Here is a 143,155-nt window from a genome sequence, read left to right as displayed (position 1 = left end):
ATGTGAATTAGTGGTGGCCAGCAGTGGTGTCAGAGATCCTTTCCAACCCTAACATCTATGAATCTATGAATCTGCCTCACTGCACCCCTAACATCTTCCAAGCCCTTGTAATCTCCTGTCTAAGTGGTCGGTTATCAGCTGTCCCACCTGGTTCAGCAGGGGTCCAGTGTTACCCCTGCTTTTTTTCTGACTCCCTACATATCTGAAAAAGGACTTTTTGTTATCCTTTATATGTGAAGCCAGATAGAGCTCGGGAAAAGGAAAAAAGCAGAGGTAACACTGGACCCCTGCTGAACCAGGCAGGACAGCTGATAACCGACCACTTAGACAGGAGATTACAAGGGCTTGGAAGTTGGTAGGAGTACAGTGAGGCAAATTCATAGATTCATAGATGTTAGGGTTGGAAAGGATCTCAGTAGGTCATCGAGTCCAACCCCCTGCCCTGGGCAGGAAAGAGCGCTGGGGTCAGATGACCCCAGCCAGGTGCTTGTCCAGTCTCCTCTTGAAGCCCCCAAGGTAGGGGAAAGCACCACCTCCCTTAGAAGCCCATTCCAGATTCTGGCAACCCTTGCTGTGAATAAGTTCTTTCTAATGTCTTTAGAAATATTTTGGAAGACTCAGCAACAGGCTTGAGTGTGTGGGACATGTCATGGAGAGTCAAAGACAGACCTACACTGAATGGACACAGAAACAGGTATGCTTGCAGTGACCAAGAATGGGGAGAGAGAAATGGAAGGACCAGTGTGTAGGTTGTCTGGCTTAGTGGGTAGGGCACCAAGGGAGGGCCAGAGACAGGGGCCAGAATCCAAGGTACCCAAACCAAGGGGGAATTCCAGGAGCAGAGTCCAAGTTGCAGGGTAAGTCAGGGTTCTAGAGTCAGAAAAAATTACCAGATCTAACGGAGACTGTCAAAAATCAAGAGTCCAGAAGCATAGCCAAGAAGGATTAGAAGTCACAAAAGCAAAAGCACAGGATCAAGCGTGGCTTACTATAGCAGACCAACAGGCAAAACTCATGTCTGGCCTCCCATCTGCTGCCAAAGCTGTACTTACATAGGAAGGTAACTATCTCCATCATCTAATCAGGATGTCCTAACAGTGGCCAGGATGCCTGGGACTCTCTGGGTCCTGACTTCTACTCTGGGACCCACGCAGGCTTTTCCTGCTTGCAAAAAGATGACCCTGGGGCACATCTCTACAAACAGGGAGAACTGGGCAGATGTTTCTAGGGCTTTGAGAGGCCCAATTCTGTATGGGAATCCCAAGAAGTGCAGGATAAGGCCCCTCAATCCCCCAGAACACCTGCCCAGGGTGGTAGGACTACATAGGCAGCTCCAGGCTGCCCTCACTCTAACACCACAGACTATATCAACTTCGGCCACAATAAAACAGCACAATCTATTAGTACCTTTTGTCATGTGAACGATGTAGATCAGGGGTGTGCAAAATACAGTCCGCAGGGCACATCTGGCACACCAGGCACTTTCATCCGAGCTGTGGGCCCCTCAGCAAATTGTGCCCTGCTTAGCCCTTCCATCCACAAGGGTGGGAGCAAGACACCTACACCCACCCCCAACGTATCCTATTATGTCTTGCTCCCACCCTCATGGGGGAAGGGTGGATCCCACTAGCATGGGGCAGGGCAGTTGCTACAGGCTTCCCTGACATCCCACTCCCTCCAGGTGGCAGGTAGGGATGCTGGGGGCAGGGACAGGGCTGCAGCAGGGCGGGAGCACAAAGCGTGGGGCTGGAGGTGGCTGCAGTGTGGAGCCCTAACTCAGGGGTTGGGAGGCATGGAGCTCAGCCTGGCAGGGTATAGGTGTGAGGGGGGAGAGGTATGGGGAGCCCTTCCACACTCCCCACATGGTGCACAGCCCTGGCAGGCAGTGGGAGCAGCAGCAGTGGGGGGGAGGGGTGCGGGGGGATGCTCTGCTTGTCACTAGTGCCTGGTGCCTGGCTCCTGCCAGCACTGCGAGGAGTGGAGCCCCTGCCAGGCCATTTGTTTTCCCGGTGCTCCCTGTACTTGTGGGGCATAGGAGGTAAGCCCCAGGCACTGGAGCGGGTTGGGGTGGGGAAAGCAAATGATTCCAGTGTGTAGGTTGTCTTGCCTAGTGGGTAGGGCCTGGGGCTTCCCTCCTGTGCCCTGTGAGTGTGGGGAGGGCTGGGGAAACAAACAGCTTGGTGGGGGCTGTGCTCCTCGCTGAGATGTGCAGCACTGGCCAGAGCCAGGTTCCAGTGCCCCCACCTGCTGCCATGGGGGGAGTGTGTGTGGGGATCCCCACACCCCTCGCACCCTCCCTCACACCGCACAAACCACACACACAGACACCCTCCCCGCCACCAAGTGTTGCCTGTGTTGACTGCAGGAGTGGACAGTGCATTTCAGAGCCATACCCCCACACCCCACAAATGCCACACAACCCCCCAACATACCCTATGCCCCCCACACACAGCCACACTCCCTCACACACTCCCCCTACACCCCCACACTCCCCACACCCCACCCTAAACACCCCCACACCCCACCGTACACCCCCCACCATACACACACACATCACCATACACCCCCAGCCACACCCCACCATACAATATAAAAGACTAAGAATTTATTTTGAGTTATTATGCAACCACCTCTATATACAATACACAAACACAAATCATGACAAAAATATATTTTGTAATAAAATTAAAGTATGTTATAGTAGATGTTTGACTTTTAGTGTATGATTTGGTTTTTTCTGGCTCTAAGATGGCAACCAGCCCTCCCAAAAGGAGTATTTCTGGCGGCAAGGGGAAGGACTTCTGGTGGCAAAGGTCAGGGCTTAGGGGTGGGACTTCCAGTCCCAAGATGATGGCGGGGGGAGGGGCACCTGTCAAGGGGCAGGGCTACCCATGTGGCTTTCGACAGCTCACCAAACTTCATGAAGCGGCCCTCCACCCGAAATAATTGCCCGCCCCGATATAAATAATGACATCTATTTGCTCAGCATTTGTGCCACCATGAAAATTACTATGGTGGAAAAAATGCAACATCAAGTGACATTTGTTTCTCCCGTGTGGGCTCACAGCTGGAAGGAAAATGAGGAAGACCTGACCTGTCAAACATGAAAAGCTTTGAGACACTAACTGGCCTGTGGGAATCAACATCCAGCCCTCCTCTAACCCAGACCTCATTTGGTTTTATTGACCCCTGTCCAGTGTTTTTTGCTGTTCCTTCTCTGGGTCACCTAAACATCCAGCTAATCTGACTTGCTTTACCAAGCCCTTTTGCTCCTGGAGAGAGCACCCAGTTTTTTTAAAGGGCTGAGTTTCAGTTTGTGTTTGGAATCATCACAGAGAACCTGCTTGGTCACTATTAATTTGCACTTGCTCATTTATTTCCTAATTCTCTTCTCTTATTTTTCCCTGATTTCCTGGCTCTTCTCTCCAAATCTGTCACTGAACCAAATAATTGCCTCTAACTCATATGCATCCAAAGAGAGAATCTGACCATTAATATTGTTCTTTCTCTCCTGAGATGAAACACTTAGCCATTGTCTTTATTTTTGTGCTGTTAGTGACTTTCAAAAGCAGCTGTCTAGAATGAAGTTAGCAGATTAAAAATACCTGCCATCAGCTCTCTATGCTCAGATACTGTATAGAGAGAGATCAAGCAGCAACAGGAACAGCTGTCCTTTGAAAAGCTCATTTGTAATTCTAATTTTTTATTTAAATAATCTCCTTCCGCACTGCTACAAATTTCCAGAGCAGCAATTTCTTTCTGCTGCATGCAACTATGGCATGCTCTCTTTTGCTTTGAACCCGTTAAATGACCCATAAAGTGGATTGAACCTGGGTTTGGCAGAAGGAGCATTCCCACTCAGTAGCTATCAAATAAAAAAGAACAGAGCATATTCAGCATAGGAGCAGAGCCCCAAACTGTACTGTAGGAGCCTTTAAAAAATGGACCCACCTGAACAAAATGGGAAGGGCTGCCTGGCAGAGAGACAGAGTTTGTCCCCGAGGGGACACTGTAGGCTCTGAGGGCAAGTGAAGCTCTTTTGGAAGCAGCTCTGTTGGAAGTGGGAGGGGTGATGTAACCCCAGCAAAGTTTTGACAGGACGAGGGAGGTCTCAACGGACTGGTGAGTGTCTCTTTTGATTTACGGATAGGTTGGGTAAGAGAGGTGGCTTTAAAAGTTCCAACCGCGTAGACGTCCTAGGAGAGTAAGATCGGGTGGCAGTCCCATGAACTCCCTTTAATCAGTTTGGTTCTGAGGCTGAGCGGCGGTCGCTGTCCATTGTTTAATAAATGGGGAATAACCAGTCCAGGATTCCGACCTGCAGTCCCCTGGGATGCATTTTGAAAAATTGGTCAAAGTTTGGATGCGACCCAATGACGAAAAAGAGAATGATTCGATATTGCAATAAATGGTGGCCACAGTACAAACTCGAGGATGGTGTGATCTGGCCGGAGAATGGTTCTTTAGATTATAACACTGTTTTGCAATTGCAATTGTTTTGTCGGCGCCAGGGGAAATGGGATGAAATGCTTTATGTGGATGCATATATGTCTTTGTATGGAGATAGGACTACTCAGAGGTCCTGTGGGATATCTGGGGGAAGTGGGGTAATGGCTTTGCGAAAAATTGAGGCCGCGGGTCCGGAGGAGCCGGAGGAGGATACGCAGCTGCTGGTTGCTCCCACGGCTCCCCCGCTACCTTCTGTGCCCCATGCGTCGCCACAGGGGGCTTCCACGGCACCCGCAATTGCTAGTCATGGGTTCTCGAACAGCTCAGCTAGCTCGTCGTCTACCACTACCCCCAGTAGCCCTGGGGTGCCGTCCCCGGGTTTGGCAGATGCAGGCAGAGGCGATTTGGCGGTAGGAGGGGCTATGGGCAGTGAGACATTCAGTCCAATAGCAGACCGCTTAAGATCGGTCAAACCAGTAATTCAGGCTCCTTTGCGTCAGGTAGCGGGCCCTGAGGGTAGGCCCATTTTTGTTCACGTGCCGTTCAGCACGTCTGACCTGATCAACTGGAAACAGTCAACCGGCCCGTACCGCCAGAACCCCGAGGCAATGGTGCAGCTGTTTACCACCATTTTTCTTACCCACCAGCCAAATTGGCAGGACATTCAGGCTTTACTAGTTGCCCTTCTAACTCTGGAAGAAAAGAGGTTGGTTTTAGAAGAGGCATGTGCGGTGGCTCAACAGCGCCACCCGAATGGCGTTGTAGATGAACTCTGCCCCAAGACAAATCCGTGTTGGGACCTCAACGTCCAGGGGGAACTGCGGAGCCTGGAACTGTATCAAGAACTGGTGTTGGCAGCCCTTCGGGAGGCTATTCCTAAGCAGAAAAATTTGTCTAAATTGTATGAGGTGCGGCAGGGTCCAGAGGAAGACCCGTCTAGCTTCTATGGGAGGTTGTGTGAGGCGGTGAAGCAGTGGACAGAATTGGATCCGGAATTGCCTGAAAATGCCAAGATGTTTAATACGCTGTTTATAGGACAGTCGGCCCCAGATATCCGGAAAAAGTTGCAGAAAGCAGAGGGGGCTGCCGGAATGGGTATCAGCCAAGTTATTTAAATCACCTACAGGGTATACTCAAACAGAGATCAGGTTAAAGAGAAAAAGGAAGACAGAAGAATGAAGGCACAGGCGTCATTATTGGCGGCAGCAATTGTAGACCAGAGGGGAAGAGGACGTGGGAGAGGAAATAGAGGAAGTAGAGGGAGGGGAGGTGCCAGTTACGCCCCGGGAGGACGTGGACAAGGCCCCAGATTGGGGGCTGACCAGCGTGCCATCTGCAAACAGATGGGGCACTGAAAGAATGAGTGCCCCCAAAGGGGGGAGAAGAAATGTGATGGAGAAGAGAGAGTAATGATGCTAGAGGATTCTGACCAAGAGTGATGGGGACCAGGGGCAAACATCGAAGTGATTCCTGTCTCCCCTGATGAGCCCCTGGTTAGAATGCAAGTGTGGGGAGAACTCACTGATTTTTTAGTGGACAGTGGAGCCACTCATTCAGTTGTGACAAATTTTAAAGGACCCTTGTCAAAAACCAAGATCCCCATAGTGGGAGCAACAGGTCAACGGACCCATCGTCCTTTTGTACCCCCCATGGAGTGTAAATTGGGAGGAAAGAAAGTATATCACCAGTTCCTGTATATGCCCGAGTGTCCCCTGCCCTTGTTTGGAAGGAACTTGCTGTGCAAGCTGCAGGCTCAACTAACCTTTTCAGATGAAAAGATTATCATGAAAATACCAACAGAAGAGGCCTGGAAGGCTCAAATATGTCTTCTACGAGAGATAGGGGAGGAAGGGAAAATTCCCCCAGAAGTAGAAGACGCTGTAATACCCTGGGTATGGGCGGGAGAAAAGCCAGGGAGAGCAAAGCTGGCCACCCCCGTCAGAGTTGACTTGAAATCCGGGGTTAATCCACCCAGGGTACCACAGTATCGATTAAAATTGGAAGCTTGGAAAGGTTTGGAACCGCTTATAATGCGATTCCTCGAACATGGCTTGCTCCGGGAGTGCCAATTGTCCTTTAATACCCCCATTTTGCCTGTTCAGAAGCCCCACAGTAACGAGTACCGTTTTGTGCAGGACCTGAGGGCTGTAAATAAGGCGACAGTGACCCTTCACCTGGTGGTGCCGAATCCTTATACCTTGCTGGTTACGTTGTCTGCAACAGACAGATGGTTCACAGTCCTGGATCTGAAAGATGCCTTTTTCTGCATCCCACTTGAAGAGAACAGCCAGGAAATCTTCACATTTGAATGGGAAGACCCGAATACTAGGAGAAAAACACAATTGTGCTGGACTGTCTTACCACAAGGTTTCAAAAACAGCCCCACCATCTTTAGTACAGCCTTAAGTACTGACCTCCAGAGGTGGGACAAGGGACCATCGGGGACCTTGTTACAGTACGTCTGCCGAATCTGGATCCCCAACTTTGGACTACTAGCCAAGGCTCTTTATGAGGCTACCACTGGCCGCGAGGGAGAACTGCAGTGGACAGCAGAATGCTGAAAAAGCTTCAACACCATCAAGTGGGCCCTCATGACGGCACCGGCCCTGGGCCTGCCCGACCTCAGTAAACCATTTCAACTTTACATTCATGAACGTCAAGGGGTTGCGTTGGGAGTGCTGACCCAACACTTAGGTAGCTGGAAGAGACTGGTAGCTTATTTCTCCAAGCAATTGGACCCTACTAGCCTAGGTTGGCCAGCTTGTCTGCGAGCAGTGGCGGCCACAGCTATGTTGGTGGAAGAAGCAAAAAAACTCACCTTAGGACAACCAATGACAGTGTATACTCTGCATTCCGTATTGGCAGTGGTGAATGCGAAAGGGGGGACTTGGCTGTCCCCAGGCCGAATGGCAAAATATCAGGTGGCTCTCCTGGACCAGGGAGACATTAATCTGCAGATTTCCAGTACCCTCAACCCGGCTACATTATTGCCTGTGGAACAGGACGAAGAATTACAGCACGACTGCATTGAGACCATTGAGAGTGTGTATGCTAGTAGGCCAGACCTTAAAGACACCCCCTTGCTTAATGTGGACCTCGAATTATATACGGATGGAAGCAGCTTTATGGAAAATGGGATCCGAAGAGCAGGATATGCCGTGGTCACATCATGGGACACCGTTGAAGCAGGAGCCTTGCCTCCAAATACGTCTGCGCAAAGAGCTAAGCTTATTGCATTGACCCGAGCTCTTCACCTGGCAAAGGGAAAGATGGCCACGATCTACACAGGCTCAAAGTATGCTTTTGAAGTTTTACATGCACATGGAGCTATATGGAAAGAGAGGACTCTTGACAGTGAATAAAAGCCCAGTGAAGTACGGGACGGAAATTTTGAGGCTACTCGAGGCTGTGATGGAACCAGTTGAAGTAGCTGTGGTACACTGTAAGGCCCACCAGACGGGAGACAGTGAGGTCATAAGAGGAAATCGGCGGGCCGATGCTGCAGCAAAAGGAGCCGCTAGAGAACCAGTCCAAAAAACTCCAATACTGGCACTGGTGCCTCAAGTGGTACTACCGGAAGGACCCCCGAAGTACACTGAAAAAGAAAATCAACTTGCAGAGAAATTGGGAAGCAAGGAACAACGAGATGGATGGTGGGTTTTGCCCGAAGGACAGGTCTTGGTGCTGAGATTGATTCTCGGTAAAGTGCTTCAAGAATATCACCAGAGCACTCACTTGGGTACCGACGCCATGACCCAAGGTCTCTGAAGAATCGTAGTGGGACCCAGAATGAGGAAGATGGCAGAGCAGATAGTGCAAAGATGTTCTGTCTGTTGTGCCAACAACCCTAAGATTTCCCCCAAACCTCCACCGGGGACAGGGAGACAAGGACTGCTAGCCGGCGAGTGCTGGCAAATAGATTTCTCTGAAGTTCCTAGGAAAGGACACTGCAAGTACCTATTGGTACTTATAGATACTTTGACTGGATGGACCGAGGCTTTCCCGTGTCGAACCACTCAGGCGAGGGAAGTAGTTCGAGTAATGTTAAAGGAGATAATTCCACGATTTGGAATTCCGGAAGAACTGGCCTCGGACCAAGGGCCGCACTTCGTGTCAGAAATAACCCAAGGAGTTTCCCGAGCCCTGGGAATACAATGGGACCTTCACACAGCTTGGAGGCCACAGTCTAGTGGGCAGGTAGAAAGGATGAATCAGACACTAAAGAGGCAATTGTCTAAACTCTGCCAGGAGACTCAGTTAAAATGGCCTGAAGCTTTACCCCTTGCCTTACTTAGAGTGCATATAGCCCCTAGAGCAAAATTGGGGGTTAGTCCCTTTGAATTAATGTATGGTAAGCCATATCCTAAGAATCCGGTGGTGACGCATGGGAGCCAGATGCATGTTAAAGGAGAAAGTTGGGTAAAAGATTATTTGCACTCTTTGTCTGCTGTGTTGTCTTCTCTCCACAGGTATGTCCAAGAGTGACTTCCACTGCCTTTAGATGCTCCAGTCCACAAGTTCCAAATTGGAGATGAGGTTTTGGTCCGAACGTGGAAAGACGAGCGTCTTCAACCCAAGTGGAAGGGACCATATCCCGTGGTCCTCACCACTCATACAGCGGTAAAGGTCCAGGGGGTAAAGCCGTGGATCCACTATACCAGGGTAAAGGCCGCAGCGGAAGTTTCTTCTGAGGGAGCAGTTGCTGAGAGTGTCGCACTGGAAGCCGACACAAACGGACATCGTTGGATAACAGAGCCTGTGGAAGGACTTAGATTCTTGTTTAAATGTCAGCCATGTGGAAAGTAGTTCTTTACCTAAGTCTAGGATTTCTAGGGTCAGAGGGATTGTTACATCGAAAGTTTAAAAAAACCCAAAATGTGTGGATTTACTTGGCAAGAGAGGTGGTGAACACAACTCATTTCTGTTTGGCTGGTGGAACGTCAGTTCAAGATGTGTTTACCTCATGCCTCATAGGGATGCCCACTCCATTAGAAACGCTCCAAAGTCAGATTTGGCTAAAAAACTTCGACCTTTCAGGGTTTAATCTCTGGAATATGGCCTATGAGTGGGGACCCATTACTCAGAAAAGAAACATTAGTACCTTTTCGATAGATTTGCTAACTATGACCTCACCTAGTAACACCAGTTGTGCTCAATTTGTAAATTGTACCAAAGTTTGTGAAAACCTAACCTGAGAGGAAGGGACTTTCAATTGTTCAAACAAAACCAATGTGTCTTATGGTACTGGTAATGTCATACTACCCTCAGGATGGTTCCTCCTTTGTGGGAAAACCGCTTATTCGTACATCCCAGCTAATGCAACAGGGGGACCCTGTACTCTTGGCAGGTTAACTGTCTGGTTACCAAAGGTGTCTAAAACCTCCGACAGGCGCCACCGAAGAAGTTCTAGCCAGCTAGACGAGTCCTGTGATAGTAACATAAACCTCCTCAGTAAGGCCGAGGCAGTGTCTTTAGCAGTCTCTATAGTAGGTTTACCAGCCTTGGCGGTAGGCAACCATGGTCAGATAAGCAAAGTGGCCTGTGCCTTAGTGAAGAGCCTGAACACGACCTCATAGGCCCTAGCTGCCCTCAGCACTGAGATGAAAGAACTGCGGGGGGCTACGCTGCAGAATAGGGCAGCCATAGACTACCTGTTACTTGCTGCCCAGAGACCCCAGGAGCACGGAGACGGACACCAGTGCCAGGCAGCGTCCACAGACCACGTGCAGGGACACAGACAGTCCCGCCCCCTAAGATACCCTGCTGGGGCAGTGCACATGGGACCCCCAGTACACTGTGTGCAAGTGAGACTGTGTAAATAAGTTCTTGAGGGTCTATTAGTTGGTATATCTATGTGCTTATTTAATGATTATTTGCAATGTTGTAAATAATTAAATCTTGTAAATAGTTTGAGAATTGTCTGCGAGGGTGCTTGATTGTACGGGGAGGCTCACCGCTCGGGAGCACTGCAGCAGCTTCCCAGGGGGGCTGGGCTGGGCAGGGCTACTGGCTACCAGGTACCCCAGGATCGCATTATTCAGGTGAGGGCGCATGTAGTGTCATGTCCAGGGTTACCGTGTGAAAAAGGTCTAAATTTCACGAGGATGATCAGAACTGGTCAGATCTAGGGAAAGAATGAGAACAGGTCAAAGAAATACCATGAGAGTATTACAGAATAGAACAAGGCCAATTTCTTTGATTAATGATAAGCCAGTTACTTCCTTTAGAGTCTCGGTCGTTAAGTGAGGAGTACCGTTCCGTTCCGTTCCCACAACTAGGTCGTTAAGCGAATTGGTCGATAAGCTAGGAGCCGCCCCTGAATAGAGGAAATCAGCTCTAATATACATTACTTAGGTTTGCATACTGTACTGTAAATACAGGTAATCGTTTTTATTTATTCCTAATAAAGAAAAGGTCTAAAGGAAACTCCAATTTGATAACTTTGTTTTAATTTGCATAACTCTTACATATTACAGAACATAAAAATACAATCATTATAAAAAAATTAACATTTTAGTCATCGAAGTTATCATCGGAGTTATCAGCAGGGGTCCTGGGTATAGCTTTCGAGAAGAATCCCGTTAGTGTGGTCTGCTTTGTAATTTTTGTAATTTTCTTTTTTTCTTCATAAATTTCACGATAGCATCGTAAAAGTTCATTCATTTGCCGTTCCACTTTCGTGAACCGTTCAACATTCGGGTCCATACCCTCTAGTTCTAATATAGCCGCATTCACTTTCGAGAACACACCAGCTAACCCATTTACAGTGAACTTCTTTTGTACTTCTTCCATTCTTTCCTCTTCTTCTTCCTGTTCCTCTTCCAAGTGCTGCTGTGCTTCCAACTCTATTAAATCTTCGTTAGTTAGCTCTCCCTCGACATATTTCACTAATTCTTCAATATCTTTCACTTCAACATCTAAATTAAGCACGTTAGCAAGTTCCACAATTTTTTTATTTATGACATCGACATGGTCGTCTTTGTCAAACCTTTCGAAATCGAAAACTTTTAGGCATTTTTTCCATATGCCTTGCATACACTTTTCTGTCACTCCCTCCCAAGCTGATTCAATGTTCTTTATGCAGTGTAAAATGTTGTATGATTTCCAAAAATCACGAAGGGTTACTTCATCACTTTCTGTTGCTGCTACAGCTTTGGAAAAAGTTGCGCGCAAATAGTACGCTTTGAACACAGCTATAGCCCCCTGGTCCATTGGCTGTAGGATAGCAGTCGTGTTTTTAGGCAGATACACTACCTTTACATCCGGGTGTAGATCATCAAGATGCTGGGGGTGGCCTGGGGCATTATCAAGCAGGAGGATAATTTTAAAGGGAACCCCCTTTTCCAGACAACAACGCTTGACCGAGGGTATGAAGCAGTTGATGAACCAATCCTCAAATAAAGCTTGCGTCATCCATGCCTTGCTATTTGCACGATAGTAAACGGGCAGCGTGTGCTTACTAACCTGCTTCAATGCACGTGGGTTCTCGGAGCGATGGATGAGGAAAGGCTTTAACTTGAACCCAGCGACATTTCCTCCCAACAACAACGTGACCCTGTCCTTAAAAGCCTTGAAACCGGGCATTGCTTTAGCTTCTTTGTGTATGTAGGACCTTTCGGGCATTTTCTTCCAAAAAAGTCTGGTTTCATCCACATTGAAGATCTGTTCCGGACGGTAGCCGCCTTTCTCGATGATTTCATCAAATTGGTCAACAATTTTTTCCGCTGCTTCTACGTCTGCGCTTGCCGCCTCACCGCTGATACTCCGATTATGCACGTTGAATCTCCGACGAAACCATTGAAACCATCCACGGCTTGCCGTAAATGTTTCTGTCGATTCTTTGCCTTCGCGCGCCTTCAAAGTCTCAAAGATACTGCATGCCTTGGCTTGAATTATTAAAAGGCTCATCGGCATTCTTTTTTGTATCTGGTCGTCAAACCAGATCGCCAGTAATTTCTCCATTTCATGAATGAGGCCTTTCCGCTGCCTAGTTCTTATGGCTTTAAATCCTGTCGATGCTTGCACTGCCTCTTTCACTTTATCCTTCAAGATCGTCGAAATGGTCGAATGCGCCAGCTCCAAGTCATGTGCTATCGCTTTAACTTTCTTACCAGCTTCATAGTCATTTATGATCTTCATTTTCATCTCAAGATCGATAGCCTTCCTTTGTTTCTTGGCGCTTCCTCCAGGTGAAGTCATGCTCTTCCTTTTCGCCGACATCTTGTACAGTACTTCTGTTTCCACGACCGCGCGGTCGTAAGTCCGCGCGGTCGTTAAACAGGTAGGTCGTTAAGTGAGAAGCAAAAACCAGGGAGTGAAAAATGTCACATCTGAGCCCTTGGTGAAACTCCTAATCCCTCTGGCATTCTGCTAAGACTTGGCTCCAGCATGTACCTCTTCTTTCTATGTACTATACAAGGACTGACTCCTACTCACTCTGAGCTCTGTGCCAAAAGCCAGCTCTCATGAACTCCAGCTTCCTTTGAACAGCAGGCTTCCCAGATGCAAAGTGAGCACTGGTAGGAGCTGCTGCTTATACTGAGTGCTATGAAGCCAAGAAAAAGCTGTGAGCTCCTTCTCCAGAAACTATTTCTATGAGATCACAGCTCCAGATGCCCAGATTCAGAAGCAGATCTAGGGGGGTTGCAATGGTGTGGACACTCCCCAATTCTGCTAATGCCACACTGTCCCTAGCTGATCTAGGTACAAAGAAGTGCCCAGAGTTACTCCTTCCTCCCTCCTTCATGCACCCACTCCCTGTCTGACACTAGTGTCCCAGCCATACCTCACCCCTACCCCCCATGATATGAGTAGTCTGCTGCACCCTTCTTTAGTAAATCTTGGATCCACCCATGAAAAAATGCCAGGTGATTCCTACAAGCCAGCTCCTGTTTTCATCAAATCCTATGCAGCCATGAGGTCTGTGGAGTTTGAGCCTTGTGTCCCTAGGATCATTGCTATGCAATGGCTTCCAGCATACCCTGCCATGTCATATGAGACAGGTCAGTGAAAGCACACTGAGAAGCAGAATGGGTATGACACTAACCGCTATGTCCATTAAGACACAGCAGCCAGATGTAACATTGTATGGGGTCCCCTAGTCAGAGCAGTGATACCCATTTTGTGTCCATGTAGCAGCAGAACTCATCATTAATTTCAGTTGCACAAAATGTGCTGTGATGGTCTATGATACAAATACAACTGCTGAAAGGCAGAACTTCTGGTGAAGACTGATGTGAAAGAAAACATTAATCAAAGGGGTCCCTGCTAGCAGGAGAGCCAGGAACAAGAAAAAGTAGTCACAAGTAAGTGAGTGTGGCAATGACTCTTTGCTACCTCCTCTCACTGCTTGTTCCCAGGGCTACATTGCAATTCTTGGTGCCAAATGTCTCCATTCTCTCCTCTGACTATCTCCTTTCACCTTGCTTTAACTTCCAGCACTATCCATGCTTACCCCTTTGTCCTGCATCAATTTATATATAAAAATGACCAAACCTTGTAACAGTCACTGGCTGCATACTAAGACCTTCACTGCAAGGGTTTCTTTTCATGCTCTTCCTTTTCCCTGCCCAGTCATTGGCCTATCTTTGTGCTTCATGTTTCTTAGATTTTATAGAGGAAGCTCTTGGGTACAGTGGCTCTGCTTCTTTTGACCTTGGTAAAGTCCTATATAAAGCTGTAGTATTACCTTCATATTTATTATTTATCGCTAATTAATAGAAACCAGCAGAGGTGGCATCCTGGGAAATGAAGTGTTGAGCCCCCTGGTGAATAAATCTGCCTGCTTAAAATAGTTCAGACTGGGCAACAAGCAGTAATGACTGAATGGTCTTCCCTCTCCTTCCACAACACATTTAATCTTCTTGTTCTCACCATACACAGCTTTGCTCTCACCTGCCTTTTTCCTATCCTTCATTTGACCTAATTTGCACAATTAAGTATCCTTTTCATATCCTAATCCTTTTCTTACCCCTAAGAACTTATAGTCTCTTATTGTCAACCTGCTGGCAAGGAAGGAGTCTACACTTGAAAAGATGCAACAGCCTTTGTTACAGGCCACCAGACCTGAATGCTTTGTGGCTGGCACTGAGTTAGAGAATAAAAAGTGAAGAACCAGTGAACTGTAACTGGGATCTGGACTGGCCAGATTCAGTCTTCTGTCTGATGCTTTGGAGTCCCCTGGAGAATCTCACAAGGCATAAAATGAGAATGTAGCAGTGCTGCCAATAAGACTAACTAACATTAAGTAGATACCAGTTTTCTCTCATATTCTGCTTCCTGACATCATATAGCAATAAAAAACTTCCTTAACAAAATCCAAGAGTGACCACTGCTGCAACCTTTCAAAGGTATATCATAAGAACGTCACCACTGGCTCTTCAGCAAAAGACCACTCTGGATTTTGTGGACCATCTCCCTGGCACCACACTGTTCTATTGTCCCAAGTAGGATAAGAACAAGCCATGCTTTCTGTAAGTAACTCCTTCCTCATCATGAAGCCTGTTGAGAGACTGCCTGTCTTTTAAATACCACACCACTTCTAGGGTAAGTTCAATTGTTTCAGGTGTGGGGTAGTGAAGGGAGTAGCAAACAATATAGCCAGGGAATGAAAAACAATCTTCTGTGTATCTGTTTACAGTTGATGGCGCTACACATATAGTGAATGACTGCTTCTTTTGTACTGGTCTACCAAGAGGACTTCCCAGATTCCACCCTGCTGACCCCCATGCTATTAAATGGTTCAGATGTGTTCAGTGCTGTCCTAAACCCTTTTTACTTCTACTTCTCCTTTTTTCTCTCTATCTTCTTAATATTTCAAATATTTTTTCCTCATCTTTGTTGTACCACTTATGCACTTGCTAAATTATCTTCTGGCCTGCCCCGCTTCACCAGTATTGATCTTGCTCCCTTCCAGTCCCTCCTGTAAACACATGTTAATTCACTTATGGCATAATTTACCATTATGATTTAAATGGTTACTGTTCTAAGTCTCAGCCACTGATTATCCTCACTTATCTCTCACCACAGCTACCCAGGTGACAGCCCCGGACTGGCAGAGGGCACTGGGGGGGTAGCCCCAGGCTGGCATGGGGCACTGGGGGCAGGCCTGCATTCTGGGGGGTAGGGTTGTCCTTGTCTCTAGGGCATCTCACCCCCTGCCCCCTGGAGTTTAGGGCTTAGCTCTGAGCTCTGTGTTGCCTGGAACTGCCTCCAGAGCTGGGGACATCTTGCCCCTGTCCTCCAGTGCTTGGGACTAAGCTAAGCAGAAGTTGTGGCCCACAGCTGTGTGGGCTGACTGGGAGCAATTTGCTCCCAGGTCAGCATCTAAATGTGTGCTGCTGCACAGTAAAAAAACTGCAGCAGGATAATATTTGTATTTTACCAGACTACCCTGCTATGGAGTTAGTTTCACATACCCTAATAGCTGCACATGTATAAACAGTGACACTTTACTGTGCAGCAAATTAGTCTGCTTCATGGTAAAGTGTCTCATGTAGACATGTCCCTTAGGTATAAGTAAGCACCCAGATCCATAGCACTCATAAGCCTGGATCTTAGTGTGCTGGTAAAACAGCTGCCTATGGGAAAGGCATGTTCTTGGAGGATGGGATGAGTTAAGGCAGTGCTACTCAACCTTTGGCCCGTGGCAATTAACACTGTTACCAGTCCCCAACTACTTGATTTCCAGACCCGTAGGGAAGCCCTGAAAAACAGATGACACCATCCTGTGTGCTGGATTCTGTCAGGTTCCTCTGTGGCTGGATCTGGTGCATGGGGCTGGGCCAATGTTCCAGGTCACACCTGTGGACTGACCCTGTGCGCCCACCCCATGCAGGATCTGGCCTACAGACTGACCCTGCTCTTGGGGCCAGAAGGTTGAGCACCACTGGATGCATCTATGGGCACTTTTACACATGCTCTGGGGGTGGGTAAAATTAAAGCAGTGCTTTAATTAGAGTGTCTTGTGTATCAGCATCCCCGTGCTTAAAAATGGCAGTGGAGGTGCTTGAACTAAAGCTCATTCAATGACTTTTAGTTCAAGTGCCCCTGCTGCCATTTTTAAATGCAGGACTGCTGATACATGAGACACAGCAGTGCTGCTGAAGTGCAGTAATTGCCAAGCTCCAGCAGACTAGATTAATCAACGCACTGGAATTCAAGTGCATTGGGGCAGCCTCAACACTCATCTGTAGGTGCCCTACATGTACAATGAATGAGCCTTAAGGGTACTGTGCATTAAAATAAGGCACAGTAAACTACACCCAGGAATATGTCTAGATGTGTGCCTGAGTTGGGAGCAAATTTACTCCCAATGGGAACAGCTGAGTCCGGGACTGCTTCTGCCCTCCTCTGTTCCCCTGCAGCACCCAGGGGGAGCTCCAGGCGCCCTCAGTACAAGCCCCGGGCTGGCAGGGAGTCTGGGGTCAGACCTGGCTTCCGGGAAGAGGGGGACAGCTCCTAGCCTCATGGAGCTCAGGATTGCAGCCTGGCTTGGTGGTGCTGGCTTGGGGCAATGCCCTGTTGCTGAGTGGCAGCAGTACCCTGAATTCTCCCCTTGCTTTGCCTGCTGAGAAGACAAGGGTGTTGCCTGTTCCCAGAGCACCGAGCTGGGGACAGAGAGCTTCCCCATCCCCTCAGCCCTGCCACTGCCCACACAGCATATGCCTCACTTGACTCCCACTCCCTGCCCATGCCTGGTGGGGTGGAGCAAATTGCTCCTGGTCAGCATCTACACATGTGCTACTGCACAGTAGTTAATCTAGTACCTGTATTTTTTGGTATTAGCAAACCACACAGTAAATCCAATGTTTGTGTAGGCGGTGATGCTTTATTGCATGTTAAATTAATCTCATGACCAGTAAAGTGTCTTGTGTAGATGCACCCACTGAGTTAAGGACATCGCAGGCACATGCAGTCCCCCTACTACAGCCCCCAGGCTTGTGCGTTCTCCTGGGCAATGGGGGATTGTAGAGATTTCCTATCCTTATACACAGAAGACCAGACCTGAGCCATGGATAGGTTCTGGGTGTCAGGGCCAAAGCAATGGTAGCATCAACAAATCCACTGTGGATTTCTCCTTTGAGCTGGATCTATCTGGGTATGGATTGTGAGGTACACCAGAACTCAGTGAGGCACAAGGCAGCGAGATAGACTTTCATGTTACTGGAGTACTGAGCTGTCTCAGGCCAAAAGAATTTTTTTGACTTCAGTCTTTCTCTATTAATTCCTTGGAAAGATGAGGGAGTGGGGCAATTGCTGCTAGGCAATTCTCATTGCAATATCTGAACCAGAATGGCAGCTCTGAAGTCCAATACCTTAGTGGAAATTTCCCATGGGATGCTGATCACCACTGTCCCCTTCCCTCCATTTCACCAGGGGCAGAGCTGGCTGGCTGCATTCACTGACGCAGTGCTATTTTGGAAATCGCCTTGTCTCCCTCTGACAGAAAGGAAACACCCACTGCAAACAGAGAGATACTGCAGAGGAGCAGGTGATAGCTGTCAAAAAGAGCTCCTACTTCCTGCCCCCACAATTAAAGGCAATGGAGAGAGCCTGAAGGAGATTTAAAAAACCTTGCAATTCAAGAAGAATGAAGGAAGATGCAATGGGGAGCACAGAAGGCACCTCTCCTTCCCCCTCTCTTGTCATAATCAAAATATTATGTTAATTTAGCATAGTTATTTTTAAGTGCCTGTTTCTATAGCAGCTTATCAGCTCCCAGCATGGTACCTGTTATGCTGAATTGTCTACCGCAGCACAGATACCAAACATGACCTCCCAACCAAGGCCTGCCCAGCCTCCCCCAGCTTTGGTGGCTTTGTAATTCATTAAGGAGACTACTACAAATGGAGAGGAGGCTGGCAGAAGGTACTAAATGAGCATACAAACATGTACAAAGGAATCCAGCCATGGTTGTTCCATTTTGCCATAACATCACACAAACCAAACACGTCAAAGTTTAAAAGAGAGAAATCACCCTTCCAGTTAAAAAAGCATTTTAAAAATCAACTCCTGGCAGAACTCTGCAGTTATGCAGAGCAGAGCCTACAAGTCAGAGGCTTAGCCCCTGAGACGCACATAAACCCACACACAGAGACTCAATCAATGCAATTAATATAGTACAGCCCAGATTCTTCACAGTTACGTTCCTTAAATTCCTGTAAAGATGAAGGTTTGTAAAGTATCTGAGGACAAATATAGCCAAAGCAAACAGCTGCGTAGGACTGCTGAGGTGCTCCAGCTGTTTTTAGAGTCTTCTATTCCAAAATATGCTGCTTACCTATCAGATGGAGAAGAGCAGTGGCTTGTTCTTAATTCATGAACCTGATGTGGATTAAGCAGGATGCGAACAATTCCTATACAAAAAATCTGGGTTCTTCTGTACAAACCCAGGTACCTAGCCATCAAAATATAATCAGTAACAAATTCCAAGGTATACTAAGAAATACATATGTAAGATTCCACATGCCTTAAAACATGAACAGTAATGAATCACTCATCACACAAGCAGAGGCATACAGGTACAGGCGTGAACACATGCACATACCATTGCATATGTATAAGCAAGCATGCACACGAACATATATATAGAGGACCATCCCAGCAAAGCAGTCACTAAGATACTCCAAAAGGCAGCTATGGAAAAACACAGGCAGGTCCTCACTGAAATGCCCATGTTGCATCCACACATGCTGACACAAAAGCAGCGTTCCCAGCAGAGCCTGAGGCAGGTTGTGCCCAGAGGCTGCACTTTGTGTGGGCGTGGCAGTTCCTCCCAGAGGAAGCTGGATGTTTTCTCATTATTTGTCTGAGCAGAAGGGTAGGAAGGAAATGGACAGGAACATGAAGATTACTAAAGAGAAGGAACATTACAGCCTGACGGCAGGTGATTTTTTTTTCAATCTCCTCTTTCTTCTTGTTGGTTAATTGGTGTGGAACTCACTGACACAGTAGATTAATTTAAATCAAGGCAGCTTCAATCAGTCATTTAAATCACAATTGAAATTACCAACTAGAAAGCCTTGATTTACATCTTCAGTTTTAATCATCTTTTCCATTTTCACTTTAGTTCTTTTCTAATGAAAGGTGCAACAATTGTTATAACCATTGAAACATGCAGATTTTCAACTACAGAAAATATCTTACTCTATATCTTGTGTAACTTTTTGCTGCCTAGGGCATATGCTATCAATATAAGCATTTGCTTAAGCATTTGCAGTTCCCTAATTTATTAAGCCCTTCTATAGCTTATTCACAAATTCTTATTAATTTTGACATTTTAATAGGTTAGATCAGTGGAGGCCAACCTTTTTGGCGGGCATGTCACAAATTAGCCCTGCACATTCCCTGAGTGCCACTGTGATCCCCATCTTTTGCCCAGCCTTTGGATCTGCTTTCCACTTTGTGCCATATCTACTACTGTGCTGCCTGTTCCCTCTGCAGTCTGCCATGTGCCACGCACAGAAGCTGCCTGTACCACTGGTTGCATATGAGCTGCAGGCTGGCCACCCCTAAGTTAGAAAACGGTGAAGGGTATTGTAACAATGTGTCAAGTCCCTTTAAGAAAACAGAAGGGGCAGCTACACCTGCTTGATTTCATAGATTTCATAGACATTAGGGCTGGAAGGGACCTCGGAAGATCATCGAGTCCAGCCCCCCCGCCCGAAGGGCAGGAAGTCAGCTGGGGTCATAGGACCCCAGCAAGATAAGCATCCAATTTACTCTTGAAGGTGTTCGATGTAGGTGCTTGAACCACCTCCAATGGCAGGCTATTCCAGACCTTGGGGGCTCGGACAGTAAAGAAATTCTTCCTTATGTCCAGCCTGAAACGGTCTTGCAGTAGTTTATAACCATTCAACCTCGTCATCCCTTGGGGTGTTCTGGTGAACAAACGTTCCCCTAGATACTGGTGATCACCCCTGATAAACTTATAGGTGGCCATCAGATCACCCCTGAGCCTGTGCTTTTCCAGGCTAAAGAGCCTCATAGATCTCAGCCTGTTGTCATAAGGTCTGTTTTCCTGACCTCTGATCATGCGCGTGGCTCTTCTCTGGACTCTCTCAAGCTTCTCCACATCCTTTTTGAATTGTGGGGCCCAAAATTGGACACAGTACTCCAGCTGCAGCCTCACCAAGGCCGAGTACAAGGGGAGAATGGTGTCCCGGGATTTGCTTGAGAAGCATCTATGGATGCAAGCCAGCATTTTGGTCACTTTACTAGCCGCAGCATCGCATTGCAGGCTAATGTTCATCTTGTGGTCAATGATGACCCCCAAGTCTCTTTCTTCCATAGTGCTAGCCAGTGTAGCACTGCTGAGCCTATAAGGATGCTGCAGGTTTTTCCTCCCCAGGTGGAGAACCTTGCATTTTTCAGTGTTAAACACCATCAGGTTCTCGTCCGCCCATTTGGTGAGCCTGTCCAGGTCAGCCTGGATCACCCGCCTGTCTTCAGGTGTGGATGCTTTGCCCCAAAGTTTGGTGTCATCAGTGAACTTGGCCAGTCTGCTTCTGACTCCAATGTCCACATCATTAATGAAGATGTTGAACAATATGGGTCCAAGGACAGAGCCTTGGGGGACCCCACTGGTCACAGGGCACCATGACGATTGACTTGCATCAATTACCACCCTCTGGGTCCGACCACGGAGCCAATTTCCCAGCCAGCGGATTGTGGTGGACCCAAGGCCACAATTAGCCAGTTTCGCCAAGAGGTGATCATGGGATACCAGATGGAAGGCTTTTTTGAAGTGAAGATATATGACAACAATCTCTTCTCCCTTGTCCAGGTGATAGGTCACCTGGTCATAAAAGGAAATGAGATTGGTCAAGCAAAACCTACCTGCAACAAACCCGTGCTGGCTATCCCTCAGGATGTTGGTGTCGGCCAGTCCATTAAGGATGGCCTCTTTAATAAACTTTTCTAAGATCTTCCCCGGGATAGAAGTCAGGCCAATGGGCCTATAGTTTGCCAGATCCACTTTCCTCCCTTTCTTGAAGATAGGCACCACATTGGCCTTCTTCCAGTTGGCCTTCTTCTTGATGATGAGGTCCAGGCAGAGGGGAACAGGCCATTGGGCAGATCTTTGGCTGGGAGCATTCAAAAGGCACTAGCTGAAAGTAAGCAAGGAGGGTAAGTGGAGCTTGTTGAAGCTGGAAAGCCTTGAGTGCTTGAAGGGGAAGAAGCACTGTCTCCCTTGTTAGTCTGAAGGGAAACAGTTATGTTTTTTATTTGTTTGACCCTCCTTTACTAAGAAGGACTTTGAATAAAAGAACTGTTTGGGAACTTGGAAAAGATTTTGGCTGTGGATTATATAAAACCAGCATACAGGAGCACTACCAGCTCCCAGGTATCCTGCTTATTTACTAACTGATTAGTACTTTGGTCTTGAGTTGTATCCAGCAGTAGTATTAGGATGGTACCTGAAATTTAATCCTAATGAGAGACATCATGATGTTTTCAGCAGTCAGAAACCAGGTACTAATATCTGTGATGTCTCTGCCAGTTTCTTGCACTCTGTTGCACATCCTCTGGATCTCCCACAGGACTGAGCCCTAAATTCAGTTCCTAGATGAATAAGAAATCTGATTTAAATAAAAAATATATTTATATTAAAAAATATATATTTCTTTTTTCAACCCTAAGTTACAAAAAGAGGGCACAAAGAGGCAGGCAGACAGCTAGCTTTTCATCACACACAGCCAGGTAAATGCAATGTTACAGCCTCACACACTCCCACTTCCCTTCTGTTTTCTGAGACCTAGGGCTAAATCTGTATGTGAGTGGAAAATCACAAAAATCATCACACCTCAACTCCCAGTTCTAAGGTACAAAGAATTCACAAACATGTATCCTCTCTAGCTCTAAATATATATCTATATCTAAAGAACACACTGATCAGAAAAGCCTTAATCTAGTTTACTTTAGAACAGTGGTTCTCAACCTATTTGCTATAGTGGGCCACACTTGCAGCTCTCAATGTGTTATGTGGGGCGCACCCACGTAACTTGTTTCCTGTGTATCCATTTAAAAATGTTTTAACAGGATGTCACAAGTACTGCAGCAATGTGCTGATTGGGCTGTATGTGGCCCGTGGGCTGTGAGCCACTGCTTTAGAACCTAATCTAATCAAATCAAATCTAGTTTGCTTTAGAGCAGGGTTTCTCAAAGTTTGTATGCTGCGGCCCGGAAGTGGTTGTGGCTTGGCAAACCGCAGCCCAGCAGTCACAGCCAACCATGGCTAGAATTTCCAACCAGAAGATAGGTAAGGATACTCTTACCACCAGGTGGGGTATGGGCCAAACCCTGCACTGCCATGGGCCTTGCGAAAAGAGCCGCGGCCTCTCCACCTGGCTCTGGGGGGCCATGGTTTGCTGGTCTGCGGCCACTTCCGGTCTGGCAGCCGACTGTGCTGCAGATGGGCAGCTGACCGGGGATTGAGAACTGGGGATTGAGAACTCCTGCTTTAGAGGAAAAGTAGAAAGATGCATTAGGAGAACAAGCCTGATCCATATGAAAGTCCTCTGCTAAGGCTCAGATCTGTGGTTATTCTTTTCCTTTATTGCATTCCTCTGGCTGACCCAGAACAAGTAACTGTCTCACTCCTCCATGTGTAAAACTGGAACAATAGTAATTTCCTCCCTCATAGGGGTATTGTGATGATAATACATTTGTGTTCAGGCACTACAGAGATGTTCTTAAAAGTACCCAGGCAGGGTTAATTATACGAGGTTTGCTATAAGTCTATGCTTTTTTTTCAGAATATCTCCAGCTCTGCTAGGAATGAAAGAAGGAAAGAGCTCTAAGTTTTCCTGTGTGTCCTTCCCACCTTGTAATAGACTGAGTACGGTGTCTAGTATCTGAATCATTTTCCAGTGCCACTGTAAAACACGGTTAGAGAAAGTATGGGTTCCATTATCAATATCATAGGCATGATTCACTGGTATGCTCTGGTTGCTTCCTGCTGCTCCAGCAATACAAAGCTGCCATAAACCTGGTTTAACAGACAAAAAAAGCAATCCAAAGTCTATTAGTAAATCTGGCCTCTTATTATATAACTTTCTACTTCTGGAGAGGAAGACAAGGGCCTCATACAGAAATTCAGTTTCTCCTGGGAGAGTCACTGCTCTCCCAGGAGAAACCATGAGGGTACAGATGTTTAGGCTTTTTTCCTCTATGGTACAAATGGCCACTCCAGGAGAAAAAAAGACCTGGGAACAACCAAGGTTAAATCACTCCTGTAAGAGTTTCTCTTGGGAAAGCAAATGTTTGTACATGCCGATAGTTAGCTGGGAAGATGTATATGCTGATATGAGACCTTGCGCAGCATTTGCTGCACAAGGTAAGACTGAAATCTCCAGCACACTGCATTGTCTCTGCCACAGAAGCCAGAACTCAGGCAGTTTCATGTACATGGCTATAGTGGTAGATGCATCCACAGGGCAAGAAGAGAGAATGACAATTTCAATTCATGGAAAACTGTCCACATTGCCTGTTGGAATGATAGCGGCAGAGGGGTTAAGATGGCGTAACTCGGGAGAAAGGAATTGAGGGATGAAAATTTGTATTACAATTTGATTCACATGGGTTGTATCTGAAGGAACATGAGACATTGAACCTATGATAGTATCAGCTCTCTTTTCCATAGAATGCCAGGAAAACCTGGGACCACAAAGAGTTCATGTTGGGAAACTGTGCTGTTAACTATAGCAGTAGAGGGAGCAGGTGTTATTCACAGAAAGAGATGCTTTTCTACAGCTGAGAACTGTACACCCTGCTTACAAATCTGTCTGGCATTCAGAACCGTCCACCATGGAGTTTTAAACCTGCCTGTGCAGAATCAGTTATAGTCACTGCTGGAGGCAGAATGCTGGACTATAGGGACCTTTGATCTCATCTGATATGACAATTGTATCGTAGCTATCTAATTGCTGCTGTTTATCTCTCTCCCATTGATTGTTGTCTACAGCTTCCCTGCATTTATTTCTTACTTCCCTTACTATGTTTCTCCATTTCACTGTCCCTGGCACCGTAGGCTGAAGCACAATATAATTTATAGGATGGTACAGTGGCATGATGATGCTGCTTTCAAGCCACTCCTTTGTTAGACACTGCTACATTATGTATGCAGCTGTTTCAGCTGAGCAACTGGCCTGGCCTTGGAAAGAATGACGCTGTGCTAAAATAGGAACTTTCCAGAAGCCTCAGCTCATAGATAGGAGGCCTCTAATATATGAAAAAAAGGAACTTCATGCTTCCCTCCTGTTCTCTATTGTCCAGTTCTTGCTGGATTGTGTTCTATAGCTCAGCAACACTGTTTAAACATATTTTAGCCCTATCTACAGATGCAAGAGCTAGGCTATGCTCTAATTCTGTAAGGGTACAGTATGCTTCCCTGCCATGGCAAGTTAGTCAGCATGATAAGACCTTTGTTTGAACCTTTTTCTCTCCCTCTTCCCTCATTCACTTCTCTTTCGTTGGTTCTTCTATCTTTCTCTGCAGCTCCATTCTCTCTTTCTCTTCTTATTCTGTTATTTCTGTCAAGCTCTACTCTTTTCTATCTAGATGTTTATATTGTGTCCATCTATCACCATCAAACCTTTGCCCTGGGGTGCTGACAGGCATTAACACTTTAACTCATGGCACTTCACATAAAGCATCTGTTGGGTTGGGGGGGAAGGGATTGAGCTCCACTTTGGAGTCGATCCAGCAGCGGATCCTGCCTGCAGCCTATCTCCCCCAGCCCCACTGCTCCCTTCCCAGCTCCAGAGCTGTCTGCAGGAATGGAGGGTGGAGAAAGGAGGGGAGGGAGCTGAGGGCTGGGGATTACTGGACCTGAGCTGGAGGAAGAGTGTGCTGGGGATGGCTGTGAGGTGAGGGCTCCAATCCACCCACACATCAGTCTAGTCCCAATCACACTGACCAACTGACCATAGGGAACAGGAGTTCCTGGGCACTCCACTTTGGAGTGCCTTCATCTGATCGCTCATTAGATGAGAGTTAATGTCATGCAACTGGCCACTTTTGAAATGCTCTGCACCCATCCACCTGTGTCATGGCACAGCTGCAGTGTGCTTTCAGGGGCTGATTGCATGATAAATGTCACTTCTGTCAGAGCCCCTGGTTATTTATTCTCTCCTTCCTTCTGCACTTTTCTTCTTCTCTCCTATATCACTACATGCATACCATATCACTACGTGCAGAGCATAGTCAACAAGTTTGTGACTGGCCCCATGTAGGCCACAAACTAAATAATCTGTGTCATAGGATCTCATTACACTATACCTGGCCTTCCAACCCTATAGTCTTACAATACAGATGAGGCCAGATACTGTATGAATATTTTCATAGCTCAGACCTACAGCAGTAGTGTAACTAAACGGGGGTGACTAGGAGAGCCACCCTAGGTGCTGACTTATGGGGGAAGCAGAAAAATGACAGCTGCCACTCCTGCCCACCGGCCACACTACTGGGACCAGCACCCTGGAGCTGCCACTGACACCATTGCTGCTCTAGGTACCAAGCTGCTGTGTTATGCCACTGATCTACAGTAACATTTGCATGCATGGATGAAACATTTGCACGCTACCTTTTCCCTAGCTTCAATGTAAGAGAAATTATGAGCCGTTTAGTAGTATGCTCCTGTTGCTTTGCCCTGCTCTGAAGATAAGATATTTTAATTAGGTTTGTGGTTGCTAAGCATTGTTAGTGTGGTGCAAAGTTGCTAGAACTTGCTGGTGAAGGTGACCCTTATTTAAACCATAATGATAAAAGTGTTTTTTGTGGTATCCTCATAATATGCCTCCAACTGTAGTATAGACAGGATTTAAGAGGTCTTCAGCCATCAGTACTAAACTGATTAATTGCTACACTCTTCTTTTACCATTTATCGAATGAATTGTTTTATTTGAAGAAAAAAGACCTGCTTTTCCTACTGCCCTAACTGCATATCCCTTTCACTTCAGGCCAGTGAGCAGAGGGGCAGCCAAAATGCTTCTAATGTGGACATGGCAGGCATAGTTCACAGGTGTGTATTAGTCTGCTTTTCCTCTTATGTGGGATCTGATTATGACTCTGTTGTTCATGGACAGCTCAGCCTCTCCCCCTCATCCCCCTTTTAATGAACACAAAAGAAACTTACCTAAACCATTACATTTTCCTATTCCTGGCAGAACAGCTTTTGGTTGGCTACAGGCTAGAATTGTTTGGCTAACCCCCTCTCCTCCCTCCCACTTCCCCTGCAATATAAAGCACAGCCCCTATGCTGAGTTTCCAGACTACAGCACAGGGCTACAGTACCAGGTGCTGCTACAGCTGCTTGTTGCTATCTATTCCAGTGTTAAGGACTAAACCTGTTGCCAGCTGCCGCTTCTCAGCATGTGTCGAGGTTTAGCTGCACTTCCCTTCGCTTGCTTTGAAAGGTAAGACACTCTTAACACTGGGACACTTGGGACTCTTGTATGTGGAAAAGAAACACTAGGATTTGTGCTGGAAGTGACCGTGTTTGTAAAGCCAGGGCTTAAACTGTATTTAAAACAGAACTAAGAATGGTTCAAGGAAAATAATTTTGCTATCATGATAACAAAGAGGAGGGGAATGAAGAGGTGAAATATAAAGGAGGGCATATGAAGGTAGGGCTGTTCTTGTATTTTTGTAATGTACAAGCTTCCTCTTGCTATCATCTTCCTAAAGCAACTTGCTTTGGCATGACAGTAGAAGGGCTGTTTCTTTGAAAATGTAAAATGACATGCTGATTTTTTTCCTTTAAATGTGGATGCAATGTCCTGGGAGATGTTGGGAGACTTACATGACAACTAACTGCTTGTGTTCATGACAATTCTTCAAGCAGTTGTACAGATTAAATGGTATTTGTATACTGATACATCTTCTCCTAGATGGTACGTGAGGGAGAAAAGACAATCCAGCACTCAGATCTCTGTAGTGTTGCAGAATGAAGACTGCACTGGCAGGGAGGTGCCTCTCTAGTGTCTCAGAGATGCTGTAGTAGGCAGTTGTCTCTGCACTATCGCAGGAATGCTGCAGCAGGCAGCTGCGTCAAAACTGTCGCAGAAACACATTGGTATTGAGATGGTTCAATAGCATTGCACATTGCAGAGGGATTGTGACATGGGGCTCTGTGTGTAGTGTCACAGGGATGATGGGTCACAGAGCTGTCTATAAGCGGTGGAGGCACAATGGCAAGGAACTCTCTTTGTGTTTAGAGACACAGTGGTATGGAGTTATGTATATTATCACAGAAATGTGATGGCATGAAACTATCTCCGTTAGTGTTGCTGGAACCCCACAGCAGAGAGGTTTCTCTATGCTGCCGCTAAGCAGAAAGTGATGTCTATATTTCCCAATACTTCAGAGCAGAAGGAAAACAACTGTAAGGATTAGAGGGTCAAGGAGCAGACGGGCCAGTACACTATTCAAGAGACGCCATGAGAGAATGCTAGAGGGGTAGAAAGATGTCTAGGCTTGGCAAATGGCTGCCTCTCCACTCCACATTAGCTAGCAAAAACCTCAATATATCCATGTGGTATTTGTGTGTGATACATGACAAACATATAGAAATATGCATGAACTCCCCATGTGTCTGGAAAGGCTTTTGATGGATGCTGGGATAGAGCTGTAGAAGTGGGAGAAGTTTTTTGAGAGATTGCATTCCTATTTGTAAATTCAATAGCTACCGCTAGAGATGACAACAGGAAAAATGATGTCTATAAGATATAAGGGCTGTGACCCCACCGGGGTCAAGGGAATGGCAACAGCCTCCATCACCTGGATGCAGTGTGTTTATTAACTCCATCCAGGCATAAGGCGAGAGATACCTCTCTTTCAGGATACTGTAGTCATGCTAGGGAGTTTGTCTAAACCTCTGGCCTTTGTTTGGTGAGCACGCACCTCTGCCACCTAGTGGCCAGTGTTTCCTTTTTGTATTGGTTCAATTTGCGTCTTCTCTTCTTTCAGAGCCAAAGAATTCAAGACTCGCTTAAGGCTCCTGCTTCATAAAACAGAGCTGGGACATGAGTTGAGCTCCAGCAAGCCTCTGTGGGGCACCAAGATGAGGTAAGCCAATTAGCTCACTCCCAAATGTAACTGGATGGGTTTAAGAAGGAGAGAGCAGCAGAGCATGGGAACATGAAGGAGTTGTACAGGCTCCAAAGGACTGCCCTGGGATGGGGTCATGTCCACACCATCCTCTTCATCTGTGGGAGGAAGGTCAATACATCAGCAGAACTCACAGACCTCAACCCACTTTTCCCCCCCTCTCCCCCCCCCAATATTGCTTGGGGGCAATATTTATTACTCCACTCCATTAGTCCTAAAACCATACTGGGCAACAGAAACCCTGGTATCAGGATCAGAGCGTGCTGTGTCAGTCCTCAGCTAGACATCAGAGTGGGCTTGACCACTTACTGGAGTCCCAAACCAGCTTCTGTATTCTCTGTGACCCACAGAGAAATATAGTCCTTACTAAAAGGAGGAGCTTTCCTTTCCTACTTGAAGGGAAAACTGGCATAGCTACAGTATGGAACTGAGATCTGGCAAGTCATCTGGGAAAATGAGACGGGGAGAAAGAGAGAGAGAAAGGAAAGAGAAGAACCCACAGGTAATGATAGTATTGGGTCTCTTTAGTTTTCTACTGAGTGCTACAATCAGCGGCCTCTGTTCTGGAACTTTATCCTTGAGTATTTGAGCAGGGTGGACATGTATTAGAATTTGTTTCAATAAAGTATGGTTTCCTTTCCTTTTCCTTTCCAGATACTCCTCAGAAGAGGTACTAGGATGGAAACAATCTTTTGACCAGCTGCTTAAGAGTAAAAGTGAGTATGTATCTGCTGTATTAGACCATGTAGAGCAAATGCACTCGGTGAGCAGGAGAGTAGACAAATGACTGACTTTTGGGGTTAGATTCAGGGTAATGGGTAACATCCCCTCATTCACAGGTTACAACAGAAGCCAGCTACACATTTAGGAATCACATCCTTCCTCTTTCTAAGAGCAGTATTTGGAAGTGAGGAGGCCAAGGGGATAGAAACTGCCTGAAAAACCAGGCAAAAATCAAGCAGAATTTCTTCCCTGCCAATTTGGGTTCCAGTGCTGCACATACACTTCTGCATGTCTTTGGTAGCTTTTTCTTTGTAGATCTCAGCCAAGAAAAAGGAGAGAGAAACTCCCCACTTCAGACCTACTCAAATACTTGTTGAGGGCAGGATCTGTCTATAAGAATTGGCTAGCATTTCCAAAGCCACAGGGAATATACTCAGAAGAAATATTACAGAAAGGCCAAATATATAAACCACGCTACATACTCCTTCCATCCTTGTCTGTGGGAAAGTGGTTAATTGGAACCCAGGAGCCAATTAACAAGATCTTAGAAGGCTGGAATTTGTCCAGATGAAAGTGAAACCTTTTTTTATGTCATGGTCTAAACTCCCAGAGAGAGACTTTTTCAGCAGTGCTAAACTGCTTAATAAGCAGGATGTACTTCACTATCTGGCAGGCTTCCTTGTCTTCCAAAGTTGCTGCCTTTCTTCCTTTTCTCCCACCCCTCAATCTGATTTTCCTCCTCTTCCATAGATGGGTTGTCTGCATTCCACACCTTCCTGAAGACAGAATTCAGTGAGGAGAACCTGGAGTTTTGGCTGGCTTGTGAAGACTACAAAAAGACCCGGTCAAAATCTAAATTGGCATCCAAGGCGAACAGGATCTTTGAAAAGTTTATTCAAAATGAAGCACCCAGAGAGGTGAGAATTATACCTAATTCTGCATTTTATGATGGCTATAGTGAATGAATAGGTACTTTATTTGCTTAGCACACCTTTGTGATGTCAAAAGACTTCCCCTGATCAAACAATGGGAAAATAAGTTAATTCCCATCCCTGATGCATTCAGTTACTCTGAAAGACACCTTGTGTACTTCAAGCAATGTCCCAGAATGAAAAGAAATAATAATAAAATGTATTAGTGCATATGTAAAAATCATTTCCTTCTCCATTTGGGAATACTGTTATACCAAATTAACATGCTTGTGTATCCTGTCCTTCTTCACAGGTAAATATTGACCATGAAACCAGAGAGCTAACTCGGAAAAACTTGACAAGTGCTACCTCTGCTTGCTTTGATGAAGCTCAGGCAAAAACCCGCACCTTAATGGAGAAGGACTCCTACCCCCGGTTCCTGAAATCCACCTCTTACTGGAAAATGACTGAACAGGCTAGCAGCCATGGCACCAGCAAGCAGTCACACACCTGATTCAATTCACCCACACTGCCAGAAATGGTGTGTGAGGGAAGGTCCATATGGTGGAATGGAGGGAGAGCAGAAGAGGCAGGAGCCTGAGAAACAGCCAGAGAGGCACAAAGAGCTTCTAGCAGTGGAGGTGCAGCTGAAGTCTTGGGATTTTATCCTTATCAGGATCCCCAGGACCTCCAGCACTTCCATGTACCCCCATGGTACAGGTCCTCTTCCACTGCTGCCATGGGAGACTGTGAAATGGAAACTGTTGGGGGAAAGAAATGGGTGGACAGTTACTTCTATGCAGGCAAGTGCTCCAGTGACAGAAATTGAATGGAGGCAGGTGTTAAACAAGAGGCTTGCACTAAAGACTGAGAAAGACAGAAAGGCTGGATTTGAGTGGCAGGCTGCAGTGAAAATAGGGCAGACTGAATTCCCCTTGAAACTGTTCACCACCTAGTGCTGAAATGTGTGCATGAATGAATGTATATATTATTATTTATATGCATGAGTCAGAGCCTCAGGTTGCTCTCAGGACCCTGCCTCTGCCCTTACACAAACCACAATTAACTACAACTGTACATAGAACACAGGAGTTTGTAATTTCTACAAAGTCAGGGCCAATGAGCCACTCTTGTCTGCATGCTCTTTCACCAGCTGGATTATTCAGAATGTAACATCATAAGGATGCAAAGGCAACTTTGCATCTTTTGCCAAAAGAATCCTGCAACTTCCTTGTTCTGATCAAGTGAGATTTCAGGTTCTTTTCTGCTTTTTTCTGTGCATGCACTAAGTTGAAGTTTTACATCTCCTTCCAATAGGACTTCTGCAAAGCATAGACATTTCTTCCTTATTATATCAATGGCAACTCATGTTTTTGGCCCTTAGATTGCTAAGTACAATCTTGGGTCACATGCTCCACTTTTTTTCCTACAATTATTGACAGAAGTTCACAGATGTGCCTACCACATTACAAAGCACAATGAATAAGCCATTCCTTGGAGAAATTCACTATAAATTACACTGAACTTACTCTAGATAACCAAGTATTAAGAAAACATAGTGATAGGTGCTACATAAAAACCCTAAGAAAGAGGGGGGTGGATAAATTGTAGAGTGGGAGATAGGGATGATTCTACCTTGACAAGGCAGAGGGTTGAGCCAGATGACCTCCTGAGGTCCCTTCTTGTTTCATGCACAGATATCTGTGCAATAATACAGGGACTCCATTTAGACTGCATTAACATGTATACTATTTTAAGTGCGCTGTACGCAGTACCACTGCTTGCAAGAATGAGGTGCACTGTGTGCTCCGAACTCTTGTGAAATTCCCCAAGTACATGGAGCTTTCTGGTGTCCTCAGGCATATGGAGCTTCCTCCAAATCATCTCCCCTACAACTCTTGTTCCAGCCTGCAGAGAACCTGCAGGTAGTTGTATCTTTCCTTGTAATAAACCAAACAAAAACAAATTAAAAAAGAAAAGAGGAAAAAAGACATTTGTATGGCTGAGCATGTGAGAGTCTTTGATTGTCTAGGGCCAGAGGTTGTCTGCACATAGCTAGCCCTCTATGGGGATATGGCGTTTACCATCAGTCCAATATGCTACCTTCTAAGTCTCATAGTCATTCTAATATGATGGTCATTAAACCAGTCTGCCATTCCTTGTTTGGCATGCTGCTCCAGGGAAAGGATTTAGTTCACTTCTGTTCTGGCCTTTCTGTCAGCGATTGTCTTGCTGCTGGCTACCATATTCTTTGCTGCATCTGCCCTCTGGCCATCTGATGGTTGTGGCCCAGAGTCATCTGTGTGCTGGTCTCTTGTCCCTGCATACTGATTATTTGATATTACTGCACTGCAACTGTTTATGGTTTTTTCTCAACTGCTGACCTTCATTGATAAATATGTCGTAGGACCTTGGCCCAACAATAACTTAGACACTGGCCTTTTGCTATTGTTTTGTGTGGCTCCTGGAGAGCTGAACCCAGATGGTCTCCTCTATATAGACAGGCCTCCAGTTTCTGATTCCTTTATTGTAATATGCTGCTCTGTCTTAACGTTTTCTTAGTAGCCTGTCTGTTGTCTTCTTTCCCTCCATCTGGTCACAGCAGGCTGTCCCTTATGGGAAATCGTGTCCTTGATCTTCACCCCATCAGTGAAGAATCATTCGTTAAATGATCCTTCCTGCCCTTTCCATGAGTCTTTTGGCTGTCTTGACAGGTGGTTCTGCCTTCCCATTGCTTTGTAGGTACCATGGGGAAGAAGTCTTGTGCTCAAATACCCATTTTGTGCTAAATCTCTTGAATTCTTCTGCTCTATATTGTCGCCCATTGCCCGAATACAAGTTATCGGGTATGCTATACCTGGCAAAGTGTGCCTTCAGCTTCCTGATTTACTGTTCTGGTTTGAATGTCATCTAGATAGTCCACCTCCCAAAACTTGGAGTAATAATTTACTGTGACCATATTGTTTCTATCACTGAATGCAAATAGGTCTGTCCTAACCTTTTCCCAAGGTTGTGTTGGGATCTCATGAGGCTGCAGCATCTCCTTCTGTTGCCTGTCTCCAAGGTCTTTACATACCGCTCCGTGCTTCATATGAATTCCCAGGTAAGGGACTTATGCCTAGCCTGTAGACACACTCCCTAGTTTGCTGCAGGCATGCCTCTATTTTCAGGTGTGATGTGTATATTATTTTCATGATGCTGTCTTGTCTTGAACTGGCAGGGATTACTGCTCTGTCACCTTTAAACAAGATCCCATCTTGTGCACATAGTACATCCCTAACCTCCCAGCAGGAAATGAGTTCCTGGAGCACTTGTACTTTGTGATCTGGCCACCCCGGAGTAAAATTTGTATTGCAGCCTGTACCTGTTCTTCCAAGTTAGTGCTGTCTTGTATTGACTGGAGATTCCCTTTGGGAATAGGGAGGTATTGTAGCACATTGATAGATTCCATCTCCTGCCACACATGGTATACTTTGGCAGGTAGGTCCTGGCTCAGAGTATCTGCTACTATCAGTGACTTCCCTGCACAGTATCTGATGCTCACATCATAGCACTGAAGTCACAATAGTATACTTTGTAGTTGCTTTGGTGCACTCAGGAATGGCTTCTTTATAATGCTTTCCAGTGGCTTGTGATCAGAATGCACTCCCACCTTCTGCCCCAAGGTGAATGGGTGGAATCACTCCAGTCCAAAGAGCACAGTCAATTCCTTTTCTGTTTTGCATATAACCTTTTTATGTATATGTCAGGGCTTGGCTGGCAAGTGCTATGGGTTGCTAGTTCTGCAATAATGCTACTCCCAGGCCGCTTTGTGAGGCATCACATTGTAGCTGTAGGTGCTCTGCTGGGTTGTAATACCTCAAGACTGGTGCCTCACTTACGAGTTTTCATTTGGATGGCAGCAATTTGTGTCTTGTGACCTTGTGACCGTCTATAAACTCACTGGGGGGACCAGAAGGGTTGGGGGGAGACCTTGTTTCCCCTAGCGTCCCCCTGAGATAACAAGGAATAATGTCGACAAGTTGTTGGAGAGTAGGTTTAGATTAGACATCCTTAAGAACTACTTCAAGTTAGGGCGGCTAGGATCTGGAACCAACTTCCAAGGGAAGTGGTGCTGGCTCCTACCCTGGGGGTCTTTAAGAAGCAGCTTGATGCCTACCTGGCTGGGGCCATTTGAGCCCAGTTTTCTTCCTGCCCAGGCAGGGGGTCGGACCTGAAGATCTACAAGGTCCCTTCCGACCCTACTTCTATGATTCTATGATCTTTATTTTCAGTGCAATTTACTCAGGGCTGCTGCTTACAGTCAAGAGGTACATTGTGTGCTCAGAGCTGTTGCAAAATTCTCCAAGCACACGGAGCTTCCTGGTGACACCCTTCAAATTATCCCCCTTACAAATGATTGTTCCAACCTGCAGGTACCTACAGGTTTTTACAGTGGACAGATAAAACTACAGAACTGTAGATTAGGAAGACTGCTTTGATAATGCAGAGGGTTGAACCAGATGACCTCCCAAATTCCCTTCTAACCCTATTTTTCTATGATTCTAGTGCAATTAAAGGCAGAAGCACAACAGCGGAAGCAGTTAAATTTCTACTCGGTCATGGCCGGGTTTTGAGAAGGCATGGGAAAAGGGAGAGGGAGGAGGCTAGCTGTATTTATTGTACATTGAGAAAACTGGAAATTATGTTAAAATGGCATAAAGTGCTTATTCTTGCAGCTTATGCCAATTCCCTTTTCAGCAAAATAGGGCTATTTGGTTGGCATCAGAAAAACAGCTTCCCGTAAGCAGAACACATTACATGTTGTTTTTAACCATTTGTACTTTCATTTGCAAAGTGTGCCCTTAGGTGAGTGCCTATGTAGGAGTGCCTATCTTTATGACTTTTTCAAATCCAGAAAGTTCCCTTGGAACATGCCTCCTTCATTCTGCCTCTGCTTTGGGTGCTATGAAAGGAGCCCTATAGACAATAGAAATTAGGCAGAGAAGGGTTTGTCCTTCCCTCAAGAAGCTTGTGGCTATTGTGTTGCCTCTACCTGAACCTATGGAGACTTTCTTGAATTAAATGTGGAAGAGGAAATACAAAGGCAATTTTAGGTTTTTAAATTTGGGACTTGTATCCCCTGCCCTTTTGGAATTAATCTGCAGTCATAGTGCTTTAAAGGAAACAGAATATTAAGAATGTTACTGCACTTGGTGAGCCATGAAAAATAGAGTTCTATGTACAGTGAGACTGAACGTAAAGTCCTGGGACAGTCATAAGGTCCTAAAAGTGGTTGTAAGAACAAATTTTGCCGGCAGCTGCTGGTCATGGCTTGTCTATGGGGGTTTATATATTTCACTTGCTCAGAATTTTGGAGCCTTTCAGCTCAATAAGAGTCAGGATCCAAGGCTGCAGTTCCATTGGAAGGTGGTACAGTCTCTTTTCAGCAGTGGTGGAACTGTACTGGTGCTAGCTAGGGCTGCGCGAAGCTTCAGGTGCTGATTTGATTGGGAGGAGATTCGGCCCGATTCAGTGGCCAAATCTCCAAATCTGAATTGAATCAGGGGACCAATTAAAAGGTCTGAATCTATTCGAAGCTCTCCGAATCTTTGAGGTGGGGGAGGGGAGGACTGGAGAAGAGGGGAGGGGATTATGGGGGACCCCAGCCAGACCCCATCCCTTGCCTGCTCCCCCTCTGAACTCAGGTTTTTGCAGTGGCCTTGTGACTTTGGGTGGGCTCATGGAAGAGCCTGCCACGTGGTACAGGGCAGTGGGGGACAGCAGGGATCGCTCTCCACCGTGCAGAAACACTGAGTCTGGGGGCTTGGGTGTTCCTTAAAGGGCCGGAGCTGGGGTGGGTGGGGCAGCCATGGGGGGCCTGGGGAAGGGGCAGGGGTTGTGGGGCTCGTGCAGAGCCCCCTCATGCAGCATGGGGCAGTGGGGGGATCAGCCCCCCCCCCGGTCAGCACCGAGTGAGTCGGGGCTTTTTTTTTTCAAAGCGCCGGGAGCTGGGGCGGCAGCAGCCAAATCTCCAAATCAGATTCGGCTGAATCGATTCGGAACAGTGAATCGAATCAGTGAATCAAATCTCTGTCCCCGGAATCGGACAAATCCAAATCCAAAGTGAATACTAGCCATTTCGCACAGGCCTAGTGCTAGCCAAAATACAAATGCTAGTGTATTTTGGGCTCTAATGTTTTTGGTACTGTCATGAGGGGATCCGACTTGATGATCTGCTCAGGTCCCTTCCGACCCTACCTACTATGAAACTATGAAAAACCTGCCTTGAAAAAAGCTTCCTAATGAGACTGTAGCACAGTATTTTACATGTTATAGATTATTCATAGAGACCAATTCCTGAGATATCAAGTCAGTAACTACTCATTCCTTACCCAGACAACCTCTTCTTGACTCCCGTGAGCACTTCCCTATGTAAGCACATAGGATTTGCTCTAGGAAGACTAGTTTAGTCCTGTTTACCATTCTTCTTTTGAACAGAGGCATGGAAAATCTCAACAAGAACTAACAGCTAGACTTCTGTGTCCCCTGCCTCGCCTTCCACCCCTGTTCTACCTTGGATTCTGTGGGTTCCGACTGCATTCTCAGGAGATTCTAATATTTATTATTTATTTCTTGAAAATAAAATCATCCTCATAATAGCATTGAAGTGAATGATGCACAAAATTTTCATTTCATGGCTAACACAATGTCATTATTATTACTTGAAAATAAAAGGATTTAAAAAGGTTTGGCTGCTTCATAATTTTCTTTGCATTTAAATGACAAATTTGGGGCCTTTTGTAATGGAAAACACACAACATCAGTTCCCCATTTGATCATATCACCCACTGCTTTCAGGACACTCATTACTGTTTTATAATTTATTACTTCTTTATTTAGTTTAAAGAAGCAGAAAAACACAAGAAATAGGAATTGGGGTGGGGGGTGAGGGGGAGAAGGGAAGCCTTCATGTTGTGGAATCAGAAAAAATATATGCCTTAAACTTTGATTATTTTAGTTATAAGATGACATAACCGCTTTGTGTAGAATTGCTGGCTCGGTACAGTAGAACAGATAAGGGCAAGTGTTTGTTCTTTGTAACTCTTCTGCAAATGCTTCGCTCACTGCGGCCTTGAAGGTAGAAAAAAAAAGTATGTACAAAGTAGATTTCCAGGTGCAAGAAGGAGGTTTGTGAACTAACCCCACTTCCCCCATAATTCCCATCCTGATAACAGCAAAGAAATAATGAAGTAATATTATAGCCGCTTTTCATGCTAATTTCACTATATGATCACGTGAGTTGTAAGCGACTGTTAAAAAGTATATAAGCCTCCTGATTTTGCTCTTGGGGGGGGACCCCTTCCAAGTGCTTGGGAAATCCATGTCACTTTGGAACTCCCCCTACAGCTGTAGTTTCTTTTGAATAAAAGCTTCTGCTGACCTGACCAAAAAGTACTCTGTGTGTGTTTCCACGACAATTCCTGGTGCCGTGACTCGGATCCAGAACACAGGCTGAGGAAGGAGGACCGCAGGCTACCCCCCCCCCGAACCCTGAGGTGCCAAACTTGAGAGGTAAGAGACCTAATTCAAAATCTCTATTGGAGTTTCGGAGGAGGACTGCCTGTAGGCTCCCAACTTGGCCATGGTAACTGGATCTGAACCTTGTTAAAACAGGTCAGTCTGAACCTTACTGCCGGCTAAAATTTTCTGTCTGGTAAAGGATCCCATTTTGTGTCTGGTAACGTACGTTTTAGGGAGAAACTGTTTGAGGCACCTTCATCCAACAGCACATTGGGCTTGTAGTTAATTAACTAAGGCGGTGTGGGGTAGGAGGTCTGGCTGACTGAATAAATGTGCATGTGTGTGTGTATTTAGAAATATGAGCCACTGACCAGGACTGAGACTACGGTTGGGCTCAGCCGCCCCAATTCTGCCTGACAGGGCAGTTTTGAAAGCAAGGGGGCCCAACTGGAACCTCGTGACCCAGTGGACAGGGCTTATTGAATGAATGTGTGTGTGTATTTAGAAATATGAGCCACTGACCAGGACTGAGACTACGGTTGGGTTCAGCCGCCCCAATTCTGCCTGACAGGGCAGTTTTGAAAGCAAGGGGACCCAACTGGAACCTCGTGACCCAGTGGACAGGGCGTCTGAGTGATTTTGTCTTTTCCAAACCCCTCGTCCCAGTAGCTTCTGCCGAAAGCAGGAGTGAAAGGATCCCTCTAGTGTTTCCCTCCCCATTTCCATTTTATGAGCCGGTGTCGGGTCAGAAGCCTTTTGTCTGGGCAGTAAAAAACTGCGGGGCAAGGCACTGAGCAGCCCGGACATCCTAAATAAGCCTCTCCTACGTCTCCCTGTGTGACTGAAAATGGGAACAAGTCAGTCTAAACAGGTTCCTGTCCCCCCTAAGGGGACTCCGGCGTACTTTATGTACACACACTATTCTCCCGAGACTTGCAAATACCTGGATAAGTGGAACTGGTATACTAGGGATGATCCTGTGAAACATTTTCCACAGGAAGGAACATTTGATCAGGATAAAATAGTGCACTTGAGAGGGGCGTTAGAGTCCCGTGGATCCAAAACACCACAAAACCAGTGGGACGCGTTCTTTTATTGGTATGATGAAATGTCCAAAAGGCGGACAGAATCTCAAACTAGGAGCCTAAAAGACTCTCAAGAAAAATTAAAACAGCAGTTAAAAGCTGTTCGGGAGAAATTGGCTGCTCCCCCAAATTACACGCTGGCCACCGTTCCGATGTATCCAGCATTGCCCGGGGCGCCCCCACCACCGGAGCCAGCAGAGGATATCCTTGACCTTTGTTCAAACCCTGCTCTCCTGGGACTCCCACATCAGCAACAACCGGTTCAACATCAGGCTGCAGCCCAGGCTAGTGACCCATTAGCTGAAGCTCCTTCAGTAAATCCATCCACGGAGTTTAATAGTCCGGACTCATCCACCATATCTGCCACTCAATCATCACCAGTGTGGCAATTTACTCCTGGGTCACAACCCACCACAGGTGTATTTAGAAGAATGGAAATAGGCATGGAAAGATCTCCCATCAATCTGAGATCCCGAACTGCACAAGTTTACCCCCTAAGACAAATGCCAGGCATTGACACCGACGGACAAAATATAGTAACTGTGCATGCACCCTGGACTCCAGGTGATCTCTACAATTTAACTCAAAAGTTCCCAAAAATCAGGGAAGACCCAGAAAAATTTCAGGAAGAATTGCAGACTGTTATAAATTGTTATAATCCAACATGGGCTGACATTAATCAGCTCATGCGATCCATTTTGCCCAAGGAAACTATGCTACGTCTGTATGCTGCCTGTACTTGGCCAGATCAAAACCCAGGGATTGGCCAAGACTTTATTGACAAGAGAAATGCTTTGGTTCAGGCAGTTCTCACAATTTGCCCAAAAAAGGCAGACTGGACCAAAATAAATACCTCTAAACAAAACAAAAATGAACACCCCAGTGACTATTTAGAACGCCTCAAACAGGCATTTGAACGATACTCAGGAATGGATAACCCAGTCGGAAATGCTAAACAAGCAATAGTGGCAGCGTTCGTCCAGGGACTTAACCCTAAAATTGCTGAGAAAATTCAAACAGTAATTATTGGCTGGGAAACTAAAGATTTGACCGAAGTCCTTGCTGCGGCTAACCATTTTCATAACAAATTGGAACGGTCTAAAGACAGTGCCGAGTTTAAGTTAATGGCCTTACAGATTTCTCAGTTGCAGGGTCCAGGTAGAGGAAGGGGACAAGGACGGGGAAGGGGAGGCCCAGGTAGATTCAGGGAAAGAGATAGATCCTTGAGCCCACAAAACCCAGGCTATGGGAACCAATGTCATTATTGCAAGCAAGAAGGACATTGGAAATCAGAATGCCCCAACTGCCCCGGCCAAGGACCCAGACCCCAGCCCCCACCTCCATTTCCTGTCAATTTTCCCAGTGTTGAATAGGACAGCCTGAGGGACAGTGACATCATTGCTCCTTTGCTTGCTACTGACCAATCTGGTCCGTTTGTTAAATGCCTTATTTCTGGTAAACCTGTCTCCTGTCTTGTTGACACCGGAGCGTCCCGCTCCACGCTAAAGGCTGCTGAGTTTCCTTTTCTACCTTATTCTTCTGAAACTGTAAATGCTGTCGGTATAGGCAGACAACCTATCCCACATCCCGTCTCTGAACCTGTCTCCATCTCTATTGGCCCTTTGTCTGGAAATCATGCCTTTCTTCTTATCCCCTGTGCACCTGTCAACCTTCTTGGTAAGGATTTGCTGTGTAAACTGGGATGCGTGATTTATTATAGCCCAGATGGTGTTTACCTTGAGGTACCGGAACATAGGAAAACCGAGCTTGTGGCTTTGCTAACCCAGGAGTACTCTGATCCTGACACTTCCTTCTTATAAGAGGAACTGTTGGCACGAGTACCTCCACAGCTGTGGTCCACCCATGCGAATGAAGTGGGGCACATGCTGAGTGCTGAACCAGCGCGTATCATCCTAAACCCTGCCAAGCCACTTCCTCGTGTCCCACAGTACCCCATCTCAAAGGAAGCTGAGGAAGGGATCAAGCCTGTCGTTTCCTCACTCCTTGAGCAAGGGATTATTGTCCCAATACGCTCCCCTTGCAACACACCTATCCTACCTGTCAAAAAACCTGGTAAAGATACGTATCGCTTTGTGCAAGATCTTCGAGCTGTAAATGCCGCTGTGTTACCCGCTTTCCCCGTGGTCCCTAACCCTGCCACTATTCTTTCCTGTATCCCTTCAGATGCTACATATTTCACAGTAGTGGATCTTTGTTCTGCTTTTTTCTCTATCCCCGTTCATAAGGATAGCCAGTATCTGTTTGCATTTACTTATCAGGGATTTCAATATACCTGGACAAGACTCCCTCAAGGATATACAGAGTCCCCAACCCTGTTTTCCCAGATCCTAAAAAAAGATTTGGATCCTATCACGTTCAAAGGGGGGTCCACCCTTGTTCAGTACGTTGATGATCTATTGTTAGCCTCACCCACTTTAGAGGCCTGTGAGCAAGATACTTTGACACTCCTCACAGCTTTAGCTCAGAAAGGCCACAAGGCCTCAAAATCTAAATTGCAGTTCTGCAAGTCTAAGGTACATTATTTAGGGCATGATATCTCAGCAGGAGAACGACACCTTTCCCCTAGTAGAGTTGAAGCTATCCTCAACATTCCCAAACCTATGACTAGAAAACAGATGAGGGGATTCTTAGGTGCAACGGGTTATTGTAGACAGTGGATCCTGGGTTATGCTGCTTTCGCAAAACCCTTGCAAGCATTCACTCATGATACCACCCCGGAACCCCTCCCTTGGACTCCTGAAGCCGAACAAGCATTTGTGCCCCTTAAGCAAGCCCTCACTCTTGCTCCTGCTCTTGGACTTCCTAATTATAAGAAACCCTTTACCTTGTTTTGTCATGAACGGGAAGGAATCGCTTTAGGAATACTCACTCAGCTGCATGGTGAAAAGCATCGCCCAATTGCATATTACAGCTCTGCCCTTGATCCCGTAGCTGCGGGACTTCCTCCTTGCCTCCGTTCATTTGCAGCTGCTGCCTTGTTGGTTGAAAAGGCAGATTCTCTAGTTTTGGGACACTCTTTAACCATTGCAGTTCCACATGCTGTGATGGCCCTTCTCCTCAAGGGCAAAACTCAGCACATTTCCAATTCCCATCTTACTAAATATGAGGAACTTCTACTGTCAGCTGCAAATGTAACCTTAAATCGCTGTTCAATTCTGAATCCTGCGTCACTTCTGCCTATTGCCTCTGATGGTGAGCCTCATGATTGCCTGTCTATCACAACTCAATTGTTAACCCCTCGAACTGACCTCAAGGACATTCCTATCCCGAACTCTGACCTTGTTTTGTTTGTTGATGGTTCCTGTCTTAAAAATGATGCAGACAAATTAGTTGCGGGATATGCAGTATGCACTCAGTATGCTGTTTTGGAAGCCTATTCTTTACCCCAAGCTCGTTCTGCTCAAGTTGCTGAACTCATTGCTTTAACACGTGCTTGCATTCTTGCAAAAAATCAAACCACAACCATTTATACTGACTCTAAGTATGCTTTTGGTGTTGTTCATGATTTTGGACAAATCTGGAAACAAAGAGGGTTCCTCACTTCATCAGGGACCCAAATCAGTCATGGTTGTTATGTAAAAGCGCTCTTAGAAGCAGTTCAATTGCCTCTTGCTATTGCTATTGTTAAATGTAAAGCTCATGAGAAACCCTTTGATGATGTCACACGAGGAAATGATCTGGCAGACCGTTCTGCCAGAAATGCAGCCCTTTCTGGCCCACAGGCTCCTAACTCTGTTTTTGTTTGTTTTTCAGCAGACCAGTCTCCTTTGGCTAGCCTTTCAAGTCTGGCCCTTCTTCAAAATCAGGCCCCAAAAAAGGAAATAAATGACTGGCTGCGTGCAGGATGTTCACTGCACCCCAACTCTCTCTGGCACTCCCCGGACGGCCGCCTGGTGGCGCCTAGAGAGCTTTTGCCACATCTTGCTCGTTTAACCCACTCTGTGGCCCATACGAACAAAGGAGGAATGATTGTTACAGTACAAAGAAATTGGTTTGCCCCAAATTTTCCTTCCATGGCACAACAGTACTGTAGCTCCTTTCCCATCTGCTTAGCTCACAACATTGGGCGATGGGTAAAAACGACACCCGCAGCCCATCCCCCTCCATGGGGACCGTTTGTAAATCTGCAAATTGATTTTGTGCAGCTACCTAAGTGCTGTTCTTATGAATACATTCTTGTTATTATTGATGTGTTCTCTGGATGGGTGGAAGCCTACCCATGCGTACGTGCTGATTCCATCACTGTAGCAAAGAAATTGCTCAAAGAATTCATCCCTAGATTTGGATTGCCCCTCACAATAGATAGTGACCGTGGCACCCATTTCACAGGACAGATAATAAGAAACATCTGCCAAGCACTCAACATACAGCAACACCTACACTGTAGTTATCATCCACAGTCAAGTGGTGCTGTAGAACATAAAAACTCTGATTTAAAAACGCGCATTTCGAAGATTTGTGCTGAAACAGGCCTCAAATGGCCTGATGCACTGCCCATTGCTCTTATGCACATTAGAAACACTGTTAACAGATAACATGGCCTAACCCCTTATGAAATACTCATGGCACGACCCATGAGGATGCCAGCTACACCACCTGTTGCCCCTCACCAAACAGACCTACAATTAACTGATGAAACTGTACTAAATTATTGCAAGGCATTAATGAAGTATGCCAGGTCTGTTCATTCACAGGTCCAAGAAGCCTTACCTCAACCACTGGATGTTCCCTGTCACAACCTCGAACCAGGGGATTGGATCTACGTAAAGGTCTATCAACGGAAAAACACACTTCAACCCAGATGGAAAGGACCTTTCCAGGTACTTCTGACCACTAATTCTGCTGTTCGTTGCCAAGGTCACCAAACGTGGACTCACGCCTCGCACTGCAAGAAGGTATCACCTCCATTGGACCCCGAAGCAGCTGTATTCCAACCAAGGTTGGGATCTTTCCCTGAGGCCAAGGACAAAGACCCTCAGGACCTCACTCAGGCAAGTGAGGAGCATCAGGGTGCAAGTGCTAGTAACCTCTCCCCTGCACCCAACACCTCAGCCCAGCCGGATTCATCAGTTGAAGAACGAAGATATCGTCTTCGGCCTCGAAGAAAGTGAATGCTCCCATTCGGAAGATCACCACCTCGATCAAGACCAAGAGCCGACATTATCAGTCCTTTAGGTAACTTGAGCCCAGAGGACGAAGAAAGACTTTGGCTGCCATCCTGGGTTTGGCTGGTAGTGTTCTTTTTCTTACTGGTGCTGGTTATGTTTGTTGTTAAGATTCTTTGTCCTTCCTGTATCTAAAAATGGCACTGATATCCTTATATACCACACTTGGGTATCTCAGTATCACCCAAGGGGGGTGGGAGAAAAATTTGTATTTGCAGATCTCCCATGCGGTGGCTCAAGCTGGAAATAAAAGTGACTGCTGGATATGCTCTCACAGCCCAGCACACCTACACCAAGGAATCCCAATGATCGGAGTACCAATATCCCTCCAGCAATGGGGAACAATAAACGGCGGCTTCGTTAGACACTACTCGTTAGCTGCCCATCGGTCCGCTCCTAAAGAATGGAGGGCCGCCCCTGCTAACTGGATAATCTCCCCAAGAGTAAAGGCGCCTTTCTGTTACAGATCCAACAACACCGGAGCTTATAATAAAGCCACACCTGTAGGACACTACCCTCATTGCCTAACTACTCTAGATTATAGCCCTAGTAGCACCAGTGGAATCCTGTTGGATAACGTACCCTCTCTCAATTATACAGGATTCATGGTCTACAACTTCTCTAAGGAACCTCATGTTGCTCTCATTGCAAACAGATCGGAATATTACATTGACTCCAATTTTACTTCTTGTAATATATCTCGGTCCAGCAGGATAGCAGCTGAACGTGGACCATCCTATACGATGCATATCAATCAAAAGTGCCGGATAGGGCACAACAACTGTCGAGATTTGAGTACCCTTTCTGCCCCAGGCCTTTACTGGCTCTGCGGAAACAAGGCTCATAAAATCTTGCCCTGGAATTGGGTGGGGGCATGCACTCTTGGACGTGTTATCCCTGGTTTCGAAATGCATAGTGCAATATATCTGGAACAAGTAAAAAATTTCAACCATCACATGAAAAGGGCAGTTAACCCCTTAGCTACCAGAAACACAGGGTTTCATCGATTTGTGAGAACCTTCATACCGTGGCTTGGAGTAAGAGAATTGGAACTAGCCATAATTAACATTTCAGCCACAGTGGAAGCTATGGGAAATGCCACTGCGGATGCAATTCAGGCTCTGCAAAAAGAGATCTCCCAGATCTCACAAGTAACTATACAACACCGCATAGCCCTAGATTACCTATTGGTATCCCAGGGAGGAGTATGTGCCTTAGTAAACTCCACCTGTTGTGTCTATGTCAATCAGGACATGCGAATCGAAACTGACATTCGCAAAATCCGAAATCAGTTAAGGGTCCTACATCAAGTGGCCTCAGAAAATACTGACTGGGGTCTAAAAGAAATGTGGTCTTGGCTAACCTCCTGGCTCCCAGATTTCGGGGCCCTTGGAAAGAAAATCCTGTATGGAATATTGTTTGTCTTGATAGTTCTGATAATGTTCTATGTCTTAATGCAACTGATCCTCTGCTGCGTAAAAGCCAGCAGGAGAAGCTTTAGCAAGGCAAGAAAACCCACAGCAGAGTCTAGAATAATGGTGTTACAAAAGTGTGAGCAGATTAAAAGAAAACATAAAAGGCTGCATGATGAAATAGAGGGGCTCATGAGAATGAAAATTTAAGGCTAAAGTGAGACTAAATAGTCTCAAAGGGCGGGGTTGTGGAATCAGAAAAAATATATGCCTTAAACTTTGATTATTTTAGTTATAAGATGACATAACCTCTTTGTGTAGAATTGCTGGCTCGGTACAGTAGAACAGATAAGGGCAAGTGTTTGTTCTTTGTAACTCTTCTGCAAATGCTTCGCTCACTGCGGCCTTGAAGGTAGAAAAAAAAAGTATGTACAAAGTAGATTTCCAGGTGCAAGAAGGAGGTTTGTGAACTAACCCCACTTCCCCCATAATTCCCATCCTGATAACAGCAAAGAAATAATGAAGTAATATTATAGCCGCTTTTCATGCTAATTTCACTATATGATCACGTGAGTTGTAAGCGACTGTTAAAAAGTATATAAGCCTCCTGATTTTGCTCTTGGGGGGGGACCCCTTCCAAGTGCTTGGGAAATCCATGTCACTTTGGAACTCCCCCTACAGCTGTAGTTTCTTTTGAATAAAAGCTTCTGCTGACCTGACCCAAAAGTACTCTGTGTGTGTTTCCATGACAATGTGATGGCTGTCTTGTTTAAGGGAAATAATCCAGTCCAAAGACTAGTAATGTAACATGCTCACTGATAATAGCTAGTCCTCTTGCAGCCCTTTTCATGCTCAGAACAACTTACAAACATTTACAACTCACAGCACCTTCATGAGATTGATCAGATGCTGTTCCTATCTTATGGGAGTTCCAAAGCAGGAGAACTTAAGATAACAAATGAATGTCACAGGAAGCTGGTCCCAAAAGACAACTCAGGTGGCCCTGGCTCCTGATTCTTTACTAGCACCATCAGACCAAAAACCTTTCTTTACAAGCAGCTGGTCTTGAACATCTTCCATTGTTTCTACAGAACAATTGTACACTTATCTGCAAAGTGACTGACTCCAGCATCTCTCCAAGAAATCCATTATGAAGTATGATCAATCCTTAGTAGTATAACTAGGGTGGAAGAACTGGGACAGCTGTCATGGGTGCCAACTTAGGGAAGAGGAGCGAGAAAATAATCTGCTGCCACTGCAGCAATACAATTACATTTGTGGCATAGGTAGCATCCAAAAGTCCCTACTGCCCCCCATGTGTCGCAGCTGCCACAGATGCTTTCCTGTGTTGGTACGCCTCTATCAGTCCTTTCCATTTCTAATTCTCTACAGCTGCCAGGTGGTCATTTGACAAACAGATTTCCTTTTTTACATTTCCCATTTATTTTTTTCTTTAATATTTTGTCAAATGCAGTTTTCCTGCATGAGTCAGACGAATTGAATACACTGCATTTTAGATACAGACACAATTTTAGTACATTAAAAGGAAGCCCAAGAAGTACTCATTAGGTTAAGGAGCAAGGAAAATGTCAATCAAGGAGAGGGAGTTTCAATAAAATAGTGCTGGGGCTGACAAGGAATATTTGGCATCTGTTTAAAGTTAAAGCTCATTAGAAGTTAACTTAAAATTGACTTATTTTAGGAAAATTTTAAAAAGATCAAAATATACAAATAACCACAGAAGAAAATGAAATATTGCAGAGGACATTGAAATGTCTTCAAGAGCCTGAAGAAAATATCCAAGGATTAGGGAATGATACCAGGCTCAACCCTGTTCTCAGTCGGCATGTCTACATGAGACATTTACTGAGGAGCTGCCTAATTAGCTCCGCAGTAAACATCTCAGAATCTACATATGCATTGCTATTAGGCTGCAGGAAACTAACTCCACTGAAGGTTAGTACTTGTAAATACAAGTACTGTCCTGCAGCAGAGTTTTTTATTCTGCAGCAACACATGCCTAGATGCTGATGGGGCTGCCTGGGGCTTGAGGGTACTTCAGTGCAGAGCTTCCTGCTAGCTAGCCCCACACTGGTGCACCCTTTTGTCCCAACCAGCCCCTCTGTAGTACGCTGAGCTGGGTTGGAACAGCCCCGGGCTGGCAAGATGACTTCTCAGGGTTCCCTGCCAGCCAGGGCTACTCCATCCCAGCTCAACATGCTGTGGTCCCAGGCACATATTCAAAAATAGTGCCCGGGAACAATAATTTCCAGTGTGATATGCACTGGAGTTTATTGCTATGCTTTAACAGCATGTCTTGCACCCAGTTATTCTCAACAGATCTCTTTTAAATCTATGCCTATGCAACCAGGGGCAGAATTTGGCCTTATAAGAGTCATGCTCAAACAAAAACTAAAGGCTGCCAAGTACCTCTTGGCCCATATTGGAGAGTGAGGGCCAAATAGAGACAGTGGATTCACATCCCTTATGCCAGCAGTGAATTTGACCCTTTGTTGTTCTTTCAAAAGAATGAGACCAAATCCATCCCAGCTGCAAATACATTGAAATCAACAGAACAGAAAGATTTTGACCCTGGTGAGTAATACTCTGCCCACTACATCTGAAGCAATGTTATCACATATACAGCATGTTTTTATATCACAGTTCTAGCAAGCTTCTCAGAGTACCACCTGATGATTAAAGTCAAGGAAATCATGCTGAAATTCTGTTAGTAAAAGCTATGTGCACAGCTGTTGTTAAAATAATCAGTCTTGTGGTACAGAAGGCCTTAAAACCTTACAGTCTTGGAAGCACAAAAAGAACGTGAGAAATAGAATTCAATCCTTTATATTACCATTTCATTTGAACTTGGATGCTTATGTTTGGTTCCAATAAAGTGTGACCATAGTTTTCCAGGGTATGGACTATGGGATTTGGAATCAGAAGAAAAGAGTTGATTCTGGGTTTTAAAAAGTAAGAAACCAATACAAAGCTTAGGATCAGAGCCCAGCTATAATACTTACCCCACCCTAAGCCTTCTGTTTTAGTGGTTCCCACAGGACCCTGTACTTGTTGCTTTACAGAATTATTAATGAGCCTGTTTGATCCTGGGAACTTTGTGACCTTTCCTAAGACCTGAGAAGAACATTATGTAATTATTGCCTTGCAGAGAAAGACCCCTTAATTCATTCACTGCCCAAAGTTGCTGAGTTGACCTGTGCATTCTCAGTCCCTTCTGGGAGTTGACTTCTGAGATCTATACCCATTCTGTGCCCTGCTGCTGAATTCACCTCTTCCCGCCCTGTCCTACAACTCTCTTGACTGCATAGCTTAATTAAATTATTTAGAAATAAATGGACAATTTGGACGCATATCAAAACATGGAGTATCTCAGTCAGCATTGCAAAAGTATAGATTGAACCAATGATCAAGCCCATGATGGGTTGGACTATGAAGCTAAAAGTTAGGATGTGTTTGCAAAACTGCAAAGTCTACCATCAGGCTGAGAGAACTTCTTGGAAGATCACCCTTCCTCTCAATGATCCTTTTCTTTTCCTACCTTTTGTGGGAGGAAGCTAAGCAGCTTACTACTCCCCTGTACTGTGAGGGAATATGGTCACCCAGAGGTTCCTGTCAGCATGCTTGGCCAGGATGTCCTTCACCCATTTTGGGGATGCACATGCCCCTCATCTGCCTTTCCCTTTGCCCTATAGGCTGCACTCACTACAGTCCTCTCTCCCTGTAGTATCTCCTGTCCTTACTTCTCTGGGTTGTGTGTCCTCTGCTTATGATTCCTACTGCTTATGATTCCTACTGCAGTGCTATCCAGACCATGCTATTTACTACACAGATACAGAGGCCGACAAAGACCTTGCTCTGCAGATCACTTGGTCTGGTAACACAGAGACAGAGAAGAGGGACTGAATGGGCACAGCACGTAAGTAGAGGTCCAGGTGTTCACAAACAACCATCCCATTAGCCTTTTTTTATATTGATAAAATGAACATGTTGTTTTGCTAATGGGGTGGTAACCAGGACTATAGAGGAGCCATATAATGAGAGATGGCGTGGACGAAGTGGAACGCTGGACAGATGAAACAGAGGAAAGAGAGATGAGGGAGGGGAGGAAGGGACGATCTACAAGGGGGTAGGGGGAGGCCAAGCAGTCTGGGTCACAAGCAGAGGGTTCGGGGCAGTGTTAGAGAGGCAGAGGGACATCAGCGCTACCAGCCAACCAGCTACATGTGCTTCAGTGGCACCAAGGGGCTAGGGTTCACGTGAGGGCTGGGCTGGCACCTCTGTTGCTCCCAGTTGGTGACAAGGAGCTTTAGGGGGTGCCTGTCCCCTCCATCCAGCTTCTGTCCTGGTCTGCCCCCGGCCCCTTAACTGGGCCACACTTGGCCTCTGGCCCAACTTGGCCTCAGGTGTCCTTAAATGGGCCTGGGCGACATGTTCCCTCACTGGGGCAGCTACTCGTGCCCCTCCACTGGGGCCATGGGGCTTTCTGCCCTGTGGGCCTCAGGTGTCTGCTGATGTGCCTGGACCCCCCAATTCGGCCTATGGCCCACCCAGGCCTCAGGTGTCTGTCGATGTACCTGGGCCTCGCTCTCAGTCAGGCTTCCTCCTAGGCCCTACTTGTATTCAGGCCTCCCACTTGGCCTCATGCTCTCATCCAGGCCGCTCACTAGGCCTCACTCTTCCTCAGGTCTTGGGCCTCGGGTCCTCCTGGCCCCTGCGTTGTCTTCCAAGCCTGGTGCTTTTCTCTGAGGGAGAGCTCCCCTAGCCTGTCCCCTCCACAGGGTCACCCACAAGGCAGCAGGGGCTGAGGCTTTCCGGTACCCCATCCTCGCCTTTCACCAGGGAGGCACAGGTGTGGCATTTCCTGGGGGCTGCCTTTAGCATTGCTAACTCTGACTGAAGCTATTCCAGGAGATTGTTTTTTCCTTCAACATGACGTAATGTCATTAATTGTACCATTCGGTCACAAGATCAGTCTTCCTTGCAACATTCAGTGACTTGTCAGGGTTTGTCTGGAGAAATTCTGTTTTCCAAAGCTGGCAACACCAGGCCCCAGCCCTGGCCAAAATCCCTACTGACCAGACGGGGCAATATTGCAGTCCATGGCATCAGGATTATTCCCTCCCCTAAGCAGATCTGCTGCTGGCTCTGGACAGGCTTCTACCCAGTGAGAGCAGAGCCCTTATTCTAGCGCCCTGGGTAATGTATGGTAAAAATGTACCAGTATATATGTTACTGGGATGGTATACAGAGATTAGCAATGTAGAGCAAAGAAGAATATGCATCTCTAAAAGTGTACCTGGAGTTTAGATGTAGAGTAGCCAGAGTTTAGGATGGCATCCAGAGAGTGGAGAGAGTTAATATACTTTGTCAAACCCAGCTTTCATAATGCTCAGCTCCTTCTTTACTGCAATGTGCATCTTTGTCTCAGACTTTCCAGATTTACAATCCTTATTTTGCCATCAAATATTCAGTTGTGTCCGCTGTTGCATGCTTATGTGTGTATTTGTTTACATCTGGGCGTGACTTTGTCTGGATGCCCTCTTCTATGTGCATCTGCAAACATGTACATGCATGCATGTATTCTTGTGTATCTATATTATGTCTGAAAGTCTGCATGCATTTGCATGTGAATTTGTATGAAGTCATCTTTGTATATATGTAGGAGTGCACAATATTATCTATGTTTGTGTGCACGAGTCTGAAGTTAACGTCATATATGAGTCCAAATGTTTGCACATGCAATTCCATTGCTTTGGTTCACTGCTTTCCCCTGAATTAGTGTAATCTGCTAAATTTCCTGAGAATTTGCCTTGAGGGAAGAGATAAAGTGGTGTTTTTTTCCTGTTGGAAGCTTGCCAGAATTTGTGAATCCCCCAGCAACTCATCATTGATCTTTCCCAGAATTTGTTGACATTTTTGGATCAGGACAGACCCCCGTGATAGCTCAGATGAGAAGCAGCAGCTGTTTTCTATGGTCAGAACCTCCCACTCATTCACTTTCTACATCAGGGGCCCTATGTCAGTAACACAGTGACAGAAATCCCTGTATAATTGAGTTCCAGGTGTGTTTCTGCTTTAAATATGTATGTAACTAAATGCCAAGGTTTCCAGGTTGCAAGGTCAATTGACATGTCCCTCTTTAACCAGATAACAGTTCACCAGGTTTCAGAATAACTGATAAAAGATTAATGACAATAATCACATTTTTATTGGTACACTAGTCTTTTGTGTACCGACAAGATTTCAACATCAGCCTAAAAGCTAATAAATGCAGATTAAAAAATTTAAAATGCTCTAGCAGTGTGGAAAGGTGAGGTTGCAAAACAATTTTGGCTGGTATCACTGCTCTTTAAAGCTGTACACATCCATGTTTAGATTCCATCCTTTAATACATTATTGTTTGAGGTCAAGTTGGCATATTAAAATGACTATGAAGTGACTCAGAGTGACTAAGCAGCCTAGCTTTGGTTTGATTCTTTTTGTTATTATATTAAATTTGTTGCTGAAAAAGGAAGAAGAAAACTGTTAACAAAGATAGCAGGAAAATATTTCAGGCCATTTTTACTGATAGGTACAGCTGAAAAACAACATACTTTTTGACATGAGGAGGCAGTTTTTACTGTCTTATTTTACCCAGCCGGGTGTAAATTTATTGACAGCTGATAAGCCTTCACTGAATGTATGCTTGCTGTTGATGTGGCTGTATGCCATGTAATCCCTAAGAAAAGGCTACAGAGGCAGCAAAATAGGTGTAGTTCCACTTGTGGTGGAAAGAGAGACTGCAGAAATTACTGACTGCAATGCATAAATATTACAGAAACCATGACAATTGTGAAGTTGCAGCAATGATTGTGGAGAAGCTCCAATGCTGTTACTTTACCATGGGGAACTTCCATGGTTTTCCACCCTGCAGGGACCCACAAAGTCCAGCAATTGAGACTTAGTATGTGTATAAGACGCCAGGGTGGTCTCTGTTATAATTTGCTAGTTCTAATGTGATTAACATTATTAATCTTTTACCAAAGATTCAGACACTATAGTAATGAGAACCACTATCTGGTCAGGGAGGGACATATCATCTGCTGTAAAACAAATATTGTAAGCTTCAATTCTTAGGTGATGATTTGGTCAAATGTCTACAGCGTACTTGTAGTACTATGGAGTGGTACTGTGGAGTAAAGCAGGCAAAGTCTCAAATAACTTTATTGTTTGAAATATTTTCACCATTAAGATTTAATTATGTTGTTTTATTTTTCCTATGATCTCTTTCCTATAGTGTGACTCTACTGAGGCAGTTCCAATGGAATGTTTATCTTGTCTGATCATAAGGACCAGAGCAGCTAAGTATGTCTGCATTTATACTGCTATAAACTTAGTATGCCAATGTAGATGCCCCAGTCAAATGCCCTAGTAATGTCCCTAAATTCACTGTGGATGTGTCTATTTGCACAATTTTGTCTTCTTAAAATAAAAAATAACACATTTAATGCAAGCAATTTGCTTGCATTGTAGATATCAGTTGACCTTTCCATTTCTCAACACCTTTGAAAATCTAAGCCAAAGAGCATAGTCCATAAGCACAGAATGGGGAACTGTATACTGGAAAGCAGTGACTGAAAAGGATTGAGAAGTCATGGTGGACAAGCAATTTAACATAATCTCCCAGTGCAATGGTATGGCAAAAAAAAAATGTGGTTCTTGGATGTATGAGGAGGGGGACTAGTGAGTGCGAGTGAGGATGTGACTTTATCTCTAAACACAGGGTTGAGTAGACTGACACTAGAAGTCTGTGTACAGCAGGGGTCGACAGCCTATGGCCCCTGGGCTGAATCCAGCCTGTGAAGAGGTCACATCCAGCTTGGGAAGGTCTGATCCCGCCTGGCATAGCACAGAAGATTGGGCGGCACACACCTGTGCCCAGCTGCCTGTCCCCTCTGCAGCACCATCCTCAACAGCCCTTTGCTGCTTTCTGTGCTTGTGTTTACCATTGCTGCAGAGGGCTCGGGTATCTTGAGATGGTGCAGAGTCAGACCCTGAGATGGTGCAGAGTCACTGACCCTGAGATGGTGCAGAGTCACTTGGAAGAACTGGATGCCTTTAAGTCGGCAGGCCAGGATGAGCTCCATCCGAGGGTACTGAAGGCACTGGCCAACATCATTGCACAGCCACTGGCGGGAATATTTGAACGGTCATGGCACATGGGCCAAGTCCCGGAGGACTGGAAAAGGGCCAATGTGGTCCCCATTTTCAAGAAAGGGAGGAAGGAGGACCTGGGCAACTATAGGCCAGTCAGTCTCGCCTCCATCCTTGGCAAAGTCTTTGAAAAAATTATCAAGGCTCACATTTGTGAGAACCCAGCAGGACAAATTACGCTAAGGGGAAAGCAGCAGGGGTTCGTAGCAGGCAGATCGTGCCTGACTAATCTAGTCTCTTTTTATGACCAGGTTACAAAACGCCTGGACACAGGAGGAGGGGTGGATGTCGTATACTTAGACTTCAGGAAGTATACGATACGGTATCCCACCCCATACTGGTGAACAAGTTAAGAGGCTGTGACTTGGATGACTACACAGTCTGGTGGGTGGTGAATTGGCTAGAGGGTCGCACCCAGAGAGTCGTGGTGGATGGGTCAGTTTTGACCTGGAAGGTTGTGGGCAGTGGGGTCCTGCAGGGCTCGGTCCTTGGACCGATACTCTTTAATGTTTTCATCAGCGACTTGGACAAGGGAGTGAAGTGTACTCTGTCCAAGTTTGTGGATGACACAAAGCTATGGGGAGAAGTGGACATGCCGGAGGGCAGGGAACAGCTGCAAGTAGACCTGGACAGGTTGGACAAGTGGGCAGAAAACAACAGAATGCAGTTCAACAAGGAGAAATGCAAAGTGCTGCACCTTGGGAGGAAAAATGTCCAGCACACCTATTGCCTAGGAAATGACCTGCTGGGTGGCACGGAAGTGGAAAGGGATCTTGGAGTCCTAGTGGACTCCAAGATGAACATGAGTCGGCAGTGTGACGAAGCCATCAGAAAAGCCAATGGCACTTTATCATGCATCAGCAGATGCATGACGAATAGATCCAAAGAGGTGATACTTCCCCTCTATCGGGCGCTGGTCAGACCGCAGTTGGAGTACTGCGTGCAATTCTGGGCACCGCACTTCAAGAGGGATGCGGATAACCTGGAGAGGGTCCAGAGAAGGGCCACTCGTATGGTTAAGGGCCTGCAGACCAAGCCCTACGAGGAGAGACTAGAGAACCTGGAACTTTTCAGCCTCCGCAAGAGAAGGTTGAGAGGCAACCTTGTGGCTGCCTATAAGTTCATCACGGGGGCACAGAAGGGAATTGGTGAGGTTTTATTCACCAAGGCGCCCCCGGGGGTTACAAGAAATAATGGCCACAAGCTAGCAGAGAGCAGATTTAGACTGGACATTAGGAAGAATTTCTTCACAGTTAGAGTAGCCAAGGTCTGGAACGGGCTCCCAAGGGAGTTGGTGCTCTCCCCTACCCTGGGGGTCTTCAAGAGGAGGTTGGATGTGCATCTAGCTGGGGTCATCTAGACCCAGCACTCTTTCCTGCCTATGCAGGGGGTTGGACTTGATGATCTATTGAGGTCCCTTCCGACCCCTAACATCTATGAATTTTTAGTGAGGGTAAATGCAGACAGCATCGGCAGAGATCTACAGCTTGAGGCAGGGACCCAGGCTGCAAGCTCTGGCCTGGGGCAGCAAAATGTTGTCAGCCCCTGCTGTCAAGTCCAGTCAGCCCCAAGGGTGCTGCAGCCATTGGGGTACCTTAACAACCCTCCTCCACTCTGATGAGGTTAGTTGAGTTGCTTTGCATCATTGGTGATTCTTTGGATGGAGTGAGCTGGTGGCGCCCATCTCCTCTTCAGGTATGGATGACTGGTGACTCACAGGGAGCTCATCGACCCTTTGATAGGCCTTGTTTTTAGTTCTGCTGAGTGTCCGCACACCCTCCTTGCCCAGGTGCGAGCACCAGTTTGGTTGCTAACAACCCCAACCATGGGACTGGCTGCACTAGTTTACATGGTACCAGACAGCAGACCAAGAGAGGCCTGGCCTGGCAAACAACCTCTGGTGTACAGTATAAAAATCAGAGAAGACATCGGACTTGGGGATGAATTTCAATCAAGACAGTATAATGGCCTTAGCAAACCCCCTGATTAAAGCAGGACCGGCCCCTGTCATCCCAGGCAAGGCCTGTCTTAAAAACCTCCAAGGATGGAGACTCTACATCACCCGCAGGCTGTTCCGCTCTGGCTAGGCTCGCCAACTCGGCATTCATCTATTCCGGGTTTCTTTCCGCAGTGCCAAGGTGCCGGCGTGTATCACTTACGGATTGCGGGGTGTCGACTTTACGCCAGGAAGCCAAACGCAGGTGACTGTTACATTTGAAAAACCCACTGGACTGCTGTATCAGTCGGACCTAGCGTTTAACTCAGCCGGGTGACTCAGCACGCTCCGGGGGAACAGAATATCTAACTGGAGGCGTCAGGGCCCTTGGCAACCCTGACTTTGGCTCGCTTGCTGCCGCAGGGCCGGGTCAGGCACGGGGCAGGGCAGGCGTGGAGCAAAGGGAGGAGCGGCACGCAGGGCTCGATCCGCCTCTACCCCGGGGGTGCCGCATGCACGGAGGCGCTCCCCCGCCCCGGGGTGTCGCCGAGCGCGCTCCGCCCCTTGCCGCCGCCGGGACCCGGGCGCCGCGGGGAGGTGAGTGCGGCGCGGCGGGCGCGGCCGCAGGCCCCTGCCCGGCCCCGGGCGCAGGGGCGGGGGCGCCCCGGGAGGGAGGCGGGCGCGGGGCTCCTTGGCCCTGCGCGCCGGGATCGAGGCAGGAGCAGCCCCAGCTGGGGAGGGTCCCTGCGGCCTCAGCAACGGATGGAGTCACGGGTGGGCACCCACTCCTCCTCGTCCCCCCAGATCTAGGGGTCACGTCCCCCTCGGGCAGTGCCGGGGAGGGGCGAAAGTGAAAGCGCTGGGTGTCTTCCCCTGTGCTCGGAAAGGCCTTCCCCTTCCTTTCTCTGGTAGCTTCCTCTCTCCCTGCCAGCCTTGAGGTGCGCAGAGCCTGTCCCGTGCGCGGAGGCCTGTCCCCTGCCTAGCTTGCCCCCTTGCCCAGGTCGCTGAGCCCCAGCGGGGTCTGGAAGGCAGAGCCCGGGCATGCAGGGGCCAGGACTGGACAGGCCGGCTTCCCCCCTGCAGCCAGCCCCTCTGCACGCTGTGCGGGCTCTCCCTGGCAGGGGAAATTCCATGACCACCAAGATGGTTTTCCTACTGGCTGGGGAACAGGAAGGTGTGGTGACCGAGGTAGCCCCCCACTTTCACTTCCAGTGGGAAGATCTCCACTAGCACCAACTTTATGGAAAGGAGGGACTCCTCCCTAGCTTGCTCCTGCAGCCATATGGCTGAGGGCAAGCAAAACTCAGGGGTATCCAAACCCCAAGCCTCCGGGCTTGGGCTTGCATGTAGGATGCCCGCCAAAGGGTTTGGAAGCATCTGAAGCCTCAGGTGGGGGTGAAGGATGCTTGCCGGTAGCAGGGCCATATATGGTTCTTGAATAACTCACAGATTTGGAATTGATTTGACTTGGGACACAAAAAATTTTCCTTAAACCCCCAAAAACATGGAGCTCTGGGAGGGACTGTACCTCATGGAGACATACAGCTTCATGCTGCCTGTCGTGCTTGAAGTTATACTGGGAGGGCCACCCACTGTCTTGCTTCCAGGACTAGAAAGCTAGCTGTCGCTTGTGAGCACTGGAGTAGCTAAAGAAGTCTGTTCACCCCTTCTTTCTGAAAGAGCATGAGAAGCGGGATGTTAGGGTATTAGCTTATTAGCTCTCACCGGCACCTACCCTGTGACAGGCTTTTCACCAACGGGATCAAAGATTAAGAAGTCTACTGGTGTATCGAGAGGACTGTACCCCTCTCCTGCTGGTCTGTCCCTCTCCTGAACCTGTCAGAGAGGGTTTTCTTTAACTCCTGGGTTGTTCCATCATTTTTCGAAAACCCCTGAGGTTTTTATATTTGGAAACACTCGGTATTTGTTTCTGTACCAGGACTGTGGCTTTTGTGATTGCTCTGAGAGAAGTATTTATTTTTACTGAACTTCACAAAAGTGGCAGAAAATGAATACTGCAAAGTAACTGAAATGTAGGCAGGCTGCAAACATTATATATGTGTACATGTGTATGTTTCTATTTAATGGACAACCATGAGACTACCCATTTGGTTTTCTCAGAAGACAAGCAAACCTGAAACATGCTGTGTGCATTCAACTTTTTCTGTAATTCTGATGTATAGATTCTTTGGCAGTTTCTCTTTAAAATAATGTATTTGTTCAGCAACTGCTACCTGGCACCCAGAAAAAAGGATGAACTTTATTTTCCTGCAACAATTAAAACCTTTTGTTGTAATTTGTTTAGTTTCTTTTCCTTTAAAGGACTGAGAATAAAAATCCTACCGGAAAGAAATACAGATTCTATATTCATTAGAGACACTTTCCATTTTGTTTTTAGATAGTTCCCTCCCCTCACCAGCCTTATATTCTATAATGCTGCAAACTCTTATTTGCACATGACTATCATGTGTCTAACTTTGAACTACTAACCCATTTTATAAATGTACTCACCATTCCCATAAACTTTCTCAGAATGCCCTGTGTGTGGTGTATCAAATCCCTTCCGGACTGACCCCAGAAAGTGAGGAAAGGATCAGGAAAGAATTCTGGATACATGCGGGCTTCTCATTGTTCAGAGATGGGGTAGGGTTTAGGTGGGGATGTTTGTCAAACAGTTTATTCATACGCTTACAGGGGTATGGTTTCAATCACCTGCCCAAATATGTGGAAAACAAATGTGCTTACACTCTGCAGCTAAGAATGAGAGGTATCAGGCACTGATGCAGGTAATTAAGTGCATGTGTATTCTGTAGGAGGTTTGGCCTAGATTTTACAACGAGGCCTGTGGTTTCTGTGGTGGTGCAGTGCTAGCTTCTGCAGTGAACTGATAATTCTGTAAAAAAAGATTTCTGAATTTTTAAATGCTATTGTTAGGCACATGTCAACATCCTGCTGAGATGAGTTCACTTCCATGGTGTAATTAATGGCAGGGTAGAGATGCAGGTTAGTAAGCAGAGACTAAATGAATCAGAGATACATAGGCAGCAGGGGTTTAGGTTGTAGCCGTGTTGGTCTAAGGATATAGGTTCCTTGGGTGAATTTGATATCTTTTATTAGACCAACCTAAATGGTTGGAGAATAGTTATTAAGCAAGCTTTCGGGTTCAAAAACCCTTCGTCAGGCTAAGGAAGCTGCAGCAGTTGGTGTGTGCTCTTCCTGGATGGAATGAAAAGTAAACAAGCCCGGGGCTGGGCTGGGCTGGGCTGGGGAGTCAGTTGCCAGGCAGATTGTAATGTATCAAAAATCCAATGTCTATGTTTAGTCCCTGATCTCTAGTATCCTGCAGGTTGATACCTAAGCTTTCATGAGCAAGAGCTCATTTCCTCAGATGCTCTCAGTAGCATTTAAAAATTCAGACATTTTAATTATTTGTTGCTGGTAATTGTTTTAGAAAGATACAGAGGTGATCAATAGTGGTTGGTGATTACTTCAAGTGTAATTGTGAAATATTAAGATTGATAAACAGGATCATTTTCTTGCCTTGCTAAGCAGGTAGTGTATGTGAAGCACATGTACCTTCCTTCTTAAAGGGAATCTGAGGAATTCCTTCTGTTGGAGGGAATCTCCATCTACAAGCAGTGTAGAAGAACAAGAGCATATGTACTTATTCTGACATTCAAGAAGGCCACTGAAAACAGCCAGCCAGAGGCATCAGCCTTCTCCAAAAACAAATGGCAGCAAACAGATCCTCTCAGCTAAACAATGCTGTCAAATCTCTTTCAATAGAGAGAGTGCAGCAGCTGTTGAAAGAAGGTGCAGATGTCAATGCTAAGGTAGATTATGGCTGGACACCTCTGCTTACTGCTGTACAGGCAGATAATGAAGAGATGGTTCAGCTTCTTTTGGACCATGGTGCTGAGCCATGTCTCCGGAAGGCCAATGGTGCTACACCCCTTATTTTAGCAGGGATAGTGGGAAATGTGAAACTTCTGGAGCTCTTCCTTTCCAAGGGGTCGGACATCAATGAATGTGATGACAATGGCTTCACAGCTTTCATGGAAGCTGCTTGGCATGACAAGGAGGAGGCTTTGAGATACTTGTATGAGAAAGGGGCTGATGTGAATTTAAGGAGGGTTGTTAACCAGGAAAAAAGGACACTGAATAAAGGGGGGAAAACAGCCTTAATGGATGCAGCTAGCAGAGGCCATTTATCAATTGTAAAAGCTCTTGTTGAGGATATGAAAGCTGATGTGAACATCTGTGATAACTGGAACAAAAATGCACTGCTGTATGCGTGCTCATCAGAATCAGATGATTTGAAGACTAGAGAGTCTGTTGCTCATTTTCTACTGGAACATGGTGCTGATGTGACCCGGAGGAATGAAAAAGACAAAACTACCCTCATTCTAGCAACTGAGATGAAGAGCCAAAGTTTGGTGAAGGCTTTATTGGAAAAGGAAGAAATTGACATCAATTATACGGATGCAACGGGTAAAACAGCACTGACAATAGCTGTAGAGAATAACAATGTTGAAATAGCGCAGTTGCTGTGTGAAAAGGGGGCAAGGACAGACACTGGGGACCTTATTAACATTGCCACTAGGAACTATAACAACAAAATGGCAGCTCTTCTTCGCCAATATGATGCCATGGCTATTCCAAAAGAACTTCCAGACTGGACACCCACCAGCAAACGCTGGGGAGAGCAGTTGAAGAAACTCTACACAATGTATCGCCCCATGATCAGAAAACTTAAGATCTTTACAGACCCAAATTACAAAATTGGGAATACCTCTCAAGGTGGGATCTACCTGGGACTCTATGATGGGAAAGAGGTGGCTGTGAAGAGATTCCTTGCTTGTACCAAAAGTGCTGAGCAAGAGAAAAAATGCCTTGAAAAGTGTCATGCCAGGAACAATCTAGTGATGCTCTTAGGCACTGAGGTTGATAAAGGCTGTCTGTACTTGTGCCTCTCTCTCTGTGAGAAAAACCTTGAAGAATACGTGAGTGCACCAGAGAATGAAATTAGCTGCAAACGCATTCTTTACACAATCTTTGAGGCAGTGGAAGAACTACACGCATCTGGATTTGGTCACCAGGATTTGCATCCACGGAACATTTTGATAGGTTAGTATCTGTTTTCTTACCATTTTGACTCTATTTCCCTCTTTAAGAAAGCTGGGCATTTTATAACTGACTGAGTATCAATAGCAGTGTAATGATCTTTATACATGAAGAGTGGGGGTATGTTTTCACACGTGTGTGTGTGTGTGTGTGTGTGTGTATACACGTGTGAACTTGGGAAGGGGTGGAAAGGGTTGAGTACAGAAACTAGTTTGCACTAGTTCTTTCCTCTTTTTGATTTTATTCCACTGAACACCCTACAAAAGACTTATGAGACAAGGAAATAATTCCAGCCAGTATTAGAGGTGGACACAACAGAAAAGAAAACAGGCTCACTTGTTTGCTGGTTGGGGGGGATTTTTTTTTGTCAGATGCTGATGGTAAAATCCACTTGGCAGATTTTGATAAGACCGAAGAATTAACTGAAGGTGAAAGCAATCTTATAAGAAAAGACATGGAGGTAACTTCTGTTCAAATCAATGTTATGCTTCAGAATTCATGTTCTTTCCACACTCTTCTTTTTATTAATTTATTTTGATTCATAGATTCATAGACATTAGGGCTGGAAGGGACCTCGGATGATCATCGAGTCCAGCCCCCCGCCCGAAGGCAGGAAGTCAGCTGGGGTCATAGGATCCCAGCAAGATAAACATCCAATTTTTTCTTGAAGGTGTTCAATGAAGGCGCTTGAACCACCTCCAGTGGCAGGCTATTCCAGACCTTGGGGGCGTGGACAGTAAAGAAATTCTTCCTTATGTCCAGCCTGAAATGGTCTTGCAGTAGTTTATAACCATTTGATATCTTGGGGAAAGTCACACCCTTCTCTCCATACTTTCAAAAGGGGAACACCAGGATTCCTGGGAATTCCCAGATGGCAAGAGACACAGGACAATTAAATGGCAGTGATTAAAAATGAAATGTTTGCCTGTGACCTTTAGAAATCACTTCCTAGTCTTCCATTGTGTCTTCACGGTAGCAGGCTGTGTAACACAATAGAACTTGGATTCTTCTGTACAGGGATTGTTCACAACTCACTTAGTTTGCAGTGGGTTGCTTAGTTAAGAACCGTCACTCGGCTACTTGCTATGGCTTTTAGTTCAATGGACACAGATTCAGGAGAATCTATTAGGCAAAACCATAGCTGTGCTCTAGCCCTGCAACCTGTAGTGCGCAGGTTTGTCATTACCCTGAAATAGAATAGTTATCTGATAGCATACTGTTAGGTTTACAATAATTTGGATTATTAAGAAGTATTAGCTTTGCAGCTGAATACAAGGCATGACCTGTGGCCTAGCAATGCAGCTGACCACAAGGCAGAATGATAGCTAAGCCTTTGCTTGTGTCAAGTAATCATTTTAACTGCACCAAGCATTTTCTGAGTTAAAAAGTGAATCTGTGTCTGTGTGCTAAAAAAAATCAGCTACAGCAAGAAGTAAGATAAGACAGAGAAACCATTGTTTGAGCTTACTGGTTGTGTCCTTGAGAAGTATCTTCTACTGTGTAAGGTTTTGCTAACATAATGTTACTGTTACTTAACTTTTAGCTTTTAAAAGTGCTAGTTCAGCTTAATAGAAATATGCTGTTACACAGATTTGTAGAGCACTGCCCCAAGTATTGCTTTTTGCTAACCATATAGTCTTGCTTTGTTGTAAGAAGTATAAAAGATCACCTCACCCTTGAGGGGGGGCCATTTTGCCTTTTGCTGGCTTTATGGTCTTTGCTCGAGCAAATAAACAGCTGTCTTTCTTTACCCGCGTTGTCTGTCAATCAAATTACAGCTAGACAATGGACCTTAGGGAGGTTTCTCCCACCACAAACCCCCAAGCCCCACTTACCTCCAGCAAGAAGAGTGAGCCTGAAGCAGCCTCCGGTAAGTATAAGTGTTGGGCCTTTGCCTCCCCCTTCCCGGCAGGGTTGAGGGTTTCCCCACGCCTTTTGCAAACAGCTCTTGTAGGCTGGAACTCTGCCAGCCTGAAGAGCTCTTTGCAAAAGGGGGAAAACCATGCATTTCTCTTCTAAAAGGGAAAATCCATGTTTTGTCTGATAAAATGGGAAATCCGTGGTTTTCTCTTTTTTTCCTTGGGAAACAGAAAACCAGGATCCCTGCTGATCAGGGAAGCAGTGCCCTTCAAAATAAAAAACTTGTGTAAGTAGTTGGGGTTTAGGTTGTAGCCGTGTTGGTCTACGGATATAGGCAGACAAGGTTCCTTGGGTGAATTTGATATCTTTTATTAGACCAACCCAAATGGTTGGAGAATAGTTATTAAGCAAGCTTTCGGGTTCAAAAACCCTTCGTCAGGCTAAGGACGCTGCAGCAGTTGCTGCGTGCTCTTCCTGGATGGAATGAAAAGTAAACAAGCCAGGGGCTGGGCTGGGGAGTCAGTTGCCAGGCAGATTGTAATTGTTTCTCACAGGAGGGCCACTCTCTCTCCAATCTCTCAGTCCTGATCCTCAACGGAAATTTACACAACACATCCAAGAGACGAGCCTGTGAGCTCCATTTCATCAACCTGCTGGATACTAGAGATCATGGACTAAACACAGACATTGGATTTTTGATACATTACAATCTGCCTGGCAACTGACTGCCCAGCCCAGCCCAGCCCAGCCCAGCCCAGCCCAGCCCCTGGCTTGTTTACTTTTCATTCCATCCAGGAAGAGCACACAGCAACTGCTGCAGCGTCCTCAGCCTGACGAAGGGTTTTTGAACCCGAAAGCTTGCTTAATAACTATTCTCCAACCATTTGGGTTGGTCTAATAAAAGATATCAAATTCACCCAAGGAACCTTGTCTGTGTAAGTAGTTGGCACACATCTTTAGTCCTCCACATCCATTTGTTTTGGCTTGTAGTTCCCTAGCCAGTTCACAAACCCTCAGCTTCACAGAGAAGGTTAAGAACCTAACTCTGTGAAGTATATAGCTTCTACTCTAGTGGCATCCACTTAAAATGGAGTCATTATTGCTGCTGTATATGTGTTTATGCATACACATTCACTAAGTGCCTATTTTAAAACATTGCTTCTGCCTCTGTTTTGTTTTGAGAAGCTGGGTGTCCTGAAATATAGCGGTCACTTGTTTTCATACCTAGGCACTCGGAAGACTGGTCCTGTATCTTGCAGCAAAGGGTAAAGTTGTTTTTGAGGAAACCGATATAAAAGATTTGGTGATGTGTCCAGACAACATGAATTATTATGAGGAGACTGTGGATCTTATAAAAAATCTAGTCTCCCCAGTTGGACGAACACTGGGAAATTTGAAACAACATCCCTTTTTTTGGAGCACACCGATGTAAGTGCTGTGAATACAAATTGCAGGCTCTTGAACTGTAAATTTGTTGGCTGTCACTACAAACAGACTCAAGAATAACTGCCAGGACCCCTTTGTTTCCACAGTAAGTACAGGTTCTTGAGAGATGTTGGGAATGAGGAGGACATCAAAGTACGCAACACTAAGCATGAAAACAAACAGAGCAAGATAGTGAAAATTCTGAATCACGATCCAGATCCTTTCCATGACTGGACTAAAGAGGTAAATTTCTTTTACTGTGGACAGATCCAGGGTAAGGGGAGAAGCTTTCCCTGAGGCCTTACGTGCTCTGTTTCTACCTTTAACTAGAAAAGTAACTCCATCTAAATCCAGATTTGTGAGAAGAGAATCCAAGAGTGTTAACAGATGTGTGAAATGCTTCAAATCCCACCCTATTTAAAGTGCATTCATTTTGGAGAGCTTCAGTACTATACACAGGTACATGCCCTCCTAGCTAAAGAGCTTCATAATGGGACTGCTGGTATTGTGGTGCTCTGCAGTTGTGGAGCCTGATGAGAAGGCAGCCTAACATGCCTCTTGGCCACGATCCCCTTGAAGCTTCTGAGAACAACTGAGCAACACAACAGCACATCCTTAGGAGGATTTGACCCTAACACTTGCTTGGGGCTTCCTGTCATTCCAGGGCTGATCACTTTTACATTCATTGCCTTCATGGTGGAAGCTGATAACGGACTGTTAACATTTCCTCATTTTCCAGACTCACACAGAGCAGCACTGTGAGGGTGCCAGCTCTGCTCTCCTGCTTACAGTAGTGCTGGCTTACCTAGCCAGGCTAACTGTCCTCTTCCAGCTTATCAGCCAGCTAGCATGCTCTATCACAGCAGCTAGAAGCACCATGACCCTGGCATTCAGAAGTTTCCTCCTCACACTATGTAACGTGCTCTCCATGCCTGGGAGCTTTATGCCAGAGAATGAAATAATAGGAGACACTAGTGGTGGCAGATGACAAAACAAGGAGCAGTGGTCTCAAGTTGCAGCAAGGGAAGTTTAGGTTAGGTATTAGAAAAAACTTTTTCACAAGGAGGATAATAAAACACTGAAACAGGACACCCAGAGAGGTAGTGGAATCTTCCTCCTTGGAGGTTTTTAAGACCCAGCTGGACAAAGCCTTGGCTGGGATGTTGTAGTTGGCAATGGTCCTGCTTTGAGCAGGGGGTTGGACTAGATGACTTCCTGAGGTCCCTTCCAACCCTCATTTTCTATGAATCTATGAAAATAGCTTCCTTTGGGACCACCTACAGACCATGTACTGCTACTTCTGAGCCAGAGGCATAAGCAGTAACTGATAGTCCTGGGGACCTGGGAAGAGAATCACTAGCAGCAAAACTTCAGGATAAACCATGCCACTTTCACAGAGATCTACACTGGGCTGGCCCCTTTGCTCCAGAGACAAGCTCTCAACATGAGGGTGCCCATGACCATGGAGAAGCAGGTGGCAGTTACTGTCTGGAAGCTGGCAACTGCCCCATGCCCCATAGCTTCTGGTCTGTTGCCAACCACTCTGGCACGGGAAAGTCCGCAGCTGGATCAGCTGTCTGGGAAGTTTGCCATTCCAACCTTGAAGGTGCACTGAAGTCCCTTCATCTCTCCAGCCCACAGGAGGTCATAACTGAATTGCCTGCGTGGGTTTTCCAAACTGCCTCAGGGACATTGATGGCACCTATATTCCCATTCTGTGCCCAGGGTACAGCAGGTCATTATATCATCCACAAGGGCTACTTCTCCATCATGCTGTAGAGCAGGGGCAGGCAATATACAGCCTGCGGGCTGGATTCAGCCCACAAAGCACTTTCATCCGGTCCATGCTGCCCCCCAATGAATTGTACCTCGCCCACCACTTCTGTCCACAAGGGTGGGAGCAACAGACCCCGTGTACATGCAGCCTCAACCATACCCTATTGCGCCTCGCTCCCACCCTCGTGAACGGAAGGACACAGCCCGGCCAGCACACAGCTTCTGGGCAGGGTTGCTTCTGCAGCCCCTGGGGACTTGCTTCAGTTCCCCAGTCTCCTGCTGGCTCCAGGCAGCAGATAGGAAAGCAGCAGGGGTGGGCTGCAGCTGGGCAGGAGCATAGGGCTGGGGCTGGGGCAGCACGGAGCCCACACCCAAGGGGGTAGCAGCAGCGCAGTACTCGGGTGGGCAAGGTGTGGGTGTGAGGGAGGGTGGGGGTGTGGGGACCTCTCCCGCAACATTCCCTCCATGGTGCGCAGCCCTGGAAGGCAGTGACGGCAGCAGCAGGTGGGACATTCATGGGAATGTCCCACACTCCCCCCATGGTGCAGCAGCAATGACAGGGTGCTCAGGGTGCAAATGCCTGGCGGGGCATGGCTCTGGCCAGCATTGCACATTGCAGCAAGAAGCGTAGCGTCCACTAGGCCATCTGTATTGCTGATGCTCCTTGCCAGTCATGTGCAGCCCTTGCATTTGCTGGGCACAAGAGGAAAGCCCCAGGCGCTGGAGCTGGCTGCCTTCTCTGACCTCCAGGGTGGTGGGGAAAGCAGCTAGCTCCAGTGCTAGAGCTTCCCTCCTGTACCAAGTAAGTGCAGGGGCTGTGCGTGAGTGGCAGGGAGCACAGGCAATACAGATGGTCCAGTGGAGGCTACACTCCTCACTGTGATGTGCAGCACTGGCTGGAGCCGTGCCCCACTGGGCACCTGCACCCTGAGCACCCTGCCATTGCTGCTGCACCATGGGGGGAGTGTGGGTGGTCCCTACATTCTCCCATCCTCCCTCACACACTCACAACCTGCCCCCACAACCCATCATATATACACAGTTGTCATTTCCTGCCTAGTGCAGAGGGACTGGATCCGATGATCTACAAGGTCCCTTCTAGCCCCTGACAATCTAGGAATCTATAACTCCCAACATACCCTATGCCCCCCCACACACACACAGCCACACCCCCTCAAACCCCCCCACCACACTCCACACCTCACTATACACATCCATGCACATGCACACACCCACACACCACTATGCATACGCACATGCACATACAATATACAACACTAAGAATTTATTTTTGAGTTATTATGCAATCACCTCTATATACAGTATAGAAACAGAAACTATGAAATAAATAGTTTTTGTAATAATATTAAAATATGTTATAGTAGATGTTTGACTTTTAGTGTATGATTTGTTTTTTTCTGGTTCTAAGATGGCAACCCCTCCCCCAAAGGAGTATTTCCATGGGGGGATGGGGACAAGGGGAGGGACTTCTGGTGGCAAAGGTCAGGGGTTAGGGGTGGGACTTCTGGTCTCAAGATGGTGACAAGTGGGTGGGGCAGCCATCAAGGGGTGGAGCTACCCATATGGCCCTTGATAGCTTGCCAAAAATCGTTAAGCACCCACTCCATCTGAAATAGTTGCCCTCCCCTGCTGTGTCATGGACCATCAGGGTTGATTTACTCATGGACCCACTAGGTAGGTGGGTAGAGTGTACAGTGCCAGGGTCTTCAGGAACTCTATCCAGGTATCCCTGATGAGGTGGCCAGAGTTTTCCCATGGTGCTTCCTAGCATAGAGCTGGAAGAATTATCGTTCTGCCTTGCTTCTTGGGGAGGACATGCTTCTCCTGTGGCTCATGAAACTGATCTGTGTGCTGGCCCCATCATATTCTGGCATGGTCTAACGCTCAGGGCTCTATCATCCAGCCCAGTGTTTCCCAAGCTTTTCCAGCCCAAAACACACTTACACTAATAAAAAATTTGTGTGGCACACCTGTTAAGGCATTCCCCATCCTCATACATATTGTAGCTCATTGCCATGTTAAAATTCTGTGGCTTACCTGTTCATTTTTGACGGCACACTTTTGTGCCCTGGCACACTGGTTGGGAAACACTGATCTAGCCTGTGAGGCTCTCCACAGGTCCAGAAATTTGGCGAGAGGGAACAGCAATTACTGTTGCCATTGCTTTCCTGCCACCACATTTCTGGAAACCCATAAGCCAGATGACATGGCTCTGCAGGCCACATCTGATCCATGGGCCAGAGGTTGAGCACCACTTTCTTAATATTTATCAGACTTTATGTACAGTAACATCCTCAAGTCTAGCCTATTTTGTAGGCTGAGAAACACATTTCACATGTTGTTAAATATACCTTTTAATATTGGTGCGACAGGATGTTAATACTTCCTTGAGAAGTATATTTACACAGAAGGAGATGACAGTAGTTGGGGGTAGAAGGGATGATATTATTTATGATGAATAACAGAGGTGGAATAATCCAGAGTGTTTATTTCAGATTGATAAACAGGTTCTTGACAGCATGGACAGGAGCAAGAACAAGAAAAAAAACAAGAACAAGAATGAAAACAGGAATGAGACAAATAACACAAATGACAAAAAGAATAAGAACAGGAATGAGAATGAGACCGAGACCAGGAGTGTGAATGAATACTATGAGAACTGCACCACAGACCTGCTGAAGTTCATCAGGAACATGGGGGAGCATTTTGAAGAGAAGGATGAAAAGTGAGTGATCACTTTATACTCCATATTCTGTGTCCTGGAGGTACAATCCCTGGAAATCTTTATCTGCCGCTTTGCAAGCCCTAGTAGGTTTAAAAGCAAGAAGCCCTTTTTCAACACGATTTTCTCTTAGGAGTCTAGGAGTGTATAATTAGGACGGGGGAATCAGGAGGAACAGTTTCTTGATACTCTCCATCATTTTGATAAACTAAAGTTTAGTCAGATGATGATGGGATGCCCCTCCACAGCAGCGCAGTGCTATGTAGCTAAGCAGAAGATGTAGCATGCCTAAGGCAGTCCCTGTAGAAAGGAAACTAGATAATCCATGCTCACTCACCCAATGGTATTGAGTTTACCTGCTTATGATGCTTACCTCTGGGAATTTTGATTTGGCTTCTAAATCACCAAGGTCATATAAGTATGCTTACGTATGGAAGAGCTGTCTGGTAGATGGAGGTGCCTTAGGGGTGCTTTCATCTCAGACATGCTGTCTCATCCAGAAAGTTCAAGTAAGGCTTTCACTCGGACTAATAACCCATGCACTCTCCAGTGAGGACACAGGCTAATTCCACTTGGGTATAGACAGTCCTCTGATGCCTCTCCCACAGTTTTCCCAATGGACTGAGAAGGATAGATAAGTTCTCTTGCAGTTTCTTAGGGAAAAAACCCCACACATACAGCAACCCATCTTACTACAGCACAAAAAGCCCTGGGATATGACCCCAGGGTTTTGATACACATGGCTGAGGACGCGTTACCTCAAATATGGCTTTCTAGTGTAGTTATCCAGATCCAGCAAAAGTGATCTGAGTGCCAATCAGACAGCTTTCAGGACAGCAGGAAAACCCTTCTCATTCCCATACTTAAATGGCTCTTCACCCATGAAGTGTTCAGTTCTGAGGGGTGGAGAGAATGGGGAGGATTAGCAGACAAGGTCACATCCAGGAGTGTATCTAGAAGGGGGACAGTGGGGCAGCCCCACCCACCTTGAGTTGTGTGGCACATGTGCCATGAGCTCTGAGTTCACCAGCTGATCAACACAAACCCTGACTTCCATCCCACCTTGCTCCCTGCTGAATTCAGCATCAGAGGATGAGCAGTAGGCCTGTGCGAAGGGGCTAGTATTCACTTCGAATTCGGATTTGGCTGATTTGGGGGACAGTGATTCAGTTTGGTGATTTGAATCACTGTACCAAATCGATTTGGCCGAATCCGATTTGGAGATTCGGCTGCTGCTAAATCTCTGAATCACGCAGGCCCCATCCCCCGCCCACTCTCCCAGCCTGGCAATAGTTGCCCTGCCCACCCTAGCCCTTGGCACTTGGAAAAAAAAAAAGCCCCAACTCACGGGATATGCTGGGTGGGGAGGGGATCCCTGCTGCCCCCCACTCTCCCACTGTGTGTGGGGAGCTCTGCACAAGCCCCCTGACCCTCCCACTCCACTGTCCCAGCCCCCCCACCCCATGGCTGCCCTGCCCACCCCAGCTCCGGCCCTTTAAGAAACCCCCCCCCCCGGACTCTCTGGTTCCTGCCTGGCAGGGTATGTTCCCCACTGCCCCTCTGCCACATGGCGGGGCTCTTCCATGAGCCCCCTGAAGCCCCAAGGCTGCTGCAGGAGCCTGTGAGTCCAGGGCGGGGGGTCGGGTTTTTTTTTTCTTAAAGGGCCAGAGCTGGGGCGGGCAGGGCAGCCATGGGGGGGCCTGGGACAGCGGAGGGGGTTGGGGGGCTCGTGGCAGAGCTCCCTATGCAGCGTGGGGCACTGGGGGGCAGCGGGGATCGCCGACCCACTGAGCAGCACTCAATGAGTGGGGGCCTTTTTTTATAGGGCCGGGAGCTGGGGTGGGTGGGGAGCCATGGGTGGAGGGTGGGCTGGGGGAGCAGGCAGGGGATGGGGCCTGGCAGGGGTCCCCCCATGGTCCCCTTCTCCCTCCTCCAGGCCCCTCTCCCCCACCCCTAGTTACCATCATGGAGTCCGGCTCCAGCTCCCTGCTGCAGCCAGCGGGGACTGCCTGAATCATCAAAGTTCTCCAAATCTTTTCCGAAGATTCGGAGAGCTTTGAATCGATTTGGACCTTTTTATTAGTCCTCTGATTTGATTCAGAGTTGGAGATACGGACACCAAATCGGGCCAAATCTCCTCCGAATCAAATCGCCACCTGAAGCTTCGCATAGCCCTAATGAGCAGTAGCTCTCTAGATCTGCGTGAGAGCACCCAGGTTCATGGCAAGGCAGGGGTGCAGTCACATCCTCTGTGTCTGTATGGCACATGGTCAGCTCAGCTCCCTGCGCATGCTGTAGATGCCTGGTCACATCAGATTGATCATGCATTTCTAGGAAGTTCTACCTTGTTTTTAGAAAGTCATTGAAATGGGTCTTATGCTGTAAGAAAAGAAATTGGGAAACTAGAGTGCTTGTTTTTTTTCCCTTGAGAAGTTTTGGCTGATTTGCATGCCTTACTAAAAATCAATTGTTTTTTGTTGCAGGGTGAAGGAAATAATTAAGGAGCCTGCTGAGTATTTCACAAAATGTTTTCCCAAACTGATAGTTCATGTCTACAACATTTTACACGGTATAAACCACACCAAACATTTTCCAAAGATTCAGACTCCACCTTAGCTATAACACATTCAATTGCTTCAGATTGTATTGCCAAAACCCTTTGATATGCTTCTTCATCCTCTCGTTTTCTTAACTGTCAACAGGACTTAGACAACCTGAGAAAGTGTTGAATCCAGAGCACAGAGCTCTGAATTTAGCATTAAAGCACTTGGAGGTAAGGATACCATCTTTAGGTGGGCAAGGTTCTTTGGGTAGATGTGATAGCTTTTGTTAGACCAACTGAGAAGCTGGAAAAAAGTTTTTAGCAAGCTTTTGGGTGCAGTCACCCTTTGTCAGGCATAGGGACTCTCTGCTGGTCTGAGACTCCAAGGAAGACTCCCTGTGCCTGACGAAGGGTGACTACGCCTGAAAGCTTGCTAAGAACTTTTTTCCAGCTACTAAGTTAGTCTAATAAAAGATATCACATCTACCCAAAGAACTTTGCCTGCCTATATCCTTAGACCAATAGAGCTACAGCCAAAAACCCAGCAGCATTTTTAGGTGGAAGTAACTGCATTAAGGAAAGAAATGAAATGGTGCTGAGAAGATAGCATAACATGGAATGTTCATAAGTTTGTAAGGCAAGACAGATTCTGTTCTAAACCTGGATGTCACTGACTCAACACCTGACCTTGAGCAAATCCTGCATGGGAGAGGCGACACTGATATTTATCCACCTACCTCACAGAGGTGTGGTGAAAGTGGGTTGTCTGTAAAAAACTTGGAATGTATGAGGCTATATGGAAGATGAAGAAAGAAAATCATAGAATGATGACCTTATGGTCATGCTTTGAAGTGTCTGGAGCATATAGATGGCCAGTGAGAGAAATTGCCTCGAAATCTTTATGGTTTTATTACCTTCTCCTCCCTTTCCCTACAACAGTTTATACCCCCAATCACTATTTCCTGCTGACCACCCCCTTCACATACCATTAAACCATTAGAAGTTTAGAAGCCAGGGGATGTGCACTTCCTTGGTTACATGGTCCAAACTGCACAGTGAATGAAGTTCTGCATGCACTGTAAATCCCTATCCATAAGGGCTTCTTGTTGGGTGTCGCTGCCAGGCCCATAACTCAGTCACTCAGCTGCTTGTCCTAGTCACTCCTCTCCTTTCCTTTCAGCCCCAGAAGGAATAGAAGTGTGTACAAATGTGGTATGGAGAAGGGGCTCAAGCTTCTGTTGAAGAACAGAAGATGGGGGACAGATTCCACAGTGACAGTCTCCACTAGAGGCGCACTGAAACATCAGTCCAATATCGGATTGGCACTAATATAAAGAAAGTTGTCTGTATTGGAAATCGACCATATCAGGCCAATAATTTGGCCAATAAAAGTACTGTGCATGCGCACAGCCACAGCGCAGCATAGGTGGTGAGAAGCACAGCCGGGCAGCTTGAAGAGCTGCCTCCAGCTGGAGTCTGGTGTGGTGGAAGGGAAGAGGGGAGAGAAGGGGCATGGGGGAGCAGATCAAAGCCCCCACAGTAAGGGAGGAGTGGGGCTGGGGCAAGCGCTGCTAAGTCAGCGTGAGGCAGGTGCAGGACAGAGCTGCGGTTTGTCTGGGGGGGAGGAGGGCGGTGGGGTGGCTCCTGCTGCTGCGCGCCACTTGTCCAGGAGCTGCATGTCCGGCAGCTTGTCTGCTCATCCAGCAACTCCCACTGCTGCTTCTGCCGCTCATCCTGGAAGGCATGAGGGGTGGGGGGGTGCAGATCTGTGCTGGGCAGGCTGGGGCCAGGGCTGTGCCAAGTTCTTCCTGGCAGGGCAGGATGGGGCTATGCTCGGGCCGGGGGGCAGGGGCGCTGGGAGGGGGCTATGGCAAATTTTGGGGTGGCTGCAGCATGCCCCCCCGCCCCCAATTGTCCCTTCCCAGCACTGCTGCCACTCACCCTGAGCATAGGCCTGCCCTGCCGGGAAGAACTTGGAACAGCGCCAGCCCCAGCCTGCCTTGCGCAGATCTGGGGGCACATGCCCCCCACCCCCATGTCCTCCCAGACAAGTGGCAGAAGCAGCGGCAGGAGCCACTGGACGAGCAGGCGAGTGCTGAATGAACTGCCGGATGAGTGGCTCCCAGATGAGTGGCACACAGCAATGGGAGCTGCCCTCCACTCCTTCTCCACAGCCCCTGGACAAGTCACGACTCCATCCCGCGCCCACCCCACCTTGTGCAGCCTCAGCCCCACTTCTCCCTCACTGCAGGGGCCTTGATCCCCCCCCACCCTGACTCCCCTTCCTTTCCTCCTCCGCTTCCACCACACCAGACTTACCAGCTGCACACAGCACTTCAAGCTGCTGGGCTGGTATCAGAACTCGGATCAGTATTGGCTGATATGCCTCCTTAAAAATCGGCTGTCGGTATCAGCCCCAAAAATCTCTGTCGGTGCACCCCTAGTCTCCACTCCCTCTTGACATGGAGAGCAGTAAGAAGAGCTTAGACATCTCAGAGAGCCAGCAGTTCTTAGATCATTGCTCAAGTCTGTGGGGATAGGGAGAGTTGCTCATACCCCTAGAGGGACAAGGCCCCATAGATCTTGATAAGCATAGGAAACGAGCATTGAGCATGAGATTTGACAGACTGCACTGTAATCACCCCCTCTGGCCTTGTCACCCACTCCATGTCACTCCACAATGTCACAGATGTGGCTCACCACTTCTTCTAATCCCCACCCTCTTCTCCTAACCTGAATCCCCCCCCTACCAGCCTTCCCTATTTATCCCTCTTCCTCAATCCGCTCTCCCCTCACCACAGACCAAATATGTCCTTCTGTGCTCTACCACTCCTTCGCCCCTCATCACCCCCCAGCAAACATAGATTCATAGATGTTAGGGCCGGAAGGGACCTCAATAGATCATCGAGTCCGACCCCCTGCATAGGCAGGAAAGAGTGCTGGGTCTAGATGACCCCAGCTAGATCGTTATCTAACCTCCTCTTGAAGACCCCCAGGGTAGGGGAGAGCACCACCTCCCTTGGGAGCCCGTTCCAGACCCTGGCCACTCTAACTGTGAAGAAGTTCTTCCTAATGTCCAGTCTAAATCTGCTCTCTGCTAGCTTGTGGCCATTATTTCTTGTAACCCCCGGGGGCGCCTTGGTGAATAAATACTCACCAATTCCCTTCTGTGCCCCCGTGATGAACTTATAGGCAGCCACAAGGTTGCCTCTCAACCTTCTCTTGCAGAGGCTGAAAAGTTCCAGGTTCTCTAGTCTCTCCTCGTAGGGCTTGGTCTGCAGGCCCTTAACCATACGAGTGGCCCTTCTCTGGACCCTCTCCAGGTTATCCGCATCCCTCTTGAAGTGCGGTGCCCAGAATTGCACGCAGTACTCCAACTGCGGTCTGACCAGCGCCCGATAGAGGGGAAGTATCACCTCCTTGGACCTATTCGTCATGCATCTGCTGATGCACGATAAAGTGCCATTGGCTTTTCTGATGGCTTTGTCACACTGCCGACTCATGTTCATCTTGGAGTCCACTAGGATGCCAAGATCCCTTTCCACTTCCGTGCCACCCAGCAGGTCATTCCCTAGGCTGTAGGTGTGCTGGACATTTTTTCTCCCTAGGTGCAGCACTTTGCATTTCTCCTTGTTGAACTGCATTCTGTTGTACATTTACACATACAATTTATTTTCTATTTCGAAGCACCAATAACACTTTCTGAATTTCTTGCGGTTCTCTGGTTACATTTCCCTGAAACAAAAAAAAACCCTTCGACAGAGGCATATTGGAGACAGACTGATTTGACAAGCTGACTGGGTCAAGTTCATTGGCCACCAGGGGTGTGTCTGCATCAGGATGGCAGTATATCCTAGCATGGATGGCCTGCCCACCCACTCCCACTTGCGTGCTTCAAACCTGGTGAGGCTGCTCTTAAGACTTCAGTCTCTAGCATGCTTCAGTGCAGTGTTTGGGGACAACCCCAGAGCAGCTTGTTCCCTGGCTTGGAGCACGTAAGCTGGAGCAGGCCCAAGGGACCATCAAGATCTGGAGTTACCGTGGTGTTGACATACTCTGAATGTCCCTTTGAGCCCAGCTCATGTAAATATTGGCACGTATCAATCTATCTGGATTGCTCTGTTTGTGCCTGTGCAGAGTGATCTATTTGGCATACACCTGTCCCATAGAGCTTAATTCTTGGTTGAGTGCCACATTCAGTTTTGCTTTCCCAAAGTGGCGGGGCAGTAGCAGTGTGCGAAGCGGGCTGTATTCGATTCGGATTTGGCTTGAATCGGGGGACAGTGATTCAATTGGTTGATTCGGATCACTGTCCTGATTCAATTCAGCTGAATCCGAATCTGAAGATTCGATTCCGATTCAGAGAATCAGCGATCCGGCCATAGACACAGCTTTAAATGTTTGTACCCGCCTCCGTTCGACTAGGAGTTTGCGCGCCGCCTTCGCCCGGACTCGAGATCTTGCACCCCCGGGCTTTGTTGGTACGCCCCAGGGTTTACCCCGGCTGGTATCAAAGGGGGACCCCAGAACTCGCCTGCCACGACTTTGATGACTCTCTCAGTGGGGGTCTTCCCTTGGGGTATCCCCTGGTGCCGGCACGCCTCTTCGCGGGTACTCTCGAGGCTCCGTCCTCCCCTACACCCCGGCTATACGCCACCTCAGGTCTTCCTGTCCTGGCCTCTAACCCGTCCTCGTCTCATCCTCTCTCGGCTCGGTCACCCTAGCCACTACCGGCGGTCTTCGGACTGGGTATGTCTCTCCCAGTGGGGGGTGCTGCCCTGATCCCTCCTTCCTTGGGATGCAGACATCCTCTCTGCTTCCCCAATAGTCCCGGCCGCAGTTACCCGCGCCGTCGGCTCCGTAATGCAGGCTACAGCTGGCCCCACTCTCGGGATAGCTGTTACGCCTCCTGCTGCCTCGGGTGTCGGGTTCCCCGCTGGCTGCTGCCCCACCTCTGTGGCTGACTTCTCCCCTTGTCTCCTCACTCCTGGGTGCTCCGCTGCGCTGCTCGCAGCCTGCTCCGCCTCTACCCGGCAGTGTCCCGCACTCTGCGGGTGGCGGCTGATCCCCTGCTCGCTGGGGCTGCGCGCTCCAGCTCTCTCCCGTCAGCTGCCCCGCTGCTTCGGCGGGGCCGCCTTTTGTTCCTCCTGGCCGGCGTGCCCCACCCCCGCCACTCAGCTGCAGCCGGATAAATGCCTGGCTGACGACCCGCGCCGGCAGCACCAGCGCGTGGAGTTTCTTTGGCTCCTCCGGTCCTGCGGGAGGTAAGCAGACCCCTTGGCCGCCGCGGGGGTCTCCCAGTGCCCCCGCTCCCCTGGGACAATGTTTTTTCTACATACCTTGAGGTACCAGGCATGGCTCGTGAACGCTGCGATGCTGGGGCGGATGGAGCATCCCACAGGAGCGTTCGGGGCGGTGGTGCATGCTCGGTGGCGACTCCACTTCCGGGTCTGCCACCAAGCACGCGGGGGGAACCCGTGCCGCCCCCCTCTCTCCCCCCCCCCCCGCATCCCTCCAGCTTGGCTATTGGCTGTAGGGGGACCCTAAATTCCTCCCTCACCTTACGCTTGGGTCTTCTGTTCCAATTATCTGATAGGCTGGCATGAAATTCACTCCACCGTCACACTTTTTATGTAAAGACAACATGTGGTGGCTGTCCCAGGCTTGTTTTTTATCTTCCATTTCTCTTTCACTGGCTTTTTGGAATAAGGGCCAAGAATTCATTTACTGACTCCTTCCTCTTTGAAACATAGCAGTCATACTGGGAAAAACCAGGCTAACAGCTGGCTATGGCACTGGACCAGTTGTCCAGTTCTCATGCAGGCAACTGTTTCCCTAGAAGCTGTGGAGATGTTTGCAAGGTGTTTGTATATACATACACACACATCCATCTGGTTGTTAATCTTACGAGCTATAATTTGAATACTGCATTATTATGAGAGCGTGCAAGTATTTCTATGTGGTATGGCAAAGAAGAGCCTGACCTCCTGAAACCTTAACTGCTGTCAGTAACTTGTGCTCACATGAATAGGCTTAGTGAAGTCAAAGGAGCTGCTGGGATGAATGAGTTATTTATAGAAGTAGGGCTCTGCTGGGCGAGGGCCCTTCTTCAGAGCAGCACTGACGCAGGAGCGTGGTGCTTGAGGCTGGTTGGAATTAATGCATTTTCCCCTTATGTTTACAATGCACTTATCCAAGCTGCCATGCCATCTGTTCTGTGCAGTTAAATGTCTGAGGATTTCTTCACTTTCAGCTGCTTTCTCTCCCTCTGAAATATGCTAAAATGGTAATGTGAGAATGTGATTTACAGACGATTTTTAAATTGTGTTGTTGGATATTTTTTAAACCAAGATGATGATTATTGATATCCACAGATGTAGATCCAAAGCAGGCATAAACTCTGTTGGACAGCCAACTCCTATTGCACTTGACTGTGAAGAATATACAATGCACATAGCTCCCTAGAAGGAGCTTAGTGATAACAATGCGGGGGTTACAGAACAGCATAGATGCCTCAGACCTGGGGAGCACTGTAGCAAACTGAAAGAGGCTGGATGGTTAGTTTGACATGGAGGTTAGTTGGATGTGGAGAAAGCCTCACTGTCTGCTCAGAGGAGGCTCTCAAGGGAACACTAAGGCAGGGGAAAGGTCCAGCCTCTGGTCATAAGAGAAGGGGTTAAAGCAGAGGAAGGAACAGAAGACCAAGGTAGAAGATGACTACCTTTGGTCCTAGCTCCTAAGATTTGCATATCTTCCAGAGTGCTCTGAAGATTACCAGTTTTTACAGTCATCTCCAGCTCCCCATAGTTGCAGTATCAGCAGTGATGGGCCAGGCAAGAATCCCTGCTCTAGCAACAGGCACACAATTAAGCTTTTCTGGACAACACTGATGGAAGCATCTAAGCCAGAGGTAGGCAGTTATTTTGGCTGGAGGGCCACTTAAGCTTTGGTGAGTTGTTGAGGGTCACACACATAAAATCTTTTAGAAGATATAATTTAACAAATTATAGATAAAAACCATTATATGCTAAACAGCTAATGTCTACTACAATATTTAAATTTTATTTCAAAAGATAACTTTTTGTCCTGATTTATGTTTTTTTGGGTAATGTCTATATAGGTGATTGCATAATAGCTCAAAATAAAGTCTTACTCTTGTATATTGTTTGAGGGGGCGGTGTGGGGTGTGTGTGGGGGGGTGGGCATGTGTGGGGGGTGCTGCCCACACGCTAGGTCCCAGGAAACAGCTGAGGCTGGGGGGAGAGAGGGAGGAAGGACAGGGGGCAAATGCAGCAGAGGTTGTCCAGGCAGTGCAGGTACAGATGCAGTTCCCTCACCCCTGCTAATCCGGACCATAGCTGCCCCCTTGGCGCTCTGCATGGTGCCAAGCCCCACTCACACCTGCCCGAAGCAGCCTGTACTCTGCTTCCACCCACTCCCGCCCTAGCAAGTATGCACAATTTCCCAGCAGGGCTGCTGTCAGTGCAGCTGCAGCAACCTGGGTACTAGAGGTGCACTGATATATCAGTGCCATATCAGATCGGCACCAATAAAAGGAAATGAACATTATTGGCTATTGGGGTTTTTGGCCATTATAGCTGATAATGTACTGATAAATGTCTTTTGGCTGGGGCCCCTGAACGCCATGTGCATATGTGCAGCCACAGCATGCATGGGGCCAGGAGCGCACCTGGGTAGTATGGAGAGCAGTACCCTGCAGGTAAGTGTGGAGGTGAAAGGGTGTGGGGGAGGAAAGGGGCATGGGGGGACAGATTGAGGCCCCCATGGTGAGGGAGGGAGTGGGGAAGGGGCAGGGGCTGGGATCACTTCCCAGCAGGTCAGTGAGAACACTAGGGCCAGGGCAGCTCGTCTAGGGGGTGTGGGAAGGAGGGGCGTAGCTCCCCACTTCTGCACACACCTCCAGGGAAGGCATGGGGGACATGTGCCCCCCCCATTTGGGTGTGGGGCAGAGGTGGGCTGCCCGCTGTGGTCTCGGGGCTCTCCATCTTGCTGCCTTTTGCCCTAGGAGTCCCACACCAGCTGCACGTCCCCTGCCCACTAGGTGACAGTGGGGACAGAGTTTGTGCCTCCTGCTACCAGATGGGCAGGGGACATGAAATGGCCAGTGCGCAGCTTCTGAGGCAAAGGCAGCAGGGTGGAGAGCCCCGAGTCTAGCAGGCAGTCCACCTCTGCCCTCGCCCTGCTCAGCACCTACAAATGTTCCCACACTTAAAAATGGTGGTGGCAGAGCTTTGACTTGATCTCTTGGACAAGCTGCCTTCAGCTCTCTCCCACTCACTGCCCTGGCCCTGGGGTCCCATTCACTGCCCTGACTGGACAGTACCTGAAGCTCCAGCCCCTGCCCCACTCCCTCCCTCACCATGGGGGCCTCAATCTACCCCTCCCATGCCCCTTCCCCCCCCCCCCCTGCACCGCTTCCCCTCCACAGATGCACCTGCAGGGTGCTGCTGTTCACACTGACTGGCTGTGCTCCTGTAAATCTGTTATTGGACCTGTATCAGGCAACATACCTGGTGAATAACTATCTGTATGGGCCAAGAAAATCTCTATCAGCGTAACCCTGCTGGGTACTGTTTAGGTTCCCCCACCTCCAGCAGCTCCTCCTTCTCCTGCGCCACTCTGGGCAGCAGGCACTGCGGGGAAGCCATAGGGACAAGTGGCCAGGGGACAGGATGCCCAGCCAGATGGGGGAAGCTGCAGCTGGGTGGCTGCTGCCCCAGTGCATGGGGCTCTAGCTCAAGCTCCTGGATGCCTTTCACCCACTCCATCCACCTAGCATGATGAGCAGCTGCCTGTGGGCAGCTGAGTGGATAGAAGATGGCTGGGAGCTGGAACCGTGCATGCTGGAACAGGAGCTCCCTGACTGCAGCTTCCCCCCAGTTGGCTGGCCATGTGTTGCCTGGCATGCATCCCCATGGCTTCCCCACACTGCCAGCTGCCCAGAGCAGCGCAGCAAGGACAGGAGGATGAGGTGCCACTGGAGACAGGGAGAGTTGAGCAGTACCCAGGTTGCAGCCGCACCAGGAGCAACTGCACAAGGAAACTGCACACGGGTTGGGGCAGGGCAGATAAGACCGTGGCATGGACTGCCCTGGGTGGGAGAAGGCAAGGCTCGGCCTCATGTGGAGCACCATGGGCTGGATACAATCAATTGGCAGGCACCTGCCCACAAGCTGAATCCAATTAGTTGGTGGGCCAGACCTGAAACAGAAGTGAACAGACATTTACCTTTGATTCAGGAAATGCAGCCACATGCCTGCAGCAGCTCAATCTAGAAGTCAGGGGGTGCTAGAGAGCATGGCTCACTGGTTGTGTGCTCATTTCCTCTTCTTGCTGCCCCAGAGGTCTCTGGGATTTGCTGACTGACAGCAGCAGGACTCTGCAGCGTTGCTTATCACTTCCTCTTCCTGCTTCCAGGTGCCTCTGGGATTTGTAGTCCACAATTGCAGCTAGCAGTAAGTTTGAGTGGGGGAATGGGTGTTTAGCCCCCCCCCTCCCTGGCTCTAGACCACATCCAGGGTTTGCCTTGGGGGGCAGTCTCCCCCTACTGCAGACTGGGCTGCAATCCTAGCCGGGCTTGTCCCCCCCACTTGTTAGCCTGGCCTCCCTGTTCCAGCTAGGGAGCAGAGGGGTGGGGCCAGGCCTGCTCTCTGGAGCAGACAGCCCAGCCCAGGGCTGGAAAGCATGCTGGGATGCTGTGATTTAACTTGAACCAGGAAGGGGTCTGGGACAGAAGTTTCATAAACCAGTTTGACCCAGATCAGTTAAGTCTGATGTTACATTCCACTAGGTTTATTTTAAACCAGTTGCAGCCATTTTGAAACTTTTTGTGCACTGAACTTCTGGTCTGTTACAGGTTTAAACCAGTTTCTGATCACTTAAACCGGTTTATGTGTAACTTCTGTCCCTAGCCCATATGTATGACTGCTTACAGCATGTTTTAATTTTAACGTTGCTTACCACTCCACAGATTTCTTATGGTCTGAGTGTAATGTAGAAATTAAAAAGGTAGTAGCTATGAAACCTATTTTAGACAGAGCTGATTCCCTCTGCCTTGATCTGCATCTTGTCATGTTCTTCAGGTTTCTTCTGTACCAATACTATCTCAGTACCATCTCAATCCAAGCAGGAAATTATCATGGGTCAGCTCCATTGAGCCTCTTGGTAAAAGGCTCTGGGACCCACTGAATTTGGAAGTGGCTTTTCCATATTAGGGTAAAAGATAAACCCCACTCCCTTCCTACAACAACCTATATGAAATTTTGCACACTAAAATGTCCTAATTTTGCTTTTAACATAGATGAGAACAATCTGGACAATCTGGATAGTCTTATCTCTCTCTCTTTTCCTTGAAACTCATTTTTCAGTTTGTTTTAAATTTGATATAAAAATAGAAGAGGCTTTAGGTTGTAAAGGATCCTCGGGGTCTCAAGTACTGTAACATATGGGCAATTTTACCAGGGGCTGATCACATTCTCAGAACAGATCAAAGAAGTTGACGCAGCTCCTAAATCTAATTTTAATAGCAAAGGCCTTTTTTTCTCCATAAACAGAGCATTTGGCCATTATGAGATAAGAATATTAAAACTTTCTTCCTCTGAGCCATTGCAAGCTGCTGTTTACAATTTGAACTAATCTGGCAGGAGGGCATATGCTATTCTTGTTGAAGTAGCCAGTATGTTCCAAATTGCTCTTGGGCTCTGGGTGCCTTAGTGTATTTATTAAAGTTCATTTAAAATGAACAGAACAAATTGGCCACAAAACTAAGCTTAGTTAATTTTACTGGTGATCAGTGCTTCTCTGCCTTTTCAGGCTGGCAACCCCTTATTCAAAATGAAAAATATTTGCATTCCTTTGCGTGTTGGAGATATAAAGAATGTTATCAGTCATACCAGTGCTAACCTTGGACAGTTTAAATTTGTGCTTTGAGAACTTGGCAGAGAAGACTTGTCTTTGAAGGGGAAGGGTGTGCAGAACCTGGGGGAGGGAGATTTTGTTTGCTTTGTTTTCCGTGCCTTGCTATTCCCCATGATTGCTATGGCATAGCCCAACCTACTGTTTATAAATAGATTTTTTGAGAGATGTTACATCACCAGATAAAAGATGGGTATCAGAATATGCCATAGGTTTCAAACCCCAGTCCAGTTGACTTTAAGGTGGGGGAACCATTTATAGCATGTGAAATGAAATATTGCAAGATCTGGGCTTGAGGGAACATAGAAAAAAGTGCAAAGTGCTGCACCTAAGGAGAAAGAATCACCAGCATGCTTACAGCCTGGGGGATGACCTTCTCGGCAGCACAGCAGTGGAAAGGGATCTTAGAGTTGCTGCTGACTCCAAGATGAACATAACTCATCAATGTGACAAAGTGATCAACAAGGCTAACTGCACTTTATCATGCATTAGCAGATGCATTACAAACAGGTCCAGGGAGGTATTGCCTCCCCTCTATGCGGCACCGGTCAGGCCGCAGTTGGAGTACTGTGTCCAGTTTTGGGTGCTGCACTTCAAGAGGGATGCGGGGAATCTTGAGAGGGTTCAGAGGAAGCCACTCATATGGTCAGAGGCCTGGATTTAAGGCCCTACAAGGAGAGACTGAGGGACCTAGATCTCTTCAGCCTTCACAAGAGAAGGCTGAGAGGTGATCTTGTGGCTGCCTATAAATTCATCAGGGGAGGGAAGCAGGGAATAGGAGATGCTCTATTTACTAGGGCACCCCCTGAAGTAACTAGGAACTATGGCCACAAATTGATGGAGAACAGATTTAGGTTGGACATTAGAAGAACTTCACAGTAAGGGTTGCCAGAATCTGGAATGGGCTTCCCAGGGAGGTGGTGCTCTCCCCTACCCTGGGGGTCTTCAAGAGGAGACTGGACAAGCACCTACCTGGTGTCGTCTGACTTCAGTGCTCTTTCCTGCCCACGGCAGGGGGTTGGACTCGATGACCTACTGAGGTCCCTTCTGGCCCTAACATCTATGAATCTATGAAAAAAGTAAGGAAGTTTGCTGCTTATTTGGCTGTTCTTTTAATTCTTCCATCTGTCCCTGATGAAAAAAAAAATCCCCTCTTCACATAAAGAGTGACAAAAAGCAGTGCTCAGAGAATACCAACTGGATCGGTTGCCTCATGAGATGTAGGTAGGTGTATGTCTAGTTTCTGGATCCCAGTTAGGTTTGGCCTGAATAAGGGTGACCACATGTCCCGGATTGGCTGGGACAGTCCCAGATTTTGTAGTCTGTGTGTGCGTGTGTGTGTGTACACTGCACTGTTCTGCCCAGCCCCACCACTCTTGGGAGCCATGGGGTTGGGTGTAGGGGGTGAGAATGAGCCATGCTGCCCTGCCCAGCTCCACTTCTGGGCTTGTGCAAAAGCAGGACTTCAGGTGCCTGGGGAGCTTTAATACTGAAAATGGAAGTGCCTAGATTTATGTGCCGACAAGGTTCCTTGGGTGAATTTGATATCTTTTATTAGACCAACCCAAATGGTTGGAGAATAGTTATTAAGCAAGCTTTCGGGTTCAAAAACCCTTCGTCAGGCTAAGGAAGCTGCAGCAGTTGGTGTGTGCTCTTCCTGGATGGAATGAAAAGTAAACAAGCCAGGGGCTGGGCTGGGCTGGGGAGTCAGTTGCCAGGCAGATTGTAATGTATCAAAAATCCAATGTCTATGTTTAGTCCCCGATCTCTAGTATCCAGCAGGTTGATGAAATGGAGCTCATAGGCTTGTCTCTGGGATGTGTTGTGTAAATTTCCCTTGAGGATCAGGACTGAGAGGTTGGAGAGAGAGTGGCCCTCCTGTGAGAAATGTGCCCCCACCAGTAATTGGGTGTTTCTGTCTTTATGTGCCTACATTCTATTGAGGTGCCTTTACGTTAAAAGTACATTTTAGATCTGGCCCAGAGTTTCTAAACCTGCTCCTTTTTCAGCAGAACAGAATGAGCAGAACTTGGCCCTCAGAGTGAATGTACAACTGCATCTATGGGGTTTGCGACCTCACTCCTGCTCTTGCTGAAGTCAATGGGAACAGGATAAACACTGCAGTTTCCTGCTGCTGTTGATTTTAGAACTGGGTTATTCTTTGCTGGATTTTGCCCTTTCTGTACCAGTGAAAGTCTCTTTTCATGAAGTTGATGGAGAGAGTCTGTTAGCAGAGAAATCCAACCAATTTGCAAGATGTATAGACACTGCAGCTCACATGAGGTGTCTGCTTTCTCCTAATAAGCTGCAGAGCAGTTAGGAGACAACATCTGCTCTGTCTCCTGATTGAAATAGAAGTTAGGAGACAGCATATTTTTCTGGAGCCATAAAGGATGCTATTAGTGATAGTTCTGGAACATCAAACAATAGCCATCATAGCTGCAGTCTACTGCAAATAGTTACTAAGCTCTAGCATCATGAATGTACTCAGACATCACTGATTCACCTTTTACTCTATGGCAGGTACACATTCTTGAAAGCCCCTGTCACAGAATTAGCAGCCTCTTTAAGTAAAAGTATATCCAATTGCTTCCTCTTTTGACAAAGCAGGTACCCTCCCCCTGGACCTGATTAGAAGGGTGTGGTGGCACCCTAAGGTAATACACGATGAAGGGAAGCAGGAAGGCAGACAACAACTCTTGTTGGCAAGAGTTTCTAGGAGGAGGCAGAGCATAGGGCTCTGGCAAGAGAAGGAATTGCCTGGAGAAGATTGAGAGCTGGGACAGCAGCAAAAGGCCTTGTTAGTAAACCTTCCTGAGCTGGAGGGGCTGCAGCTAGAGCAGGGGTGGGCAATTATTTTGGGTGGAGGGCCACTTACTGAGTTTTGGCAAGCCATTGAGGGCCACGTGACAGACCGCCAGGGGCAGATATATATTAATTTTCTAAATTTTTTAGGGGCCCCACGGGCCAGATAGGCCTGGCAGGCCGCATCTGGCCCGTGGGCCACATTTTGCCTACACCTGCGCTAGAGAGAGCAGCAGAAGGGCTGGCTCAGTGACTTCTGCACACTGCAGAGCTGGAAAGGGCTAAAAGCAAGGAAACAGCAGAAAAGGACAAGAATCGTCTGACTTCTTAGGTCAGTGAGCTGGGGCCTGAAATACCATGACAACTAAGGCGATTTTCCTAGTCACTGGGGATGACAGCTTTTCTGGCATGGGGTAGAACCTGCAGAGGTAATGTACAGTTAACCTCCCACTTTCATTTCCAGTGGGAAGATCTTGACTTTACACCCATTTTATGGAAATAGGAGACTCCTCCCTAGCTTGCTCCTGTGGCCATATGGCTGAGGACAAGTGAAACTCAGGGGCATCTGAACCCCAAGCCTCTGGGCTTGGGCCTGCATGTAGGATGCCCGCCAAATGATTTGGAAGCATCTGAAGCCCCAGGTGGGGGTAGAGGATGTTTACCAGTAGTAGGGCCACATATGGTTCTTGAATGACTCATGGATTTGGAATTGATTTGGCTGATATGGCTTGGAACATGAAAAACTTTACTTAAAAAAAAAAATGCTAAAGAGGGCTGAGAGCCACTGCTCCTTCAGAGGGGTTCTCCTCATTGCCATCTTTGAGCTGGAGAGTGGGAGCCAGAGTGCCCAGGAGAGCTGGCAGGGGGCCTGCCAGCTGACCAACCCAGAACACAAGAAAAAAACAGTTCCTATGTGGGGAGCCTGGAGGGATCCTGGTTGACAGGAGGTCTCCTATGGGAAGGGCCACAGTGGCTAGTGACCGAAGGAACTGAGAAAGAACTGGAGGCACACCCTAAAACTTTGGTGGCTTCATTATATTCCTTGTTTGGGTGGCTTACTGCTTGTATTCAGTCTCTTGTCTGCTCCTGCTCCTTTTTCACTCTGGGTATATCTACACCTACAATTAATGTGCTGCTGTTACTGCACATTAAGTTTAGTACCTCTACTATATGATGTACTAACTAAATGTGCAGTAACGGGTGCCACTGCCCAGTAGTGTTGGTGCATGGTCTTTTTGTGATGCTTAATGCACAGTAGATTAATTCTACCGCACATTAGTGTGTTACGAATGAATCCACTGTGCATTAAGCATCTCGTGTAGACACACCCCTTGTCTTCAAAAATAGGGTGCCTATTGCTGGCAGCAAGGTTGAAATAATCCATGTGTGCTTTTTTTTTTTTTTTTTTTAAATGTTCAACCTTTCCCATGAAAATGAAATGGAAGCTCTTTTGCCCACACCTTTTGGATTTAGTGATCCTGCCTAAGCAATGCACTTGAATGCTGTCCTTGATATATGTATTTTTCCAAAGCACTGGCTGTATGACATTGGATACCATGCTTCCATTGTTGTCTGCAAGATTAAATCTGAATTGGCTTGCCAAATCACTCATTTATCTTAGCTGTTCAACATATACTTAAAATATTAAAAGAAAATGCTATAGCCTATCATTGCTGTTTTGTATTTTGAATGGTCTGAAAATGATTAGTTTTGAAACTTTAAAAAATGTTTTGGTCCATTATTTGTAATTTCACTAATTCATCCCTTGGAAAAACATTATGGTTATGCTTAAATCAGGATATGCCTAAATTAAGGCTTTATTGAGTTAAAAAAAACCCAAAGAGGAAACATTTCAGAAGGTGAAATGGTATGGGAATAGAGCTCTAGTGATGGTCAGCCAAGCAAAAGTCACAACTGCCTATAGCAAGGGTGGGCAATTATTTTGGGCGGAGGGCTGCTTACCCAGTTTTGGCAGGCTGTCGAGGGCCACATAGGTAGCCCCGACCCTTGACAGGTGCCCCGCCCCCTGGTTACCATCTTGGGGCCAATGTCCCAGGGCCAGCACCAGTGGGGCCTAGAATAGGGCACAGGCTGGCAGGGGTCTGTGGAGCCAGGCTGGGCTGTACCAGCAGGGAGAGAGGGGAGCTGGCTTGGCTCCAGAGCCCCTGCTGGCTAGGACCCACTGGCACTGGCCCTGGGACACCAGTGCAGGCCCCGTGCTCCCGCTAGCTCCCGCACCTGCTCACTCCCAGTGCCCCCCAGCCCCATGGTACAGGTGGGGGACAGCGCACAGCCCCTACCCCCTGCTTTCCGGCAGAGAAGAAGCTGGTGCTGAGCATGGGGAAAAGCGGCCCCTCCCCCGTCCCATGGCTGGTGCTCCCTGCTGCGGGTGCTCGCAGCCCATGCAGGGCTGTCTGGAGCAGGCACAGGCAGCCCCATGCAGGCTGCAAGTGGCTGCAGTACAGGGTGCTGGGCACAGGGCAGGCGAGGGGCCGCTTTTACCCGCGCTCAGCACCAGTTTGTAACCCAGCCCCACTGCCAGCCTGGGCCCCACGCCAGCTCCGGGCTTGTCCGTCGGGGCTGCGCGTGGCAACAGCAGCTGCAGCCCCCCAGCTTGCCGCACCGGGCAGTGTTGTTTCTTAGAAACGGGGGTGTACACTCCAATATAGTCACTCATATAAGTGGCTATGCCAGGATTTAGTTGGAGAAAAAGCAAATAGCCTTTGGGAGGAGAAATCCATTTTTTTTTTTCTTTTGCTAGCATTAAAAAAGCTTAAGCTAATTTAAATATGCTCTTTAACCAGAATGTAGAAACTTGTGCTTTAGTCCTCGCTAACCCATGAAGTGACTTTTTTTCCCCTGGGCAGGAGACTGGGATGGTGGGAAAAGAAAAAGCAGCAGACACAAATCAGGGAGACACAAATAAAATCAATTAATTTTTCCAGGAAATTCTCTCACATTTTCACCAGGCTCCTGAAACCTTATTGCACAACCAGTGGGAAAACCTCCTTTTAAATGTAGGTATAAACACTGAGCTTCAATACCCAAGTTTAAAACTCAGTTGTGCAAAACTGAAGGAGATGATGCATTAAACCCCAATCTGAAAAGAAAAAAAACCTTTTGCAGTATCTTGTTAACTTATTTGCCAGTTTATGCCACATGGAAGGAGGTTGGTGTGATTTTTTTTTTTTTTTTTTTTTTTTTTTTTTACTACCCATTCAATAAATACCTCCAATATGGGGTTTAACTGGCTAATTTTCACCAAAAGATGAGTTCTACTAATTGCTATTAGGGTGGATACAAAACCTTAACTGATCCCAATGCAGATACATTTTTCTGACAGCCCTTTGCTCCTGCATTGCCTGGTTTTCCTGGCTTGCTCTAGAAGCACTAACCTCCAAGAACCTGGGAGACTGAGCAAGAGAACTCCAAAGCCATGAATTGTGTAGATTTTTGAGCTGCAATATTCTTCCACCTTCCTTGGATTTGGCACCTCTTAAAATGTATGTGTATGGACACTCCAGTATAATATAACTGCGCCATGAAGGCCAGAGCTGGTCTTGGCAAGTAGTCCCTGCACTTTCCATTGAACGGGTGTATCCTCTACATAGCTGCAGTGGGGAGGGGGATTGGGAGATTTTTGCTCTCTCTCCTGTGCAGGGCCTGTTTGCAGTGTGGGTCCCATGTACAAGAGGATGTAAACATCCCAGAAGATCTGCAGTTTCCTTAAAGAGAGGAAGAGAGCAGGAGATGGATTCCCTGATTTGTGAGTTGCTGCTCAGTCTGGAAGGACAGGAACTGACTGTGGAGCTCTCTCTCTCTTAGGCCCCCTCTACACATGCAGGTAAAGGCACGATGGGATCTAATGCATGATCCACACAGGCCTCTTGCCATGCCACACATCATCCCTGCCATCCCACCATGCCTTACTGCTGGTGTAGAGGGAGCCTGATCTGGGGCTGTCCGTGTGCCAGCAAGAAGCAAGCTCTTGTGGCTGAACCCCACCCCAGTTGAGGGAATCCCAGGTGTGGTGGTGCCCCCCCCCAAAACCTGGGAGAGACCATGGCAGCCATGATTCCCCAGTCCCTGGGGTTTTACACTGGCCACAGTATAGCCCTGTGGCTGGGGGCCCTGTCAGCTGATGGGGCTCTTAGCCACAGCAGAGATCCTGCTACATGTGCAAATTAAAACTTGATAGCGATTAGCTATACAGTTAGTACACATATTCAAGGTCTAACTTATAGCTGATTGGAGCTTTTTATGGCATGACTGCTACTTTACACGTGTAGCTGGTCTTTAAGAAATTGCACAATACCTATAACTTGTAGGTAGGAGAATACTAGGCACACAACTGACAAACAGAACGTTTAATTCTCAGTGCTTGTTTGAAGACTCAGGACTTTCTGCTGTGCACAGTTCAGTAGGAAATACTCTAAGGAGGTGACATTGGAGCATAAGGCCTCCCTCTGGTCCTGTGGAGAGAGGAAAGGCTTTGCATCATCCTCTGCAACTGGCTGAGACCTAACAATTGAAAAGGTAATCTGTGTGCCTGACAGTGCTCCCTTTGCCTTGCTACACTGGGGATTTCAGTTTTTGGCAGAGCTGAGCTATATTGGTGTACAAAGGCAAAGATGATCTCAGCCTCGGCTAGTCACAGTGCAACTTGTCCTGGCTACAAGCACATGGAAGCTCCAGCATTGCAAAGAACATGTTATGGAGGCTTTGTTTATCCACACAACAGGGTTGCAGTGGCATAAATCTATCAGCAGTAGGTCATTGGTAGCTGCAACAAGGGTACACAAGGCATTGCAGAAAAATCAGGCTCTCCCAAAATGTAAGTGCTTCAGAGCAGTCCACTGGCTGCAGGTTTACAGTGGGTAAGTTGTTGGAATGATTCTCTCTGGGAAATTGGACGGGAGCCTGGCACCTAGGAAAATAGTGTGCCCAAATGCAACCCTGGAGTCGGGAGGAATCCAGCAGTATTTGGCTGAAGTGCCTGGAGACTTATTTCCTTTTTATGGGGAGGGAGGCCACTGACTGGACATTAACGAGAGAGGACACTGCCACTGCCCACTGCAGACAGTTGTTTGCCAAGGCACCCGAGTTTGGAAGTACCACATCCCCCAAGAATCTTGTCTTGATTTCCCAGCACTGACCTGTCAGTATGCTCTAGTCCTGACCTGAAGCACAGAAGATGAAGTGCCTTCAGAGCAAGTTTCAGATGGACAGAGGCTGTTGATCTCACTCAAATAGGGGAAGCCTGAATGGGTTATTAGAGTGACTTTTTAAAATATCAGGAAGCTGCTGCCTGAAGGCAAAAGAAAAAAGAATATTGGGATTTGCAGTGTGACCCGGGAGGAGGAGAGCACAAAGGCCTTTGCTTAGACCATACAGTTTTGTTTGGATTGGGTTAGGATTGTAACAGATCTGAGAATCTAATAAACCCTTCAATCCATAATTTTGGTTTACCTGACACCCGGGTTGCCAGGGATACAGTCTTTCCTTAGAAACAGGACAAGCTTTAACATGTTCTCATTACTTCCTGCTGGCATTCTGCCTTGATCTAAGGTCATGTTTCCATGCACATTTATTCTTTAACCATTCTGACTCCCATGTCTACCTAACAGTCAGCTGGCTTACCCTCCTCTTCACTGACTCCTCTTCTGTGGTGCATTAGAGCGGTCCAAGTGCGGGAATCAGAAGCAATGAAATTAAATCAAGGAACAGAAAACTTAGATGGAGTATCAGGGAAGCTACCCCAATAGGAAATTTGACTGACTAGAATAACCTCCAGACTGGGACATTTAAAGTGGAACTGGAGAAAGTAGTGGAAATTACACGGAGCACATAAATGGCCCCATCATATGGGATCAGCGTGCCTTTTTTGGGTATGCAAAGTGCTCCTTGCAACCTCTCTGCAAGTATGGTGAGCTACAGTACAAAAAGATTTCAGAGGGGAATCTGTGGCAAAGCAAAGGACTGAGGCAGTATCCCCTGACTCCCAGTCTTGTGCTTTAGTTGCAGGGATATCCTTTTTCTATAGGAAGAAATCTTTATATGCTTCCCCCAAGCAGGTGATTTTTTTTAGATGTGAGCTCTGGCTAACATGTGGGTGCCAAATGCTAGGCACCCGATACCATACATTAAGTATCTAACTTTGGGCATGGACACAATGCATTTCTAGCAGCCTAATTTACATCGGTTTTGTACATCAGTGTAAATTACCTGGGGATCCAGCTCAGACAGTTGAACAGCTATCCTGGAGTGACTGCTTGCAGCAGTTGCTATTGCAGTTCCTTACAGCTACACAAGGGAACAGGCAATATACTGTTTACCTGCAGCAGGGATGTCAAACTGGTTTTGCACTCCTCCTTCCCCCACCCCTCATCCTTACTGTAGGCAAACTGTCCTTGTGGACCACTTCCAGACCTGCCTCCGGTGGTGGGGCAAGCAGTATCAGGGAACTATGGGAATTAACGGCCATTGTTCACCCCCCTGCCATGAACATGCATCCCCTCTAAGATCCCTGTGTTGGCTAGATGACATGGCTATGTAGATCCAGCTCATAGGTCATACGTTTGACAGCCTTGGCCTACAGCAAACTGTTACATGGGATAGCTGTAGACACAGCAATTGTATATATAGATTGGTGTCATCTTCCCAGTGGGTTTTCCCATGTTTCTACAAGAAATTCAGGCAACTACACTGGTAATAAGATTCATGTTGTCTGTCTGCCCCTCATTTATACCAAAGTAAATATTCCATGTGTTGAAGCCTCAAGTGTTCTTTCATTACCTTATTAAAGGTCATACCTCCCTCAGAGGTCTCCAGGGTAGCTGCTCATCTGTCTGCTCCAGCTCATTATATAGTTTACATTGGTGCACAAAAATCATTGCTATTCAGCAAATACCAGTTAATTGGCCTTATTTTCAGGCATGTAAAAGCTAATATAGAGTGGTAACTTTTAGGATCCAACTTTGATATTATCCTCTTAACTATCTGTGATTGATTGATTGGTAATGGAGTATGTTCATCCAGCAATGATTGGGAGAACAAAGAAAGTTATCACTGTATTCTGTAGTCAAGCCAGGAGTATTTTCTCCATTTTTTATTCTGCCTATGGAAGGTCGGCATGGGGCAGAATGCTGGAAGAGCCCACACAATTAGCATCCAAACTGGGTAATGAGTGGTTTCCCATCTCTTGGTGAGCACCACTTCCAGGTCAGGAGAGGAGTTGAAATTTCCCAGTCATTACCTACCCAGTTGGTTGGGTCAGGAAGATGCTAGATGCTGGCTTCTTCTGGCTGAGGCTTCCAGATGAAGCTGCAATAAAACCAAAAGAACTTTCTGTCATATTGTGGAAATCATCCTGCAGGCCCCGGCCTCTATGCAAACAACTAATAACATCTCATAACATTTCACAGCCAAGCTTTTTTTTTTATTTTTCCCCCTGAGACTAGTAAAAAGAACAACTCAAGAAAGTAATCTGAATAAAGATGCCAGCAAGAGGTAAAGAGGCTACCAAGATGCTGCTGGCAGCATCTTAATGTGATAAGAATAAGACAGTCTGATTCCTCAGGCTTTTCTTATCATGGGCACTCAGCTCCTGGGTCAGAGCATGTCAGAGCAGAAGTACTTACACTTTTGGTCTATAGAAGACTCTGCATCTTCAAGAGGTTGAGGCAGGAGCAGCTGGAGCCCTTTTAGCAGTGTAAACCTAATGATTGGAAAATCCTCTGTTGGAAAGAAAAGACACAACAATTTGGCTCAATGACTGCTCTGATAATAGGAACCTCCAGTTGAGACCCCTTTTTTCTCTACTACTGCCCAGCTTCCCCCTCACAGGTTCACAGGCTTCTTCTGCTCCTGATGTCTGAACTGGTAGACAGGACTGAGAGGAGTAAACAGTGAGAGTGGATTATCATGCTACAGTCCCTGCAGACAGGAGATATGACTGAGACGGTCATTCTTGGGCACGGAGGAAGCAACCAGCTTACAGCAATCCAGCAAGGATGCAGATAGCAAGACAGCAAGGATTCAGACCCCCACTCATATGAAAACTGTAACTTTTGTAAGTGCCCCAGCTATCTCATTTATTGTAGTATTTTAGCTGTCTCCTTGACGACCAACCAACCCTGTGTCAAAGATCTGAGGTGGACTGGGTGACATAGGGTGCACTGATAGAGATTTTTTTGGCTGATACCAATGACTGATTTTTAGTGAGCCGTATCAGCTGATACTGATCTGATTCTGACATGCAGCTGGGGAGCTCGGAGAACGGCGTGGGCTGGTAAGTCTGTTGTGGGGGAAGGGGTGTGGAAGGGGGCAGATCAAGGCCTCCCGCAATGAGGGAGGGAGTGGGGCTGGAGTGGGGCATGGGATGGAGCTGCAAGCAGCTTGTGCATAGGGTGTTGGGGGGAGCAGGGACAGCTCCCACCGGGGTGGCGCCAGGCTGTTCCTGGCAGGGACTGGACTGGGCTACACTTGGGGCGGGTGGTGGCAGTGCAGGGAGAGGGGCTATGGGGGGGGCTGCAGCCACCCCAAAATTTGCCATAGCCCCGCCATTACCTCCTCCCAGTGCTGCTGCTGCCCACCCCAAGCACAGCCCTTGACCAGCCTCCACAGAGAAGAGCCTGGCGCCACCTCCAGCCCCAGCCCACAGCTGCAGCCTGCCCTCGCCCTGCGAAGATCTCGGGGCACATGCCTCCCATGCCCTCCAGGGGTGCATGCAGTGGCAGGAGCTGCCCCCCCACCCCTGCACCAGCCACTCAGCTCTAACCCATACCCTGTCCTGGCTGTACAGCCCCTGCCCCTGCCCCAGCCCCACTCCCTCCCTCACTGCAGGGGCTTCGATCTCTCCCCACCCTCACGCCCCTTTCCTCACAACAGACTTACCAGCTGGCTCCTGGCTGCCTGTGTGCTGCACTGCGGCTGTGCACATGCACGGGGCATATATTGGCCACACCGTTGGTCACATCAGGCAAAAAAAGCCAAATGCTGATACTGTCTATATTCCTTATATCAGTGCTGATCCCATATGATAGCGTTTCCCAACTATTCCAGCCCAAGACACACACATTAATAAAAATTTTCCATGGCACACCTGTTAAGTCATTCCCCATCCTCATACCTATTGCAGTTCATTGCCATGGCAAAATTCCGCGGCACACCTGTTCATTTCTGACCGCACACTTTTGTGCCACGGTGCACTGGTTGGGAAACACTGCGATATGGGACCGATGTATCAGTGCACCTCTAATAGGAACTACTGCTTATCTTCATTTTTGTTCCAGCAGTTGAAATCAGCAAGGGCAAAGAACTGGTGACCCCCCACGGGCACACAGGTCTGGAGGATAGCAGGCAGGGCCACGGCCAGGGCCAGGCAGCCATTTTTTTGAGGGGAGTCTTATCGTGTCTTGGGTAAGGAAAGAGGTAGTACGTGAAGTTCCTCAGTCCCACATATGATCTTCCACTCATACTCAGGTATTCATATAATACTGACCTATACACAAAAACACACATACACGTGTTTTCACTATACCTGCATGCAGACCAGTCACTGTCTGCATTTGGTTGTGCATAGCCACAAAAAAACCCATTTGATTTACAAGGTGTAGAGTGAAGCACCATCTTTATGTCACATAGCAATTGTCCTTTGAGTTTTTCCCATCTGTGTAGGAGACCTAAGCATCAGAGTGAGAGTTTATTCATATATTCTTAGAGGAAAATCTACCACGGTATCCTAAATGTCTACAGTTCCAGCTCTGACACCCCTCTGCTGCTGAAAATGTGTCATGCTGAATGGCAACTTTTTGTGTGGGTGAGATCTTTGATTGGACCAGCTGCATGATTGAAATAAAGTTAGATAAGCTTTCCAGTACAAAGTAGTCCTCATCACAATTAAATCACTCAAATGCTGACTGACCCAAGAGACAAGCAGGGCAACAGTGACACCTTGTGACCAGCTGGAAGAAAAATGTAAGTCTTTGTTCTTCAGGCACGAAGAGAGGTGAGGTTGGGAAGAAGGATGAATTTGAAATGTGCACATGCAGTGTTTTTAGTCATGATGACTAGTGCAATGCTTAGCTACTTCTTTGCAATGAATATATATTTAAACATGAAGCATGATTTGGCAAATCAAGGTTCTTTCATGTGATCACATGTGCTTAGGGCTTTTCTTAACCATTTGAGTTATTAAATAAATGAAATTCTCAAAACTGTTTAATCCAGCTAGTCAATAGCCTCATTAGACAAGATTTATTATTTAAAATAGGGGTATCAAACTCCTCTGGGCCTGTGGGCTGGATCCAGAACATGAAGACAGTCCATGGACTGGATCCAGAGTTCAGAGTTGTGTCATCTGGTCTGTGGGGATCTCTTTGGGGCTGGAAATTTGGCAGGGTCAGCGTTAACTGCTGCAGCTTCCAGAGCTATAGAAGCTGCTCGTCCACCTGCCACCAGATTTCCAGCCCTGCAGACCAGATGACACAGCTTTGCAGGCTGGATCCACCCTGCAGGATGGAGCTTCGAAACTCCTGATTTTCTGATTTAAAGTATGATCACAGTCAAGAAAATGTGTTAGCAAAAGTCATCAGAAGGTGCTTCTGATTTCTTTAATATGCTCAATTTAAAGTTGAGAGAAAAATTCAGACACCCTAACTCATCCTGGATCTGGGAATCAAACTGGGTTTCTTTTTCCCCTCTTACATCAGCACCAGTCACAAAGATTTCACAGTTGGTGACCGGCAGGCAAACTTGTGGCTGGATGTGCCTCTGCCACATCTGTTGCTGCATGGGGAAGGGAGGGGTATCAGGGACCAGCTAAGGGGGGGGGAAGGGAGAGGACAGGCAGCTACTGCAGTTACAATTCTGATTCTGGGAATACTTGTATTTGGATCAAAGGCAAGGGGCATTTTCCCTCATGTTAAATGGGGAAAGAAACCTTGTCTTGGATTCAGGTAAATATAGTAACTACAGATAGTTTTTTCTTGTTGAACCATGAGTAACACAGACACAGGGAATAGCTGTAAAACACCAGATTAGACTGTTTTATGGATCCCTCTCTGTGCCACATCTACAGAGGATGTTAATCTCTGTTTAACTGTTAACTATTTTGATTAAACATTGGAGGTCAATTAGAAAATTTCCCAATTTATTAATATTCAGTTAAAAAAACAAGGTGCCAGAGTGACACATTTAAATGTAAACGTCTCTTAGTATCATTTTTATTATTTAAATTCTTAAATGTGTTGAAATGAAGTGTCAGGATCAGGAGATAAAATCCCCAAGAGGGCCAGCTGTCCATCAATCCCTCCCCTGCCAGCCTAGGACCTCATTGTGTCAATTCCCTGTTGCAGCATCTCTCCCTATACTCAGTGTGCTTGGTTCATGCATGATGTGGCTCAATCAATGTCAGTGAAATGACATTTGGAATGAGTTGACTGAAATGATTCTGGCCCAGCCCCTATCTGGGAGCCAGATTTGCAACTAAAATTATTTTGATACAAGCTTCTTTTTGGCAAGCGTGGAATATTTTTAGGAACACACTATCAAGTGTCTATTAAATGTATTATCCATTTAAAGGATATGATGCTGATTCTAATGTCTTGTATTTGGAAGGGAATGTACAGTCAAGGAGTCTGCCTCTAAGAGATTTTCATGAAGTGTTTGGGAGGGAAAGCGAGATGCTATAGCTGTTTTGAGACTGTTCTGATTGAAAAAAAATGATTTCTAACATAGGATGACAGGGTTTTCCATGCCAGAGCAATTCTGATGCATCTATTCTTATCTTCTGCCTTCAGCGAATACATCATAGGTTATTGTGCAGTACTTTATATCAGGAGCCTCCAGATTTGCCTGGGGGCATGAGGTAGCAGTGGCAGCAGCAGATCCAGCACAGGTGGTGATGGGGCCAGTGTCAAGGCCAGTGGCAGAGGCAAGAGGGCAAGCTCACAAGCCAAGTGGCCACTTACCATGGCAGTGGCATTGGACCAAACAGCCACAGGGTGAGTGGGACTGTGTCTGCACAGACCTTGCTTGCTTTCCTGCTACTGAGCGTGATTCCTTCCTGACTTAAAGCCCTGAAGCATGTTTTCCTATTGCTTTCTTCAAACAGCTAGTGGAAGATTACTGATCACAGGCCCTGGTTCTAACGGGGGACTTCAATCACCCTAACATCTGCTGGGAGGGCAATACAGCAGTGCACAGGCAATCCAGGAAGTTTTTGGAGCATGTTGAGGACAACTTCCTGATGCGAGTGCTGGAGAGGCCAAGTAGGGGCTGTGCTCTTCTTGATCTGCTGCTCACAAACAGGGAAGAATTGATGAGGAATGTAGTAGCGGATGGCAACTTGGGCAGCAGTGACCATGAGGTGATTGAGCTCAGGATCCTGGGGAAAGCAAGGAAACAGAGTACAGACCCTGGACTTCAGAAAAGCCAACTTTGATTTGCTCCAAGAACTCATAGGCAGGATCCCCTAGGAAGCCGGCCTGAGGGGGAGAGGAGTCCAGGAGAGCTGGCCGTACTTTAAATAAACCTTACTAAGAGTACAGGAACAAACCATCCTGATGCACAGGAAGACTAGCATGTATGGCAAAAGACCAGCTTTGCTTAGCAGGGAACTCTTCAGTAAACAAAATCACAAAATGGAAGCTTATAAGAAGTGGAAACTTGGACAAACAACTAGGGAAGAGATATGCTGGAGGGTAGGGTTAGGATTCAGAGAGACCTAGACAAATTGGAAATTTGGTCCAAAACAAAACTCGTGGTTCAATAAGGACAAGTTGGCAACTTGGGGAGCAGTGACCATGAAATGGCTGAGTTCAGGATCTGAGGAAAGGAAAGAAGAAGAAAAGACCAAGGGGATTTAATAGCATCCTTTCACTACCAGAAGGGGGATTCAAAAGAGGATGGAGCTACACTGTTCTTAGCGGTGATAGATGAGAGAACAGGGAGCAATGGTGTCAAGTTGTAGCAAGGGAAGGTTAGGTTAGATATTAGGATGAACTTTCTCACTAGAAGCGTTGACAATATTATCAAAAATTAATTTTAGATGAATGCATGAGTGAGTGAATGAATATGGTATCAAGCATACCCAGTCTACTGAGAAAGCAGCCTGAAGAAGAACAAACAAACCATCTACAAGAAGATAAGGAGCAAGCAGACACCTTGTCTCCCCTGTCTCAGGATGTTGTAAATCAAAGTAACTCCTTACGATCCATTTTACCATCTGCATACCTAAGCCATGAAGTATGTGACGAGAGCCAGCTCAACAGCAACAAGGTGATTGGCTAAGCGGGTTGTCAAGGGCACTGCAGCAAAGTCTGCCTAAACTAAGTATAAAAGGACAGTGAAGACCTGGCCCCAACGACATCGTATGCCATCCACATCAACTCAGGAGAAAACTACCAGCATTCCTCCCATAAGATCATCCTGTCCAGAGGCACCACAACTGGCCATCGTGACTGAACATGAGCAACAGTGGATTGGCCTGTGTGTATGTGAGTATGAGTGGTTTTAGATAAAGCATTGCTTTTCCCCATTTGATCTATATGTGTCTATATGCTGAACCCGTGCATTGGTCTTTCGTCCAACAGGAGGGTGGTGAAGTACTGGTGCAGGTTACCCAAAGAGGTGGTGGAATCTCCATCCTTGGAGGTTTTTAAGACCCAGCTAGACAAAGTGTTCACTGGAATGATCTAGCTGGGGATGGTCCTGCTTTGTAGAGTGGGTTGGACTAGATGACTTCCTGAGGTCCCTTCCAACCATTGGCGACAAAGGGGGTGCACACGGGTGCACATGCACCCCTTGAGATTGGCGGTGCACCCCTTGAAAGAAGCACTGCCAATGCTGCTGATGGCATCTGCAGACAGTCGCTGATTGCCTCTGGTCAGCACTCGCCACCCCCCCCCACTGCCGGGAGCTTCCCACTCGCCGCTGCCCGTGCCCTCACCACTGCTGCCACCTGTGGGTGGTCGCCATGCTCCCCCAGCCTCCAGGGGCACACATCATTTATGCTTCCAATCCTATTTAAGTCGGTCTAATGAAAGATATCAGATTCACCCAAAGAACCTTGTCTGCCTATGTCCGTAGACCAATACGGCTACAACCTACACCCCTCCAACCCTAATTTTCTGTTATTCTATGATTCTGAAACCCCTCTGGGTAACCTGTTCCAGTGCTTTACTACCCTCCTAGTGAGAAAGTTTTTCCTAACATCTAACCTAAACTTCCCGTGCTGCAATTTGAAACCATTGCTCTTTGTTCTACCATCTGCCACCACTGAGAACAGTCTAGCTCCATCCTCTTTGGAACCACCCTTCAGGTAGTTGAAGGCTGCTATTAAATCCCCCCCCACCCCTGCCCAGTCTTCTCTTCTCTAGACTAAGTATGCCCAATTCCATCAGCCTCTCCTAAGTCATATGCCCCAGCCCCCTAACCATTTTCACTGCCCTCCATTGGACTCTCTCCAATTACATAGATTTATAGATGCTAGGGTCAGAAGGAAACTCAACAGATCATTGAGACCAACCCCTGTGTAGGCAGGAAAGAGTGCAGGGGTCAGATAACCCCAGCCAGATGCCTATCCAGTCTTCTCTTAAAGACCCCAAGGTAGGGGAGAGCACCACCTTCCTTGGAAGCCCATTCCAAATTTTGGCCACCCTTACTGTGAAGAAGTTTTTCCTGATATCTTGTCTAAATCTGCTCTCTGTCAGTTTATGACCATTGTTCCTTGTTACCCCAAAAGGCTCCCTGGTGAACAGAGCATCTCCGATCCCTTGCTGTGTCCCCTAATGAATTTGTAGGTGGCCACAAGATCACCTCTCAGCCTTCTCTTGCAAAGGCTGAAGAGGTCCAGATCCCTCAGTCTCTCCTCACAGGGCTTGTCCTGTAAACCCCTAACCATACGAGTGGCCCTCCTCTGGACCCTCTCGAGTCTATCAACATCCTTCTTGAAGTACAGCACCCAAAACTGCACACAGTACTCCAACTGCGGTCTGACCAATGCCACATAGAGTGGAAGTATCACCTCCTTAGCTCTATTTGTCATACATCTTCTGATGCATGATAAAGTGTGGTTAGCTTTGCTGATGATTTCGTCACACTGATGACTCATGTTCATCTTGGAGTCGGCAGTAACTCCAAGATCCCTTTCCACTTCTGTGCTGCTGAGAGGGTCACTTCCCAGCCAGCAGGTGTGCTGGATATTTCTGCGCCCTGGGTACAGCATTCTGCACTTGTCCTTGTTATACTGCATCCTATTGTGTATTGCCCACTTTTTTAACCTGTCCAGGTCTGCTTGCAATCGTTCCCTACCCTCCGGAGTGTGCACTTCACCCCACAATTTAGTATCATCTGCAAACTTGGACAGAGTACACTTCACACCCACATCCAAGTCACTGATGAAGATATTGAAGAGTACAGGTCCAAGGACCGAACCCTGTAGGGCCCCACTACCCACATCTTTCCAGGTCAATACCGACTCGTCTACTATCACTCTCTGGGTGAAACCGCTAAGCCAATTTGCCACTCACCAGACTGTGTAAACATCTATATCACAGCCTCTTAATTTATTTATGAGAATGGGATGAGATACTGTATCAAAGTCCTTGCTAAAATCCAAGAAAACGATTTCTACCTCTACTCCTGCGTCCAAGCATTTTGTGACCATCATAAAATGAAACCAGATTGGTCAGGCATGATCTACCTGCTACAGATCCATGCTGGTTTCCCTGCTGCATTATTTTTCCTGCTGGACTCCCACAGATATGATCCTTCATAATCTTTTCAAAGACCTTTCCAAGGATGGAGGTGAGACTGACTGGTCTGTAATTACTTGGATCTGCTATCACCAAGTCCAGTAAGGCATTTCCCCTAGTGGGACCGTATACCTCCTGCATTAGGTGAAGGTCCTGCACGCAAGTTAAGAACCTCTGCGAATGATTGGATTTGGCTGACTGCTCCTCCCAGCAGATATCAGGGTAGTTTAGGTCCCCCATGACAACCACATCCCTAGGCTGTACGGCCTCTGAGAGCTGCCTCAAGAATTCCAAGTCTAGCTTTTCCTCTTGGTGGGATGGTCTGTAGCAGACCCCTGCCACCAAGTCCCTTTCCCCTCGACCTCCATGTATCCTAACCCACAATACCTTAACTTTCTTCTCCTCTGATCCCATTTTGATTAGGGTAGGTGTATAATGTTTCTTTACATAGAGAGCAACCCTGCCCCCTTTCCTCCCTACTCTGTCCCTTCTGTACAACCTGTAGCCCTCAATGTGTACCGCCCAGTCATGGGTAGGGTCCCACTCCAGTTGATCCCCAGCCTGTCCTGGTGCATGGGATCATTCCGTCCTCCTACAGAACCTGCTGACAATTTTCTCCTGAGGCCATCAGAAGCCCAGCAAGGCTGAGAGGACTAATGTGCAGCATATTTGATGTTGCAATGTGTAAGACACAAAGCAAACTCTGTCTCTAACACATGGGCAACTATTTTGGCTGGCAGACTACTTAACAAGTTTTGGTGAGCTGTTGAGGGCTGCACACACATAATCTTCCAGAAGGTATCGTTTCAACATATTATTTATAAAAAACCCCAAATCACTGCCTGGAGGCATGGAAGCGGAAAGGGATCTTGGAGTCCTAGTGGACTCCAAGATGAGCATGAGTCGTCAGTGTGACGAAGTCATCAGAAAAGCTAATGGCACTTTATCGTGCATCAGCAGATGCATGACGAACAGAACCAAGGAGGTGATACTTCCCCTCTATCGGGCGCTGATCAGACCACAGTTGGAATACTGCATGCAGTTTTGGGCGCCACACTTCAAGAGAGATGTGAATAACCTGGAGAGAGTCCAGAGAAGGGCCACTTGTATGGTTAAGGGCTTGCAGGCCAAGCCCTATGAGGAGAGACTAGGGCACCTGGACCTTTTCAGCCTACGCAAGAGAAGGCTGAGAGGCAACCTTGTGGCTGCCTATAAGTTCATCATGGGGGCACAGAAGGGAATTGGTGAGGCTTTACTCACCAAGGCGCCCCCGGGGGTTACAAGAAATAATGGCCACAAGCTAGCAGAGAACAGATTTAGAGTAGACATTAGGAAGAACTTCTTCACAGTTAGAGAGGCCAAGGTCTGGAATGGGCTCCCAAGGGAGGTGGTGCTCTCCCCTACCCTGGGGGTCTTCAAGAGGAGATTAGATAGGCATCTAGCTGGGGTCATCTAGACCCAGCACTCTTTCCTGCCTATGCAGGGGTTCGGACTCGATGATCTATTGAGGTCCCTTCCGACCCTAACGTCTATGAATCTATGAAAAAATCAAGCATCTACTTTAACATTTTAATTTTATTTTAAATAATAATTTTGTCCTTTTCTATGTGTTTTTGCATAGTGTATATAGAGGTGGTTGCATACTGGCTCAAAATAAAGTGTTACTCTTCTATATTGTGTTGGGGTTTGGGGGGTGAGGAGGCTTGGGCAGGTGTGGAGTGTGCACGTGTGTGTGGGAACTAGTGCAGAAGGGGCAGGAGGAGGAGAAGCCACTGGATGCAGAGGGAGCTGAGCAGTACCCAGGAGTAGCCCCGCTGGGAAGCTGTGCATGCAGGCCAGGGCCAGGGCTGTCAGTGGGCATGGGTGGAAGTGTGGCACAGGCTGCCCTGGGTGGAAGCAGGCAGGGCTTAGTCCCATGAGGAGCGGTGCAGTTGGCAGGCTGGATCCAGCCCATGGGCCATATTTTGCCCACCCTGCATCTGGACTTACCCCCACTGAAGATGCCAGATGTTTCAGGTGAAGTTTTGGTGGGTGTAGAGACAAATCTTTTCCCTTTCTGGTACTTGCAGAAGGACTCCATTACCCTCCAGTTGCAGTATCTGAAAGGGAAATGTTAAGGCAAATGCAGCACATTAACAGCCAAACCCTTAATTTTTATGAGGATTGTGGCTGGAAATAGCATCCCATCTGCACTCATGGTTTCTTTGGAAGGAGGGAGAGACAGAGTCTGGCAATAACACAGCTTCCTCTAAACCAAGAGAGAGGCACATTTACCTTCTCCAGAAGTATATCAGGACTGGAAACACAGTAAGTATGACCCCATGATAGAGGCTGCGATCCACTGTCGCCTTGGAAGTTAAGTTTCGGATGTAGTCTCTCTGTCCCTCCGTTATGTTCACCTAGCCACAGAACAGAGGCTATGTCACAAGTGTGGTTTGACATATGGGCAGCAGCCCTACTGAACACATACACTGTCCTGCTGCCTGCCCTACATCTGTACTCATGGTTTCTTTGGAAGGAGGGAGAGACAGTCTGGCAATAACACAGCTTCCCCTAGACCAAGAGAGAAGCAAGAATCTGAATCTGCTGTCAACTTAAGAAACACTGCTATAACTCAGAGGTGTCCAGGGAGCATGCTTGTCTATTTCCTAGCTAAGCAGCCAAAAACCAAAGGAAATCCATGTCTGTCCCTTTCATCTAATCCCACCACCCTAAAAATCCCTGGACATAAGGATAAACAAAACAGCAGCACACCACAGGTTGGATATCAGTGACCTCTAGCAGTCACAGACTGAAAGGATCTCCTCCATTGACTGCAGTGGCAGCTTATGTGCTTCTACCCAGGCTTGAAGGAGTGTGGCGGTTGCTCAGTTTCCGTTGCCATTCAGTCCTCACTCTTTCTGGACTGCCATGAGGATCAGCTGTGACAGCAGCTTTTCATGATGAGTGGCTCCTGTCCACTAAGACCTGAACTGATGCCACTACCTGATTTCAGACCATGTCATGGACCAGTCTTCAGAACTGGAGTAGGTTTTGCTAGAGCAGATTCAATCCTATTCCTCATTCCACTTGTCAGACAGACCCCAATCTAAAAGGTTCCTAAATCTTCTCAGTGGTAAGCATGGTGGACATATTCCAGCATCCTACCCGCAGCTTAGGGGGAACCTCTGAGTGCAGGAAGACTTTAGCGATCATGACTGCTTTGCTCTTTAAAAAGGCAGCTTCTTTCTCGGAGTACATTCCGCAGGTGGCTAGTGCTGCAGCTGAATCAGACAGCTTACAAAACCTACAATGGAAAACTGTTAAGTATTTTATATTACATTTCTTTGGAGTAGAGACAAGGACCAAGATCTCCTCCCTTCCAGCTAAGTGGCCTAGCAATTAGAATAAATGGTAATACTCACTCTCTGGCCCAATGGATATGTTAGTCCATGAAAAGTGGAGAGCTATAAAGAGGAGCACCCCTGCCCCCAAAAAACCTACTGTTTGATGGCCAGGGCTGAGCTAGTGGAGCAGAGGATGCTTACTTGTCAATCTCCAGGAAGAACCAGAGGTCATTGACTAGAAAGCTGACAGTAATTAGTCGGTTTAAGACGCGGCGCTTTATGACTGCTGCTTCAACATCCTCTCCTGTGCTGGTGGTAGGCATGTTCTGGCGGGGGCTAGACCCTACAAAGTTAGTGCGTATGGAGCTGGAGGGCAGATCTGAGAGAGCAAAATGGAAGATGCAATGAAATCTTCTCTGTTGGTGTCCTGGAGTTGCTATCTAAGGTATGAGGCAAACAGTGAGTTTTAAACACTATGGGATGTTTTCCAGCATCACATTTTCCAGCATCTTATATACAATATTGCAGCTTTAAATAATTTATCTTGCTTGAACCAGGAGTGGGTGTGTTGCATTTGGACTGGAAGTAAGAGTGAGACTCAAATCCACTGGTGCAGATGTCACTGGCCTTGCTGTTTCTTTCAGTTATGCACATATGGTGTCTGCCTACCAACTTACCCCAAGACCTTAAAATATTTCTGACAATACCAACCTGTATCCTAATCCCTACCCCACCTAAAGTATTCTTTCCTATATATGTTAAAGCACTACAGCAAGGCATTACATGAAAAGGATTTATGCTACTGCTACAGGTAAGTCACCATATGGTAGATGTTAATGTCTGTAGCCAGGGGCTAAGGGCATGTTGACACAGCCTGTGACTGCTAGGGCACACTGCCACAAAACTGCCCATCCTTTTGCTCCCATTCCATATGTGCCAAATACTGAAAAATGTACAGCAAATGCAATGAGAGAAGCTCTGGATTGTGCCACAAAGCATGCCTCGGAAAGAGCACTGTGATGGGTGCACACCAAACAGGCCTCATGGCATTCTTTGCCATTTGGCATGTGCAGAGCAGGAGCAAGTGGCTGGTAGAGAGGGGGGGAGGCTCTCATGGTTGTGCTCCCTAGCAAGATCAGAGGCTGTGTAAACACTTCCTATGCTGCTCCACAGACTCATTGGAAATACAAGCAGTAGCTGGGAGGCGCACTGGGTGAGTCTGGATTATTCCCAAAGACAGAGTTGGTGCCCAACTGGTGGGGCCTGGTCTTTGAACTGTGATGCCTAGGTGATGTTACCTAATGGGTGTATAAAAAGTCCACTTGCATGTGTGCTTAGATTAACACTAGGTACCCAGGTACTTGGTTTAGGTGCCACATGCCATCTTGAGTGCTCTGTTCTCCTAGACTAGAGGCCATGAGTCCCTTCTCCAGTGGCTAATTCCTTGGGAGCAGATTCTTGCTATGGACAGAACAACCCAGCAGCTTCGTTTGTTCTGAACCAGGTGGTATCCAGGCCTCTCACCTGCTTTGAACAGAGGACTCCCTGGTAAGAAAACACCCTTCCACACAAGAGGTCCTGAGGATAGGAAGGGAGCAAGGCATGGATCTAGACATACTTTCCTTTTTGTTTGTTAGCTCCCTGTGGAGAAAGGTCTCAAACGCTCTGCGAGATTTTGGACTGGCCATCTCCCTCTGGAACTTGCAGATGCTCCTGATAAAGGCACGTAGCATAAACCAGACTCTTTTCTGTGTTAGAGAGCATAGATGGTTTCAGCCTACACATAGCACTACAGCAGTTACTGAGGCAGCAAGGGAAGGCAGTAATTAACTGTGGGCTAGATGGGGATGCCTTAAAATAATTATCCCAGTCCTATCCCCCAAGGTCTGAATGAGGAAGGATCCCCCTCCACGAGCACCTACGATTATGAACTAAACCACTATGTGAAATCACTGAACTCCACAGAGGTCTTTTCCTGCAGTTGAGTTTACAGGACTGGGGCTATAGATATTAACTCCCTCTCTGGCCGTTGTTCTGCAGCCCTGCATGTGCTCTTCTTGCCTGACACCCTTTGCATTTACATCAGCACATCTGCAAAACATACTGGCCGCCCCCTCTCTGGCACATTATCACGTCACCAGGTTCTCCTTACTCACCAGGTTGTCCTTCATGAAGGTTCCCTTTCTCTGCTTTTTGACAGCGTGAGTCTCATAAACATTGCTCCCAGGGAACAGGTCTTGGTACATATGAAACCTGCCAGAATGGACCCCCAGGAATGTGAAAGCATGCCAAGGGCAACCAGACTCACTGCCCTTGAAAGCTAGAGGTGAGGTTAGTAAAGGTTGTTATCAGGAGACAGCAGAGCAGGGAATTAATTTCTACATTGATCAAGACTCCTTATGCCACCTCCATTTTTGTGGGGAAACTTGAGGCAGAAGGTGAACCTAAACAATATCTGGGGCCCCTCCCCACAAGCCTCTTCTGCTAACCACAAGTTAAAGCACATAGGGGCTGCCATTTCTGTGTAGTACCCTGCTCCTGAACTCCTGGTTAAGAAAGGACCGTCATGGCCTTCCCTTAACATAACATGTACATATATTTGAATATTAAAATGAACAGACCCAACCCTACTGTCCTTATACAGGTAGCCTCCACTCCATCAGCTGCAAGTCTTTGCTGGGGCCAGGCAGGACTGAGTTAGCACTTCGAGATTTAGTGCCGGCCTTGCTGTCTTATTTTTCAACATTAGCACATCTATTTGAGCAGGCTACTTTATAAACCTATGAACAAGGTGTACAGAAAGCAGTCTAATGCTGAAGTGTTTCCCCATGTGGGAAATGTGGTTGTGTAACCACTATTAAATAATTTAGCAACAGTGCCCCACATCTCAGGAAAGCTCAGGAGCCCTTACCATTTCTCGTCCATTGCTTTCATGACTAAGTGCTGTGCTGTTATTAACATGGAGCTGGTGACCATGCTGGCTTTGGCTATTTCTTTGATGATGGGAGCATTGCACTGCAGCAGTTCCTCTGGAAAAGACACAGGATAACTTCCTATTATCCACACAAGCTGTGTTATAATTTCTGAATTATCTAGAAAATTACTCCCTCTCTCTTGTCAAGGTCACCTTGTGACCTTGTACTCAGGTCACAAGGACCTGAGTCATCATCATCCATCACCCTGCTTAATATCACTACTCATTCTATCACTTTTACTGAACACATTTTCCATTATTGCTTAGCTTATTTTTTTACTATTTTGCTGCATGTTCGAACCCATGCCTATGTCTGTAAAAATACACTTAGGCTCCTGCCACATTTTACATATGTTATACAATTAATTGGTTTATTGCACAATAAATTTACACCAGCCACTGATGCAAAGACCAGCCACACACACAAAGTATTTACCACACAAGTCAATGGTTAATTGTGCAATAAATTTAGACTGGCCACATATGCAAAGTAATTATCATGCCATAAAAATGTCCATCCATCTATAAAAAGAGTAAAAAGAGCCAACCAGCTACAAATTTCATGCTTGAAAATGTGTAACAACTTTATAGCTGGTTTCAATCCAGCTAATTTGGATGTGTGGTAGGGTCTTCAGAGATAATGGTACCTTACACACATTGTAAGTGTTATAACTGAGTCCAGTAACAGCTAATGGAGACAAGGAAGCATTATTCTCCCCACAGCAGGAATCTCTAGGTGAAGTTCATCATAGAAATCACAGAAAAACAGGACTGGAAGGGACCTACATAGTTCATCTAGTTCAATCCTCTGCCTGAGGTAGTATCATCCTTAACCAAACCAGTAGTTCCCTGAGTAGGGCCATAGGGTGCTAAGTGCCTGTAAGGACAGGAGTCTTAGGAAACAATGAAATGAAGAGAAATAAAATGAGAAATAAGATCCCTGCTGAATAGAAGTCACACTAGACTGGGCAGTAAGGATTTTCAAGACTGTATACTCTGCTACAAAGTGGGACCTAAATCCTGCAGCAAGATCTCTGCATTCAGCAGAAATCTGTGGTGCAGCTAGCTGGAAATACAGCTGAGGGACAAGAGTCTCTACCTCACCTGGAGCAGTGCACAGAGACCTTAAGCCTGTCCTTGATAAGGACTCCTCCAAGGATTCTTCCACTGATGGGGAAAACCAGTGTATTAATTTATAGTTTTAATAGCTCTGGCACTGTTTCAAAACCAGTTCTTCCAAAATTGACTCAGTGTAACATGAGCTGGTCACCTACCTAAACAAACATTTTACTGTGGATGTAGCTGTACAACAAATTACTAAATCCCCATTAGGGCTGTGTGAAACAGCACCGTTTCGTTTCAACTTCCGTTTTGCCGTTTCGAAGGGACAGCATTTCATTTCGTTTTGAAGCACTGTTCCGTTTCGTTTCGTCAAAACTGTTTTGCTATTTCAACATGTTTCGATGTTTCACCCATAGTCTCTAATGGGGAATCATGAAAATGCCTATAACTTTGTCATTTCTTGCCTGATTCAGATGAAAATTGCAGGGATGGTAGCCCCTTCTGAGGGCATGAAGCCTACCAAGTTTCAAGGAGATAGGTGCAGGTTTTTTGTGACACTGCACCTCAAATAGTTGAAAGCAAAACTTGTTTCACTTGCTGGCAGTGGCAGCCTGCTGTCATCTCATGCACGGATCTGGGGGCCTGCATCCCCAGGAGGGCTGTGCTGGTCTCCTCCCAGGGGTGGGATGACAGGAGGCTGGAGGAGACAGGAGGCTGCCACTGCTGCCTGGGTGGCAGTGCTGGGAAGGCAGGTGTGTGGAGGGAGGATGCTACAGCAAATTTTGGGGTGGCAGCAGCCCCCTTTCCATCGCTGCAGCCTGCCCTGAGCACCAGGGAGAGCCTGGTGCTTCCCCTGCTGCAGCCCTGGGAGCGACGGATGCTGCCTGCCTGCAGCTGCTGGGCTGCACTGCACCAGGGGGTTCAGGGCACGATGATGCTCAGCACCTGCAGGCAGGTGATGTCCTCCTCTCCCGGGGTGGCAGTGGGCTCCTCCCGGTGCTTGGTGGCAGCACTGGGAGGGCAGGCTGGTGGAGCCGCTTGGAGTGCAGCCCTGGCTCTTCCCACCTCCCACCACTGGGCTGCACTCTGAGTGGCTCCGCCAGCCCCACGGAACTGAGTCTGGTGGTGGGAGGTGGGGGAGAGCCCCTGGCCAGGGCTGTGCTCCGAGTGGCTCTGCCCCTGGCTCTCCGCCACCTCCCGCCACCAGACTCAGCTTCGTGGGGCTGCGGAGCCTCCAGCCGCTGGGCTGTGCTTGCCAGGGCAGCCTCAGGGAGCTCAGGCCGGTGGCGGGAGGTGGCGGGAGAGCCAGTGGCGAAGCCACTTGGTGCGTAGCCCTGATGAGCAGAGCCCAGCGGCAGGAGGCTCCACAGCCCCACAGAGCTGAGCCTGGTGGCAGGAGGCGGCAGACAGCCACTGGCCAGGGCTTCACTCAAAGTGCCTCTGCCACTGGCTCTCTACGGCCCCCCACTGCCAGGCTCAACTCTGTGGGCTGTGGAGCCTCCCACCGCCAAGCTGTGATCTCCAGGGCTGCACTCAGAGTAGCTCGGTCACTGGCTCTCCTGCTGCCTCCCACCACTAGGCTGAGCTTCGTGGGGCTGGAGGAACTGCTTGGATCGCAGCCCTGGCTCTCTCCCGCCTCCCGCCACTGGGCTGCACTCCAGGTGACTCTGCCAATCCCATGGAGCTGAGTCTGGTGGCAGGAGGCAGCGGGAGGTGGGGGAGAGCCACTGGCCAGGGCTGCGCTCGGAGCCAGGGCTGTGCTCCAACCGGCTCCACCACTGGCTCTCCCACCACCAGGCTGAGCTTCGTAGGGAAGACCCTGGTAGAGCCCCCTAGCCCCCTAACATTGCCCCAGCTTCCAGTTCGATTCCCCAGCTCTCTGATCGCTTCCCCCAGCTCTTCCTAGGGGGCGTGGGCTCCTGGATCTGCACGCTGGGTTTCAGCAGTTGTCGCTGTGGTTTCAGTGGCAGCCTACTGAAACCCCGCGCACAGATCAGGGGCCCACGCCCCCTGGGAAAAGCTGGGGGAAGCGAAATTTCGCACCCCCCTAATCCCCATCACCTAAACAATATGGAAATGAGGGAAGTTGTGTATGCCCACCATGGGTACTGGAGGACACTACACTTCCTCAGAACAGCCCTAGTGAAAGTTCTGCATATCTCCTTGCCAGAAAAAACCTTCTAGGAGAGACCATCTCCTTTGCTTTAACACTCAGCTAGAAGCCTTGATCAGTTTTGCTTTCCCTGGAAGCCCAGCCCCACAGAACAGCAGGAAGAGATTCTGGATACCAGGAGGGGTTATGGAGTGGAAGAAATTCTTGACAACATGGGTGATTGCATCTCGCAGAGCGTTGGCATTGGTCTCAGCACTCATCTTCTCCACCGCAAGCCAGAACAGCAACGGATGTTCAGAGTTGTGTCGAATGAGAAATTGCTTGAAGTATTCCAAGTGGACAGCATTGTGCAGAACTTCCAAGAAACACCTGAAGAGAAGGAAGATACCGGCTGAGATGGCAGTTCCATTGCATGGGACCTTAAGAGCAGGACCTCCATGCCAGCTTCTCCACTGGCACAGTAAATGTTTGTCTGATTTGCAGAGATAGTGAAAAGCCTAGAAACTTAGTGCATGGGAATGGGCAAACCAAGGCACTGTCACACAGAGCATATATTTTCTCTAACACTGGAAAGCAGATGGCTGCCTGATACTTATCTACTAATTCACTAGGCATTATGGAATCAAGCCTCCTGCCATGCTCCCATGTGGCAGATGAAACCTCCAATGGGTCAGTAGTTTCAGGGGAATATACCCTATGAGGCTGACTCCAAATGGAATCACTCAGCCACTACAGTTTTGGTGTAAATCATGGAGACATTTTGGATTTACATTATCGTAAGAGACCAGAATGAGTGCCAGTGGCTCAGTAGGTGGTGTTCTGAACAGAAGACCCTAACCAGACGATGGAGTAGGAGCAAGCTTAAAGTCACTGCACTGTTGTTGGGCACCTGAAAGTATTTGCTTTGGATGCCTTGCAGACCACAAGTGATCAGTGGCAGCCATGCAGTACCATTGGGCTAAAGAGGAGTCAGCTACACTGGGAATAAACTAAGAAAGGAAAAAGAAGTGCATTGGGAGGCTAGGGTGTGATCCTAGGTTTTCATGATAGGGCAGAAGTTTCATGTGCAAGAAGGTTACATATGAAGGGTGGGAAAAATAAGGAATTTATTCCCCTCCTTCCCACATTCCCCTGCCCCACCCACCATCCATGTCTCCAGGGAGCCCCAGTCTCTGAGGCAGGTGGGAGTGGTCCTGCAGGAAAATGAATTGGCCAGCAGCTGTCTGGAAATCTTGATGCTGGAGAGAGTGGTGTTGAGAGAAAGTAAATAAGTCCTAGGCTGTGGTGCAATACCTGGGTCTGGTGGATGGTTTCCTTATCAAGAAGATACTCCTCTTCCCTGAGCGCAGGCTGCTTTTGCTCGTCTTGCTCAAGGAAATACTTCTAGGAAGTTCTGGCCCTAATGCTGTTCCAGAGAGAATAGAATTATGCCCCCATCCCACTATTACATGGCTGTCAGACAGCTAACACAGCAATGCAGTTCTGGGCAGAGGAGTCCCAAAGGGTTTAAACTGGGGCTGTGTGCTACCTCCATCCCCATGATGATAGTGGCTGTGCTGTAAGGTCAACTCAAAAGAGACTGTGCTCTGGATATTTGTCATCAGAGCATAGTCTTCTCTTTCTGGGGCTGGCTACTAGGAATCCTCCCCTTTCCCCTATACTGTGGCACAGAGTCTGGAGCACTGGATTTTCTGAATGACCAGATTTCTCCTCCTTTCCCTCCTTCTAGAGACAATCTCCTAGACCTCGAGGGAAGCAAGTCTAGAACATGGGAAGCAAGTGAGCAAGGACTGTCTGACTTTTCCAGGATTCATTCAATGTCATGTCACAGAGTTTTAAAACTGTGCCTCCTATTCACTGCCCAAGCATCTCCTTAAGTCTGCTACAGTTCTAGTTAAGCAGTACCTACCAAGGAAAGGAAACTTGGCACAGAAGAACCCATAGTCTTCACTTAAGATTTTTACAGCTATCAAGGGATCCTTCAGGGCCAACTCATCAAATGTCATCTTCTTATAGTCTGCAGAGGAGAGAAAAGGGGAATAGACTAACCACTCGTTCATCCTAGCTGCAGTTGCCCATCAGCCTTGGGAGGAAGCTTAAAGAAATGATTGATGATGTTATGTTATTGGCACTAGAAAATCTCATTCTTTCTCCAGCCTGGTCCCATGAACCAATTGCCACTGTGATGTGGGATGACTAGGATACCTGGTTCACAAAAACTCAGAGACCCCTCAAAATGCATACTGGTGCTTTGTCCTTTGCAAACACTACTGAAGCCTCAGAACCATATTGCACAATGCTCTGAATGAGCAGCATTGTTCCCACTGTACCAGAAGGCTCTTCCTCACAAATTCAAACAGAGATCCATGTGTTGGTTAGAAGGTGTGGGAAACAGTGTCGCAGGCCAAGACTGAGGGCACGTGGCCAAGATGGTGGGGGGGGGTTGGTTCAGCACATCCAGGCTTCAGGCTGCAGCACATCCAGGCTGCAGGTTGCATACAGGAGGGCAGGTAAAACTAAACACCCTCCCCACATCTGCTCCCTGCTCTCCAGCAAGAGGTTGCCCAGGGTCAAAACTGGTTGGTTATGTCTCTGAAGCCAATGAAATATTGGGAGTTTGCCTGCCAAAGACTGCACAGTTAATGGTATTGACCAATACAGATGCAAAATCCATACTTTGCAACGCCTCATAATTTGGTGAAATCAGTATCTTTCACTAGATCATCAAGTGGAACTTTTAGCAAGGGATATTTCCAGTACCAAACTTCCACAGGCTGCCATTTTCCTCTGAGTTGTTCAAACAGAGTATTATAACATGCGGCACAAAATGTATTTTCTTTCCTGCTCAAAAAAGGCCGAATGATGATTAGCAAAAATAAAATTTAAATGCATCTTTTGGCTGAGATCAATGACAGAAAATTTAATCTCTAACGTCAAAAGTTTGAAGGATTGGTTTGGCTAAAATTGACTGTCAAATTTGTTTTGCAAAACTTCAGCCACTCCATATGCCTGCAGAGGAACAGGGTGATTTTTCCAGAAAACTAATTTTGTAAAATGTTTTAAATATTTTCAACAAATCAATAGCTGGGGAAACTCTCCAAGAACCTCAATGCTTATGTCAAGTTAACTAGAGGAATCACTGTAACTCTAGGTTTGCTCTGTGTTTCAGCCTTTTCCCAGACTGATGTGGATGCTGATTACTCAGCTGAGTGTGTCTGAGCCCCCAACCAAAAGAAAGAGAGACTCTTTTTACCTATCTTGTGCACAACAGGCTCCAATTCCATCCAGATAGATCCACCTCTTGTGAGATCCTCAGTAGCTATTAGGCGCCAGTGTTCATCTAAAAGTGACTCGAAGTCCCTGGCTCCTCCTAAGACCTGGCTCAGGGTCAGAGATTCATTTGTCCTCTTGGCCAGCAGATAGCGTTCAATTTTTTCAGAAGTTTTCTCTTGTCTTGCAGGCTTCTGAATGCTGCTTATCTGAGACTACAGCACAAAGGGAAAAGACTGATTCCACAAAGCCTGGGTGACATCCTAGGAGCTACTCTGCTAGAAGAAACCAACAACTTGTCAGTTGTTTCAAGCGCTGTGAACATTCCTGACATGATCGTGCTTAAACATGGGCAAGGCCACACCGGGTGCTTCTGCTGAGGACAGTGGAGCTCAGACAGTAACTGGTACTCATGTTTATTATTACAATCTGTACTCCAGTACTGCCGGAGGACCCATCATGATGGATGGATGCTATACAGAGACAGCCTCTGTCCTGAACATCCTAGTCTAAATGTTCAAGAGAAACAAAGGGTGAGAGAAAAGTAGTAATGCTATCCTTCAGCTTGCCTTGGGTCACACATGGAATCTGCAGTACATCCAGGAACTGAACCCAGATCTACCTAGTCCTCTGTATTAGCCTTAAGACTCTCCTTCCTCTTCATTAGTGAAAGGAGAGACTCCCCTTCCCCAATACACCTAATAAGGAATGGATCTAGAGGGGGTGCTGCGGTGTGGTTGCACTCCCCTCTTCCCCCACTTCATTTGACTGTGAGCTCTTGGTGCAGGGTCTGCCCAGAGGCCCTGTTTTCACACAGCTCTAGAGTCCAAAAGTCCCCTTCTTTCCCCTATTGCTGAGCTCAGTGAGAGAAGAAAAAGGAGGGGAAAGCCAAAGAGCAGCAGTGCTCATCCCCTGGACTCCAGAGCCATGTAAAAGCAGTGTCTCTGCCCAGATCATGCCCTGATCAGCTGGTGAGCTCAGACCTTGCTGTTCTTGTGGAGGTCTGTCCAAAGCTGGCACTGACCAAGCCACGTACTGTGTATGTGCGGCACAGCCAAAGTGTGTGTGGGGGGTGGGAGGGTGGGGAGGGAGTTGCACTCCTTTGCCACATTGCTGTGTATTACCACACCTAACCGAATAACAATCAGGAGGAAGAGCAGAAGACATTTCTTCTTGACAACAGTTGATGACAATGCCATCTTCTGAAACACAAGAATCACTAGTCTTGGAGGTATAATGCCACTCAGGGTATCTGTACTATGACTGTCAGCTAGCCAGGGTGAGTACTGCTAGTAGGAGAGATGCACCAACACACAGTTAGGCATGGCTTGCAAACAATGCCCCAAAAGCAGGCTAAATATTTATGGTTAACTCCCACTGAGGTCTGTGCTGTCACAGCTGGCCTGCTAGGAGTACCCAAGTTAGCTAGTTCGGCAGTCATTCCAGTCCATCTGCTCTGATGCTGACGCTATGTGAAACACAAGCATAGAGTATGCAGCTCATTACCTTATCACTCATGTAATCCAGGCATGGGCATGCTAGGTTGGCTCTTTATTTAATACAATATGGTCCATGCCATATGTCATAGGGTTGTGAGGTAGTGCCAAGAATGCTACCAAGGGAAGCCCACCCTACTGGTTGGCTACCCTTCGCTTGAGTGGCAGAACCTGTAGATGCATTACTGCAATTCAGCCCTCAGTTACACTTGTGCAACTTCTCTGGCTAAAGCAGGCCTCTGAAAGCAGAGTGGCACTCCTTGTCCCCCATGGCAAACTTTGTGGGCTATGGCTTTTAACCATTAGTGAGCAATCCATGTGATTCACAAGACAACAGGGTTAGAATACCCCTTGGCTGAGCAGCGTGCTGCTGAGACAGTGTGTCCAACTGCTGTCTTGTTCATTACTGGTGCAATTCTGCTGCCATAACTGGAGTGACCCTGAGAGGATTTGGGCTCAGCTAGTTTATACCCTGCAGCCCTAACACCTGCTAAAGTGCTAATTGCATCCAGAAAGCAGTTCTGTGATCTAAAAGGTAATTTCCTTCACAAGGGGTGCTAAACAATGTGGCCATCTCCTTAATTTGCAGCCATCAAAAAGAATGACGAAGTGCAACACTTAATAGAGGCCTAACAATGCAGAAAGAAGCTCAGTGGAATTATCAAAGTGGTCCCTTAGGTATTAGTTTTATTGGCTCAAGGTCAATTTGTATAGAAGGAGCCAGAAGTTTGGGGAACCCAGTTTTACAAAATAAAAGACATGATTTTCAGGCAAATCTGTTCAGTACCTAACTAAAGTTAAGGGGAGCTGTCAGTGCTAAGGACTCATTTAAAGTCAGGTCTTTGTTGTATCAAGTGAGGCGCTTAATACAGGAGACGAATTGAAAAGTGTTGACTTGAGTCAACAAAGCTATTTATATGGCTTTTACAGGGCCCCAAAATTAACTAGAATATCTTCCTGTCTATTTGTGGGATTTTTTTTTTTACAAGACTTTCTTGCAGCAGGATGCTACTTGGAGTTAATACAACGTGGGACCTGGCTTTGTGGAATTTCTCATATCAAGTAAGATAAATACCTTATGGAATTTGGTTCCTTAAATTACTCTTTAGGGCATGGAAAAAAGTGTGAAAACATAGATACAACTGAAGATAAGGCTAGATGATCCTCCCCACTATCAAGACACTAATTATGGGCATGTTTTATGCATGCAGATTTTTTCATTTCTTGCCTAAACATCAATTTCCATTACTGTGCTAAGAAAACGGATGGTTTCTGTATAGAATCTATTCCTGTAAGTTTTCTGATCAGTATCCTAGTCCCTGGTTTGCATATAGGTTTGGCTCCTATTTTCTGCTCTGAAAAGCTGTTTCTCTCTGTATTCCTGGTTGTCTCTGGTTAACCAAGAGCAGGTGTTCCAAGATGCATGTCTAACGTTGCATGTAACTGCTAAATTACTGGGGTTACTGGCTAAGAAATTTGAGGATGCTGCTTCAGAGTAAAATAGTCTCTTCTACACAGCCACATGCACAACAGTAATACCTCACTTGATGCTTTCCCAGGCATGTACAGATGGAGTGGTGTGCTGTACACATGCCTCTGGGCAGTCCTGCCTGCGCTCTAACACAAGCATGCTCAGACCTACATGGTCAAGCAATCTGTGTCCCCCTAGCAGCTGTCTCTTACCACAAACCGAAGGAATATTTCATCATCATCATCTAGGAACTCATCATAGAAGCAGCTGAGGATCTGATGAGTAAACAAGGAGGTGCATTGTTAGCCCGTGTCTCTGTTGGTAGTGGTTGGAGCCCTTGGCTTTTAGGCTGTCAAGGAGGAGCTTTACAACAATAGGTGCATTGTGCTGGGAAAAGTGTAAAGGCTATGTTGCATAGGTGCAGGGTACTCTGGGTAGCAGCGGAGCATGCTTCCCTATCCATGAACCTTAACCCTGCCCTGGACATGCAGTGGTTAGGGATGAAAGGGAATGCCTGCTCAACACTTCTTAGTGGCTGAGACCACTAACAAAAGGTTCAGTTCCAGTGGTGGTTTTTCTAATGCAAACTGGGTTAAGCCCTTCAACTCACATGTCACACTGGCTGCCTGAGGACTACTGGTTTATAACAACTTTTGGTCACAAACATCTATCACAATGAAAGCAGTAGCCTTGATGTGAACAGATCCTTAGCTCAGCCTCCCAAGCTACCCACCCTGCCTCATGTGGAGTGAAAGAGAAAGTTGGAGAAAACAGACTATAGTTGTTTTCAGCTCAGAGCAATGTCCCTACTAAAGCTTCATGGCACCCCTGGGGTAATTCTGCTTACTTGATTCTTGCACCTCCATTTACCTTCCCTCTTCCCTACCTTTGAATGTAGGTACTAAGCCTTTAAAAAAGGCTTTATGTTGCACCCATGAAATCCACTTTTGGATCAGTTAATGGGTAGCTGCTCATCTAGGTACCCATGTTATGTGCACTAATTTCCATTTACTGATGTAAAGGCAGGCTTGTCATGCATGCCAGCTATGTGTGCAGGTAAAATAGACAAAATGTAGGTGCTAACCTTTGGAGATTTGGCCTCCTATCCATTTGTGATTTATTCCACATCCACTTGGGAGTTTCTGGTTCAGAATCGAATGTCCTAAAGTACGCCTTCCAGGGTCATAAAGTCTAGCTACTGCATTTGTATATGTGCATGGTACATAGGAGAGGTTCCACCAGATACCCTAGCACTCAGATTTGCAGTGTTACAAATTAGAATTATCTAATTGTAACACCTATCATGTGAGGAGTACCAGTTACTCTTCCCAATACCAGCATCACGGTCAGCATTTCCTACCTTGCAAATTTCTTCCTGTGCTTTTAATATCCAGGGAATGACTTTTCCAGAAGGCAGAAGGTCACGCAAATTTCTGAGAGTTTTCAGCTCCAAGGGAAGTTGCTGGCTGTTTTCTGTCAAGTAGGTCTCGGATATCCTTGCACTCAACAACTGCCGCAGAAGAAAGCTTCCTCCTTTGCTGGAACTCAGCACTACATTCAGAAAGTCCTCCAGATCGTGCCACAGATCCAAGAGATGGGTCTCCACTGTATGATTCCTGCGCTTCAAGAACTCCCTGAAGGGGCATCCTGCACAGCTGTCAGCATTAAGTACCCAGTGCAGGAGATCTAAAGGGGGAGAGGACTTGAGTATTTTTTTCAGGGCTAGCAGTGATGGCAGCTGGACAACAGGTGTGGAAGCATGTATTTCAAATAGGGGTTTCTTTTTGCTGAGCTCTTCCACTTGAAGAGGAGACTGGGATTTGGGGCTGGGACTTTTGGCAGTGGCATCTTCTCCTCCTGTCTCACTAATGCTCTTTTCAGGAGGCTGTAACTGCTGAGACTCATTTCTTGAGACATCATCCTTAGTCTGCAGTGCCTCTGGGTCTGTTAAGCCACTTGCACTCTTAGCTGGCCTTGGTGTTCCCTCTGGCTGCAACCCACAACTTGTAGGTTTCCCTGTTTCTTCAGCTCTTTTCCCAGAAATTATGAGATTCCAGGTCTCCTCCTTGGCTTTTCTGCTGCAGTAGAGTTCCGACGTGTCCTGGCTCTTCTGTATGCTCATTGTGGAAGCTGGAGACACTAGCTTCTCCCGCAAGCCCACCCATAACAAACGGTCTTGATACTCTTGCAGTAGTGGCTGGCATTCTTCCTCCTTCTCTATGCACAGTTTGCAATGAATGAAAAAGTTAGGAAGCCAGTAACTTTGAACTTTAAACAGGGCCAATTTCTGCATCTCACTCAGGATCTCTCTCCTGGTACTTGTGTATTGAGGGTGCCAGTCGGAGATCTTCAACAGAGACTCTGAAAAGGACATGAGGAATTATAGACGGACAGTAGGGGCTTGAGCCATAAACCAGGAGAGTCAGTGGTGACCTTGGATCAGACTTTGCAAGAGCTTCCAGCAAGATCTTTGGGGGAAAAAAATGAGCACATGGAGCAGGTGTGAGAGGTGACATAAAAAGTGAAAAGTGGCTCCCCTGTGAGAGAGAACTTTGTGGGACTAAAAAATAATCACATATCTTGTTTCCACTATATCTTAAGCTGTTCCTACAGAGACTTGTTGCAGCACCTTCAAATCTACATTCCTAGTTCCAAGTTAACTTTAAGACTTTAAAAAAAAATTATACTAAATTGAGACTTTTTACATGCAAAAAGCATCCAATATACAGAAGAACAGTTAGTAATAGATCCAGAATAGAATTTGGTGTTTATAGCAACAAGAAACTGATTTGAAACAGGAGCCAACATCACCACTTAACTTTGTAGTCTGCTTTTTTCATTCCTAGATCTCAAAGTGCTTCACACAGGAATGTAAAGGGTCCCTGCCCCTCAATTTTCCACATGGGGTAAGTCAGTCACAGAGTAAATCAGTGGCAGTCAGGAACAGAACACAAGCCAGCTGATTCCTAGACCTGAGCTCTGGGCTAGGGACAGACATTCAAAAAATCCAAGCCTGAACTGATTCAATCTTTACAGGTTAGTCTAAACTGTGTAGATTGAACTGATTTGCAAGTGGATAGCTTTTGATTCAGAAAATGCAGTGGCTCAGGCCAGAAGCAGGGGGGGCACTAGAGCAACCCTCCCTTCCCTTCCCTCCCCCCTCCACTTAGCACTGTGGAAGGGATGTGGCCGGGCCCTAGGAGAATGCTATTATTAGGGAGGGGTTTAAACCCCCACCCTGGCCTGCACAGTCCCCAGCCAGGGTGTGCCTGGAGAGAAAGGGGAGAGTGGTCATTGCCAGGCTTTTCCCCCACTCACTGCAGAAGGGGCAAGGAGTGATGCCAGACCCTGGTCCCACCTAGCACTCTGCGGCAAAGGGGAGGTGCAGGGGTGGGGGGAGGGAGGAGCTGCTTGTGTGGACTACATGCATTTGTATTATCCTGCTAGCTAGTGCTTCATATTTGCCTAAATCTCAAACTGACAGTACTACTAGGTCCCATTTGTTGCAAACCAGGTCATTTCTTATACCTCTCTCTGTCCCCTGTTGAAGACTGACAGATTGTGGGACGGGGAAGCTTCACTCTAACCAGGCTCAATAATTGACGTGTAGAAGCAATCACCAGCATTAATTGCTGCATAGTGACCCTTTATTTGATATAAGGGTTTCAAGGTCTGAGATGCATTTTTGATGACTTTGAAGCAAGCCAGCAGGAAGCTTATCAGAACACAAAATGTATCAGCCCATCAAGAAAACAAAAGCCTCTCTCTCATTAGTTCAAGCTCTTCTTACCTCGGGGTACAGACACTTTGCAAGGCGTTTGCAAGCCACTGGCTTCTTGCTCAGGAAGAAAGGAGGGAGGGCGGCTGGGTGACAGACATTACCACCTGACCTGCTGATTAGTTCCAGAAAGCCATTAGTTGGCACTGTTCTGTCTGCTTTTGTTCCAGTGAAATTGGAGACACACACACATAGACATCTCTCAGCATTAGCTAGCTTGGGGGTGGCGTGGCCAGATGCTAACTGAGGTCCATGCCACGGGTCCCTGCTGTGGGAGAGGGGATGGGGGGGAATCTCTGGAGATGCTGCTTTGCTGCTGCCAGGCAGATCCTGGCTGCACTCCCCTGCTCCCTTCTTAGCCAGCTGTAGTCCTGCTCTCTGGAGCAGACAGCCCAGCCTAGGGCTGAAAAGCATGCTGGGGGACTCTGATTTAATTTAAACCAGGAAGGGGTCTGGGACAGAAGTTCCATAAAATGGTTTGACACAAATAAGTTAAGTCTGATACTACATTCAACCAGGTTTATATTAAGCCAATTTTGGCCATTTTGAAACTGGTTTATGTGCGCTGAACTTATGTTCTGTTACTGGTTTAAACCAGTTTCTGATCACTTAAACCAGTTTATGTGTAACTTCTGTCCCTAGCCCAAGTCTTGAGTCCCAAGCTATCTTATATACACATACATACAGTTCAGTCCCAGTGTCAGGGTCATAACCCTGGCAAGGCTTTCTATGAATAAAAGTCTCAGATCAGCTTGTGCTCTGTAGTAATTTGATCATAAGCTCCACCAGGCCTGATCCCAGGAAAGACAGAATCATCCTTGCTAAAGGAAGCTGTGAGAATTCAGTCTTCAGTTTTATTCCTTCCAGCATCAGTCTGCTTTACCATGCCATGGAAGAATTCCTGCCTGTGGCATAAGGAAACAGATTGGTCACTTATTTCCAGTCTCTACCTGCTTTTTAAGCCCAAGCAGATGGAGAGGGTGTTCTCTTCTGGAGTGAAAGGAATGTGGCCACAGTGAGCGTGTTTCACTTTGGAACTTCACGATATTGCTGATCATTCTGCATGGTGGACCAACAGAAGTCAGCCTTATGCTCAACATACCCCCTCCAATAAATAGGTCATGACATTTCTGTCCTCAAGGGTGGCATGGGATACTCAGAGTGACAAGAAAGTGCACTGACCCACTGGAACGGTGCAGTTCCTGTGAGTTCTGACCCATCTCAGATTATCTTACCTATAGTCCTGTTGCAGAGGGTGACAACGGTAGAACCCTCCTGCAAATAAGTGGCCTTCAGCACCTGGAGCAGAGACAAGTAGAGCTCTTGCTGCACAGCATCTGACTCATCAATCTCCAGAAGCCTTTCTGTAGCCAGCCAAAACTTGATCAGTTCTTCCCCTGTGAATCAGATTCAGAGCAGCATGGTTGAATTGGGAGTGGGTAGTGGGGAAAGAGAAAATGGAGGGAGGGTGTTGGACAGGCAGGTTGAGAGAGACTAGAGGCCATATCTAGACATGCGCTTAACTGTGGAATAGACTAATTAGCTGCAGAGTAAAGTGTCACTGTCTACACGTTAGATGGTATTAGCCTGCAATAAACTAATTAACACTGCAGTAAGATAGTACTGTCCATATACCCTGGGGACAGTCCTATCTTACCCTGGGATGCCCAGCCAGCTAGAAATCAGACTCCTCCTGCTGCCTAGACACATGGCTCTGCACTTTCAATGTCCTTGTGCCCCAGCCAGCCCTTCTGCCACCCAACACTGCCACCTGGAGCCTGGGGCTGAGTGCCTCTGGCGTAAACTGCTCCACACCAGGTCAAATTGCTGCTGTCTCAGGCTCACATGTAGATGTTGTGCATGGGAGTAGTTTCTGGCTTAAGATGCTCCAGAGTTTATTGCTTCAAATTAATTGCACATGTAGATGCACCCTCTGAAAGCACTGCTAAGAGAGACTACAGCCAGTATTTTAAAGCAGAGGAAAGGAAAGACCTTCTAGCAGCAGAGTAAAGCACAGAGATTAGCTAGGGCTGTCTGATCTAAACCTATGTCAGCTGAGGTGGCATTTTGGACCAAAACTTGTGTAATGTACTGTGTAAGCTAAATGTGTGACAGCAGGGGGAGTTACTGTCTGCTGACTGAATGTGAATTGCTAAGCATGAAACTGCAGCTCCTAGAAATCCTGTGAGCTGGGAGACAAAGAACAGGAAGCAAGGAGCAGCAAAAAAATGCAGGTCAGAGTGACAAAGTGTGGGGGAGTTGCAGTAGGATGCAGGCCTGAGCAGCACAGGGAGAACAGCTGGAGATGCTGGAGCAGCATTGAGTCCAGGGCTGTTGGTCTGTGGCAGCAGGACCCAGATATGAGGACAGTAATTGAGAGCGCTCTCATGACTGAGACTGGTTACTGGTTAGGGGTACTTCCAGAGCTAAGTACAGACAATCAAAAAGCCCAAGGCTGAATTGATTCAGTCTTCTCAGGTTAGTCTAACCTGCATAGATTAAACCAATAAGCAAGCAAAGAGACATTCTCTTTTGTTCTGGAAATGCAGCCACATGCTTGCAGTAGGGTGGCCATCATAGAGGACATTCTGATCTTCTGCTATTCCGTCCTCTACTGATGTGAAACCCGACGCTGTTTATGTCCTCTATTTTTCTCTTCAAGAGAAGATACTCTTCAAGAGAAAAATAGAGGACATAAAGGAGCACATAAAAAGTGGAAACAGGGTGAGATCATTGGAGCACATAAAAAGTGGAAACAGGGTGAGATCACTAAAGATGAATATACCTCCTCTGCTCGTGCTTGTAGGGAGGCAGTTAGGCGGGCCAAAGCTACCATGGAGCTGAGGATGGCAACCCAAGTAAAGGACAACAAGAAATTGTTTTTTAGATATATTGGGAGTAAAAGGAAGGCCCAGGGAGGAATAGGACCGCTGCTAAATGGGCAGAAACAATTGGTGACAGATAGGGGGGACAAGGCTGAACTCCTCAACGAGTTCTTTGCCTCAGTGTTCCTAAGCGAGGGGCACGACAAGTCTCTCACTGGGATTGTAGAGAGGCAGCAGCAAGGCACCAGACTTCCATGCGTAGACCCTGAGATGGTGCAGAGTCACTTGGAAGAACTGGATGCCTTTAAGTCGGCAGGCCCGGATGGGCTCCATCCGAGGGTGCTGAAGGCACTGGCCGATGTCATTGCAGAGCCACTGGTGGGAGTATTCGAATGCTCGTGGCGCACGGGCCAAGTCCCGGAGGACTGGAAAAGGGCTAACGTGGTCCCCATTTTCAAAAAAGGGAGGAAGGAGGACCCGGGCAACTATAGGCCAGTCAGTCTCACCTCCATCCTTGGTAAAGTATTTGAAAAAATTATCAAGGCTCACATTTGTGAGAGCCCGGCAGGACAAATTATGCTAAGGGGAAACCAGCATGGGTTTGTGGCGGGCAGATCGTGCCTGACCAACCTAGTCTCTTTCTATGACCAGGTTACGAAACGCCTGGACACAGGAGGAGGGGTGGATGTCGTATACTTAGACTTCAGAAAGGCCTTCGATACGGTATCCCACCCCATACTGGTGAACAAGTTAAGAGGCTGTGATGTGGATGACTGCACAGTCCGGTGGGTGGCGAATTGGCTAGAGGGTCGCACCCAAAGAGTCGTGGTAGATGGGTCAGTCTTGACCTGGAAGGGTGTGGGCAGTGGGGTCCCGCAGGGTTCGGTCCTTGGACCGATACTCTTTAATGTCTTCATCAGCGACTTGGACGTGGGAGTGAAATGTACTCTGTCCAAGTTTGCAGATGACACAAAGCTATGGGGAAAAGTGGACACGCCGGGGGGCAGGGAACAGCTGCAGGCAGACCTGGATAGGTTGCACAAGTGGGCAGAAAACAACAGGATGCAGTTCAACAAGGAGAAATGCAAAGTGCTGCACCTAGTAAGGAAAAATGTCCAACACACCTACAGCCTAGGGAATGACCTGCTGGGTGGCACAGAGGTGGAAAGGGATCTTGGAGTCCTAGTGGACTCCAAGATGAACATGAGTCGGCAGTGTGATGAAGCCATCAGAAAAGCCAATGGCACTTTATCGTGCATCAGCAGATGCATGACAAATAGGTCCAGGGAGGTGATACTTCCCCTCTATAGGGCATTGGTCAGACCGCAGTTGGAGTACTGCGTGCAATTCTGGGCGCCACACTTCAAGAAGGACGCAGATAACCTGGAGAGGGTACAGCGAAGGGCAACTCGTATGGTCAAGGGCCTGCAGACCAAGCCCTACGAGGAGAGACTAGAGAAACTGGACCTTTTCAGCCTCTGCAAGAGAAGGTTGAGAGGCGACCTTGTAGCTGCCTATAAGTTCATCACGGGGGCACAGAAGGGAATTGGTGAGGATTTATTCACCAAGGCGCCCCCGGGGGTTACAAGAAACAATGGCCACAAGCTAGTAGAGAGCAGATTTAGACTGGACATAAGGAAGAACTTCTTCACAGTTCGAGTGGCCAAGGTCTGGAATGGGCTCCCAAGGGAGGTGGTGCTCTCCCCTACCCTGGGGGTCTTCAAGAGGAGGTTAGATGAGTATCTAGCTGGGGTCATCTAGACCCAGCACTCTTTCCTGCTTATGCAGGGGGTCGGACTTGATGATCTATTGAGGTCCCTTCCGACCCTAACACCTAACATCTATGAAAGGCGTTCGGTTTCATATCAATAGAGGACAGAGGAAAACCAGACTGTCCTCTATAATAGCCACCCTAGCTCGCAGTGGCTTGGGCCAGAAGCCGGGGGGTCTAGAGCATGCCTCCTTTCTCAGCTGGAGCAGACAACCTGGGCCAAGGCTAGTTTGCCCATCCTGCAAAACCAGGGTTTGCTGGGGAAGTGCCAAGCATCATGGGATGCTGGGGGACTGAGTTAACTTGCATCTGGAGGGAATCTTGGGCAGAAGTTCAATAAACCAGCTTAACCTAAATCAGTTAAGTATGATACTACATTTATGGGAGGAGGGAGAAAAAATTATTTGAGGGGCGGAGTGCATGTGTGCCCCCCAGCATACAAGTCTGTGGGGGAAGGGCCATTGGGAGTAGGTGGGAGTGGACCTAGGGCTGGGGCAGGTGCTGCACAGCTGGGGTGGGGTGCAGAATGGAGCTGCAAGCAGCTTGTCGGGGGGGGAGGGGCCCAGTGTGGGGAGGGGGTGGTGGCTTCTGCTGCTGCACGCACCCCAGGAGGGAAGGGGTGGGGTGTGTGCCCAGGATCTGCATGGAGGGAGGTGGGCTGCCACTGTGGGCTGGGGTCAGGGCTGTGCTGGGGGGGTTTGGGCTATGCTGCACTTGCGGCAGGTGGCAGCAGTGCTGGGAGGGTGTTGGGGGGTTACAGTGAATTTTGGCATGGCTGCAGGCCACCCCTCCCCCCCCATAGCCCCGCTCCTAGTGCCGCTGCTGTCTGCCCCAAGCACAGTGTGGCCCAACCCCCACACTGGGAAGAGCCCGATGCTACCCCGCCCCAGCTTACAGCTGCAGCCTGCCCTGCCCCATGTAGATTTGGGGGCACACACCTACCCCCATGCCTCCCAGGATGCATGTAGCAGCAGGAGCTGTGACCCCTGGATGATCTGCTTGCGGCTCAGTTCCACGCCTCATGCTAGCTATGCAGGGCCTGCCCCAGCCCCAGCCCCACTGCCTCCCTCACTGCTGCCTGCATGCCATGCCTGCCCCCCCCGGGCTGCATGCATTAGAAACCGGCAGCCAGGCTGCCTTGCAGCCCTACCACTGCCCCGTGTTTGGGGGGAATAAGCCCCATTAGCCACCACTTCTGCTGCCTATGACTACATCCATGCAGGATTATCTTAAACTGGTTTCAGCCACTTTGAAAGCAGTTTATAAGCATTGAACTTATGTTGCATTACAGATTTGAACTAGTTTCCAGTCACTTATACAATTTATGTGTAATTGCTGTCCCTAGCCTGGAGGTCTTGGAGGACACAGGCTTACGGAGTATCTGCTCTACAGTTGTAGTTCATGCTATCAGTTACTGGTCCCTGAGTGAATACACCACAATGCTACTGGTTGTTATCTGGTATTTAGTTCCTAAGTGTACATACTTCTCTGCTAATGTTTCCCTATTTGTGTTTGTCTATTCCTTCCCAGCCTGTTAGCTTGTGACCCTGTTTCTCAACAGTTTTTGGTATAAAATTGGAAACCCTCATTTTGGCTTCCTGTGACAGTTGCAAGGCAGTGGGATTCAGTGCACTTGTGCTCCAGGCTTATCTTCAGCAGGGCACTCTTTTATCCAGGGTAGTGTCTTATATAGTGTCCTCAGTGCTCACTGTGTTTGACATACATCTCTAAGTTACACCAGCCACCCACTGTCCTGCTGCAGAGCTTGCCGGTCTGCATATAAGTGAGGATCCATAGGGTAGTAGAGGCCAGTCTGAGGGAAACTGTATGCTTACCTGCCATTTCTTGGAGGAAGGAACGAAAGCGCCACATCCCTCGTGTACCACTAATGCACTTTTCCAGCAGCCATTGGTCTGCCCTTTTCCATCTCAGCATCTCTGCTGCATGAGAGCAGAAAGCATCACAACAGGCAGCTGTCCAGTGTGTACATGTACAAGTATATGCTACCAGAATCCTTCAGCTGATCTCTGATGGTTTCTGTTACAAGGCCAACGGTCAGATCCTGAATCTATGCTCTGTTCCAAAACTCAGTTGCAAACTATGAACCAGTTGAAAATTTTCCACTGCAGATGCCAGGCATATTTTCATACCAACATGTAAAAACTCACCCATGTCCTCTACGTTCAGCCATTACCCTTCCCCCATTATCACCAACCCATTTCCTTTTTTGCCTGAACTTGGGGCTTCACCACAAATCTTTTTATTATCTAATGTTAAACCTAGGCTGGAAGAAGCAGAATTCAATACAAAGACAAGATGGGCTGGGTATTCATAGTTTTAGGATTAACATCACTCTCTTGATTCTATGGACAAGGAAACAAATTGCAGAGTTCAAAGGAGGCAGGGATTCACTGTGCATCATCTGTTCCACACTAACTGCCTGCCTGCTCTTACCTTGCAATATGCAAGTGTTTAACCATGGAGGCTTAAACTTTCTCTGTCCCTATATCTAGGTGATTTTTATGACTCTCTTTCCCATAGCACCCAAGCAACTTGCATATGAAAACAAACTAAGCAAATTATCTTTTCCCATTTAAAAAAAAAAGATTTTCCCCACACATGAAAGTTTAAAAATTTTATAAATATTGGTACCCACACTATTTTCATTTATCCAGACCACAGCTACATACACCAAAGGTGAAGACAACAACTGAATAGAGAAAAGGCAACTGTTTGCATGTCAAAAGCTATCATGAGTAAGAGACTTTTAGGGTTGTCACAACTCACCAGCCTCCTTGGATCTAATGAAACTGAGAAGCTTCTGACAGAGAATGTAATGAAGGCACAGGTTGGTTTTGCAGAAATGTGGCAGCCGGTATTTCTCCATCCATGTCAATAAGCCTTTGTACTTTGGTACCTGTATTTTCCCCATAGAAGACTGATTAGACTGTGATAGAAGGATCTACCCCTGGTGTCACTTCATTAGCTGACTTTATTAAACAAGAACCCTCTAGTAGTTAAGTGCCTGGAAAACTTCCACAGTGCAAAGCCTGGTAGAATTTGTTTCTGCATTAACTTTTCAATATAGTAAACCTCTGGCGGGGGCGGGGGGGGGGGCATGACTCTCTTGGTGCCTTTGGGGTTGCCTCTGTGAGAGGAGGGATGTGTTCTGGTCCATGAAGCCAAGTTGGGGAGGAGGGAAGTTGTGGTGACTTTCTCATGACACAGCTAATACACAGGGGAAGTGGGCTGTCTCCAAGGTGAGCATCAGAGATCATTAATGTCAAAGGATAGGTGAATTCTACTTGTAACTATGAGAAGGAAGGACCCTATAAGCAATTGTTTAGGATAAGTGTCCTAAGTCTTGGCTATTTCAGGATGGAATGTCCTTCAGGAGGCCCAGATGCTCCCAAATTATAGGGACATTCTGCACATGGGGCCTTATGCAACCTGCCTTGAAGTCATCATGGACCTTTCTATTGACTATTGGCTCAAGCTCAGAGTACTTCCCCAGCATCCAGACCTTTGTTGCACCTGCTTCTGATTGTTCCCAAGTTTATTCACCCAACTGAATACACACAATAAGAGCACAAAGGGAAGGAGAGCCACCCTCAGGAAGTCTTGAGCTTAAGATCCTGGTTGTTCTGCCCACCCCCATTCTGGTCTTTTCCTCTTTGCCCATCTCTTTTCCTGGGCAGAAGGCTTCAGCCTGCTGCTACATCTTGTAAAGGTTATTGCCTTACCAGGGAGCATGGTAACTCTGGCCACAGGTACCACTGGCGAATACTGGTTATGTAAATGGGTGTCTGACCAAAGACCTGTAAAGAAGGAAGAAGGGATAAGTGAGAGGGAGCAGAGGGAGCCAGAACTTGACTAACAAAGACAATAACTCATACCGTGGGAAAGGCACCTCTCCCATAACCACTCTCACCTCTTATTCTTTCAGGCCAGGTAGTTCTCCAGTCTTGTCTCTTTAGCAGAAACACTTGATATATTATTGTTAATAATAGTGCGTCAACTGCATGAAGTGGAATGAAGGCTCCTCCTGTGTACCAGGTGTTCTTAGTTTATGATCTCTTATTGATCATCTGTATTACAGTGGACGCGTCTACATGATACACTACAACACAGTTGTTACTGCATATTTATTAACACTTGTATTAGTAAGTGCTAAATACACAGTAAGCGCAGTTACTGCTCAGTAGAGCTGGTGAACGTCTTTTAGGTTACGCTACTGTGCAGTAGCATATTAGCACTATCTCTGCTGTGACACACTGCTGCACAGTATTTTTCCACTACTGTGCAGTCAGTGTCTTGTGTAGATGAGCCCAGTGAGGCCAAGATTCCCTGACCTATTGGATGTTGTACATGCATCTGGTGGGAGGAGGGGCAGGGGGGAAGCATGCCTATGTATTTTTAAACAACATACAGTCTAAAAAGGCAACTCGGAGAAAGAACAGGAGAAAGGAAATACTACCTTCACTTGTCAGATGGAATAAGTTGGCCTAGGTCACCCAGGAAGTCTGGCAGATGGGGGAACTGAATCCAAATCCTGATCCCTAATCCACAAGTCTGCTCCTCCTCTATAAGCCTGTTCCTGATAGTCCCCAAAAGTAGATATTTTAAGAGCAAACTATGGAGGAATTGGGATATTGAGAGGGCAAATGGGTTCATGAAAAGGGATGTCTCTGTCAAAATAGCCCAAAGCATGAGAAAGCTGGAGAATTCCTGGCCTAGATAACATCAATACTTCTAACAATAAATTGTTTTGAGCCCCAGCTGGAAGGCAATGTACAACCTTTCTATAGAGGGTAACATCCTGGTAGGAGATGTACTGCACCCAATTTCTGCTAGCTGGTCAGAGGGAGTTAGCTGTTTTTAGAATAGGGAGGACAAATATGCATTTTCACCTAACTGAAATGGCACAGGACAAATGGAACCACCAAGTACCTGGAAGGTCAGGTCACTGTGGTAACTTAATGAAAGTTCAAAGTACCAATAATGAGTAACGGCTTAATTAATCCCAGAATGGTCAAAAAATATTATAAACAATACACATGGGGATGCCTTCTTTCATCAATGGAATGCAGCTCAAAAGGCAGCACCTCCTGCAGCTGAGCACCACTTTCCTAGGACCTGGATTCAACAGCAAGTCAGAAAGGAGTGAATGACAGGGAATCAACCACCACTTGCCACCCCCTAGATATATTCATCCAATCACTAACCATTCCTGAGCCTACATAGCTAAAAAAAGTTATGGGCAAAGATTCATGGCTGCATGTGTCTGGAAGCAAGGTAGGGATCTCTACCAGAGAAGTTTAATAGTTTCATAGTAGCTAGGGTCAGGAGGGACCTGAACAGATCATCTAGCCTGACCCCCAGCCACAGGCAGGAATGAATGCTGGGTTCGCAAGACCCCGGACAGGTGATCATCCAACCTCCTCTTGAATTTGCCCAAGGTAGGGGTGAGGACCACTTCCCTGGGAAGTTGGTTCCAGATTTTGGCCACCCTAACTCTAAAATATTGCCTTCTGATCTCTAACCTAAACTTATTTTACATCAGCTTATTACCACTGTTCCTTGTCACCCCAGGTGGTGCTGGGGAGAAAAGGGCTCTGCCTATTTGCTGTTGATCTCCCCTGATGAGCTTGTAGGCAGCCACCAGGTCCCCCCTCAGCCTCCTCTTGCTGAGGCTGAACAGGTTCAGGTCCCTCAGTCTCTCCTTGTAGGGCCTGTCCTGCTGCCCTCTCACCAACCAGGTGGCTCTCCTCTGAACCCTCACCAGGCTGGCCACAACCCTTTTGAAGTGCGGTGCCCAATACTGGACACAGTACTCCAACAATTTGGGCTCCACAATTCAAAAAGGATGTGGAGAAGCTTGAGAGAGTCCAGAGAAGAGCCACGTGCATGATCAGAGGTCAGGGAAGCAGACCCTACGATGACAGGCTGAGAGCCCTGGGGCTCTTTAGCCTGGAAAAGCGCAGACTCAGGGGTGATCTGATGGCCACCTATAAGTTTATCAGGGGTGATCACCAGTATCTGGGGGAACGTTTGTTCACCAGAGCGCCCCAAGGGATGACGACTAGGTCGAATGGTCATAAACTACTACAAGACCATTTCAGGCTGGACATAAGGAAGAATTTCTTTACTGTCCGAGCCCCCAAGGTCTGGAACAGCCTGCCACCGGAGGTGGTTCAAGCGCGTACATTGAACACCTTCAAGAGCAAACTGGATGCTCATCTTGCTGGGATCCTATGAACCCAGCTGACTTCCTGCCCTTTGGGCAGGGGGCTGGACTCGATGATCTTCCGAGGTCCCTTCCAGCCCTAATGTCTATGAAATCTATGAAAAAACTGCGGCCTGACCAAAGTTGCATAGAGGGTGAGTATCACTTCTCTGGACAGACTTGAGATGCACCTTTGGATGCATGACAAGGTATGGCTGGCCTTGCTGGCTGCGGTCTGGCATTGGCAGCTCATGTTCATCTTGGAGTCCATAATGACTCCAAGATCCCTTTCTGCCTCTGTGCTTTCAAGAAGGGAACTCCCCAGCCTGTATGTATGCTGTGGATTCTTTCTCCCAGGTGCAGCACCCTGCATTGTCTGAAATGATAGTCTGAAATTCTCAGGAGCCCCTAATACCATAGAGACATGCAACCTCCAAGGGTAAGGGAGATGTGCTAAGATCCACAAGGACCATGAGCTAAACTGCAAAAGGAAAACTTACAGGAAGATTCAGGAAGGTGTTGAAAAAATCGACGAAGACATCATCTTCCAGCAGAACACCAATGTCTGTGGAGGCTATTGTTACTAGAGAGGGAGGAGACCAAGAGAGACAAATGCTGAACCAAAAAGGGAATTTTGGAAAGCTAGTGTAACCTAGGGGAATGAGTGCTATGAGTTGTATCCAGTCATGGAAGGAGTAAATCTCATGTAACCCCAACTAGACAGTGTTGGCTTAAGCTGCAGAAAGCTCACACTTTTACTTCTTTTGGATCCAGCTGAACCTCCAAGTTGTCACCCAAGATGGTGGTCATCAGGGTAGTTTATAAAAGGTGAATTAGGACTTAAATAATTTCTGCTAAACCCAGTTTCTTCAGACACACAAAAGGAGGGAATTATTTATATGTAATAGTGGAAATTCTGAATGAAAGTTTCACTGATCCAGAGTTTGCCCTACCATAGAACCCAGTTCCAGAAGTCAGAGGGCAACTTCCTAAATGGGTACGACCCCTTGTTCATGCAGAATGTGCACTGTTTGTGCGTTTCTCCTGCTCTCAGCTTGAGACACATTGTAGGCTTTGTCAGGTTCTGGGGTTTTTTGCTTTTTTTTTCTAAGTTCATCTTGAGTGTTAGGGTAAGCTTTGTGACTGTGATGTGTGAGAAGGCCAAATCCTGTGGATCCTTTAAGACCAACTGTTTATTAAATGGCTGCCTATGTTTGCAGGCAACTGGACTTGATATAATACAGGCAGTTTCTTGCAGTCCTATGTGCGCTGTATTCTGAAATGAGTGATTCAGTAATTCAGGAAAAAAGCAAAGTGTCTCTCTCATGCGCTCTCAGAGGAGCAGTGCTGATCACTCCTCCAGGTGGTGTGGGTAGAAATTGTTCCTTTCAGGAAGCGTATACCAGCTGAGGAATTGTCCCAGGCTCATAAACTCCCAGAAATACCATGTATTACTGAAGAGGAGAGAGACTCAGGCTATGGTTAGAATTAGTAATGTCCAAAAGTTCCTTTCACTTAAGACTCTAAAAGCACTTTGCCAACTTTATCCATGAACTACTCTTTCCAGTATTCCTTGAGGAATTACTTTCCATGTTTTACTTATGGGGAAGTGAGGAACAAGATGGACAGCTAAAAAAGTTACAGTGCTCCTCAGACTAATGGATATTAATGAGAATTTACCCTTAAATAACCAAGATCACACAGCAAATCTGTGACAGAGGCCAGAAGAAATCCCAAATGTCCTATAGCTTAAGCCTGATACTTCCCTCTCCTCTCCTTTTGCATTTTTTTTTCCATGCAAGGGGCTGTTTATGATAACTCACCAGTGGTGCTCATGTTTCCCTTGCTCTTATTGGTATACTTGTTATAATATAGGCCATTCTAGAGTGATCCCTCCCTTTGTGACACATTCACAGTTCCTGTTCTGTGGAGTTCCACCTTCCAGGCAGCAACAGGTGATTAAAGCGCAGTGCTGCTTTGAAAACAATACTGTTTTCATAGGTACCAGGTTGTTGTTCTTGAATTAATTCTACACTAAAACTGCCATTCCTCCTTCCCGCCCCTCCCCCCCTTTAAATGCCAGTCCTGCAAATGTACCTTTGTAATCTGAGTCAAGCTAGAGTCTTTCCATTTCAAGCATCATATAAAAAATGTTAGGAAGACTAAATATTCTACCCACAATGACCTGGGCAACTCCATTACCTTCTGATCAGGTGCTCAGTGGCACCTACACAGCTCCCAGTTGCTTTCAGCGTGCTGCATGGGTATGACTGATTCACGTTAAGGGCCTGGAGAGATGACATTTTTATACAAGTATAATTTACACTGGTTTTGTTATCCTAGTGTATTTTACAGGGGTATCTAGAGAAGCCAAATACACAGTTATCCATGGATAGGCATAGATGTTATTACTCTGCCATGTCATAAAGTGGTAGAGTCAGTAATAGTTTGTTTGCATTTAGAAGAAGGCTATAATAGGAAAAGTTGTGGAGTGAGAACGCTTACACTGATGTAGTTTTAACCCTTATTTTTTCCCTATTGTAACTCTGTACCAGCTTTGAGGAAGTTACACAGGTGTACAACTCCTGGCTAACACCAGTGTAAAGAGTAATTATAGCAATGTACATGTGTCATGTCTACCAAGATCCTGGTCACAAGTTTGTTAATGAATCTAGCCTCTGCTGCATAATGTTGGTTATGCAGAGCTAACAGGATTAACTCACTGATTTGCTAACATTGAAAGCTGCCTAGAGCTCAGCCATAAGTGCTTCAGCAAGAAGAGACAAAAGGACAAAATTGCTCTATAGGCAGCAATAATCCATCTTGAGCATTCATCTCAAACTGATCGGTGTGAAGAATGCATAATGCATCTGCTATGCAGGAGCTGCTGTTCTCCTCATTCCCATAGATCTCTGAGATTTTGGTGTCAGACGGACACCTCCCTTTCCTCTGCCCAGGTAGACAGAAACTCTACGGAAAGATACCATCCAAGAAAGTGGCCTGGCATTTGGGGCTGTGGTGGCAGCATGGCAAACAAGGAAAAACAGAGAAGCAGGCTGCAGGGGAAACCATTTAGGAACTGTGCACAAGGCATGCTGCAGCCAGCAATGGAGACCTGCTGTGGGATCACTGTGTACCTGCTAGACTCTGCAGCAGGATTCAGGCTTGTGCAAGACTTGAGGGAAAACAGCAGATACTGGGCAGCAAGCTGGTGCTATCAGGCTCCATTGCTGTCAAACTGCAGAAAAGTAACGGTGAGCCTCAAAAACACTTGTACTTTAAGGTTTTAAATTATTTATATAGAAGATACTGAAAACACTATGAGATCTAATTTGCTAATGCTTTGAGCCTTGCACCCTAATGTAAAATAAGTGTAAGGTATAAGGCAGGGGTCAGCAATGTTTTGAGTGGAGTGCCATAAAACCCCATAACCTAGAATCGGAAGATGTTGGTGTGCCAGGGGTGGATGGCAGGAGAGCTACAAGGAGCCTGGTCCTTGTTGTGGCAATGCAGCACTGGACCTTTCCCTACCATACTCCTTGAGGCATGTGTGCAACCACTGCCTGCAATGAGCCAGGCCGGGGCCCGGACCCCAGTGAAGCTGCTTGCAGCCTCATGGCTGCCTACTGCAAGCAGCCTTGGCTCTGGGCAGGCCCCTACCACCCACCACAGCCCACGCTCTCACAGCAGGCAGCTTCATGCCTGCAAGCAGCTGCACCAGGGTCCAGAAACCTGGCTTGGCTTGTTGCTGGCAGCAGCTGCGCATGTGCCTCCGGGAGCATGGCAGGCAAGGGGCTGGGGTTGCACTGTCCTAGGTCCCTTTTCCACTGTGTACCCTGAGGCACGCGTCCAGCCACCACTGGTCACAGAGTGGGGCTGGGGCACCCCACTGCATCCATTACAGCCTCCTAGCCCAGGCTCTGGGCAGCTGCTGCCTGCCATGGAGCCCAGGCTGCTTGCATCGGGGCTCATAGCCTCCCTGCTGCGACCAGCCTGGGCTCCATGGATGGTGGAAGCTGCCTAGAGCCCGGGCCAGCTGTGGTGTCCCAAGCAAAATGGCCTCATGTACCACATGCTATGGCATGCCGACCTTTGGTGTAGACACTGACAGGGCTGGCTAGGGCACAAGTGTGCTTCAGTGCAGGTGCTGTCTGCCAACTAGTCCCACAATAGAGCACACTCGTGCCCCAACCAGCCCCTTCACAGCACATTGAGCGAGGCTGGAGCAGCCCTGGGCTAGTGAGTTGAGCCCCCCTCCGCCAGCCCTCTGCCAGCTGGGGTGCTCCAACTCAGCTCGACGTGGTGCAATCCCAGATGCACGTGTAAACATGGCGCCCAGGAGCAATAAATTGCCATATGAACTGTGCTGGCATCTATTCAGCTATGCTAAATGCATGAGTAGATGTGCCCGCTATGTCCAAAAGGGAAGGGAGACTGTGTAAACTTTTGTATGGGTAATGTATAATTTCCCAATAATTGGGTTTAAAACTAGACAAGTATAGAAATTCCTTAGAGGGTAACTAATGCAGGGTACCAATTTAATTAAAAGGAGCACAAATTGTCCAACAACATTTAAACAGGATGAACTTTATATTTCTCAGCAGAAGGTATTGGCAGTTCTCAAAAAATGTGAACTAACTGATTTCAAAGGCTGTGTTTGATACTGATGGAGGAAGGTACATACATAATCTGAAAGGCCATAAGTGATTATCAAGGGGAGACTTTCTTGTAAAATATTAAGAATAATAGTAGATGGAGGGAAAAAGGAGAGAGACTTTTTAAATTTATAAATATTGCATGGAGATTAGACCTATATTTACCTTACTCTCTGCAATCAAAAATGTACTGGGGCAAGTTTAGCACTAGTGTAACTTCCCTGAAGTCTATGGAATTACACTGGGAAATAATTTAGTCCATTTACTATGTGTGCTATTAAACTATTTCTAACTTTTTCCATGGGGGAGAGGGGAGAGGAAATTACTAAAATACTCCCAGTTTCACAGGCCTATTCCTGGTTGTTAGGTAAAGAACAAATATGCTATAAAATGTGTGGGTCTTCATCACCATTAACCTCTAAACCTTCTCTGGTTCCCCACTTCATATCCTCTGTGCATAAAGCAGATGACTTATTCCCTCCCAGCAGATACACAAATTATTTCTAATTTACAACATCCTGTTTGTGCTTTGGAGTAGGGCTTTGTGAAGCTTCAGTCCTTGGTTTGATTCGGCGGAGATTCGGCCCAATTCAGTGGCTAAATCTCTGAATCCAAATCGAATCAAAGGACCCTTTAATCTCTCCAAATCAATTTGGAACCCTCCGAATCAATTCGGAGAGATTCGGACAGATTTGGTGATGTGGACATAGATACAGTTTTAAAAGTTTTTTCTACATACCTCTAGGTAGCAGGGGCTCTGAACGCTGCAGTGCTGGGGCAGATGCAGCATCCCACAGTAGCACGGGGGGGCTCCTCAGCGCACTCGGCAGCAGACCCAAAAGTGGACCAGAAGCACTTCCAGGTTCACTGGGGAGCATGCTGGCCCTCCCTCCGGCTCCGCAACTGGTGCCTCCTGGGTCTGAGGGGACAACTGGGGTCCCCCTGTGGCTGATCGCCAGGCCAGAGTGATGCGGGGGTGGGGGGGGGGGGGCAGCGTGCTCCCTGGCAGACCCAGAAGTGGACTGGAAATACTTCTGGTCCACTTCCGGGTTTGCTGCTGTGGGATGCTCCATCCTCCCTAGCACTGCAGCTATCACAAGGCGCGCTGCTACCTGAAGGTATGTAGGAAAAACTTTTAAAGCTGTGCCTGTGTCTGAATCGCTGATTCACCAAATCAGCATTGAATCGTCAGATTTGGATTCGGCTGAATCGAATCGGGGACGTGATTCAAATCAATGGATCAAATCACTGTCCCTGATTTGGGCTTAATTCAAATCCAAATAGAATAGGGCCCGTTTCACACACCCCTACTTTGGAACATATCAAGGATTTGTATTAATAAATCTGATAACTCTGGGGGCTAGGAGACGTGCAGGGAGCCAGCTCCAATGCGCTGGAAATCCAGCAAGTTGATTAATCATGTCTACTGGAGCACAGAAATAAATGTACTCCAGCAGACTAGTGTCACGTGTATCAGTGTGCCTGCGCTGAAAAATGGCAGTGGGGCACTTTGAACTAAAGCTTGTTAGATGAGCTTTAGTTCACTCTGCCACCATTTTTCGGCACAGGGGACACTGATGCACATGACACTTGGGCGCTTTTAATTAGTGTGGCTAGCTAATTAAAGCACCCCCTGCACTTCCTGCAGCATTTGTAAAATGAGAATCTGGGTATATCTACGTTGCCAACCCTGCGGCCCCCCCCGCCCAATTTTCCTGTTGACTGTTAGAAAACAATGTTGCCAGACTAATTTAGGCCTGCAATTAAAACACCGAAAAAAAGATGTCTTGATTTTTTTTAAATCCAGTTGGCTAGCCCTAGTTAGCTGACATGTTTTAAAATCGCACTAAATCACTGTAACTTTGATTTTAACTCATGTTAATGTAATTCCAGTTGCTGTTAAAAACCAAATTATCTTAATTTTACTGTTTTTAACCAGTTAAAACCTTGCTTAACCAGTTCAGCTCAGGAACATATCTTCTACAGTGTTAATTGCAGGCCTAAATTAGCCTGCTAACAGTTTTCTACTGGCTGGGAGAAATATATGCTCCCTAACAGCAGGTGGTGCTGTCAGATCAGAAATGCTAACTTTTCACAGCTTTCTGCAGCTCTAAGTAGTTCATACAAGTTATCCTGAATATACCAGCAGAAAGACTGGAAACTGAACAGTGCACACTAATTCAAATAAATTCCTTTCATGTCAGGATTTCTGTTCCCCTCCACCCTGAGCTACAGGTAGGAATAGATCCAGGTTTGCACACATGTCCATGTCAATGCTATTAATGTAGCTACTGGAGTTAGCACGGGCTTGGGACTCCTGAGTCACAATCCTGACTTCCCTAATGACAACTAAACTTAACAACCCAGAGCCAAAGGCTTCATCCCTTTGGATGTCAGTCCTCTGCTCTGTACAGTGAGGCTATTTATGCTTATTAACCAATCTCACAGCAGTATGATAAAGTTTAATACATTAGGGTTTGTAATGCGCTGAGAGACCCCTGTCTCTGCTAAAGTAAATTATCCTCTTTTAGAAGCCAGGGCCCCATCCTGGCACATCTCTGTGCTCAAACAGCTAAACATTCACCAACTGACCCTAAAAACATTCTGAGTTCAGCTATGTCCACTTTATCCCAGCAGCAGAGCGGACATGAACCTGCTAGATACAGATGGTGGATAAGTTCTCCTCTGTAAGGGAGCTGTGCATTTGGTATCAGCCTGGCATTCAGGACAAGCATGACAGCATGGAGTTAAGTATAGAGGGTGGAATGGGCCAGGGAAGAACACAGCAGAGTGGAGATGCACCATGCCAGAGGTTCTCAAACTGTGGTCTGCAAGCACCATTCAGGTGGTCCGCAAAAAGGTTGCGGAATAATCTAGACTAGCTGTACTTGGCCCTGCACTTGATTTATTTTTTCTGACAACTGAGATCAAGGCCGTTTTGACGATGATGCAAAAAAAAAGTTTATTAAGTGGTCCACCGAGACCCTCAGCAATTTTCAAGTGGTCTGCAAAAAAGGAAGTGAGAACTGCTGCACTATGCTATAGCCAACTGTTCATTGCTGAGCAGTCATATTTGCCTCTGACATGAGAGCTGCCTTTCTGCCACTTATGCCAGTGCCAGGAGACATGGGATCAGGGAACTCTGAGTAGCTCCCTGCACTCCTGCCTCACTTCAATACTTCTGAACGGAGAGATTGGGCTGGGTGGACAGCTATGCTCCCCATAGTCTGCTTGGCCATCAGCCATGGTCTGTGATGATGCTCCGTTCTTTGCCATGATGTGATCCAGTAAAGAGAAATATCTTTTGCTGGTGCTTGTGCACCAGTATGTGGTCAAAGTCAGCAGCCAGCTGGAATGGTGGGTGTCTGAAATTAATTCTGTACTCGTAGGATGTTGAGTGCAGGGCTGTGAAGCCTGCTCCACTGAAGCCAATGAGGTCCTTGCCATTGATCCCAGTGGACAGAAAATGGGTTCACTTATTGTTTCATGCTTAAGTTCTCCATATTATGAAAATGGTGCAGAAGCCAGGCTGATGGCATAAAAGGCTCTGCCACTTTTCAGAGGCAGCATAATTATAGTAACCTGTAGGACATTCAGAAATGCCTGTTTCAATGATCACTGCAATTCCCAGAAATAGAAGCAGGGGCTGTCAGCAAAAGCAATGCTACTTTCTTTCCTTTGCTGTTTCCAGAGCACAGTGCCATGAAAGCCAAAAGATCACCCCTAGTGCATGGACCTCCCATTGGAGTCAGCAGTCCTGTTAATCCAGGTGAGAGTCATGGACACTGAGAGATCAGTTTTCAGAGCTCTGCCCTGGGTTTTCAAAACCCTCTTGAAGAGAGGGGGGGGGGGAGGGGGGGGAGAGGTGTCTTTCTAATGACTTCTGTGGGAAGCAAATCAAGCCTGCTATATTGGCAGGCTATGCCCATTACACATACAAAAATGGCTTTGTCACAGTTGCCAACGTTTAACTTACTGTTTTTCCCACAAGAGAAGCATTCAAATAAACTGGTGGGGGCAGAGAGCAGAGAACAAATCCCCTTCTCCCACAGAGCCATAAAGCTACAGGAAATAGCTTTAATAATTAGATTTTTGAAGCTGATAATTCTGTGTCTTTGCTCAACAACTTCTCCTCTTACCAAAGTGAGATGACAAAAATAGGTAAACCGGTCCTACTTGTCCCGTGTTCCCTGCCACATACTCTGCATGATGTGGCATCAGCACAAGGCATAAGCAGCATAAGAATATAAGTGGTGCCATACAGGGTCAAACCAATGGCTCATCTAGCCAACATCTTGTCTCTGACAGTGGCAAGCAGTAGATGCTTTAGAGGGACAGAGTATGAACAGGGCCTGTCTAGTGTAACTCATTTCCTGTCATATACCCTCTGACATCAATGATGATTGATTTTGGGGGTGTCAGAAGATACATCCCTGACTGTTCTGTTTAATAGCTATCAATGGACTTGTCACCCATGGATCTGTTGAGTCTTTTTTGAACCTGGTTATATTCTCTGCTTCCAAAATCTCCTATGAAAACAAGTTCCAGAGGTTGACTACATGCTGTGTAAAAAAGTACTCCCTTTTGTTTTGTACCTCTCTCCTGCCAATTTCAACTAGCACCCTCTAGTTCTTGTATTGTGGGACTCGGTGAATTACACTTCCCTGCTCGCTTGGTCTACCTTCCCTTAGTGATCTTGCAGACCTCCATTATATCCCTCTCAGCCACCTCCTTTCCAGACTGAACAGGCAGCTGAGGCTTTGTCACAGAAAATTTTGAAAAAATTTTGCAGCAAATGTTGACCTGGTTGTATCATGTCACTCATCCACAGCTTGTCTGCACCCTGTTCTGTCTTGCAGAACAGAAACCTCACTGTGACCACAAGGGAGCAGAAAGTGATTTCTTCATGATTCCACAAGGAGCTGGGTGCAAGAGCCTCCTTTTACTTCCTCTGTGGGGTTGCATGTGAGGAGGAATAGCTCTCTACTGTTGGCAGGCTCTGGAAGGCACTGGCAAGGCTCTTCAGCCAGGGTTAGTTTAAACAACCTTCTCAATTGCAGCTGGCTGGCTTTGCCTGCAATTGGTGGGGGAGTGTGATGTAGTGCTAATGGTGCCTGTTCAGAACAAATGTTCTCTGGTGCAGTGAGAATCGGAGTCATGGGGGAAATTGGGACATTTTCCCTTCAACCATAGTCCAGGCTGGGGTATATCACAAATTCCCCAGTCACTATTCTGCTGCTTTCACCTGGTCATCTGCCCTTCTTTTTCTGCTCCCCAAAGTGAGGCATTGCAGGAGATGCCAGGCAGCAAAGCTTCGCTCGTTCTAACTGAATAGTATAAAATGAAGGAAACAGAACTCCATGGTGCAGTTCTGTAAGAGTGGATTACAGATCCATCAGCTCCTCCACTGCTAATCTGGCCCCCAGGAAAGTGCCAGTCAACATCTGGTGAGTCTGTATTTTTGCTATGGCTACTGTATGCATGACTCTGTTCCCACCTGTTCAGAAGTATCAGTTAGGGGGAAAAACTTACTGAGTTAACTTGAGCAAATTTCTGGGCCAGATCCCTACCAACTGCTTAGAGCTTCACTGACTTCAACAGAGATGCTCTTCTTGTACCAAATTGACTTCAGTGGGACTATAGTGATTTACACCAGAAGAGGGTCTAAAAGTCACTGAGGGTGAGATTAGAAGTTACAATTAAACCTTGTTAAGGGCTCTTGGAACACGAAGGATTGCACATTCACACTTGTTAACAAGTGCTAAATTCCTTCTAGGCATCTTAAAGATAGGCCATTTAAAGTGAGGGTTTTCTTTCAGCTGCGCTAACAAGCTTCACTCTGCCTAACTTCTAATTATTCATGGAAAAATCAAATGACCAATACAGACGCCTCCAGTATCCCAGGAGGCAGTGCTCCCAGGTAGACAAGCTGTCTCCCTGGGCCTTGATGGTGCTCTTGTCTTCCGAACAGCCTGGATAGTGGCGTAGCAGCTGGTGAGTGGGAAGAGAAGCTGCTCGGCTGATGGCATGGGAGTCAGAGGGGCATAGGCCAAGCAGAGGAAGGATGAGAGCTGCTGGGGTATGGGGCTGTACACACAGCACAGCACCTGCCCCCCCCCCCCACCATAGCACAGCACACATAAATGTACTCATAGCACAACACACACATGACTGGGGGGCAGGGGTATGTGTGTGTTCATGTAGTGCACCTCTGGCTGCTACCCTGTGGCAATAGGAGAGCTCCCTGCTGTGCTCCCAGGCTCTGTGCAGCCCTGGATGGGTGAGCACATGAAGCAAACCTGTCAGCTCATACCCATGCCCTTGCTCACCAGTCCACTGGAAGCTCAGAGCTGTGCACCTTACAGAGGGTATTAATCCTGAACCTGCACTACTCCCAGCATATGCTAACTTTAACAAGACCTAACATTCCTTATTGTTAGCAAGTGCTAACTATAATGTGTAAGCACACCTAAGGGGTAGTAACCATGGAAATGCATGATGCCTTTTCTACAGAGTCATTTTTCAGTGCAGAACAGCCATTCAGCAGCTCAGAGGCAGAATTTGGTAGTGTGAGTATGTGTTTGTGCCTTGCACTTCTATAATTACCATGATGCCTAGGATAGCATGAGTCTGACTCTCCCCACAGGAAAGGTAGGATTTGAACTCAAGACATCTGAATACCCTGAATAGTTAATTTGGGCTTTTTTCTGGGTTTTGCCCTAATCCTTATCATCCCCACAGAAAAGTCTCTGAGCCAGGTACTTTGACTGCCTATACACGTGCTGGGGGGGGGAGGCATTTTAATAAGAGCAGTTCCTTCAGACCTACTTCAATTAAAACACTTTATCATCCTGTGTATTAAGCCCCTGCAGGTTTAAAAATGACATGGGATGCTTTATCTAAACCTTGTTCAATGATGAATAAATAGATTAGTAGATAGATAAAGTGCCCTCCCCCAGCCATTTCTAAATGCGCAGAGATTTATATGTATGATGGTGAGGCCACATTGGAGTGCTCTAATTAGAATGCTTAATTGAGTTTGCTCTGACACGTTATAATTAGAACTGGAACCAGAACTTATATAGGAAACCTTTAAATCCAGGCCAGCTGACCTGGCTGGGGGTATGCAGGAAACCAGACTTCAGTCATTTAGGCTGGACTCTGCCCACTTCACAGTGAGGAGGAAGGCCACATCGTTCAAGTGGGCAAAGCTACAAAACCCTAGTTCACATAGAGCTACTAACACCCTCTTCTCCACCACCCCTCCCCCAATCTGAACACAATCTGATCCTTTTTCTCTTTCGGTTGACAATCTCTTCTAAAAATCCCTTTTAGGAAGAACTTGCTGGCTTTCATCTTCCCTGGATTCCAGTATGGCCCAGCATCCTTCTCTAACAAACAGAGAAGACCTGTACCCCATGTACCACAGGGCTGTTTTAGACTCCTTTTCCTCCAGGTCTCTTTTCCTGCTTCTGAAGTCATCTTCTGTTCCCTCTTCCCTCTATAAATAGTGACTTTTGTTTTTGGGGTGGGCTATCCCTCTCCAAGAAACTCTTTTTAACTGCTTATCTCCAGCAGTTGCTTCTCTTCTCCTCCCAGTTACAGTGGTGAGATTGCAAAAAACACACTGTATAGGGAAGGAATCTTCATTTACAGTCCGTGTTTCAGGGAGACTGCCAGAAGCTCTGGA

At 47.1% G+C, this 143,155-nt stretch overlaps 4 protein-coding genes across 6 annotated transcripts; 2 read left to right on the top strand and 2 right to left on the bottom strand.

Annotated features, from left to right (window-relative positions):
• Nucleotides 1-10,962: 10,962 nt before the first annotated feature.
• Nucleotides 10,963-12,669, bottom strand: LOC132250690 (tigger transposable element-derived protein 1-like). Its single transcript, XM_059727663.1, has one exon. It carries the CDS (start codon nucleotides 12,667-12,669, stop codon nucleotides 10,963-10,965), a length of 1,707 nt encoding a protein of 568 aa, XP_059583646.1.
• Nucleotides 12,670-26,735: 14,066 nt separating this feature from the next.
• RGS16 (regulator of G protein signaling 16) lies at nucleotides 26,736-36,923 on the top strand. The gene is made up of 5 exons (XM_019500317.2): nucleotides 26,736-26,867; nucleotides 28,420-28,518; nucleotides 29,215-29,276; nucleotides 30,034-30,200; nucleotides 30,508-36,923. Exons 1-5 carry the CDS (start codon nucleotides 26,824-26,826, stop codon nucleotides 30,706-30,708), a joined length of 573 nt encoding a protein of 190 aa, XP_019355862.1. The 5' UTR covers nucleotides 26,736-26,823; the 3' UTR covers nucleotides 30,709-36,923.
• A 19,081-nt stretch (nucleotides 36,924-56,004) lies between these two features.
• RNASEL (ribonuclease L) lies at nucleotides 56,005-71,133 on the top strand. Of its 3 annotated transcripts, none has more exons than XM_059728384.1 (7): nucleotides 56,005-56,127; nucleotides 59,121-60,657; nucleotides 61,026-61,114; nucleotides 63,743-63,942; nucleotides 64,047-64,182; nucleotides 68,232-68,461; nucleotides 70,942-71,133. In XM_059728384.1, the coding sequence occupies exons 2-7, from the start codon at nucleotides 59,262-59,264 to the stop codon at nucleotides 71,072-71,074; spliced, it is 2,184 nt and encodes a 727-aa protein (XP_059584367.1). In that variant the 5' UTR covers nucleotides 56,005-56,127; nucleotides 59,121-59,261; the 3' UTR covers nucleotides 71,075-71,133. The 3 variants fall into 3 exon arrangements, with proteins under 3 accessions (XP_059584367.1, XP_059584366.1, XP_006270072.1); XM_059728383.1 differs by having other exon boundaries at nucleotides 59,083-60,657; XM_006270010.4 differs by lacking the exon at nucleotides 56,005-56,127 and having other exon boundaries at nucleotides 56,167-60,657.
• A 17,986-nt stretch (nucleotides 71,134-89,119) lies between these two features.
• On the bottom strand, nucleotides 89,120-132,646 carry RGSL1 (regulator of G protein signaling like 1). Its single transcript, XM_059727662.1, has 24 exons — nucleotides 132,634-132,646; nucleotides 131,311-131,393; nucleotides 128,328-128,402; nucleotides 127,372-127,501; nucleotides 126,420-126,524; nucleotides 121,224-121,385; nucleotides 117,527-118,571; nucleotides 116,423-116,477; nucleotides 113,227-113,458; nucleotides 111,883-111,990; nucleotides 111,267-111,378; nucleotides 110,149-110,342; nucleotides 106,736-106,853; nucleotides 105,981-106,077; nucleotides 105,349-105,572; nucleotides 104,861-104,912; nucleotides 104,026-104,264; nucleotides 103,646-103,784; nucleotides 102,773-102,897; nucleotides 102,488-102,597; nucleotides 92,381-92,476; nucleotides 92,000-92,063; nucleotides 89,897-90,048; nucleotides 89,120-89,212 (listed from the first exon to the last, which is right to left on the bottom strand). The coding sequence occupies exons 1-23, from the start codon at nucleotides 132,644-132,646 to the stop codon at nucleotides 89,982-89,984; spliced, it is 3,645 nt and encodes a 1,214-aa protein (XP_059583645.1). The 3' UTR covers nucleotides 89,120-89,212; nucleotides 89,897-89,981.
• Between the last annotated feature and the right edge of the window lie 10,509 nt (nucleotides 132,647-143,155).

This window comes from Alligator mississippiensis, chromosome 5 (assembly GCF_030867095.1).
Source record: "Alligator mississippiensis isolate rAllMis1 chromosome 5, rAllMis1, whole genome shotgun sequence".
Taxonomy (NCBI): domain Eukaryota; kingdom Metazoa; phylum Chordata; order Crocodylia; family Alligatoridae; genus Alligator; species Alligator mississippiensis.
This window is presented reverse-complemented; position numbering and strand designations above follow the sequence as displayed.

Coding starts and splice junctions, on each gene's coding strand:
- LOC132250690 (XM_059727663.1), bottom strand. CDS start 12,669: ATGTCGGCGAAAAGGAAGAGCATGACTTCACCTGGAGGAAGCGCCAAG.
- RGS16 (XM_019500317.2), top strand. CDS start 26,824: ATGTGTCGAGGTTTAGCTGCACTTCCCTTCGCTTGCTTTGAAAG. Junction 28,519..29,214: donor CTGTGGGGCACCAAGATGAG/GTAAGCCAATTA, acceptor TTTCCTTTCCAG/ATACTCCTCAGAAGAGGTAC. Junction 30,201..30,507: donor AAAATGAAGCACCCAGAGAG/GTGAGAATTATA, acceptor CCTTCTTCACAG/GTAAATATTGACCATGAAAC.
- RNASEL (XM_059728384.1), top strand. CDS start 59,262: ATGGCAGCAAACAGATCCTCTCAGCTAAACAATGCTGTCAAATCTCTT. Junction 61,115..63,742: donor TTATAAGAAAAGACATGGAG/GTAACTTCTGTT, acceptor TTTCATACCTAG/GCACTCGGAAGACTGGTCCT. Junction 64,183..68,231: donor TCCATGACTGGACTAAAGAG/GTAAATTTCTTT, acceptor TGTTTATTTCAG/ATTGATAAACAGGTTCTTGA.
- RGSL1 (XM_059727662.1), bottom strand. Junction 103,785..104,025: donor TTCTTCCTGGAGATTGACAA/GTAAGCATCCTC, acceptor TTTCCATTGTAG/GTTTTGTAAGCTGTCTGATT. Junction 90,049..91,999: donor TTCCTGACCCAACCAACTGG/GTAGGTAATGAC, acceptor TTTTGCCTTCAG/GCAGCAGCTTCCTGATATTT.